The sequence below is a fragment of the Rhinoderma darwinii genome, chromosome 2, assembly GCF_050947455.1.
Source record: "Rhinoderma darwinii isolate aRhiDar2 chromosome 2, aRhiDar2.hap1, whole genome shotgun sequence".
NCBI classification, from domain to species: Eukaryota; Metazoa; Chordata; class Amphibia; order Anura; family Rhinodermatidae; genus Rhinoderma; species Rhinoderma darwinii.
In genome coordinates this window covers 426799175-426943353 of record NC_134688.1, presented here as the reverse complement: position 1 = coordinate 426943353, position 144179 = coordinate 426799175, and the positions used below count along the sequence as shown (strand labels likewise).

Sequence of the window (144179 nt, the reverse complement as noted above, 5' to 3'; positions counted from 1 at the left end):
ACAGAAGACGGAGAATGGAGGACCTCTTTTCAGGAATATTCAGACCCTGCGTATTCAGGGAGACAACAGTAATGTCAGACATGGTAGCGGACTTAGGGATGGACAGAGGGGAAAGGGGACAGAGAAAAAGAATGAGAAGAAGAAAAATAAGAAGAAGAAAAGCTCCTACACAGGAGCAGCAGTACAGAAGGTGCCAAAAAACACGAGTTCTCGAAAGTCGGAGTACAAAATCTCTCCACTACTCAACGTGAGCTATGTCGCCTGCAGAAGGCCTCCGAACACGACACAGCTACACGGAACCCTAAGAGGGAACGAGGAAAGACAGCAATGCAAAAAACAGTGTTTCAGTAATTCAGTAGTCAACTAGATATCTCAAATAAATTGCATCTAAGCCCCGGACTCACCAAATCAACTATGACCGGAGCCCACCTTCCCCCACATGGTGAAACAGGTGAAACAATTGAAACATCCCCAACCGGTCAAGACCACCCCTCCCCACAGACCCACAGCAATACAAATGGCCTAAGAGCAACCCCAACAACGCTTTCTTCACCGCCCTCCAAGAGCCCTATGGAAGAAAAAGGTGGAGTGAAGTACAAACAAATGTCCACATAAGAGCGCCAAAGATCATTCAGTCCCTCCGCGGAGAACGCCGCCCTGGAGGACGAGGGTCAGCGGGCCCGATTCCACGGTCTCGGTGGGGGGATCGAAGTTCTGGAAGTCGGGGTTCGGTCAGCTCAGCTCCTGGACGAGACGGAAGATGAGACACAGAATCTGGATACAGTCCTCCTCTGAGAGCAAATGGTGCCGGGGGTTCAGTCCAGTCCGTTAACCGCACCGGTGGGATCTCCAAGAACCGGAAGGCCTCCTCTAGGTCATCCGGAGAATGGACCGCAAATGACATTCCCTGTCTGCGAAGGATGATATGGAAGGGGTGTCCCCACCTGTAGGTTGCGCCCGCCGCCTTTGTCGCTTCCAATAAGGGGCGGACAGGAGAGTGTCAGTCTTGAGACATCTGGCAGGACTGTAATCTCGGTACCGTTGAAAGGGACAGTCCCCTTTTCCCAAGCTCTCCGGGCAATCTCCTCTTTCTGTTTGTAGAAATGCACTCTACATATAACATCTCTGGGTCGGTTACCATCTCTATTCCGGGAGCCCGCCAGTCTGTGAACTCTGTCCATCTCTATGGGCATATCCCGCGGACGATCCAGGAGTTTGTTAAAAATGTGTGTCACAGCATCATAAAGTCCATCTGGGGGTACAGACTCTGACAAACCCCTCAGTTTCAAATTGTTACGCCTCCCCCTAGTCTCGACATCATCCAAATGCAGGGAGAGGTCCCGTAGTTGCGTAGCTTGAGTAGCCAAGGACTGAGAGAGGACCGAAATGTCCAGAGAAGATATGGAATGCTGGCGCTCCAAGGTTTCCACCCTTGTGGCCAGAGCACGCACGTCTTGTGTGACCGCGCCAATGGCCCTGCCGTGTTTCTCCTCCAACCGGGTGAGGCGGAGATCCAAGTCGGCTTTGGTGGGGAGTACCTTAACCATCTCCCAGAGTTCCGCCAGGGTCCGTTCCATTAACAGCGTGAGGCCCGGGGACGGGCCGGTGTAGTGTTCCACCATGTGTACCGGTGGGGTGGGGGTCCCCCTGAAAATGTCTGGCATTCCCTGACTCTGCTAACTGTCTCTGGACGGGCAGTAAAAATGGCGCCTCATGCACCCTGCCTGGTGGCGCCATGTTAGTCACCCCATGTCCGGGTGTTGGCTGGGGCTGAATAGGGGGAAAGGCCTCCGCTGGGGCCGGTGGGGATGGCCCTGAGAATTCTGACCCACACTGACCTCTCTCCACAGGCGACATCTCCCCTCCAGGGGCTCGGGAGCAGCAGCCGGTCGGCATCCGACCAGAAGGGGAAGAAGGCGGAGTGAGCCCACGAGGCGACGGGGTCTGGGTGCAGCCTGCAGGAGGGGAAGAGGACCGCTGCGGAGTGCCGTCCAGGGTGGACCGGAGGAACCGGCCGATTGATGAAGTGCCCGAGATGTCCGGGAGGTTCCTGCGATGTTTCCCCCTGGTCATCCTGAGTCGGGGACCGGTGAGTGAGCCCTCTCGGGCGGTTTTCGGCTGGGTGAGTCCGGAGCTGCAGATACACACGTCCTCACACCGCCATGCCTAAGCCACGCCCCAGGTGATCATTTTTATAATGGAATAATAGGAACACCTAAATTCCCATAAAGTAATGAGATATTTCCATATCCATTTGTCATCCTTTAAAGCACAATGTATACGCTAACATGCATGCAAGCAAAGGATAATAAAGCATAATGTCCTGTTACACACAAGTGATTATAAGAAATTTTTAGCAGGAGATATCCATTACTTATTCATGTTTAGTCTGTATCATAGGCATAACTGCAGCAGCAATAATTATAACAACAGGGTCTGGCTCCAGACAAGATATTAACTGTGAGATAACACGTGATGAAAAGACTGCAGCCGCAGTATTAACTGCAGGAAATCTGGGGCTGGCCAAGGTACCAGCATGGCAACGTGGCAAGTGGCACTATTTCCCCATATTGTGTAGGAAAGGGAATGAAGCAGCCGGAGCTTTGGCTTGATAAATAATTAATAAAGCAGCCTGATGTGCTGATGAATAATACATGGGTGGGAAATGGCACTTGGTTCTCCTTCCTCCGTCCAAGCATCATCCACTTATCCAGCACAGGACAGGAACATATTTGTTTTTCATGACTACTCTGTTAAAAATGCATTATACTGTAATAACCCAGCAAAATAGTTTAAGTATGAAGTCACTGAGTAGTTGGATTATGCAATCTGGTCAAGTCCTTAAATTAAAGATCCACTTTTGCTGTCAATTGAATGCTTCTTATGTGCTGTAATGCAGTATCGGTGGCATGCACTACATATACCATCATGACATCAGCCCATGATCACAACCAGGGGCGTAGCTAAAGGCTCATGGGCCCTGATGCATTGGAAACTTCTCATGGCCGACGGCACGCAGCTTTCAGTTGCATCGCTGGGTCTCCTAAGTGACCCAACGATGCAGTATTAGCAGCTGGGGGCGTCACTAAGGGCTTAAAATGTCAGGGGAAATAGCCCCAATACATATGTGTCCGCCCAAAAAAAATTTGTGTATAGGAGACAGCATATCTATAGCACTACGACCCTATCAACTATGGATAGGATTAGATACATTGGCTCAGCAGACAGTATCACACATGATAGGATTAGATACAGTGGCTGAGCAGACAGTATCACACATGATAGGATTAGATACAGTGGCTGAGCAGACAGTATCACACATGATGGATTAGTTACAGTGGCCCAACAGACAGTATCACACATGATATGATTAGATACAGTGGCCCAGCAGACAGTATCACACATGATAGGATTAGATACAATGACTCAGCAGACAGTATCACACATGATAGGATTAGAGATAGGGCCCAGCAGACAGTATCACACATGATAGGATTAGATACAGTGGCTCAGCAGACAGTATCACACATGATAGGATTAGAGATAGGGCCCAGCAGACAGTATCACACATGATAGGATTAGATACAGTGGCTCAGCAGACAGTATCACACATGATTGGATTAGATATAGGGCCCAGCAGACAGTATCACACATGATGGGATTAGATACACAGCTCAGCAGACAGTATCACACATGATTGGATTAGATATAGGGCCCAGCAGACAGTACCACACATGATAGGATTAGATACAGCGGCTCAGAAGACAGTATCACACATGATAGGATTAGATACATAGCAGACAGTATCACACATGATGGGATTAGATACACAGCTAAGCAGACAGTATCACACATGATTGGATTAGATACAGTGGCCGAGCAGACAGTATCACACATGATAGGATTAGATACAATGACTCAGCAGACAGTATCACACATGATAGGATTAGAAATAGGGCCAAGCAGACAGTATCACACATGATAGGATTAGATACAATGACTCAGCAGACAGTATCACACATGATAGGATTAGAGATAGGGCCCAGCAGACAGTATCACACATGATAGGATTAGAGATAGGGCCCAGCAGACAGTATCCCACTTGATAGGATTAGATACAGTGGCTCAGCAGACAGTATCACACATGATTGGATTAGAGATAGGGCCCAGCAGACAGTATCACACATGATAGGATTAGATACAGTGGCTCAGCAGACAGTATCACACATGATTGGATTAGATATAGGGCCCAGCAGACAGTATCACACATGATAGGATTAGATACAATGACTCAGCAGACAGTATCACACATGATAGGATTAGAGATAGGGCCCAGCAGACAGTATCACACATGATAGGATTAGAGATAGGGCCCAGCCGACAGTATCACACATGATGGGATTAGATACATGGCTCAGCAGACAGTATCACACATGATAGGATTAGATACACGGCTCAGCAGACAGTATCACACATGATAGGATTAGATACATAGAAGACAGTATCACACATGATGGGATTAGATACACAGCTCAGCAGACAGTATCACACATGATTGGATTAGATATAGGGCCCAGCAGACAGTACCACAAATGATAGGATTAGATACAGGACTCAGCTCGCTGACATTGCGGCTCCAGGACTGGACCCAGGAAAGGTAAGAATAATAATTTTGCTTCTTTATGTGTTACGGATTATTTTTGTGTGTTTGTGTTTTTTTACAGGTTCGGTTGTTGGACTTCGGATACGAGGACTTCAATGACGGCGTTTTTTTATTCTCAATAAAATGGTTAATGAGGGTTGTGTTTTTTTATTTCAATAAAATATTTTTTCTATGTGCTTGTATGTTTTTAAACTTTATTATTACCGCCTTAGTAATGGCCACTGGCTGATTGACAACCTCTGTTACTAAGGCGGGGCTTAATGTTAGCCGGTGCAGAGGCCAACACTAACCCCCATTATTACCCCGGTACCCACCGCCACCAGGGTTACTGGGAAGAGCCGGGTACGAACCAGTACCCGTCCATCTGTAGTGACGGGCAGGCACCGGGGTGGCCGCAGGCTGGTAGTATTAGGCTGGGGAAGGCCAAAAACAGTGGCACCTACCACCCTGGTAATGCTGCCTGCTGCTGTTGTGTTGTATCTGGCTGGTTATGAAAATTAGTGGGGTCCCCCTCATTTTTCATAACCAGCCAGATACAATAAAGCAGCAGCAGCCTAGCATTACCAGGGTGGGAAGGGCCACTGTTTTTGGCCTTTCCCCTCCTGATAATACCAGCCTGCGGCCACCCCAGTGGCCGACCATCACTACAGATGGTCAGGTACTGGATCGTACCCGGCTCTTCCCAGCACCCCTGGTGGCGGTTGGTACCGGGGTAATAAAGGGGGTTAGTGTTAGCTTCTGCTCTGGCTAACACTAAGCCCCGCCTTAGCAATGGATGCTGTCAATCAGCCGGCGGCCATTACTAAGGCGGTAGTAATATAGTTTAAAAAAAAACACAAAGACATAGAAAAAATATTTTACTGAAATAAATAAAAAAAACACACAACCCTCATTAACCATTTTATTGATGATAAAAAAAAAAGCCATCATCGAAGTAGTCCTGGAATCCGACGTAGTCCAATGACCGAACCTGTAAGAAAACACGAAAAAAAAACGATTAGTAACACATGTGTTAGGCTTAGATACAGGGCCCATGTGTGTTACTGTCTGTGGGACCCTGTATCTAAGCCTGCCACAAGGTAGGCTTAGATACAGGGTCCAGCAGACAGTAATCTTATACAGTATAAGATTACTGTGTGCTGGGGCCCTGTATCTAAGCCTACAGTGTGGTAGGCTTATATACAGGGCCCATCAGACAGGATCACACATAGGCCATGTATCTAAGCCTACCATGTGATTGGCTTAGATACAGGGCCCAGCAGACAGGATCACACAATCTGTGATCCTGTCTCATGGGCCCCCTAAGCCTGCAACATCGTAGGCTTAAAGGGGTTGTGCAGTCCCTAAACATTGATGGCCTGTCCTCAGGATAGGCCATCAATAGCTGATGTGTCCGGGGTCCGTCTCCCGGGACCCGCCAATCAGCTGTTTTGAAGGGGCCGCTGCACTCGTACGAGAGCTGCTTCCCTTTCATTTCACTACTCGCTCACACTGTGAATCGCCGACACGGATTTACAGTGTGACCGGAATGAAGGGGAAGCAGCTCTCGTACGAGTGCTGCGGCCCCTTCAAAACAGCTGATTGGCGGGTCTCGGGAGTCGGACCCCTCCAGTCAGGGCTACTAATCTTACCTTCGTCTTCAGCCGCGGCGGAAGTCCTGTCCTCTCGATGTTGTGCGCGGCGCATAGCGCTGTGACATCATGCGCTGCACACAGCGCTTGACGTCAGGACCTCCGCTGCGATCCGGAACCAGGAAGGTAAGTACAGTCTGTTATTATAGTAACAGGGGCCCGCGGCCCGAGTTACTATAGCAACTTTTTGATGTATTGATGTGGTGCGGGGGGCTGTGTGGGCCCCCCTGGCTTCGGGGCCCGGTCGAAATTGCGACCGCTGCGACCCCTATAGCTACGCCAGTGATCACAACCTTCTCCCTACTACTGGAAATAAGTTGGAAATGTCTCACCATGATCCCATCAGGAAACATCAGATTTGCGAGGGCCAAATTGGGCTGACAGTAATTCCTAAAAATGGACCTTTGCTTGATATATGAGAACCCTTTCAATTCAATTCTATTTTTACATTGGAAGATTCTCTGCCAGTAACGAGTGCCAATTGACAATATAGCAAGACGATCAACGATTGTGAAGCTCCATTTATATGGAACAATCTTTGTTGATATATGTGATCGAACGATCATTCAGGCACAATTTCATTATTGTCGGCAGCACATCCTTGTTTACACGGGGAGATTTGCTGCAAACAGCTGATGATTTTAATGCTCGCATAAAAGTTCTGATCAGCCGACAAACAAGCAGTTTTTTGTTTGTCGGCAGATCGCTGGACATGTTACATAGGTCAATGATCAGTAACTAAAGTCTGCACTTTCGCCCAATCATTGGCCCTTGTAAAAAGTCCCTTAGTTATGACTGTCACTCTTGTTATCTGCCACACAGAACATATGGCCAAATACAATATTTATGAAGCGCCTGCAGCACTTTTTCCAACACATACAGAAGTATCAGGATCTGTCCCACGCTGCACTGGAGGATAGTCTTGTACAACGCTCATACAGTACACCAGTCTTAAAAAACCTAACCCTTGAATAATCTGGATTCAGTTTCTAAACCACTACTGGTTGTACCCTCAAGAAAAAACTGACAGTACATAGAGTGCCTGCCTTAGGCCGGGTTCCCACATAGCGTAAACTGAATTTTCTCAACGTAATTCTGTGCGGAAATTCCGCAGCATTTCACTCAGTAGAAATAAGTACATTGTAATAGCAACATTTCAAAGTTTAAGTTTTTTTGTTTTTTTTGTTAGACACCAATAAACATTAGAAACAAAACCCGTTGTCTAAGCCACTATAGAAATACCTGTGCGAATAAGGAACAGTAAGGAGCGAGTAATGCAAATCAATGAGAGCAGTATTAGAAATCTCAATGGGTGGATTAAGAGTCCACTGCAGCAATAGATTCAGCAGTATCTAACCACAAACCCCAAATTTGTAACATTTGTCAGGACAACCTCGATGTTGATATACCAATCGCTCATAAGGTATGATAGTGTTAACTAGTGTCTTCCATTGCGAAAGTGATGGAGGTCTATCTCCCATCCAATGCATTGCTATCACTTTTCTGGCTAAGAATAATGTTTCTTTTAAGAATATACATATATAGTGTGTCCATATTTATAAATCTAGAAGTCCAAATAGTGCGATTTTAGGAGAATTAGGTAACATCTATGAAATGCTCCTTCTTTAAACACATCTCTGACCGTCATTATCCCTATGCGTTGCCAAACTGAGGGTCAGGCATAACCTGTAGGGATGGTAATGTGGGGTTGTGCCACAAAGGTAACTCTGGAAGGGTGTCACTAAAATGTTATATAGTCTTGGAGATGCGCCACACTGCTAAAGCCACCCTGTGCAGAGGAAGCAATGCGGTATGTCTCGGTATGTCTCGTGAATTGAGGATAATCAAATAACTAATCAGGCTGTTACCAGCTACTAAGGAGGCCATTAAAGAGGCTCTGTCACCAGATTTTGCAACCCCTATCTGCTATTGCAGCAGATCGGCGCTGCAATGTAGATTACAGTAACGTTTTTATTTTTTAAAAACGAGCATTTTTGGCCAAGTTATGACCATTTTCGTATTTATGCAAATGAGGCTTGCAAAAGTACAACTGGGCGTGTTTACAGTAAAAGTACAACTGGGCGTGTATTATGTGCGTACATCGGGGCGTGTTTACTACTTTTACTAGCTGGGCGTTCTGATGAGAAGTATCATCCACTTCTCTTCAGAACGCCCAGCTTCTGGCAGTGCAGATCTGTGACGTCACTCACAGGTCCTGCATCGTGTCGGCACCAGAGGCTACACTTGATTCTGCAGCAGCATCAGCATTTGCAGGTAAGTAGCTACATCGACTTACCTGCAAACGCCGATGCTGCTGCAGAATCATCTGTAGCCTCTGATGCCGGCTCGTCTGACACGATGCAGGACCTGTGAGTGACGACACAGCGTGATCTCTGGAGAACACGGCTGTGTCTGCGCTGCCAGAAGCTGGGCGTTCTGAAGAGAAGTGGATGATACTTCTATACACAACGCCCAGCTAGTAAAAGTAGTAAAAACGCCCCGATGTACACACATAATACACGCCCAGTTGTACTTTTACTTTTCAACACGCCCAGTTGTACTTTTGCAAGCCTCATTTGCATAAATACGAAAATGGTCATAACTTGGCCAAAAATGCTCGTTTTTTAAAAATAAAAACGTTACTGTAATCTACATTGCAGCGCCGATCTGCTGCAATAGCAGATAGGGGTTGCAAAATCTGGTGACAGAGCCTCTTTAAGTAAGTGGAATCCAAAAGAGGTGTATTCATAAACCAATCCCGCTATCCCCCGCAACTGGCCCGCCAGGTAATACAGGTATAAGTCTAATAACACCATTCCTCCAACAACCTCGGGGCGTTGCAGGGTTTTCTTACAGATTCTTATAGGGTTTTTCATAGGCAATTAAAAGGCATGCTGTGGCACACAAAGAGAGACTACATGGAATAACATGGACTGCAATACCGGTCCATAGTGCGGACGTGCACAAGGTGTATGAAGTCTCCAGCTTCCATGTTACTAAGGGCTTAACAGACGACCGTAGTATACGTCTGTGTGATGTCCCTTTTTTTTAAAGGCCATTACACGGCGCATGTATTTTAATGTGGCCGTTCACACAGCTGTTTTAACGGACCGTATGAAGGGTCCGTGGAAAAATAGGACATGAGGGATCCGTGAAAACGGGTCCAACACGGGAGCAACTCGGACGTAAAAATGTCAGTTTTTCACATCCGAGTTTGCACTCGGTCGTGTGAATCCGCCCTTAGGGTCTTTTTATACTGGCCCATTTTGAGCATAACAGCGAGAGCTGATCAACGAGACAGCTCATTGATCGGTGTTCATTTGCTCCTTTCACAAGGAGCTATGTATGGGGACGAGCTCATTACTAGAATCGCTCGTCCACATACACAGGGGGATGTGCTGCCGACAATGATACTATTTTGTGCTGTGTAAACGATACAACCAGCTGATGAACGAGAGTCTGCTCATTTATCGGCTGATCGTTGCCCTGTTTACACAGAGCAATGATCGGGAACAAGCATTTTGTAAACGCTAATTTGCCTGATAATTGGCCAGTGTAAAAGGGCCTTAAGGCAAGTTAGAGCATTATCTTACTAGTGGCCAGTTTCCTTTTCTACTTGTTTTCATAGATTACCGCCCCTGTGTCCTGAATATCATTCTGTATATGTTGTTATGTTGTAGATAATCATCCTTGTACCATATACCCAATTGGCAGCGCTGAGCCTATATACCCAATCATGTGTAGGAGTGTGAATCTATTCTCATGGCCTCTATGCAAGGAAGTCCAATGCTTTGCTGCATTTTTCCCCTCATTGACTTTGTCAGAAAAATAAATTACAAATGCAAAAGTAGATTTACAAATATTACAGCAAAGCATTTTTCAATGAAAATGTTTTGCTGATTTGCACCAATATGGGTAAAAAATGCACCTGTATTACTATCACCCAGTGTAAGTGATCACTCCGAGACACATTAAGGGTATGTTCACACGTAGTCAACAAAAACGTCTGAAAATCCAGAGCTGTTTTCAAGGGAAAACAGACCCTGCTTTTCAGACGTTTTTTTACCAACTCGCATTTTTCGCTGCGTTTTCACGCCGTTTTCGCGGCGTTTTTTACGTCCGTTTTTGGAGCTGTTTTCATTGGAGTCTATGAGAAAACAGCTCCAAAAACGTCCAAAGACGTGTCCTGCACTTCTTTTGCCGAAGCTGTATTTTTACGCGTCTTCGTTTGACAGCTGTCAAACGACGATGCGTAAATAACAGGTCGTCTGTACAGTACGTCGGCAAACCCATTCAAATGAATGGGCAGATGTTTGCCGACGTATTGGAGCCGTATTTTCAGACGTAAAACGAGGCAAAATACGCCTCGTATACGTCTGAAATTTGGCCGTGTGAACATACCCTTAGGTGGAGTAATAGTTTAATTATACAAGTATCAGGTCAAGTAAGCCCAGCGTAATGTAGGCGCAGCCGTAATGAAGGAAGCGCATGACTAGGTGTTTGGGAGTTCTAGGCTATTATGTTCTAGGTATTATGTTTTAGGCTATATTTATAGGGATTGGAGGGTTATGTGAAAGGGGCATGGGGCAAAATGTATCTATATGTGGTGGGTGGAGAATAAAGTATATAAGTCCATGCGGGGAAGAGGCAGCCCTCTTTCCCGCTGGACAACAGGAGAAAGTTTTGTCCTGTTATTACATTTAAAAAATATATATATATATATATATATATCATATTTTTCACTTACCTGATGGACGCGGCGATGGAGACAACGATGGCCAGGATCCGGGATGCAGCGATGCAGCACGGCGTGGGATGGCTGGATGCGCTGATTGCCGGGGCTCTTCCTCCGGTTCCAGCGGCTGGAGAGGAGAGTGAGGGACGCAGCAGCAGGCGTTCCAGGCCTCAGGAGAGGCCTTCATCAGCAGAAACACCTCGGTCTGGTCGGCGCCGAGGGAGCCCCTCCAGGGACCCTCCTCCTCCTGCTGGTCCGGAGCTGCACCCTGGCGACGGGCCGCGGAGGTCTGGGAGGAATCCCATCAGGCGGGCAAGACCGGAGGTGACAGGAGGGGGGGGGCCGCGGCGGCCATCTTCCTCCCTCCTGTCTGCAACGACAAGACCGGAAGTGGAGGCGGAACCGGAAGTGGAGGCTGAACCGGAAGTACACGCTGAACCGGAAGTGCACGCTGAACCGGAAGTGCACGCTGAACCGGAAGTGACGGCTTTCTCCGGCGCCGATGTTCCTGGTGCCGGAAGAGCTCTTCAGAAGGACGTCCGGACATCAGACCCGATCCGGAGGAAGAGGCGGGCGGCCTCCAGATGGGGAGCGAGATCGCCTCCTGCTGGAGCAGGGAGGCGTGTGGCGGCGGCAGCAGCGACCGGAAGGACCCGGGCAGCTTCGGTGAGCGACGCCGGGCCCTATCCGGAAAAGGGGGGGCAGCGGTCTGCGAGACAAGTGACGAGCAGAAGATTTATTTTTGACAGCCCTGCAGAAGGACTGGATCGGCAGGGCTGTCAGTCTGAATATGTCGCGCCACCAGCGGGTGGCAGGATCGTGGACAAATATGTCGCGCCACCAGCGGGTGGCAGGACCGTGGACGGGCCGCGTTCCGCTGGGCCTAGAGCTTCACCGACCAGAAGTGCGCGGAGTTACGGGGAGCGTGGGGTGCAGGAGCACCACTCCCTAGGATCGTCACGACCGACGCCTGGATTATCTGGAGTGATGGACGCGTCCGCTGGGAGGTCACCTCAGGGACGTACGGGTGAGTTTACCACGGATGTGGTGCCGGGGATGTGTGGGGGGGACGTGGGGGGGATGTTGTCAATGTCACAGATGCAATTGTTGTTTAGAGGGATGCAGGAGTATTTTATGAGAACTGTGCCAGGCGTAGAGCAGTCGCCAGCGAGGGTATGGGGCGCTGCTAGTGAGGCGTCTGCTAGTGCGGCAGGGAGTGCGGTTGCTAATGAGGCGATTTCTGGTGCAGCTGCGGCAGGGATTGCGGGTGTTAGTGAAGTGGCGCCGGTTGTGGGTGCCGTAGTGGCGGTGGAAAAAGCGGTTGACGCGGCGGCGAGTGCGGCTAAGAAAGTGGTGGAGGATGTGCGTTTGGCTGACGCGGCTAAAGGTGAGGTTTATGTGTGTTTTGAGGGCCCGCTGGGGGCACATTTGAAGGTGGAGATTAGGGAAAAGATCTGGAAAGATGAATATGTTGAGATTTTTTCTTTGCTGCCGTTAGAAAAGTTTAATTTGGACCGGTGGAAACCGGATGAAAGTAAGAAGGAGGAGGAGGAGCGGCGGCGGTATCGCTTGATTCCTCGGACTTTTGCGAATTGGCTGCAGGCCTTCGCTATCTTGGCTAGTGTGGTGGGTGAGAAGGCGCCGGAGAACTGTTCGGCGCTATTCTGTTATATGGATTCGGTAGGGGAGGCGTATCGTGTATACGGCGGTAACGCTTGGTTGCGGTATGACGAACAGTTTCGTCAGCGGAAGTCGGTGCGCCCGTCGTTGCGATGGGACCACAAAGATATCAGTTTGTGGATGCGTTTGATGTCTGCGCCAAAACAGGGGCAGCAGCCCTTTCGGGATGCGGCCGGCGGTCAGGGGTCAGCAGCGGGTCGGTCAGGATCCTCAGGAAAGGGGTGTTTCTGGCAGTATAATGAGGGGCATTGCAAGTTCGGCCCAGACTGCAGGTACAAGCACGAGTGCTCCGGTTGCGGAGGCGCCCATGGTTTGTCCAGATGCTTCAAGAAGAATAAGGGCAGGCAGGGAGATGCTGAGCAGAAGAGGGGCGACGCCGGTGAGGGTGGAAAGGATGCTCCCGTTTTTAGGGGGCTATCCAAATAGGAAAGTAGCGGAGTTGTTGTGGTTAGGATTTTCAGAAGGTTTTCGGATTCCGTGTACGTCGGTTGGACGTGACGGGGTAGTCCGTAATTTGTCGTCTGCTTTGGCGCGGCCTGATCTGGTTACGGATAAGCTGCTGAAGGAGGTGGCGTTGGGCCGCATGGCGGGGCCGTTTTCCTCCCCGCCTGTTCAGAGTTTGCGTGTTTCCCCGTTAGGTTTGGTTCCAAAAAAGGAGGCGAATAAATTCCGCCTTATTCATCACTTGTCTTATCCGGAAGGCGAGTCGGTGAATGACGGCATTGATCCGGCATTGTGCGCGGTCAGTTACACTAACTTTGATGCGGCGGTTGTTTGGGTTCGCAAATACGGGAAGGGCTCTCTGTTAGCGAAAACTGACATTGAGGCCGCTTTTCGTTTATTGCCGGTGCATCCGGATAGTTTTTGTTTGCTGGGATGTTATTGGCAGGAGGAATATTTTGTAGATTGTTGCCTCCCGATGGGCTGCTCCATTTCATGCGCTTATTTTGAGATGTTTAGCACGTTTTTGGAGTGGGTTGTCCGTCGGGAGGCGCAGGTGCAATCTGCCCTGCATTATCTGGATGATTTTCTGTTTATCGGGCCGCCGGGTACCTATGTGTGTGCAGGATTGCTACACACTATGGAGAGAGTGGCAATGGATTTTGGGGTACCTTTGGCGCCTGAAAAAACTGAGGGACCCACTACGGTCATTAAGTTTTTGGGAATCATGATTGATTCAGATAATATGGAGTGTCGCTTGCCTGATGATAAGTTGCTGGAGATGAGAGAGTTGGTGGCGAGTGCGCTGCGCAGGAAGAAGATACAGTTGCGGGACTTGCAATCCTTGTTGGGGCATTTGAATTTTGCTTGTAGGATTATGCCCATGGGGCGGGTGTTTTGCAGGCGATTGGCGAGTGCTACCGCAGGAGTGCATTCCCCTCATCATTTCATTAGGTTGTCGGCAGAGTTGAAAGCTGACTTGTTGGTGTGGGGGGAGTTTTTGCAGACCTATAATGGGCGGTCGGTGCTCATGTATCAGCCGGTGTCTAGTGTGGACTTGGAGCTGTATACTGATGCATCAGGTGCTTGTGGATTTGGGGCTTATTTCCAGGGCCAGTGGTGTGCAGGAGTTTGGCCTGATACATGGCATGAATGTGGTTTTGTCCGTAACTTGGCTCTGCTGGAATTGTTCCCGATTGTGGTGGCTGCGGAGTTGTGGGGGGATTGTCTGCGGGACCGGAGAGTGCGTTTCGTATGTGACAATCTGGGTGTGGTTCAGGCTGTTAATGCGCAGACAGCTAATTCTCCGCCAGTCGTGCGACTATTGCGACATTTAGTTTTGAGAGGTCTGATGTTGAATGCGCATTTTGTGGCAGTGCATATTCCTGGGGTGCTGAATTCTGTGGCTGATTCCCTTTCTCGTCAACAGTGGGACAGGTTTCGTCTGCTGGCGCCAGGGGCGGAGTCTCATGGCCTGCCGTGTCCAGAGCATCTGTGGAAGGTGGTGTGACAATGGCGATGTCGCTTGTAGAAAGGTCGGTTAGTGCGGTCACGTGGCAGAGGTACAGTGCGGTATGGCAGGTATGGGAGGCGTTGTTGGAGAATGCGCAGGCAGGTATTGCAGATCGGCAGGCGTGTTTGCTGTATTTTATAGGAAATGCGTACAGTGAGGGGTCGTCTGCAGCAATGGTCGCTCGCAGTTTGTCGGCCTTGGCTTTTTGGTTTAAGAAGAAAGGTGAGGAGGACGTGACTAAGTCCTTTCTGGTGCGGCAGGCAATGAAGGGTTTCAGGAGGGGTTCCGCAGTTAGGGATCTCAGGAAGCCGGTGTCATTTGAGCTGTTGGTAGCAATTTGTGAGTTGTTGAGGGAGGTTTGTGTTTCAGCATTTGAAGTGCGGCTATTTACACTGGCCTTTTCTTTGGCTTTCTTTGGGGCGTTCCGGATATCGGAGTTGGTGTCGGCCAGTAAGAGTGTGGCAGGGGGCTTATTGTACGCTGATGTGGATTTGGATGGCTCCTGCCTTTCTTGTTTGCTCCGTAGATCTAAGACAGATCAGGAAGGGAGAGGTTTTGTGGTGCGTTTGTATGAGTTACCTGGGTCGCGGGTGTGCCCGGTCCGCGGTTTTCGGGAGTTTGTTGCGGTGAGGCCTGAGGGCCCGGCATCCTTGTTGGTTCATGCAGACGGGCTGTCTCTGTCAAAATTCCAGTTTTCACAGGTGTTCAAAAAATTTATTCTGTTGTCCGGCAGAGGTGGAGCAGGTTTTAGCTCTCATTCCTTTAGAATTGGCGCAGCTACGGAAGCAGCTCGGTGGGGTCTATCCCCGGCGATGGTTAAGAAGATCGGCAGGTGGGAGTCAGACCGATATAGGTTGTATGTGCGGCCTCACTTGCTTTGAGGCGGTGGAGATAAGATGTGCTGGAGGTGGATATGGAGTAGTTACGTTGTTGTTTTGTGTTGTTTTAGGTGCAGGTCCCTGCTTGATTTGGATCATGGGGCACTCCTACGTACACTGGGGAGGTGTGCGTGCTGATGTTCGTCCGGCCGGACGGCAGTTGGGCATGGATCACGCAGAAGTGCAGGTCAGATGGTTGGGCCTGCGGGGCATGCTGTGGTGTAGGCTGTTACCAGAGGTACAATTTTATGCAGGTTTGGACAGGGCGCCGGATATCTTAGTGGTGCACCTTGGCGGCAATGATTTGGGCATTCGGTCGTCCAGGGATTTAGTGAGGGATGTGAAGATTGACCTTTTGCGGTTGTGGTCGGCGTTCCCAGGAGTGGTTATTGTATGGTCTGATATTGTGGCTCGCAAGGTGTGGCGGCAGGCACGTTCCGTACATAGCTTAAACAAAGCGCGAGCAAAGGTCAACAAGGTAGTTGGCAGATTTGTGGCACGCAATGGCGGTGTTGTGGTGCGGCATAGGGAGTTGGAGGGTAGAGAGGTAGGTTTCCTCAGGGCGGATGGTGTTCATCTAAACGAGGTGGGTCTGGATATGTGGACCCTGGACATTAAGGAGGGCATGGAGAAAGCCCTGCAGTTGTGGAGGGACAATCATGTGTAAGGGGTCACACATGATTGTCGTGGCGGTAGGAGGAGGGGTCTTTGGAGGCACGGAATGGTAAGAAGGAGAAGCAACAATGGAGATTGTTGCAAGAGAACTCGGGGCGTTTAACCCGGGATAGTATTGGAGGGGCTGGGGAGTGGTTACCCAGCTCATATATATTCCTGATGGGCAGGGTCCCCAGGAAGGGAGAGAGAGGTCTTGGACATGGTTGGTGCCCTCGGGTCAGGTGCAGAACGGCTGTAGGGTAATGGGTCCAGACCTAATAAGGAAACGATGGAGTTTAATGATTGAAGTGCCTTCAAGGATCCTTTATCTGGAGTTGGGAAATAGAGCAGGATGTTATCATGGAGTTATGATGTGTTTATGGTTATGCTCTTTTTCAGAAAAAAGGTGTGTTTAATAAATGGCTGCTGTGGCCTTTACACCAAAGTTCATGTGTGGTCTCTTATTGGGGTTTGGGGTGTAAGGTCGTAGATAGCGGAAGCATCAAACATACCTTAAGTCAAGTAAGCCCAGCGTAATGTAGGCGCAGCCGTAATGAAGGAAGCGCATGACTAGGTGTTTGGGAGTTCTAGGCTATTATGTTCTAGGTATTATGTTTTAGGCTATATTTATAGGGATTGGAGGGTTATGTGAAAGGGGCATGGGGCAAAATGTATCTATATGTGGTGGGTGGAGAATAAAGTATATAAGTCCATGCGGGGAAGAGGCAGCCCTCTTTCCCGCTGGACAACAGGAGAAAGTTTTGTCCCGCCCGCCCTCCCAGTATTTTCTCCTGTTTATGGGAATTTGTCGGTTGGGGTTTTTGTTTTGTCACAGTAGCGATGGCGGTAGGAGGAGGGGTCTTTGGAGGCACGGAATGGTAAGAAGGAGAAGCAACAATGGAGATTGTTGCAAGAGAACTCGGGGCGTTTAACCCGGGATAGTATTGGAGGGGCTGGGGAGTGGTTACCCAGCTCATATATATTCCTGATGGGCAGGGTCCCCAGGAAGGGAGAGAGAGGTCTTGGACATGGTTGGTGCCCTCGGGTCAGGTGCAGAACGGCTGTAGGGTAATGGGTCCAGACCTAATAAGGAAACGATGGAGTTTAATGATTGAAGTGCCTTCAAGGATCCTTTATCTGGAGTTGGGAAATAGAGCAGGATGTTATCATGGAGTTATGATGTGTTTATGGTTATGCTCTTTTTCAGAAAAAAGGTGTGTTTAATAAATGGCTGCTGTGGCCTTTACACCAAAGTTCATGTGTGGTCTCTTATTGGGGTTTGGGGTGTAAGGTCGTAGATAGCGGAAGCATCAAACATACCTTAAGTCATGACCTTTAAGATCACATTATCACTGAGTGATGGCAGTAACAGGGACAAGGCAGTGACAAGCTCACATTCATTTTAATGACAAAGAGAGTGATTGTCATCATAAATAAATTACACAGTACAGATGATGTGGGAGGACGATGGATCTCAGGAATGTATGATCAAAATTTAATATGGCTGCATAGGGAAATCTAATATGTGCTAAAATAGGTCTAGTTATTTTTTTACTAGGTCATTCAAGTCAGATTGTAGTCCAAGTTCCGACACTTTTAATAGCAAAATACAGCTGCAGACTGTGCTATTTTTTACGTCAAAATACCGGAAAGCCTGATGGAAACCCTGACAGACTCCATTAACACTAGTGTGATCATAGCTTTATGTTATAAAAAGAACATAAATAAGAAGTGAGCAAATACTTATCCAGTCATCCACCCTCCATCTTGCCCATACTTACCCATACAACAGAGCGGGAGTGCTGGTTGCACACATCAATATGCACTGCCAGCACTTACAGTAAATGTGCGCGAATGATTAATTGTCCACCAGAGTGTGGATACGATGTGTCACCTGCTTCTCAGTAAACTGGGGAGTCAAAAAAGAGGAGTAACCTGATTCTCTCGGGCTCCAGTGCAAAATCTGTAAAGGGCTCCCAACTATCACATGTTATTTATAGTACTGGTCTCGCCATATAGGACAGACAGACATTTTGGGCCCCCTCAGGCTTTAGGGCAGGGGTGTGACTGCCACTTCTGCATCCCCTATCAGTATGCCCCTGGGGCCAAAGAATTATTGATTAGGGAGTCACTGTCTGAAGAATGATTTATTACAATGGGAAACTGGTTTGAATAGATTTTTTTATATTCTTTAGTGTTGGGCATAAGAATAATGGGTGGTGTATTTATTTTTGTGTAATCTCCTTACACCTACACAAATGGTTTTACTTCTGTGTTGTGTTACTGTACAGCGCAATGAGCTGCTGCCGCCTTCAGCTTTCACACTCGGAAATTCAATTGTCCACAGGGAATCCCTTCACAACAGCGAATGATTGCAAACGTGGTCTGCATACAACTGCAGTCAGCACCAGTCTAGCCCAGGGATGGCATGTAATCACAATCCCTAATTCAGCATGATAGATGTCTCTACGTCTCCTCTGACCCCCTCCTGCCATCCAGACAACACCAAAAAAAAGTGTCAATGTCAAACAATGTGAGGGAACACTTCATCATAGATCACACAATATGCAAAAAAGCTGTACACACTGCAAGGTGTGAAGATATATATATATATACACACTACCGTTCAAAAGTTTAGGGTCACTTAGAAATGTCCTTATTTTTGAAAGAAAAGCACCGTTTTTTTCAATGAAGATAACATTAAATTAATCAGAAATACACTCTATACATTGTTAATGTGGTAAATGACTATTCTAGCTGCAAATGTCTGGTTTTTAATGCAATATCTACTTAGGTGTATAGAGGCCCATTTCCAGCAACCATGACTCCAGTGTTCTAATGGTACATTGTGTTTGCTAACTGTGTTAGAAGGCTAATGGATGATTAGAAAACACTTGAAAACCCTTGTGCAATTATGTTAGCACCGCTGTAAACAGTTTTCCTGTTTAGAGGAGCTATAAAACTGACCTTCCTTTGAGCTAGTTGAGAATCTGGAGCATTACATTTGTGGGTTCGATTAAACTCTCCAAATGGCTAGAAAAAGAGAGCTTTCATGTGAAACTTGACAGTCTATTCTTGTTCTTAGAAATGAAGGCTATTCCATGCGAGAAATTGCCAAGAAACTGAAGATTTCCTACAACGGTGTGTACTACTCCCTTCAGAGGACAGCACAAACAGGCTCTAACCAGAGTAGAAAGAGAAGTGGGAGGCCCCGCTGCACAACTGAGCAGCAAGACAGGTACATTAAAGTCTCTAGTTTGAGAAATAGACGCCTCACAGGTCCTCAACTGGCAGCTTCATTAAATAGTACCCGCAAAACGCCAGTGTCAACGTCTACAGTGAAGAGGCGACTCCGGGATGCTGGCCTTCAGGGCAGAGTGGCAAAGAAAAAGCCATATCTGAGACTGGCTAATAAAAGGAAAAGATTAATATGGGCAAAAGCACACAGACATTGGACAGAGGAAGATTGGAAAAAAGTGTTATGGACAGACAAATCGAAGTTTGAGGTGTTTGGATCACACAGAAGAACATTTGTGAGACGCAGAACAACTGAAAAGATGCTGGAAGAGCGCCTGACGCCATCTGTCAAGCATGGTGGAGGTAATGTGATGGTCGGGGGTTGCTTTGGTGCTGGTAAAGTGGGAGATTTGTACAAGGTAAAAGGGATTTTGAATAAGGAAGGCTATCACTCCATTTTGCAACGCCATGCCATACCCTGTGGACAGCGCTTGATTGGAGCCAATTTCATCCTACAACAGGACAATGACCCAAAGCACACCTCCAAATTATGCAAGAACTATTTAGGGAAGAAGCAGGCAGCTGGTATTCTATCTGTAATGGAGTGGCCAGCGCAGTCACCAGATCTCAACCCCATAGAGCTGTTGTGGGAGCAGCTTCACCGTATGGTACGCAAGAAGTGCCCATCAAGCCAATCCAACTTGTGGGAGGGCCTTCTGGAAAGATGGGGTGAAGTTTCTCCCGATTACCTTAGCAAATTAACAGCTAGAATGGCAAAAGTCTGCAATGCTGTAATTGCTGCAAATGGAGCATTCCTTGACGAAAGCAAAGTTTGAAGGAGAAAATTATTATTTCAAATAAAAATCATTATTTCTAACCTGGTCAATGTCTTGACTATATTTTCTAGTCATTTTGCAACTCATTTGATAAATACAAGTGTGAGTTTTCATGGAAAGCACAAAATTGTCTGGGTGACCCCAAACTTTTGAACGGTAGTGTGTGTATATATATATATATATATATATATATATGTATATATATATATATATATATATATAGATATATATAGATATATATATATATGTATACACACACACATACAAACACGTATACACTAATTTTAACCTTTCCTCCTTCCTCTAAACATTTTGCTGAATTTAGCTTCTTGTATGTCTTTACCATTTCATTACCAGTTATGTTCATTTTGAAGGAATCAACCTAGCATGTCATATTATATTAAATTTTTATGGAACTTGGTTGTTTGGATTGCTATTATCATATGGTATCCAAATGTGAGTTGTTGTTTTCTACTGTCACCTTGGATTTATTTATCTAATAGAGAAAATTCCATACTTCAGGTCTACTCTTTATAACCACATATTGTGATGGGTGCACAATAATTTCCATCTTATCTATATATTTAAACAAAAACCTCATAATCATACATATGTTCATCCATTCCTCATCACCATAAACCCACAACCTGGTGGCGCCCCAAAAGAGCATACAATTCATAACGCTACATCATTACACAACCAAAACTATTAGACTATGTTCACACAGGGCGGATACGCTGCGTAAAAGCACACAGCGTGTACGACCTGGACGCCGCAGGGAATTGCAGACAAAAAAAACACACATAATTGTGGAGCAGTTTTTCGGCCGGAATGCACGCTGAGGAAAACTACGCGTACAAAAAAAAAGAAGCTTCATATCTGTGATAGGCTGCATCGGTCACATGGGATGAAACGTCATCCCAGGAGGCCAGCATGGACAAAGAAGCACAGAATTCTGGGTAAGTATAAGATTTATTTTTTCCCTGAGTTGCGATTTGTGCGGCGGAATCGCAGCTTTTCCTCCGCAAAAATCTCAACATCAGCTATTTCTTGCGGGTTTTACCTCCCCATTGAATTTAATGGGGAGAACCTGCAACAGAAAAGCAGCGATTACGCAAATCCAATTGACATGCAGGTCAACTTCTGAGCATTTTTTACGCTCAGCATTTACGTAGCGTGTGGATGAGGTTTGTTCAAATCTCATCTACTTTTCTGCTACTGTATTATGCTGTGGATTTTCCGCAACGAAATCCATTGTGGAAAATCTGCAGTATTTATGCTACAGGTGAAATTACCCTTAAATGTCTATCCCTATCTGACAATGTATGGCACTTCGCTAGGATATGCAGAGGCGTAGCTAGGTTCTCCAGCACCCGGGGCAAAGATTCAGTTTGGCGCCCCCCCCCAACCTCTTTCCCGACATCTCCTTCCCCCTCGCCGTGTTTGTTTTCTCTACCAATCGACGTGTCATTTCTTTTTATGTAACGCGAGCAAAAAATTATTTGTACATTTCACAAGCAATATGGTTCTATACACAACACCACAACCAAGCTCAGTACATAAATACAACACCAGCACAAATACAGCTCAATTTAGTGCAACCCCTGCCGTATAGGTGTGTACGGTGTAAGACTACAGCTCCCAGCATAGCCCGAACAATGGTAAGGATATGCTGGGAGATGCAGTTTCACAAAAAATAAATCCTATCATAATCACACCACCATCATCTCGCTGCAGATCATACAGTGACTACAGTGCTGATTAGAGGCAGAGTGAACATTTACATTAAGTGACTCACCGGTGACGTCTCAGATTGTAGTTATTTTTCTCCATTTGGTCCAGACCTCTATGACGACTTCTCCCGGTCCATTTCTGTCGTTTGCCGCTCACATGTCTTCAGCTTCTCACTTTTCCAACATTTCTGCACCTATAAATAAATATAAAGTTATCATTATACCACACACTACGCCCCTAAATATAATAGCGCCATACACTGCACCTCTAATTATAATAGCACCATACACCGTGTCACACACACACACACACACACACACACACACACACTGTGCCCCCTGTAGATAGTGCCTGCCATAGAGCCCCCTGTAGATAGTGCCTGCCATAGAGCCCCCTGTAGATAGTGCCCCCAGTCACTCCAGTCACAAGAAGCCATGTATGGGGATGAGCACTCGTTACTCCGATCGATCGTGCTCCAGTCACAAGAAGCCATGTATGGGGATGAGCACTCGTTACTCCGATTGATCGTCCCCAGACGTTATTATCATGTTGGCAGCACAGGGAGATGTGCTGCCAACATCGATAATAGTTTCAGTTTTTTTAAACGATACAATCAGCTGATGAACGAGCGTTTGCTCGCTTATCGGTTGATCGTTGCCCTGTTTACACAGGGCAATTATCGGGAACAAGCGTTCTGTGAATGTTCGTTTGCCCGATAATTGGCCAGGGTAAAAGGACTTAAAATCTAGAGAGCTCACACTTTTCCTGGCACTGGCGAGTAAGATTGCATATAGCAGTCTCCAAAAGATATACTTAAGGGGGTTTTCCCATAATCATTATTTATCACTTATCCGCAGGGTAGGTGATAAATATCTGATTGGTGGGGGTCTAACCGCCGGTAGCCCTACCGATCACAAGAATGGGCTTACCTTGCAGTTGCTGGGAGTTCAGGGCAAAACACTTTTATACCTCACTATAGACTGCTGCCACCCAAGACGTGCATTTTGGGAGTTACAATCTTAAAGGGTAACTAAATGTTCAACAAACTTCTGACATGTCATAGTGAGACCCCCACCAATCGCTAAAACGAAGCGGCAGAAGCTATCGTGTGAGCACTCAGCCGCTTCGTTTCTGTTCGACTTTTTCTGGAAATGTATGTAGCGGTGTACGGACTCAATAGAAAGTCTGATGAGCCCATACTCCGCTACATCGGCTTTCTGGAAAAAGCCGAACAAAAATGAAGTGGCTGAGCGCTTCTGTCACTTCGTCTTAGCAATTGGTGGGGGTCCCAGTGCTCGGACCCTCACCAATCAAATCTTATGACATGTCAGAAGTTTGTTAAACGTTTAATTACCCTTTAAAAGTGGGGAAAAAAAATGTAATGCAATCATTTTATAAAATGTGAGAGTCATATTTAATTAATTGATGAATAAAAACGACATGTGACTAGGTTTAATGATTATTCCATGGTTTTGAAAACCACAACACTCACCGTCACCTTTGGCTCTCCATAACAGCATATCGAGCTATGCTGGACTGCACAATAAAAGAACACAAAGTGCTCAATGGCTAAATGACATCAGGTAGACATTCCTGGCAGAGGTTCGGCCTTAGGTGAGCCGTGTGTTAAAAGCTCTAGATGTCTTTCCTTTGGACAAAGCTTGGCACTACACATCATATTTAATTGTACGCTGAACCTACAGCTGCTGCTGGTAATATCTCCATTAGAAATATTGCTATTGACTGTTGGTAAGTACAGTCATTTGATAGAGTTGCTCAAAAATAAGCTGATTTTTTATCCTAATGGTCTCTCCAGAGCAACAATCAGATCAGGTTAGCAGAAGAGAAAGCTCTGATACAATCTCCAGAGAGCAATGTCCAGTCATTTACTGAGAAGATGTGAACTCTCCTTCACACATTTAAAGGGACAAGTGCTAAAATATACAGAAAAGCAAACTGGAGGCCAGACCGATAATATGTGAAACATAACGTAGAGATTATCCCTTTATAGTGTAAAGGCCCATTTACACATGCCAACAATTGGGAGAACGAATGTTCGTTCATGAACATTGCCCAGTGTAAAGTGGCAGCTTTTAGCTTTTATGCTGCCCAAAAAAATCATCATTGCCAGCAGCACATCTCCTTGAGTAGACAGGGGATATGCTACTGACATTATGTAAACTGTATGGTTACCGAACGGTCGTATTAACCATCATTCATTACCAGTTTACATCGGCCAGTGTAAAGGGCCTTTAAACGGGCGCCGAGTGACCTGTAATTATCGCCGATCGTTATGGGCACATATCTGCCCGTGTAAACCTACCTTAAGGCTGGAATCACATATGGAGCTTTTGAAGCCAAAGCCAGGAGTGGCTCTAAAAGGATGGGGAAGTATAAAGGAAAGAGTTATGTATTCTTCCTGTTGGATCCACCTCTGGCTTTGGTTCCAAAAATTGCATCAGGATCACATATGCAGTGTAGATGCAGTTTTTGGCTCAATTTTTTTGAGCTGAAGCCAAAAATTAATCCAAAAGGAAGGAAAGGTATAAAGAAAAGACTGATACATTAACTTTGTTTTGTATCCATTCCTGTGTTTGGCTTAAAAAACTGAGCCAAAAACTGCATCAAAATTGCATGTGTGATTCTGGCCTAATACAAACTACTTCTACTACAAAGAAAATTCTGTCAGGCAATATTGGGCCAGAATCACACACACAGTTTTGATAGTTTTTGTGGCAAGGCGGCAAAAAAGCACAGTGTGAATACACCCTTATAAGGGATTCTTTATTACCCTATTACACACCCAGAATCACGTGACCGGCCGATTCCTACAGTGTCTGCGGTGTGGATCGGAAGTCTCTTTCGATGTGCATTCCTATCGGACACTCAATGTAAGTCTCATGGGAATGCATAGTGAGAGTGACTTCAGGTCCACATAGCAGACGCTGTAGGAATAGGCTGGTCACATTGCCGTCACATGATGTAATTGCGGCCGGGATATTTCTGCAACAAAGCGCCCGGTAAGAGGATGGCCTGCCCTACTTTTTACAAGTGTACTTTACAAACGGGGGCCACAATAAAAATTGTTTGCTGGAGTGTCTCTTTAAATAATGGAGATGCATGACATTAAAACCACATGGGTTTCTATTGGTGGATTCACACTTGGCAGATCTTGTTGCAGAAATTATTTCTGCAGCAAGCACATATATTTCTAGAAGTTCTATTTAGATGAATTACTGATTTATAGATGCAGAAATCAGGACCGCACCGCCCATGAGGCGAGGTGAGCGTCTCGCATCAGACGGCGGCCTGCTACCTCTGAAACCAAACGCCACCACCCCCTCTTGCACTATAAGGGTATGTTCACACACTTAACAAAAAAAACAGCCTCTGATTTTCAGGCGTTTTTGAAGCTGAGAATGAAATTTGGAGCTTCTTTTGAGGCTTCTTTTCAGACGTTTTTTTAGGCCTTTTTTGAGGCATATTTCATAGTGTTCAATGGAAAATCAGCTCCAAAAAACGCCTCAAGAAGTGACATGCTACTTCTTTTTACGGAGCGACTTTGTACGCTCCGTTTTTTGACAGCGAAGCGTAAAATAAAGGCTTGTGGGAACAGAACATCATAATTCCCATTGAAAGCAATGGGCAGATGTTTGTAGGCGTATTAGGGGCGTTTTTTCCGGCGTAATTCGAGGCGTAAACCGCCTCCATTACATCTGAAAAGAGGTCGTGTGCACATACCCTAATTGTATCTGCATCTATAGGACGCAGATACAATTACTTGGATTACTAGCGCTGGCAGGGCAAAGAGCATTAGCACCTTTCCCTACCATTCATCACCTTTCAATGACACAAGCAGCACAATGACGTCAACGCGCTGCTTGCGTCATTGAAAGGCACTGAATGGCAGGGAAAGAATGTGCCTTGCTCTGCCATTCATCGCCTTTCAATGACGCTAGCAGCGCGATGACGTCATTGCGACACTTGCGTCATTGAAAAGTACTGAATGGCAGGGAAAGGATGTGCCCTGCCTTACCATTCAGCGCCTTTCAATGACGCAAGCAGTGCAATGATGTCATCCGCCGCTTGCATCGTTCAGCTGCAGCAGACGGTAACAATAGACCAGGTCTGCAAGAGGACGGCACAGGAACGGGATCAGGTGAGCACGTAAAGTAATTTTTTCAGTTAACAGTGTGAGTGACCGTGACTCTATCTACCGGGGGACTCTATCTACAGGGGTGCTCTATCTACAGGGGGCTATATGTGGGGCACTATCTACAGGGGGACTGTATGTGGGGCACTATCCACAAGGGGTTCTTTGGGGCCACTATCTACAGGGAGATCTATGAGGGCCAGTGTGTGTGTGTGTGTGTGTGTGTGTGTGTGTGTGTGTGTGTGTGTGTGTGTGTGTGTGTGTGTGTGTGTGTGTGTGTGTGTGTGACCATGAGAATTTTATCTTCATTTATAGGTGCGGAAATGTTTGAAAAGTGAGAAGCTGAAGACATCTGAGCGGCAAACTGCAGAAATGGGCCGTGGACAGAAGTCATCATAGAGGTCTGGACCAGATGGAGAATAAAAGACAAAAAGAACAACTAGAATCTGAGAAGACGTCTCCTGTGAGCCACTCAATGTAAAGGTTTATTCTGCCTCTAATCAGTAATGTAGTCACGGTATGATCTGCAGCGAGGTGATGTGGTATGATTTTTTTTTTTTTGTGAACCAGTAACTCCTAGCATATCCTTACCATTGTTTGGGCCATGTTGGGAGCTGTAGTTTTACACTGTTCAATTGTATATGGCAGGGCTTGCACTAAATTTGCAAATGATCCCTGTACTGAGCTGTATTTGTGCTGTATTTATGTACTGAGCTTGGTTGTGGTACTGTATATCTGTAGTTAGCTTTGTTCTGGTACTGTATTTATATAGGATATATTATAATAACAAATTTGCAGGGCAGATAGAATTGTTGCAATTCATATTCTATTTAATGGGCACTTGTCAAGTAGTTTTAACCCCTTGAACCACCACTATGCGATAATACATGACCTGACCATATGAAAACCTAGAAATCGGCCCTGGCAGAAAATTCTGCAGTACTTTGGAATGGAAAATAAATAGAGAAAAAGTATAATGGAAAGATTTGTACCTCTTCTGTGTCATGGATCCTCTCTTTGGTTTGGCTTCCAAATACGGATGCAAAATACTGGCCAAAATACTGCCGTGTGAAAGTGGCAGAGGTACTCTTAGGGTATGTTCACACGCAGTGGTTGCAGACGCAATTCGGCCATTTTATGCCTCGAATTACGCCTGAAAAAACGCCCCTAATACGCCTACAAACATAATACGCGTCGCTGTCAAAATACGGCTCGTAAAATTATGGTTCGTCAAAAGAAGTGCAGGACACTTCTTGGGACGTTTTTTGAGGCGTTTTTTATTGACTCCATTGAAAAACAGCTCCAAAAACGGCCATAAAAACCGCCGCGAAAAACGCGAGTTTTTACTCACTGCGTGTGAACATACCCTTACACGGCCTGACGTGGGCCATGTAAACGAGCGCCAATCAACGAGACAGCTCGTTTGCTCGCTTCATAAAGAGCCAGTATGGGGACGAGCGCTCGTTACTACGATCACTCGTCCCTATACATTTGTATCATGTTGGCAGCGCATCTCCCTGTTTACAGAGGGCGATGTTCTGCCGACAACGATAATATTTTCGGCATTTAAAATGATACAATCAGCCGATGATCGAGCGTTTGCTGATTCATCGGCTGATCGTTGCCCTGTTTACACAGGGCAGTTATAAGGAACGAGCGTTCTGTGGAACGAGGAAATATCCGGGAGATACAATCTGTGTTGTCCCAGCATTTCTATTTAAACAGATCATTGGCTACTGTATGTTCATATTAATAGCCAGTGGCATTACGTCACATTATTATAAAAGTGTGATAAAAAATTAAGCTGTCAAACCAGCGCAGCATTACCACAGCGTACATTTCTGTAAACTATCCTATTAGAAAATTACAGGAAATTAAACGCTCAGCTCTCCATTATTGTTTTCTTAAGTGTTTTGTTCTTCTACACTTTCCATTCTATCTTCTGATACACTTAAGATGCTGATTCAGTTGAAATATATGTATTAGGTCAGTGAGCAACTACTTAATGGCGGCCTGAATGGCTGTAATAGAGGTAGAATATGGTGACTTTTCCCCTTCCCATGTGTTCTGATCAAATGAATTCAAGGTAAGGGCAGGCGGTGTTAGAAACTAGTGTCTCAGGTCAAAGATACCTGACCGCCAAGGCTCTCCTCACAATACTCCGAATGTCCTTTTCAGCTAAATGCCAGGCACAGCATACAAAAAAAGAAAACGTCTGACTCCCATTGAAATTAATAGGAGGCAGATTCCGCCTCCTATTCATTTCAACAGGAGTCTGGCGCTTCTTTTCCCTTTAGCGGATTTTTTAGCTAGCGGACTAAAGAAGCGTCCTGCCCGATCTTCGAGGGGGATTCCGCCCGAACCTCCCATTGAAGTGAATGGGAGGAGAAATCTTCCTGCCAAAAGCAGGAATAATTCCACGGCGAACTTTGTGGCGGGATCCGCTAAGCAAAATGCGCCTTGTGAACTGACTCTTAGTTCTGAGAGCTGTATAGTAGGAGCTCTAGCGCTTATTAGTTTAACCCTTTATGGGCATCCTATGGAAATGACCGACTCCTGAGAAAGAATCACAATAACTTACAATGAAATCTTATCAGCACCGCTGAAGCATGAAAAGTACTGCTTGTTCACGCACCGTGTCGTCTATGCTGTGTAAAATATCGCTCGCCATTGCAGTTCTAGAATGTTATTTTGTCACATAAGTATGGACTACAACTTCCACTATTTCTGTATTGTGTTTAAGGCAGGAGAAAAAGCATTGCTGTATCTTTTTCATCCGTGCATTCCAAGAGCCATAACTTTCTATTTTTCTGTCACCGTAGCTGTGCGATGGCGTGTTCTTGGATGACGAGATGTATTTTTTCAATTGTACCATTCTGGGGTGTATAGGACTTATTGACTGACCTTTTATTAAACATTTTTGGGGAGGGAAATTAGGACAAATATAAGTAAATCTGCCATGATATTTTTTTTTTTAGTTTAGTATTTTTTTTAATCATTTATTTAAAAAAAGGAGTTTATTTTACCCTCCACTTCATATCATTTTTTTTTCTCTTCTCTCACCTCTTCTTTCTTTAACCCGATTTCTTAATCTTAATTTATATAGTACACCTATGCTACATATTGCCTTATTACTCTAGTTGTGTGCTGATTTATGCTGTGTGATATATGTACCACATTATGGGTGATTATATTTGTTTAAAAGCTTAATGTTGGATACATTTTCCTGCTTATTTATATTCTGCTTGTAATGTTCCCATTATTGACATTTATATACTCTGATATGTACATATTTGTTTCTATCTTTTGTAATTTGGAAAATCTTTTAATAATAAAAATCAGATTACGTAAAAATAAATAAATAGGTTTATTGTAATGACACTGTGCCCGCGCCTTCACTGCGGCGTAATAGTATGGGAGAAAGAATAGGGGAATGACCCACAAACCACAACATTCCATTTCGGAGAAAAATTTCGGCAGCAAATCCGCACTAAGTCGTGGATTTTAAAAAGGATTTCCGTGTGGAAAACAACAGTGTCCCTAAAAAAACAAAAAACGACTATACTCACATCTCCTGGCACGTTTGTGGAAACGCTTCCCTGGTTCCCTGCCGGTCTTTGTACATTCGGCCTCCAGCAATGACGTGTCAACATATGTGACTGCTGCAGTGTTCACATTTCACTAACACGCGTCATTGCTGGAGTTCGGGTGTAGAGACCAGAGGGGACCAGGGTAGCATGGTCAAGGGAACGCCAGGGGAGGGGAGTGTAGGGTTTTAGATTTAAACTTATCTGGATTTGTGGATTTTGCTGCACATCCGCAGATAATCCACAGCAAAACATGCAACAATTAATTTTTATTGTAGATTTCCTCCCCATTGAATTCAATGGGAAAAATGTTCAAAAATTCCCTGCAATTTCCACAGCAGAAATTGCCATACTGCGGTTTTAACAATTCGCACCGCCAGTCAATTTCTACGTAGAACATTTCTGCAGCATGCAGATGAGATTGGTTTCCATCAGCAAATCCACTACGTGTGAATGTAGCCTTAGAGCTTCACTTTATCTTTGGAGTCACTTTAAAGGGGTTGTCCCAAGTTGATAAATGTAGCTAGTTAGCTCCCCCATGTAAAAATAAGAAGAATTCTAATTACCTGTCAGTCGTCCAGTGATGTCGTTTTCTTGCTATTCTTGATTGAAGTTGCGGTCGGTCCCTCTTTGTATCCTGCTCGTTGCCTAGGTTCCCGGCCACCGCTATTTACCTTTAGCGGAGGCCGCGCATGCGTAATGACATCCTCTGCGCCCTGAGCAGAGGATGTAATTTGCTCGTGAACGCGCATCCCGGCGCTTCTCGGCGCATGCGCAGAAGATGCAGTGGAAGGCACCCGTCGCAAGGAGAAGTTTGCGCTCCGCTAAAGGTAAGTGTGTATGTGTTTGTGTATGTGTGTGTGTGTGTGTGTGTGTGTGTGTGTGTGTGTGTGTTTATGTGTGAGTGTATATATGGGTGTATTTGTGTGTATGTATATATGTTTGTGTATATGTTTGTGTATATTTTTGTGTATATGTGTGTGTGTTTGTGTATATGTTTGTGTGTATATGTTTGTGTGTGTGTGTGTTTTTGTATGTGTGGGTTTGTGTATATATGGGTGTGTTTGTGTACATATGTTTGTGTGTATATGTTTGTGTGTATGTGTGTGTTTGTGTATATATGGGTGTGTTTGTGCATATGTGTATAGGTTTGTGTGTATGTTTGTGTGTGTTTTTGTATACGTGTGTGTTTGTGTATTTGTGTATATTTGGGTGTGTGTGTATATATGGGTGTGTTTGTGTATATGTTTGTGTGTGTTTTTGTATATGTGTGGGTTTGTGTTTGTGTATATATGGGTGTGTTTGTGTACATATGTTTGTGTGTATATGTGTATATGTTTGTGTGTATATGTGTGTGTTTGTGTATATATGGGTGTGTTTGTGCATATGTGTATAGGTTTGTGTGTGTTTTTGTATACGTGTGTGTTTGTGTATGTGTGTGTTTGTGTAAATATGTGTGTGTTTGTGTATATATGGGCGTGTTTGTGTATATATGGGCGTGTTTGTGTATATATGGGTGTGTTTGTGTATATGTTTGTGTGTGTGTGTGTATGTGTGTTTGTGTATATTTGGGTGTGTTTGTGTACGTGTGTGTGTGTGTGTATGTGTGTGTGTGTATATGTGTGTGTGTATATGTGTGTGTGTGTGTATATGTGTGTGTGTGTGTATATGGGTGTGTTTGTGCATATGTTTGTGTGTATATGTTTGTGTATTTTTGTATATGTATATTTGTGTGTTTGTGTACATGTGTTTGTGTATAGGTTTGTGTGTATATGTGTGTTTTTTGGAGTTTATGTGTGTGTTTGTGTATATATGGGTGAGTTTGTGCATGTGTATGTTTGTGTGTTTTTGTATATGTGTGTGTTTGTGTATATGTGTGTGTTTGTGTATATATGGGTGTTTGTGTATTTGTGTGTGTTTGTGTATATGTGTTTGTGTATATGTGTGTGTTTGTGTGTATATGTTTGTGTATATATGGGTGTTTGTGTACATGTGTTTGTGTGTATATGTGTGTGTTTGTGTATATGTTTGTGTGTATGTGTTTATGTAATATATAGGTGTGTGTTTATATGTGTTTGTGTATATGTTTGCGTGTGGTTGTTTGTGTGTGTGTGTGTAGGTGAGTATAAGTATCGGTATTGTTCACATTGATAACTTTTTTTTATGTTGTTGCAGATTTTGATGTACCAATTGGACTACGTCTTCGATTCGTTGGACTACTGCGTAGATTGACGTTTTTTGAAAATTTTAATAAAATGGTTAACGAGGGTTTTGTTGGGGATTTCTTATTTCAATAAAAAAAAATTGTCTTTGTGTTTTTTTTTCAAACTTTATTAGTGCCTAGATAATGGCAGTTGGCTGATTGACAGCGTCCATTATAAAGGCGGTACTTAGTGTTAGCCGGTGCAGAGGCTAGCACTAACCACCCATTATTACCCCGGTACCCACCACCACCAGGGGTGCCGGGAAGAGCTTGGTATGATCCAGTACCCGACCATCTGTTGTGATGGTCGGGTACTGGGGCGGCCGTAGACTGGTATTATGAGGCTGGGAAGGGCCAAAAACAGTGGACCTTCCCACCCTTGTAATGCTAGGCTGCTGCTGCTGTGTTGTATCGGGCTGGTTATTAAAATGTGGGGGACCCCCACGGCGTTTTTTTTAAAATTTAACAATAGACGTTGGGTCACCCACATTTTTAATAACCAGCCATATACAAGGCCGCAGCAGCCTGGCATTACACGGGTGGGAGGGGCCACTGGTTTAGTACATTCCCAGGCTAATAACACTGTGTTTGTGGCTGGTTATGATAAATTGGGTGGAACCCCATGTCTTTTTAATAAAAATAAATAATAAAAAAAAATGACGTGGGGTCCCCCCCATTTTTATAACCAGCCAGATACAACACAGCAGCAGCAGCCTAGCATTACAAGGGTGGGAAGGTCCACTGTTTTTTGGCCCTTCCCAGTCTCATATTACCAGCCTGCGGCCGCCCCAGAGCCCGCCCATCACAACAGATGGTCGGGTACTGGATCGTACCCAGCTCTTCCCGGCACCCCTGGTGGTGGTGGGTACCGGGGTAATAATGGTGTTTAGTGTTAGCCTCTGTACCGGCTAACACTAAGCCTCCCCTTAGTAATGGATGTTGTCACTCAGACACCGGCCATTACTAAAGTGATAGTAATAAAACTTGAAAATAAAACACAAAGATATAGATAAAATATTTTATTGAAATAAAGCACCCCCAACACAACCCTCATTAACCATTTTATTGATGAAAAAAAAAAGCGTCATCTAAGTAGTCCTCGAAACCGACGTAGTCCAAACACCAAACCTGTAAAAAATCAAAAATATAAAAAAAAAAATGAAATAAAACATGTCGTAGGCTTAGTTTCACTTTCATGTGTGATACTGACTGTTATACCATGTATAGAAGCCTGTGGCAAAGTTGGCTTAGATACAGGGCGCCAGCAGACAGTATCATACATGGCCATACAGACATTTATACAAACAAACATACATACATACATGCAAACATACATGCACATAGACATACATACAAGCAAACATACATACATACAAGCAAACATACATATAAGCAAACATACATACAAGCAAACATACATACATACAAGCAAGCAAACATACATACATACAAGCAAACATACATACATACAAGCAAGCAAACATACATGCAAGCAAACATACATAAATGCAAACATACATAAATGCAAACATACATGCATACATACATGAAAACATACATACATGCAAACATACATGCACATATACACATACATGCACATATACACATACAAACATGACAACATACATACAAGCAAACATACATACATACAAGCAAACATACATACATACATACATACATACAAGCAAACATACACATACAAACATGACAACATACATACAAGAAAACATACATATACATACATACATGCAAATATACACATACATGACAACATACATACAAAAATAAACTCACCTATGACGTTCCCACGAAGAGCTGAACGATCCCGTCACTTTTCTTCTTACTGCTCCCATTCACAATAACATAGCGGTGGGCGCAGATGACGTAATCACGTGTGCCTGATATGATTACGTCATCAGCGCCACAACACATTGTTACTATGAATGCGAGCGGCGCCAAGAAGAAGGAAGATGGCAAGTGACGGGGCCGTTCAGAGCGCCGTTAGAACGTCTTAGGTGAGTTTATTTTTTTTATATATTTTTAGTTGTTCGCCGGGTGCTGATGCAGCACCGATGCGGCGGGTACACAAATTACATGTAGTGACAGGGTGGGGGAGAGAAGTTGTTTGCCGAAACGGGGTGAATGTAGTGTAGTGTAATGTAATGTAGTGTAGTGTATTGTAGGGTTGTTGACATTCACGGTAAGTTTGTCTCAATCGGGCTTACCATGCCCGCTTGAGACGAACATTCTCCCGATGTTGCTAGAACTACAGTATCTAGCAACATCGGGAGCGCGCACACTGCAGAGCAGAGCCGCTTGATTGACATCGAGCCGCTCACGCCCCTTTTTAGAAAAGATAACCAGCACTTGCTGAGTTATCAAGTGTAAAAAAAAGGCACTTAGGAAATGAATTTTTACATTTTTTTTAACAGCAAATGTTTTAAAATTCATTTCCTGCTTAGAATGTTTAAAAAAAAAAATTTGAGTCAACTTGGGACAACCCCTTTAACTCATATTAACTGCAATGTGAGCAATTCCCTTATAGATTCAGGTACCTGAGAGGTGCAGCTGCTTTCCTTGTGTCTCAAGAATTCAGCAGCCATGAAAAGAGGCAGATGTTTTTTTTCTACTACATGAATTGCTTCTGCTTATCAAGGGAATGCTATAGGTAATAGATGCAAATTAAGCAATTCCAATGCAATTCCCTACCATAGTAAAGTGGCTCCACAGTCCGAGATTCAATTTAAGAAGAATCTTCAGCAAACACCAGAAATCATTCCCACCACCACCCCCTAACCTAGTGCACTTTATAACTATGTTCTATTTCCCCCATAAAACCACTAACTTGCTTTTTAATTGAGAAGAATACAATCTTGATTGTAGAAATCACTGTCCTGAGGCAGTTGCTCTGGTAATTACATATCTCATGTCTCTTGACCAGGCATCACATGGAGGGATGTGACACAATAACATCAAGAGGAAGCTAAAGTTCTATAGATCATTTCAAATTGTAAGCACTTTGCTGGAGAACCACATATTTAGATTTAAGGCACAGGAGATGTCGCAGACTGCGCCCTATGCAGCAGCATGCATGTCACAGGCAGTGTGCAAACTCCAGCCCACCGCAAGGACAGGTAGAGATGATTAGCTGGCAACAGCCCTAGGCCCTGTTCACACTAAGGTTTTTGGTGCGGAAACCGTGCCAAAAAAAGTCCCGAGATGCCTATTTTTGATTTCAATGGGAGGCTGATGTGCTTTTTTTCCCGTGAGCAGAAAAAAAAAAGCTTGCAGGAAAAAGAAGCATCATGCCCTTTCTTTGGGCATTTTTCCATCTCTGACCTCCCATTGACATCAATGAGGCAGAGAAAGCGGTTTTCGCAGCATTTTTGCCCGTGGCGCTCAATGGCCGCGGCCAAAACACGCTGTGAAAAAAGCGGCAAAGATAATGCAGGCAGGTCAAAATCTGCCTCAAAATTCATGAAGGAATTTTGAGGCAGACTTTTCCGCCTGCAGAAAACTCTGTGTGAACAGGGTCTTAGGATGCAGTCACATGCGGCGTATTTGCCTTGTAATCAGCAACGTAAATCAAGTTTCTCAATTAATTGCGTTGCAGAACATTTTTCCATAGGGTTATATTGTAACGTTTTTCGCAGCATAATTTTACGCTGCTGAAATACGGGGAAAATACACCACGTGTGACTGCACCCATAAACATCTACAGGAAGCAGCCTGGTGGAGTTTCAGTGACAACCGAATACACAGACCTAAGATTTGCAGTTGTCATCCAGTAGATACCTGTATTATTCTTCCTGATATTTTATCATTTAGAATCCTACAATAGACAGCAGAGGCATCAGATATCATTCCAAGTGACAATTCACATGGGAAACTATTGTTTTAACCGGAGTTTCCCTTCCCTATGCCCTGGGCACAAGTGTTGTGGCTCTAATGGAGAAAAGTCTGTAAATGTACGCTAACTTCAGACATCGTATGACCGCCAGCCATAGTATAAAACATGTTCTTTAGAAGATCTTTCCATAAACATAGAAACATAGTTGCTTTACCATGAAACTTTATATCTATGTAACCAATATCTGGAGGAAGAACACTAGTTCAGTCCAACCCGCCACTATTTGACGACCGTCACCACCAGAAGAATGGTCCGCTATAGTTTATGGTTTCTAATAAGCTCAGTGACAACCCGATAATTGTGAGCGTGTATATGTATATAATGCTCTATAATAATAGAAAAGTCCCCATCCCCCCAGCAAATATCAATTGCATCTAACAGAAGTGACTCAAGCAATGAGAAGAAAACCATACAGAAACATGTATAACTAATTTATTATTAAATTACATAACAAAGCTTTATTCTTTATTACAGACAGGATTTGCACATTAGGTGCAGAAATGGGAAAATAATTACAAGAGCAATAAAATATAAATTCGTTTCAATGAGCAATTTGTAAAGCAAAATAAGAAAGTGCTATTAGATGGGAAAGGTTATATACAGGTGGATACTTTGGATTTGGATATCCCTTCATAATGCCAACACTTTACACAAGGTTTGGTGAATAAATTATTTGTCCCATTCTAAAGGTGTCCACACATATACATGGTACAGTACGCGAGGAGGATTACTTTCTACATTTGTGCTCGGCTGTAACCTTTCATTCCTATAGGAGCTTGGCTTCAAATATTATATAGGGGTTATAAATTCGGATATTGAATCATTTAGGCTCACAGGGTCTATTTAAAATGTGGGCTCCCTCTAGGAAAAGTGGGTGCAGCCCCTAGGAGTTTGCAACTAGCGGTAAGAGAACGGATTCAGGTTTCAGCGATTTACAATTAAGATTATGAATGGTAAAGTCTGCAAATCAGGTAAAATTATTTGCTCATCTCAACTTGCAAGTGGAACTGTATTTAAAGAGGACCCGTCAGCTTTCCCGATTTCTGTTTTAGTACAATACCACTATTCCACACAAAATAATTCTGGAGATTTTCTTTGAATTCTGCATTGAGATGTTCCTCTGTTATTCCTCCGGAAAATCTTTGAACGCTATGTAAACCTCTGTAAGGGATTTTTTATTTTTAATAAAAAGGTCGGTGTGTATTGGGCAACTTTATAATTAGTTTTTATTAAAAAAATTGTTTTACTTATTGAGATACAGCTGATCTGTATTGTGCATACAGAGCAGCTGTATAGTCCGCTAAGACCTGAATCCATCAGTCCTACAGACCTGACGGGTTCAGCGTCAGCAGGTCCTGCGCGACTGTAATCTATCACATCTAAGTTATGAACTTAGATGTGATGGATAACAGGTGGATTCTGCGTTTCAAAGACAAGCAGGATCCGCTTTCACTGAATCTGACAGGTCCGCGGGACTGACCGGCTTCAGGTCTTAGCAAAATATACAGCTGCTCTTTATGCAGAATACAGAGGAGCTGTATATCAAAAAAGTTGAAATAATTTTTAATAAAAACTAATTATAAAGTTTCACCCAAAACACTGAACTTTTTATAAAAAATAAATAAGAAAAATCCCTTTCAAAGGTGTACGTATCCTTTAACACTCAAGTTATCAATGTATTAATACATTTCCAGGAGGAATGCAGAGGTCTTAATAAAGGAGTTCCAGCATTTTTAGTTAATGAGAGCAGACAGATGAAGTATCCCGTGTTTCTAGCCTTTTGTGAATATATAGTAAGCCTCCTATGTATTCCCCCTTCTTACTGGGGCTTATTTAGATGAACAAATTACAGCTTAAAGCAGGAGCTATAGATTTAGCACCAACAACGGAGTGCACTCCATCATGGGAATGAAGAAAAATCTTTTCTTTATCCCCATGGTCATCAAATCCCACTTTTGGTGTTAAATTTACAGTTCCAATATGGACAATATATTTCTCTTAAGTCCTTACATCGTACTGATTAGAGATCGATCTTATAAACAAGAAAAATCACATTATTATAGAGATGAGGGTGTATAAGTTCACTGTGACAGTAATAATGCTAGGGCACTACCTCCTCGAGAAAGAAATGGAAATGTATTGGTAGTGATGTGTTACTCCCGTAAATTTGTCCCCTTCTCCTACATACGGTAAGTTAGAAAGCAGAAAGGGCAGAGTAAGACACGACGGCAGGATAAGACGAAACAGGGTAAGCCATGGCAACACATAGATCTGCAAAGAAGCTGTATACATTAAATTGAAGGATTTAACCAAGACTTAATACCTCTTCATATTTTTTGCCATTCTCGGCCGCACGGCACACCACCGCAGTTCGGCCGCTACGTGTATGGCCACCCTAAACACAGCTCATTCATAGGGGTTGTCCATGATTAGATAAAAGGGTCTATCCCCTGCCCTTCACATAAATAAGGCAACACCTTGCCATAAGCTGTCTGGTATTGAAGCTCAACTGAATTTAAAGAGTCTCTGTCACCACATTATAAGTGACTTATCTAGTACATGATGTGATCGGCGCTGTAATGTAAATTACAGCAACGTTTTTTATTTAGAAAAACGATCATTTTTGACGGAGTTATGACCTATATTAGCTTTATGCTAATGAGTTTCTAAATGAACAACTGGGCGTGTTTTACTATATGACCAAGTGGGCGTTGTACAGAGGAGTGTATGACGCTGACTAATCAGCGTCATACACTTCTCCCCATTCATTTACACAGCACATAGTGATATAGCTATATCGCTATGTGCAGCCACATAAACACACTATAACGTTACTGCAGTGTCCTGACAATGAATATACATTACCTCCAGCCAGGATGTCATGTCTATTCAGAATCCTGACACTTCGCTAATACAATCCCGACACTACAGCACAGCAAGCGTAATCCTGCGAGATTATGCTGTAAACGGTCATTTCAAACGAGATTACGCTTGCTGTGCTATATTTCCGGGATTCTGTTAGCGAAGTGTCAGGATTCTGAATAGACATCACGTCCTGGCTGAAGGTAATGTATATTCATTGTAACGTTATAGTGTGTTTATGCAGCTGCACATAGCGATATAGCTATATCGCTATCTGCGGTGTAAATGAATGGGGAGTGTATGACACTGATTGGTGACTGATTGGTCAGCGTCATACACTCCTCTCTACAACGCCCACTTGGCCAAAAAGTAAAACACGCCCAGTTGTTCATTAAGAGACTCATTAGCATAGCTAATATAGGTCATAACTCCGTCAAAAATGATAGTTTTTCTAAATAAAAAACACTGCTGTAATCTACATTACATCGCCGATCATATTATGTACAATATAGGCCACTTATAATGTGGTGACAGAGCCTCTAAGTGAAATGGCCTAAGCTGTAATACCAGAAACAGCACATGGACAGGTGTGGCACTGTTTATAGGAGCAAAAACAAGCAGGCGCTTTAATCTAATAGTGCACTACCCCTTTAAGAAGAGGTACAGCTTATTTATTTTCTATCTTCTGAAATGTCAAACATACATGTACAGTAAAAGCCTTAGTATTAACAATCTGTGAGGGTCCCAGCAGCCAAAACTACAATGACGTGGTCTTCAGACAGTTCTCTATAATATGCCAAAAGATTTATATAAAAAGAAAAATAAGTGCATTTTCTTCTTAAAACTGACCTCTTATGTAACATATCTGTTTTTGGGTGTAAAAATGACCAATTCTCTGTGCAGATATAATTTGTTAAATGTGCTTAGTACTTTGGTACAATATGTCAGTGTGCACATGACTAATAGGGTATTGACTCATCTCAAGCACTACGTTTCCAGCTTGAGAATCATAGAAATGAACTTGGGAGAAAAATATTATTTAATATTGTGTTTTATGCCGCTTTCATACATATGCAATAACGCTCTTTAGGCATACTGGAGACACATGGGCGGATACATAAAATGACCATTTGTTCTATGCTTGAACAGACGACAGAATATTCCTATTCACAGACAGCACTTCATATAGCAGGGTGGTTTTAAGTCTTTGCTTTTAGCTGCATGTAACTAGTACTGAAGCTAGGCTTTTATTTATTTTTTTCCCATTCTGACAAATTAAAACATAGGAGCTCCTTTTCTGCGCAAAACATGAACTTAAGACTGTTTTGAGACCGCTGTAATGCAAGTGTAGTATCACGGCTGCAATATCCAGCCCTTCCGCGGTTCTACTGAATCAAACTTAGATCACCATAGCGTTCTATTGTGGTTTCCTAGAACCCTGGTAGGTACAGGTATTGCGGCCGATAGATCCCATTTAAAGATGCACTAAACCTTTATATATGGGAATTGTATATATTTTTTACTTCAATTTTGGAATAGAATCCTTCAGGGTGCTTTGATAAAGTCATATTGAACATCTATGTTCCTGCTTAATAATTTTTTAGCAAAAATACCCCAAAACATATGCAAGAAAGACGTAGAAAAGTCTGTTTACGTGCGCAGCCTTTCCTTCCTCTGCTGGGATATATAAAGCCCAGATATTTGGCTATGTACAAGTCCCCTCAAAGGCACAAATGATCCAATAATACAGAAGCAGCTGAGATATCAGATTCATTGTGGTTTCCCTGCAGCTAGTGAGGCGACACTGTTTTACAACAATCTGTGTCTGCAGCGCCAAAGGCGGAAAACAGCCTGCCCTAAACAGTACCTGCATTCGGCGGACAGATTCACAGGGATTTGCAAGGAACTTGATTTTTCATCATTATCGGATCTCTTTTAATTAAAATAGAAATGGTCACCAGTTTTCCACTATGATGATTATGAACATACATTTTAAATTAAAAAGGATATATATACTGTACATTTTTACTTCTGTAAAGTTTTGTCAAACACGGCTGTATGGTTACAGTATAAACAACTGATGTCTGCTACGCCTTGACACAAGCCATTAAAGGAACACTAAACCAAAACAATGGTGTCGATGCCATTATACAATGCCTCCCCCACCACCACAAATACACATATAAGGATGAAAGAATATGAGACGCATGGATGTTATCGATCACCATTTTTGTCCTGCATGCCTCGGTAGATTTATTAGAGTCTAGTAAACTGGTGTACATGTGTGTGGCATACTTTGATATACCTTTATATAACTAAATAAGGGCTATTTGCCATGTGGCTACCTACAGAACCTTACTGACTTGCAATGCCTGCCCTACAGTACATTATAAAAGATACACAGCATAACTTTCATGTAGGCATTAGTGGTCCTTTAAGGGACCATTTCAACATTTCCTTTCACAAACATCAACGAGCCCATTACAAATCTCAAAATTCAGTACGTATGTAGGTTAGGTGACGATGACTATGTACAGCTACTGGTCTTCAACATGGATGCTGCCAGTACTATAGCCTGTCAATATAAAATGTAAAGTATTCCTGTAATATCCCCACTCCCTTATGTACAGTTGGTGTGTGCAGAACTGTAACTTCCACGTTTTTTTCCATCCCGACGTTGCTGCTCCTCTGGTTTGTGGCCGAGTCCGTGTCAGTAATCAATGGAAAGCATAAAGTAGCAGCAAGATAGTGCAAATGCCAATAACAGAGCCCAAGATAAGAGAATCGCGGCGCTTCCGGAGGTTAATCCTCTGGATAAGACTGTTCACGGCAGGAAAACGATCTGGGGAGAGTTAAGGACACAGCAACAAGCAGGTATGAGACATATGTTATTTCAAGACATAGAACGTCCACATTCACTTTCATAATACATAAGTAAAAAAAAAAAAAAACAAGTGATGTTTACATATACGTCAACATAGTTCCAGATTTGAAGTCCACAGCGTTGTCTTCACAATAAGGATCAAGACTCATGTTTTATTATTACTTGTGTAGCAAAGTCAAACATTTTAGCACCACTATCAAACCATCTTGAAAGAAAGGAAAATGATACCAGGCAGGCACAAGACCGTAGTGAAATGTGGCTTACCAGCATGCCCTGATAGTCGCATACATGAGTGCATGCTAGGAGTTGTAGTTTTACAACAGCTGGAGAGTCAGTTCGGAGATCACTTAAGTAAAGGATCTACTTACCAGATGAAAGGTTTTAAAGCAATGCAAAAAAGAGTTTGTACTTTCCCCAAAATGGAAACACTCTAGCAGCGTTGTGCCAATTAAGGCCTTTGTGCCCATAAATATTAAACCTTGAAAAATCATTACTAATACCGGAATACATGACATTATAGACTGAATAGCAATCACAGGAACTGATAGATCGATAAGGGAATCATCCAAAAATTGTAGAATTATCATCTTTCATTAGCCTTGTACGTCACTGGATCAACTGTGCGCGATAATGAAGTTCCGAGAGACATTCTCTCCACTCCTACTACTTCATATTCTTTCTTGGGTTCTCTTATAGGTTGTCTCTCATGTGTACGATATGGTCTGAAGTTCTGTTATAAGGACACCCTCTCGTCAATGAATGATTACCCCGTCCCGAGTAATATTTATGTACGAGATGAAGCACCTGTGTGGCTTTTGCATACATAGGTGATAAAACCCGTAACAGACTGGATTTCATGCATTTTGTACAACTAGACTTTGTTTTACCCACAGTTAAAAATTGCTTTCTGAAATGTGCATCTATTATGACAGGTCAGGTGTGCCCTTTGCTTTCTTGTAAGAGGGACACAAATGCACTTCTTGAGGTGGCTACAATAACATTTGGCTATACAACAAAGTCAGAGCAGATTTAAAGGGCTTTTCCTAAGGATAGACCATCATTGTATAATCGGGGGGCAGTGATGTCCGGTACTGCAGCTCACTTCCATTCACTTGAATAGGCTTATAGCTGTAGTACCCGAGCCAAGCTTCATAGAGATGAATGGGAGCAAAGAAAAGAGTTGTGTGAGATGGTGGATGTTTGGCTGCAGAACAGCCACCTTCAAGACAACTTTACATTCTGAAATGCTGCATACGTCTTCTCCAAATATCAGGAGGAAGTGGAGTCTGATGTGTAGGGCTTCCTGCTATGAGTTTTTTGGTGTGATTGGAGCACAGACACTCATATGTTGCCTTTTCTGGTCACTATTCCAATATCTATCTATATCTGATTTGTAAAAAGGAATGTGGACTTTCCTATCTCCATCTAAATACCATCAAACCACCTCTGAAAACAAATACATTTTCATCCCTCATTAAATACATGAATGAAAAAACGCAACTATGCTGATGTTCTGCTTCTTGTTGCTCATCATCCTACGACGTCTTCCCTAATAGCAGTGACAGGGAAGTAAAAGGGAACAATGGCACAGTGGAAATAACTCGCTGGTTACCGTTCAGTAAACTTTCCCATTAACAGCCCAGGAGAGGTGTCAGCAAGACAGCTGCTGAAATGTTAAGCACTTTTCCGGGATCTACTCTCATTACCATGTTCTGTAGTAATTAACCTATGACTCCTAGGTCTCCATTGATCAGTCTGATCATCTGTCACTAAGAAAAAAAAAAAAAACGGAAACAGAAAGAGATAGCACCACTGATGAGAATATTTGAAAACAATCTTGTAAAAAATGTCATGTTTAATCTAGCATTACATACTAATAATTCAATGTATAACTATTCATCGCCTTCAAGTCAGTATTTAGCAGGAGCACGTTTAGCAACAATTACCGTCTTGAGTCTGTGTGGGTAGATCTTGTGGATACTGCAATTTATTTAGTTTTTTTTTCAGATACAGCCACAAATTCTAGATTGGATTGAGGTCTGGACTTGGCCACTGCTCTGTAGATTTAGCTTTATGTTTGGGATAACCACCTCTCAGTTCTCTTGCAGACTGCAGAATGTTCTTGCGGCATTCATTTTACCCTGTTTACCCCCTTTTGGCCCGCTGGACGCTGTGATTCCAAGAGCCACAACTTTTGTATTTCTCTATCTGCCTAGCAGCATGAAGTTTTGTTTGGCACAATTTAGGGGAACCTATAACTCATAGTTTATGATTTTTTTTTTGTGTGTGTGTGTGTGTGTGTGTGTGTGTGTGTGTGTGTGTGTGTGTGTGTGGGGGGGGGTGGGTAATTGAAGGGGGGGAAAAGCAATGCTGCATCGCTGTCATTAATTTTCAAGTATTGCAATCGATAAACTCCTTCGGTGTCGAGGTCGCTATTGACCACGGCATTTAAGAGGTTAAATTGTGGTATTTATGAGGTTAAACAGCCGGGATTGAAGTTACCTTAGATTTCGGTTGTAAATGCAGGATGTCGACTGTAAGTAACAGCTGGCACCCGCTTGTGATGGTGCGGGCACAGCTCCTGTGCTTGCACCACCACCATGATGTAATAGTATGGCGGTCTGCGAGAATAACCCACTAACCACGCCACCGTCCTGAGATGATAGAACATATGTAAGATATGCAGATTGTGTCAGATTTCAGTAATTCTCCATAGGTTACCAGTTGTCTGTGGGTGAGCAATCTTGGCCCCCCCCCCCCCCAACCCCTAACAATAAATTCCATTCAGAAAAGGCACGAACATGCACAGGTATCTAAAATTATGTACACAATTTTCCATAGAGAAAACGTCACATTCTTGAAAATATTTTTCTTCTGCATTGGAAATATTGTTTTTGTACATTTACCAGTTTCACCACTCAGTCCTAATTTATTTATTTTTAAAAAACAAAAAAAAAACAAAACAAACAGGTATGATATAATTCCATACACTTAAATGATGGTAGGTGATGGCATATTGCTAGTATACACCATCACTTACCCCAAAATGAAAAGGCGGAAGCGCTAGTAAAGCACTGCTGCTCGATCACAGTATTTCACTGCAAAGCGACACCCACTTGAATGAGACGGTGTTGCAGGTTCCATCACAGCAGGTGGCCTGGATTGCCACTGTGCAGGTAACGGTTCCATTGGTCTTATGATTGGTGCGGGTCCTATAGTTCAGATCCCTTACAATCATAATATGATGGCATATACTAGGGACATGCTGTGAATACCCCTTTAATGATTATCAATGTCCGAAGCTACAGATTACTCATCAATAATAATAATGGTTATATATATATATATTATATATATAGCAACATTTATAACACGTAATACTATATATATATATACACACACACACACATACACATACACATATACATACACACACACACACACGGGTGTGTAAGAATTTATGTGTAAAGTATTTTTCTCTTACAGTAAAAAAAAATATTCTAAAATTACACAGGCAGGAATACAATATGCTAGAGATGTACATCAAATGTTGTAATAGCTCACTTGAAGTGCGACCATACATAATGCGCTCTCTAAAGAGCACAGATAACCATTATATAGTTATGTTATAGTTGTGGTCAAAACCATTCCTGCTGACTACGCAATTTGTCAAACTGCTTACTAACACTTCAAGAGTAAAATAACTCCCTGAGGGTTTATTTTCCATCCACCATATGTGAGTGATTGAGAATGAAAGAGAAGGACTAAAAAGTGATGTAAAAAAATGTGCTATTGACTCCAGGCATGAATTCTATGAAATATTTTTGATTTGCAGAAGATTAGGCTGTGTGAATAGTTTAGCTTATAGCCTATGTGAATAGAAATAAAGAGGTTGCTTGGGTGACCCCTGGTTATACTCATTCTGCAGTCAGCACTCTAAGGCCCGGATCACATATGCATTGGAGGCTCCGTTAGGGGCCTTTGTTGCAGATCCGGACGAAAATACCAGAATCAAAAGTACAGCATGCTGCTCTATTGTTTCCAGTAAAACCACAGACACCCTGTCAGAAACCCAACAAACCCCATTAAAGTCAATAGGTTCTGTTGGACGCCGATGGTGTCCGTTGCACAATGGAAGCGGCACCTCCGGTATTTTCGTTGTTCTGCTCCTCTGATTGAGCAGAACAATGGAAATACCAACACAGGTGTGAATGAGGCCTTATATAGTGATCTTAAATGGGAATGTGTAATTAGCATGGAATACCTGGCAGCAATGACACAACGGAATGACCAGGGGTGAGCCAATGCGCAGAGAATGATTGTGCAATAAGAAGTGTCCCACCCAACCAATAACAAGCGGTACACAAAGGCAAAGTCTTCCTCTAGTCATTAATGAGATAGTGCCTGGTGGGGTCACATTAGTAAAAAGACCCCACTATTTTTGCCCCTGTGCTTTTGGGGACACAAGCTTATTCTGTATGAAAAAAATATTTATTTATATATATATATATTCTGCTGGATACCACACTCAACAGATGGAGTATTGTCTTTGCACAATTGGCCAGGCAGATGATGACATCTCCATTAGTGTCATATTCTGAAGGCTAGCAACGAGAAACCCCAGAGATGGTTTATCATTCCGGGGGGACCTCATCTCACACTAGCAGTAACTGAATATTTAGGTTTTCCCCCATAGTTACACTTTAATGTGGTTGCTGTTCATCTGTAAAGATATAAATATATACAACTATTAGCAAGTTTATAAGGATACTAGCCAAGGTATTCATCCGGCTTTGTATGGATTTCAATATTCCCCTCTGTGATGTCATGTTTTCTTTCGTAGCCATTGCAATGCTGTAAAGATAAAGAAAGCAACGGAATTATGAATTCTGCAATTGTGGAAATGCTTCACTCCTCAGAATTGTTACAGACTGTATGCCAGCGTCAGAGTCCAATACATTCTCCATACTTCCTAGGTACGATCATCATTGTTTCTTCCCCCTGTAAATCTTCATTATACTCATTTCCCATGAATAACAGGTTTATTGCGTATTATTTGACCTACTATAGGGATAAATATTGTATAGTGTGTCTTCCATATATAAATTTCAGGTTTATGAATCTACGCAAAAAATATGTACTAATATTGCTGAAATATTTTTATTTCTAATACATGTATGATCCTTTGTTTTTTTCTTTATGAACACTTATTTTATGTTGTACGTGGGATCCCATTTTTTACTGTATGTTATGGAAGAATAAAAGAATCAGCTTAAAGATATTTAGAAATTATTTAGCATATATAATTTACGTTATTCTGGTAAGCGCAGTGGTTTTAGATCATTTTGTTCCTTGCTATTTTTGGCTATTGAATTATTACCGGCTTTAGATCTCTCACTATATCACAGTATAATATTATTTGGAGCAGCGTAGTTTGACCAGACTAGTTCGGAAAAATCCCTAAAAGTATAACCACATATAACAAATTATAACAGCCATGACTTAAATATATATATATATATATATATATATATATATATATATATATATATATACACATACTATCTCCTGAATCCAATAGAAGGACAAGCACTGCTTAATCACCACTACAGGGAATATTAATGGATATGGATGTCTCTAACAGACTGCATCTAGCTTAAGGCTATGCCAGGACAGGTTGCCATGTTAGAGACTGGCAATATCGGCAGCCAAGCTCATGCACTGTAATAAATAACCTAAATCAAATGCGTTCTTGCCTTCTTCCACTGGCCAGGGGTTACTCTCCCAGCAAATCTCTGCAGTGTCCCCCGACTCATTACAGCAGATATCATGGTAGCTGAACAGGTCTGGCCGGCTCGGATTCAGAGTGCTGCTGGCTTATGCAAAGAGCACCCCAGGGACACAATTATAAAACCTCATTAGGAATATATCCTGGGAGTGAGTGCTTTTAACATCTGAAAAACAGAGCTTAATAAGTAAGGCAGGCAAATGCTTGTAGCTTTCAAGCCTGTACATTAGGGAAGGGGATAGCTTTACAGTCTGAAAAAAAATTAAAAAATCCAACTTTTCATCAAAAAGGAATTACTGAAGAAAGGGATGTGGGCTGCGCAGTCTGGGGATGGAGCAGCGCTGGGTGGAATACCTAATAAGAAAAGTCTTAGAGAGCAGGAATTCCCACCCGTATGTTGTGAAGGGGAACGTGCGTGCAAACTATCCCTGACCATTTAGCATCCTCATTGTCTACACATTTGGGAATCATCAAACTTTTAAAAATGTATTATTAACTCCTTAGCCTAGATCTCTTCTCTAATAGCTGCTAATGACCAATTAGATGATGTGACGTGAGTGGGATGATTTCTAGTATGTGAAATCAAAATCTCTTTTTGGCTGACCAATCGGTTTGCGGACTAATTTGGCCCGTGAACATCCAAGAAGACTCCATGTCTCAAATTTAAAGGAGTTTTCCCATAATGAACCATTTATCACCTATCCGCAGGATAGGTCATAAATGCTCGATTGCTAGGAGCCCCACCAATCACTAGAACAGCGGTGCCTCATTAATCCTCAACAGTACCATTTCGGAGGGGGAGCACTCGTCACAGTTTTCTTATCTCCCATACTGTATAAAGCGTCAGAACGCATATTTGAACGCTGCTCTATACAAACTCTGCCTCAACGTATTTGTGCTGGTGAAGAGGAACAAATTGCCCAGCAATCTAAGGGGCTGTTTCTTGTTTATGTTTAGTGTGTATGTTGTGAAATCTCGCTAAGGCTGTGTTACCATCATATGAAGGAAAAAAAGGCCCACCATAGTTGTCCAAAATCTCTAGTGTATGGCCAGCTTTAGTAAATGTGGGCCATTAAGTTCCTTTGCATACCAGTAAGAGAGAGGCAAGTCTTGTTTGCTTGCTCTATTCCTTGTCCCACTCATAGTCAAAACCATAGGCAGCACATGGCTTTATGGCAGTAGTTCCATGCCGCCATCATCAAACGACAATGCGGATTAGGTGGACAATTCAAACTTGTGATGGTTATTTTATGTCACTATTATTTAGTGTATGGGTGGATGAGTGTAGCCGCACAGGAGCTCTGTAGTTAAGTTCCACAGGGCCCTTCAACCCTACCCATTAAAGAGGCTCTGTCACCAGATTCTCAAATCCCTATCTCCTATTGCATGTGATCGGCGCTGCAAAGTAGATAACAGTAACGTGTTTTTTTTTTTTAAAAACGATCATTTTTGGCCAAGTTATGAGCAATTTTATTTATATTTATGCAAATGAGCCTTTCTAATGGACAACTGGGCGTGTTTTCTCTTATTTCCAACTGGGCGTGTATTGTGTTTTTAGCAACTGGGCGTGTTAACTTCTTTCACTGCACAAATCACACTGTGCTGTGGATCATGCTCGGTGGAACACTGAGAAGTGTAGGACGCTGATTGGTCACTGATTGGTCAGCCTCATACACTCCTCTGTACAACACCCAGTTGGTAAAAAGTAAAAACACGCCCAGTTGTCCATTGAGAAACTAATTAGCATAAATCTAAAATTGCTCATAACTTGCTAAAAAATGATCGTTTTTCAAAATAAAAAACACTGCTGTTATCTACATTACAGCGCCGATCAGATTATGTAGGAGATAGGGCACTTATAATCTGGTGACAGAGCCTCTTTAAGTCAAAAGAACTTGTAAAGCTTCACAAATGGTGGATTTCCAGTGTTTGGAAGAATATCTAATTTAGTAGCTGATCTGACATGTCCACCATTATTAGCAGTCTGCAATAATCCACAAGAAATAAAAATACACGATCATTTGGCCAGTGATGAAAACAGTTAGAGAATGTTTAATTCTTCTACAAATGTGTCTACCAGGGATGGGTCTAACCACTGAATGCAGACCACAATATATGAAAACAATATACAAGATATCAGAACATTTCCCCGTTCATTCCCACACATATAAATTGACAAGGTACAACATCAAAATATTTGTGATAAATGATAGGACATGAGTTTGTTTCCAAGTCTGCAGATAAATAGAAGAAATGTTTTAAATGTTTTAACCCCTTAAGTACCAAGCCTATTTTGGCATTAAAGGGAACCGGTCACCAGCATTTCACCTATTGAACTCTACTCACCTCTCGCTGGCCGCTGCAGTCAAAAGTTCATTGCCGTTATCCCCTTTCCTAAACTCCTCCTCCGACCATAAATAACGGTCTGCAAACATTTTGAGCCTTTTATTGTAATAATCCAGCAGTCTATTTCATTCCTCTTATGCCCGCCCGCCGCCGAAAACTGGTCCACCCTAAACGCTGAAATCTCGACTGAGATAGCCCGCATGCGCCCGTCATGTATGGTCCGACACCGTTTCCCGCTTCGACCAAGCCTCAAATCTAGTTAGTGCGCATGCGCCTTTATGGTGTACCGTTGTACGCACACACCAGAACAGGACATCGATGCGCAAGGGTGGGATTTCGTGTGTGCTGGGGGAGACGAGGAGCTAATCAAAAGTAAGGAGGCGGGGTTTAACTCTGAAAGGCTTGAGGAATGAAGATGTGACTCTTATGCTCATTAGCATACAGCCAGCGCAGGAACACTAAAAAGGTACAGAACCTACTTAGAAGATAATTATAGGTTACATAAAAATGATTTTTCACCCACTTCCACCAGGTACTGCTGCTTTAATAGGTGAAATGCTGGTGACAGGTTCCCTTTAAGGCCTGCATTAAGAGAGTCATAACTTTTTCCATCGATGTAGCGGAATGAGGGCTTGTCTTTTTGCTGGGTGAGTTGTCGTTTTCAATGGCACCATTTTGGGGTACATATCATTTATCTATTAACTTTTATTAACTCTTCCTAGGGGGGGGGGGGAATAGAAAAAAACCCAGAAATTCCACCATTGGATTAAATTTCGGTTGTTCACCGTATGGCGCAAATAACATGTTAACGCTATTCTATGGGTTGGTACGATTACAGCGATTCTAAATATGTAGTTTTTTTTAATGTTTAACTACTTTTGCAGAGTTTAAACACTTTTAATCAAATAATTTGTTTTTGCATTGCTGCTTTCCAAGAGCCACAATTTTTCTCAGTTATTTTCTCCAGGACAATTATTGGTACATGGAGGGGTAATGGAGCAATTCTGCTGCTGTTTATTGCGGGGGGTTTTTTTTTGTACGACATTCCCGATGTGGTTAAAATAATGTGTTAACTTTGTTGCTTGGGTTGTTACAATCACAGCGATACCGTATATACGTATTTTTTTTAAATATTTTTTTTACAAAATAAAACCACTTTTATAGAATTTTTTTTACATTTTCTTACAGTTCACTTTAATTTTATAAACTTTATTTCACGTTCTGTAATTACCTTTTTAGTCCAAATAAGGGCCTTCCCAAAGCGATCTTCTGATTGCTTAGATAATGCTTCGGTATACCAAAGCATTACTGCCTGCCAGTACAAAACCAACAGGCAGTCTATTAGGCTGTGCATAGGCGTACAGACATGGCCTGGAGGCCTTTACTAGGCCCCCGGCTAACTTGGCAACCCCTCGGTGGCCCGTGATTGCATTCAGAGGTTACCAATGGGTGACAGAGGGAGCCCCTCCCACCGTCAAACAAAACGGGCAGGACTGGAGGTCTCTCCAATCCCGGCAGTAGCAGCGGGAGCCCGACTGTCAGTCAACGCCAGGCTCGGGTGGAGATCGCCTGGGCGCTCTTCTGTACCCATGTCATAGTGGTTTTTGTAAGCCAATCACAGTGGCCTAACCGGTTAAATTGGTTCTACAGATTTAATTATGGCAGAAATAAGGTATCAGTAGTAAAAGCATTGTGAACTGCTCGCAGCCAAGTCACATCATTGCAAGTGTCAGAAATTCTGGTCGACAGAGCATGGCTTAGTACCCACTACTTCATGGCACCTTACAGATGTCTTACGACAGAGAAGCTTTCACTGTATCCAAGTGGTTACGTATATACTAATGATATACATATACATCATACATATGAGAGATTTAAGAAAAGTGTATTGTAAGAGACAAAATATCCATCACAATTACTCCCTGCGGATGTAAATAAAACAGCAATTAATTACCAGTTTCCATGGTGTACAATTATACTAAAGTGAAGCTCCAGTTTAAAGGAGGTCATTCAAACTGACTACTTCTGTCCTGCAGGCAGTGTCAGCAGAATACAGGAACCATTTACACTGCCTGTTCAATTGCGTGCTCAGAAATGATATTGCAATGTACTGACGGCCATTCTCTCTCATTCATTACACAGATACAGTTTGACAAACACAAACTCCATGTGAAGCAAGGGAAATTTGCAGTCCTTTGCAGCCCTATAGCTTTTTATCACAGTGTTTCCGCTTTCCATATAAGAAAATTACTTACAGTTACATCATAACTGGGAAGGGGAGTTAAGGAGCGGGCTCACATACCCTTAAGGAAACAAGCCATCTTACGTGTGGTAAGGGCTTCCCCGCATTTACGCATCAACTAGCAGACAATCTGCACCATTTCATGCGTCTTTTACTGCGGAAAATAATGCCGAGTTTTGGTGCGTTTTTTTCCAAGGGCTGTGTGATGGTGATATTTCTTCCTGTGATGTAATTTCCACTCCCTGTAAGAAATTCTGCAGCAAATTACGCCGTACATCAGAAAAACGTAGTAAATCAGTGAACCTTCCGCAGCAATAGTTGACATGCTGCAGAACTAAAATTACGCACCGCAGGTGAGCATCTGGACTGAATTTTTGCGCAGCATGTGGATGACATTTGTTAAATCACACCCACTTTGCTGCATATTTTCTGTCCGCACACCTGGACGGAAAATATGCAGCAATTCTGTTACGTGTGGACAAACCCATATACTGATTATTCTGCCATCTAGTGGACTAATGTGATATATAGTAATCTCCCATTTACAGTATAATGGGTGTGTATATATACTGTGTATAAACGTCATACTGTATACACTACCGTTCAAAAGTTTGGGGTCACCCAGACAATTTTGTGCTTTCCATGAAAACTCACACTAAATATAGTCAAGACATTGACAAGGTTATAAATAATGATTTTTATTTGAAACAATAATTTTCTCCTTCAAACTTTGCTTTTGTCTAAGAATGCTCCATTTGCAGCAATTCCAGCATTGCAGACCTTTGGCATTCTAGCTGTTAATTTGCTGAGGTAACCGGGAGAAATTTCACCCCATGCTTCCAGAAGCCCCTCCCACAAGTTGGATTGGCTTGATGGGCACTTCTTGCGTACCATACGGTCAAGCTGCTCCCACAACAGCTCTATGGGGTTGTGATCTGGTGACTGCGCTGGCCACTCCATTACAGATAGAATACCAGCTGCCTGCTTCTTCCCTAAATAGTTCTTGCATAATTTGGAGGTGTGCTTTGGGTCATTGTCCTGTTGTAGGATGAAATTGGCTCCAATCAAGCGCTGTCCACAGGGTATGGCATGGCGTTGCAAAATGGAGTGATAGCCTTCCTTATTCAAAATCCCTTTTACCTTGTACAACTCTCCCACTTTACCAGCACCAAAGCAACCCCAGACCATCACATTACCTCCACCATGCTTGACAGATGGCGTCAGGCACTCTTCCAGCATCTTTTCAGTTGTTCTGCGTCTCACAAATGTTCTTCTGTGTGATCCAAACACCTCAAACTTCGATTCGTCTGTCCATAACACTTTTTTCCAATCTTCCTCTGTCCAATGTCTGTGTGCTTTTGCCCATATTAATCTCTTCCTTTTATTAGCCAGTCTCAGATATGGCTTTTTCTTTGCCACTCTGCCCTGAAGGCCAGCATCCCGGAGTCGCCTCTTCACTGTAGACGTTGACACTGGCGTTTTGCGGGTACTATTTAATGAAGCTGCTGGTTGAGGACCTGTGAGGCGTCTATTTCTCAAACTATAGACTCTAATGTACTTGTCTTGTTGCTCAGTTGTGCAGCGGGGCCTCCCACTTCTCTTTCTACTCTGGTTAGAGCCTGTGTGTGCTGTCCTCTGAAGGGAGTAGTACACACCGTTGTAGGAAATCTTCAGTTTCTTGCCAATTTCTCGCATGGAATAGCCTTCATTTCTAAGAACAAGAGTAGACTGTCGAGTTTCACATGAAAGCTCACTTTTTCTAGCCATTTTGAGAGTTTAAGCGAACCCACAAATGTAATGCTCCAGATTCTCAACTAGCTCAAAGGAAGGTCAGTTTTATAGCTCCTCTAAACAGCCAAACTGTTTACAGCGGTGCTAACATAATTGCACAAGGGTTTTCAAGTATTTTCTAATCATCCATTAGCCTTCTAACACAGTTAGCAAACACAATGTACCATTAGAACACTGGAGTGATGGTTGCTAGAAATGGGCCTCTATACACCTATGTAGATATTGCATTAAAAACCAGACGTTTGCAGCTAGAATAGTCATCTAGCACATTAACAATGTATAGATTGTATTTCTGATTAATCTAATGTTATCTTCATTGAAAAAAACTGTGCTTTTCTTGCAAAAATAAGGAAATTTCTAAGTGACCCTAAACTTTTGAACGGTAGTGTATATTTATTTTATTTTTATTTAACCCCTTTCCGACATTTGACATACAGTTACGACATAGCCAGGAAGGGAGAGTATGAAGCAAGCTCCCGGGCTGAGCCCACTTCATTTTCAGCGGGTGTTGGCTGTATGTTACCATCGTCAACTCGCTGCGATAGCCGGAATCGGCGATAACTCGGATACAGACCATTTAACCACTTAGATGCCACGGCCAGAGGCAGTATATAAAAATACAAATATTAAAAGTAAAAAAAAAAAACACAAAAAAAAACACCTTTTCCCATTTTTTCCCTAAAGTAACGTAAAAAAAATAAAACCGTATAGCTGCGTCCGTAAAAGTCTAAACTATTACAATATAACATTATTTAACCCCTACAATAATCGCTGTAAAAAGAACAAAAGCAAAACCCCAAAAAACAACCCTACATACTGCTCAATCAATGGAAAAATAAAGTAATGGGTCTTAGAATACGGCAAAACAAAACAATTACGGTTTTCTTTGTAAAAGTAGTAAATCATAAAAAAAAACTATATAAATTTGGTTTCGCTGTAATCGTATTGACCCGCAGAATAAAGTTCGTGAACACCGTAGAAACTAAACTCAAAAACAAGGGAGGAATTGATTTTTTCTTTTTTTTCTTTTCACCCCACAAAGAATTTCTTTCCAGTACATTATATGGAACAATAAACAGTGACGTGAAAAACTACAACTCAACCCGCCAAAAACCAAGCCCTCGTAAGGCTATATCGACAGGAAAATATATAAGTTATTGCTTTTGGAATGCGGGGAGGAACAAACAAAAATGAAAACTGAAAAATAGCTGTGGCGGCAAGGAATTAAAGGCAAATTCAGTAAAAAAGTTTCTGTATGGTCCTTTTGGCTTGGTATTTAGAAGAATCTTTATTTCTTCCACTTGTTTACCACTAAACACTCCCAAGCCTTATTGTTTAGGTTAGGGCTACATGGCCGCGACACAGGTCAGATGACCAAAGATCGCTGCATCGACCTGCCTGTATTGCACGTTATGAAAGTGAATGTGGCCACATGGCGACCCGCAGGTTGCCGCGACCGCAATAAAAACCTGCTGAATTATTTGCAACAGTGGTGTCTATGTCTTTTGTCACGGCCAGAGACCCTGTGTAGCCTTATCACTTTTGTATTCAACACGGGCGAGGAATTGTGCTACTTCTCAACTCTGGAGTCAGGATTTCAAAGTCTTTATTTATTGTAACATTATTTATATTAATATAATTATTAGAAGTCCTGAAGAAGGGAGGGAAGTAAGAAACGTTCTAGTCTCTCTCTGGCTTTTTTGTTGTTGTTTACCACCGTTAAACCGCGTAACTACAGTTCTACCAGGGTTGATCTTACCTATTGGCACATAAGGTCTGTGTCTATGAATGGCCCTGGATAAATGGCGCATGCCAAAGAAAAAAGTTACATACGAGTACATTGACTAGGGTGTATTCCAAAGTACATTATTGTATTTAGGCGCTTACAATGCTGTCAGAATGAGAGGATAACACTGGCATGTACAAAGCCATTCATGACTTAAAAAGAACCTCTCACCAAAACGCTGATTTTCTGTCTTAGGCGCAATCGTTGTAACATCATATCATTCATATATTCTACTCTATGTGCGTGTGATTTTCTTCCAGTAACTTACACTGCAGCTGTTCTAAATTTTAGCTGTATCATAACAAAACGTCTGATGATGAATATTCATTAGGGGCTTCTCAGAATTCAGGATAAAGTAGCTGATCGATTATGGTCGATCATGTGACCCCCACATACTCTGCTAAACTACACTGCATCTGATTGGTCAGTTCCCTCACTGCAGCTTCAGTCTTTAGGCTAGGGCTACACGACGACATTGGTCATGCGACTGAAGCTTCCATAGAAAAGCATTGAGTCACACAATTTGTGCAAGTTCATGCTTTGGCATTCTGGTGCGACACGACTTGGCCACAGCTCATTCATTTCAATTGGGGAAACATGTGGCTTTTCCGACACCACACTTAAAAATTATTTACCATGAAAAAAAATTGGGAAAAGACGTGTGGCCATGTTGCATGAAAGCTGTGCCAAAGTTGCATGCACGACTGTGGCGCGCAACTGGGAATTATGCGATTAGAGTTGTCGCGTAGTTCAGACACAAACTGACCCTTTAGACTCAATTTGCTTCAAATCTAAAGTTACCGAAAAATAGCACAATTAAACACTAAAAAAGGTACACCTTTTCCCTGAATGCCCAAAAAGAAATATGCCACAAATACCGACTAATAAATGAACACATAGTGCAGGTCAATGAGGTTTAAATGGAATATTGGACGTGGTCTATTATGCTCACCACGATAGTGCTTGGAAAAGGCAATGAAAAAGTCCACAGGTGCTGCTGCCAGGATCCAAACCGGTAAACCAAGTGGTCACCGCTAGTTAGAACGTAAAGAGATAGTGGAAAAAGGGAGGATCCTGTGAGGCGCTGCTGCGTGGTTGTTGAAGGAACTCAGCGATGGTAGACAAAATGATATAAATAAATATATGTTTATTGAAAAACATTAATAATAATGGCTACGCGTTTCAACGCTGTACCAACGGCCTGAGGAAGACGCTAGTACAGCGTTGAAACGCGTAGCCATTATTATTAATGTTTTTCAATAAACATATATTTATTTCATTTTGTCTACCATACGTACAAATACCGACTAAACCTTAAAAATTAAATTCAACGAAAAAACGCACCGCAGGTGAATTTTGGGACGGAAATATAATCTAGCGTGTGGATGAGATTTATTAAATCTCACCCACTTTGCTGCTACCGTATTCTGCTGTATATTTTCCGTCCGCAATTCTGGATGGAAAATCTGCAGCAATTCCGTTACGTGTGGACAAGCCCATACTCTTTGAAAATCCGCAACATAAATTGACATGCAGTTTTTAAAATCTGCCCCGCAGGTTAATTTCTGCGCTGACGTTTTCCACAGTGTGTGAATTAATTTTTTTTTAAAAAGTCTTATCCACTTTTGCAACTATACGATTTTCCATCACAATTTTGTATGGAGATTCGGCGGGATATTACAGCAGCAGTAAAATCTGCAGCATGTCAATTTATGTTTTTCACTTTAAATAAAAGGGGTGAAATCTGCATCAAATTCCGCAGCAAAATCCTGTGGAATTTCAGTACGAAATTGCGAGCGGAAAATCTGCAGCGTATTACAGTAGTAGCAAAGTGGATAAGATGTTAACAAATTTCAATCACACGCTGTGGGAAAACTTCAGCGTGGAATTTGACCTGCATTTTAAAATCTGTAGCATGTTAATTTGAGTTGCAGATTTTCAAAGAGTATCCGATTTGTGGTTTAATCAGTTTTAGTTTGTGGTATATTTCTTTTTTGGCATTCAGGGAAATATTTTACCTTTTTAATGTCTATTTGTGGCAATATCTGTATAAAAATTTTGCTTCTGATTTGCAGTGAAATTCGGTAGAGTATGTGCACAGAAGCTGGAAAAATCTGCTTGCAGATTTCGCCGAAAATTCACAGCAAAATTTTTATGCAGATATTGTTGCGGATTTCACTCTCTGCATTACAAAGGATGAAATCCGCAGTGGATATCCGTAACAGAATTAACAATTGAAAATCTGCAGAATGCCCCCAATTCCACGCTGGTTTTTTTCTGCTAATTGTGGTTGGGGTTCTAAAATCCCATCTGCAAGTATTGTATAGTAAATTGATGCAGATTTCTGTGGAAGATAAGCTGCTGCAAGAGGGGTCCGTCAAGGGCTTATTCCTTTCTTGCCATTTAAAAAAACCCATGAATGCTTACCCGAGAAATAGCTGTCGGCTTAGTCATTTGATGTGTAGGGTCGCTGTGTGTAGCTTTAGTACTAAATGAGTCTCAGCAGAATGTGAACATAGTACTGTTAATGATTGGAATAGTTTACATCTAATATTTTCCCATAGGTGACAAAGCAAAGTAATGTGGGTCATGCTGGAACATACAAGGAACTACCTTTTAAACAAAGATTTCTCTAATGTCGATCACAAGTAACGAAGATTGATAGATTCTTATTTGAGGTCCAACCACTTCCCACAATATAGAACGTTATGATATTGAATTGTACAGACTCTATGATGTAGACAGACTTGTTGATGAAATAAAACCACTAACAAACTTACAGCTACCGTAGTAAAATGCCTAATGTGTCCGATTAGCGTTAAATAAAAGGGTTTTCAACAAAATAAATGTTTTACTTATCCACAGGATAAGTGATGAATGTATGACAGCTGGGGGCCACACCGCTGGGTCCCCGTTCCTCCACAACTGAATTTGGATGGAGCGGCAGTTAAAGAGGCTCTGTCACCAGATTTTGCAACCCCTATCTGCTATTGCAGCAGATCGGCGCTGCAATGTAGATTACAGTAACGGTTTTATTTTTAAAAAACGAGCATTTTTGGCCAAGTTATGACCATTTTTGTATTTATGCAAATGAGGCTTGCAAAAGTCCAAGTGGGTGTGTTTAAAAGTAAAAGTCCAAGTGGGCGTGTATTATGTGCGTACATCGGGGCGTTTTTAATACTTTTACTAGCTAGGCGTTCTGATGAGAAGTATCATCCACTTCTCTTCAGAACGCCCAGCTTCTGGCAGTGCAGATCTGTGACGTCACTCACAGGTCCTGCATCGTGTCGGCACCAGAGGCTACAGTTGATTCTGCAGCAGCATCAGCGTTTGCAGGTAAGTAGCTACATCGACTTACCTGCTAACGCCGATGCTGCTGCAGAATCATCTGTAGCCTCTGGTGCCGATGTGTCCTCGCTCGTCTGACACGATGCAGGACCTGTGAGTGACGTCACAGCGTGATCTGGCAGAAGCTGGGCGTTCTGAAGAGAAGTGGATGATACTTCTCGTCAGAGCGCCCAGCTAGTAAAAGTATTAAAAACGCCCCGATGTACTCACATAATACACGCCCACTTGGACTTTTACTTTTAAACACACCCACTGGACTTTTGCAAGCCTCATTTGCATAACTACAAAAATGGTCATAACTTGGCCAAAAATGCTCGTTTTTTAAAAATAAAAACGTTACTGTAATCTACATTGCAGCGCCGATCTGCTGCAATAGCAGATAGGGGTTGCAAAATCTGGTGACAGAGCCTCTTTAAGCATGCGGATTGTCACTTTATTCAAATTTTATGGGACTGGCGGAAACAGTGACCGTGGAGGTCACAGGGTTGGGCCTCCCAGGAATCATACATTTATCACCTATTCTGTTGGATTGGTTTGTGGGAAATTCCCTTTAAAGACCAGCCACTTTTGGGCTCAAGGACTGATTTTATCTTGGTATTCCAGATCGTATAACTGTTCTAGTTTTGCATTGATGCAGCTAAATGAGGCCTTGTTGCAGGACATGTTGTACCACAACCACAATTCCTCCAGGTTTTTGTGTTCTTTATTTTTTCTGTTCATTACTGACCAAAATGAAGTATATATACGGTATTTATTAACGTATAGGTTGTTTCGCTTATCGAGATCCCAAATATGTGGGGGTTATTTGATGTTATACATGATTTATACACACACACACACATTTATTTTACACAATATGCAGGTATACGTCTAGAAAAATGTACAGGTGTCTTTCTACAATAATGCCTTAATAGGCAACTACAAGAGACCTTTGTCAGGTCCTGGGGTGTCTCCCCAGTGCCGCTGGAACCAGTGATCACAGTTACAACGTTCGATCGCAGGACTAGAGGTTAATTGCGATACCAGCAGTTGTACATGACATACATTTTCGTCATGGGGTGGGAATGGATTAAAATACATATAAAAAGCCAGCTCCACTAACATAATACCAGTGTTTTGCCAAATGAATTCAAACACGTGTACGGCTACTTTCCTTACCTTATAGTTTCTTCTATAAGACGATCAGAACTGTAAAATAAAAAAAGAAAAGAATGATCATTCAGAAAATTAGATTAATTCCTCCTTTAAATTAGAAGGCTTTAATACAGATGAAAACAAATTGTAAATGAAGGAAATATATATATGTGGGACTCGAGTTTGAGGTTCTAAGGCTTGTGCACACACAACTACGCTACTTTTGCATTTGTATGTGCTGTTCTTTTTTCTATATATATATATATATATATATATATATATATATATATATATACATATACACACACACACACATATATATACCCACATACATTTTATATATATATATATATATACACACACACACACACACACACACATTCACATACAAAAAATTTTGTTTTTTCACATTTTTTGTGATTTGTCTGCTTAGAATAAAAATTAAAAACACAGAATTAAACTAATCTAGAAAATGAAAGCCTCATAAGTCTCGTAAAAGAACAAAGTAAAAATAGTACTGATATTCAAAGCGGGTGCAAAAATATTATCGTTTAAAGAAGTGCATATCAAAAATGGGAAATTTGACCTGGACACAGGGGCATCAATGACCCTTGGTCATGAAAGGGTTAAGTTAAAACAGTTCTGGAAGCAACCCCCAAAAGCAGCCAGTTTAGTGACTATATGAGTTCTAACCTAGCAATGGCATACGTATCTGGGAAAGCACCCTCTCTCTTCCTGCTCTGCCTCTTTAATCTAGCTATGGCATTTTACTTGCAAGCCAAGAAGAGCAGGCTGAACTCTTTAGCATACGTTCATGGATGTTGTATTAAATTCTATGGTATGTTTTTTTGTTTTTTTTGTATTTATTATGGGTTGGGATTCCCATTCCAAAATCACATTGGTATTAGCTTGCTGCCCGACCTTATAATGACAACCCTCAAGTAAAATAAAACAATTTAGGAATGTAAAATTCAAAGGCAAACTATTGCAAGAGTTATCAGATCTTTCAAAAATTATCTTGCAGTTTCTCCCTGGTTCCTCTTGACCTGTTGTATATCTCTTAAGTAACTGTTATTATGTCCTTGTCTTTTTGGTTGGAAGTCTCTCCATAAGTATTGTAACTATTATACATTTCGATCCCATTTCCCATTGCAGTCTTTGTACGACTACAGTGTAATATTCCTCATTTGTCTTCCTCTGTCCAGGCGTTTTGTTACGATCTATATTGCATATTATAATTTTCTTGTTATGATAGAACTTATAAATTAAAAAAAAGTCATGTCAATTTTTGGCACGTTTTACGCTTTATTCCATTGAATTCAATTGGAGGCTTGAAGGGCGTGAAAAGGTGTCCAAAAAAAGAGCCAATAACATATCAAAATACATGTATTCATTAACTCCTTCCCACCGCAGCCCTTTCAGATTTTCATTTTTGTTTTTTCCTCCACACTTTCCAAAAGCCATAACTTTTTAATTTTTCCGTCTATATAGTACTTTGAGGGCTTGATTTTTGCGGGACGAGTTGTAGTTTTCCGTAGCACCATTTATTGTGCCATATAATGTACTAGGAACGGTGGAAAAATTATGTGTGGTAGAAAATGAAAAAAACAGCGATTCCTCCATGGTTTTTTGCACGCCGTTTTTACGGAATTCACTGTGCAATTAAAACAACATGTTAACTTTATTCTGTGGGTCAATACGATTACGGCGATACCAAATATATATAGTTTTTTCTATATTTTACTACTTTTACAAGTAAAAATTTAAGTGTAAAAAATAAAATGTAGTTTGTGTCGTCAAATTCCGAGAGCCATAACTTTTTTATTTTTCCGTCGATTCAGTGGTATGAGGGCTTATTTTTTGCGGGATAAGCTGTCGTTTTTAATACCATTTTGGTGTACATGCAACGTTTTGATCACTTTTCATTTCATTTTTTGTGGGAGATTAGGTGACCAAAAAATAGAGATTTTTTTACGGCGTTCACCGTGCGTGTTAAATAATGATATATTGTAATAGTTCCGACTTTTACGGATGCGACGATACCAATTATGTTTTTTTTTTTTTTTTATTATGCTCTAGAGAAAAAATGGGAGTTTTTTGAACTTTAAAAATTTTTTTTTACATAAAAAAACAACTTTGACACATTTTTACTTTTTTTGACAGGCTTCTAATAAGGAGCACAAAGTCTTCATTAGGCCCCCATGCAGCCATAGCAACCATCGCCCGCCCCCCCCCCCCCCCCGTGATTGCGCCCTAACGATTTAAAAGCTGCGGTCGATATTGACCGCGGCATTTAATGGGTTAAACGGGCGGGATCAAGCTTGAGCGCGATGCTGCTCGTTACTCTGAAGTGTCGGCTGTAATATACAGCCGACACCGGCATCATAAGGAGCGGGTTCACTCCGTGAGCCCGCTCCATACTTCCCCTACCCGACTTTGGCATATGGATACGTCAAATGTCGGGAAGGGGTTAAAAAAAAGGCCAACAAAAAGTGGATGGTTTTTGAAGTGGATTACGCGTCGTCTTATTTCAACCTATGTGTGAACATACCCATGCATTTAGTTGCGGAAAATCCATCAATCCAACAAATCTCATCCGCACACTGCATAAATGATAAGCGGAATAAAACGCTCAGAAATTTACCTGCGGTGCAGGTTTTTTAATCTGCAGAATGTTAATTATATTTGCGTAATCACTGCTTTTTTGTTGTGGGTTTTCCCCCGTTGAATTCAATGGGGAGGTAAAGCAGATGTTGCAATTTTTGCGGCAGAAAAGCTGCGATTCCACCGTAAAGGTCGCAGCTCTGGAAAATAAAAAAATCTTATACTTCTGTGATTCTTCTTCCAGGCCAGCCTCCTGAGGTGACTATTCATCGCATGTGATCGCTGCAGACAATCACAGGCTGGGATGTCGGAAACATCATCCATGGGCTGCAAAAGGACGTCAGAGGGACGCGTCATCATGGTTTTTTCAGTGCAAGACTTCCGCAGCTGACATTCTGGCCGTAAAACCACCACAATTTGGTGCGGTTTTTCAGATGGAATTCCCTACAGCCGCCAGGACGGATACACTGTGTATCTTTACGCAAATATGTGGCATATGTCCAGATGATGGAACTAAAACCTTGTTCACACTATTGTTATGTTAGTAAGCAAAGTGATGGCTCTTGAACGGCAGGGGGGACAAAACAAAAAAAACAATGGAATGGTCTTTATTGGGTTAATGGTGCAGCAGGTAAACAGCTGTGATGGCAGTCAGTAAAATGAAATATAGATTAAACTGCTTCTCACAAAGCGGAAAAAGTTAGAGCATTTTAGTAAGCATCAATTACACCACCAAACGTGTGCTGAAGAAAAGTAACTTCAAAGATATTGACAAACAGGAACAATTTGTTTTACGAGTTCTCCTAGCACCAAGACTGCTGACATCTAATAATCAAAATGAGCAGGAACAATATGATGGGTTCCTACCGCATGAGTGTATTTAAGCTTTCTCCTCGTCAGGCCAGCTGTGGGTAAGCCTTTCCTATGTCATTTGCTATGCAGGAGCCCATTGCAAGGCAGTGAAAGAATGCAGGCAAAAAGCATTACTAAAAGTCATTAACATTAACCGCAAAGGTTCCAGCCATGCCAGGAACAAATCTAATGGATTCTCTTACTCTTCTAAAGTAAAGGAATTAACATATGCAGCTGCAACAATGGGAACGCCATTGCCTCTCACCTCCTGCACTTAACCTTCTGGTGATCAGGAGTTTTCCGAAACAATTCACCCAGGAACTAAGTCATCAGATTTGTGCACAATGAATCAAGCTCTTTATTGAAAGCAGCAGAAGCAATCTGGTAAAGTCCAAATACACTCTCGCAAGTTATATATTCCTAAAAATATGTTACAGACTGCATTATTTTGCAGAAATTAAATGAATCAAGGTGACTCTGGAAAACCTTTTCAAAAACATGCATGTTAACCCCTTAGTGACCAGCCCATTTTAGGCCCTAATGACCAAGCTATTTTATTCGGTTTTTCTATAGTCGCATTCAAAGAGCTATAACGTTTTTATTTTTTCGTCTACATAGCTGTATGAGGACTTGTTTTTTGCGGGATTAGTTGTGCTTTTTAATAGCACCATTTTTGGGTACATATAATTTTTATATTAACTTTTATTAACCCTTTTGGGGGGGGTTATAAAAAAAACTGAAATTCCGCCATTGTTCCATGCGTTTTTTAAATTGACGCCGTTCACTATGCGACGTAAATAACATGTTACCTTTATTCTATGGGTCGGTACGATTACGGCGATACCACATATGTAGAGGTTTTTTTATGTTTTACGACTTTTGCACAATAAAAACACTTTTGAACTAAAATTATTTGTTTTTGCATCGTCGCTTTCCAAGAGCCGTAATTTTTTTATTTTTCCATCAATGTAGTGATTTTTTGGGCTTGTTTTCTGCGGGACAAGACGTAGTTTTGAATGGTACTGTTTTGGGGTGCATGGGACTTATTGATTCATTTTTATTATGACTTTTTTGGGGGGCAATGGAAAAAAATTGCAATTTCGCCATGGTTTTTTGTGTTTTTTTTTTACGGTGTTCACTTTGCGGTTTAAATTACATATTAACTTTATTAATGGAGTCATTACGGTCGCGGCGATACCACATATGTGTACTTTTTTTTTTATTTTTTACACTTTTTTTTAAATAAAACCACTTTTTATGGAAAAAAATGGATTTATTTTTTTACTGTACTTTTTATTAATAATCTTTATTTCACTTTGATGACTGATTTTATTAGTCCCACTAGGGGACTTTACTGTGCGATGTTCCGATCGCTGCTATAATGCTCTGGTATACTTCGTATACCAGAGCATTATTGCCTGTCAGTGTAAATCTGACAGGCAATCTGTTAGGACGTGCCTCCGGCGCGTCCTAACAGGAATATGTCCAGGGCAGACCTGCTGCCATGACACCCCATCGGAGACCCGCGATTTCATTCGTGGGCCGCCGATGGGTGACAGAGGGAGCGCACTCCCTCTGTAAACAAAGTTAAATGCCGCGGTCGCTATTGACGGCGGCATTTAACGGGTTAAACGGCCGCGATCGAAGTAAACTTCGATCGCGGGCGTTGGAGCAGGAGCTCAGCTGTCATCAGACAGCAGAGCCCCGGCTCCTGCCTGCACGGGAGACCCGTGCAGCACTTAGACTAGGCTGACGTGAAAATGCGTCAGCCTAGCCTAAAGCCCATTAGTGACCGACGTAAAAAGGCGTATTAGTGGTCACTAAGGGGTTAATCTTGCCCAACCATGCATCTTTATGTCACCGCAGGCAGGGGGTGAACTTAGAGAAAATGATCCAATACTGGCAATGAGACAAAAAAAAACTAAGATCATTGCTATTTTCTACCGAAGTTACGCACGCACACACGCACGCACGCACGCACGCACAAGCAAAAGTGACTAACATTAACCTCTTCACGCAAAAAGGACTTGCTATTACGTCCTGATGCGGGGGGGAGAATTGTGGAGCGCACTCCATACACTGTGGGTGTCCACTGTGTTTAACAGCGGACACCCGCGACTAACGCTGTTCCTGACAGAAGCCTGTAAGATGACAAAAATTTAAAAATTACTATACACTGCAATACATTAGTATCTAACGATCGCTGGTTCAAGTTAAAAACACCAAAATAACAGTTTTTTGGTCAACTTCACTCTAGAAAAAATTTAATAAAAAAATTGTATGTACCAAAAAATGATACCGATAAAAACTACATCTCGTCCTGCAAAAAATAAGCCCTCACACCGCTCAATCCACAGAAAAGAAGAACGTTATGGCTCTCAGAATGCGGGGACACAAAACTATTTTTTTTTTTGAACAAAAAGTTGTTGTTTTTGAAGTAGTAAAATATAAAAAAATTATAAATTTGGTATCACCGTAATCATATTGAGCCACAGAATAAAGTTAATTTGTTGTTTTAACCACATGTGAAAGCCGTAAAAACTAAACCCAAAAAACAATTGAGGAATCACCAATTTTTTCCCATTTCAGTCCGCAAAGAATTTTTTTTCAGTTTCCCCATTACATTATATGGTACTTTAAATGCTACCAATATAAACTACAACTCCTTCAGCAAAAGATTAGACCTCACACCACTCTATTGACGGAATGATAAAAGTGTTATGGCTCTTGGAAGACGGGGAGTGAAAAACTCAAATGAAAAAAAATACAAAAATGGCTTAGTCCTTGAAGGGTTAAAATATAACCTTTACTAAAATCAAACCTTTCCCTGTACTAATATATCTTGAGGTGTCCCTCCTGCGCTCCCTACGCCTTTCATCCAAACAGTCCTCATAGGACTCATCAGGGGACTCGCAGAGTCAGTCCAGTGGAATCTCCAGCTGGGCTACAAGAGTAATAGAGATGGTACCTTCAATTTTTGAAGTCTGTCGCCCTATGTTCACACTGAGTTTATGATCTCCATTTGACGTATATGCCAGGAAAAGCTCATGTATTGCAGTATATCGTGATTCTGACAGGCACCTATTAAGCCCTGCTGGCCGGAGGCAGGGCTTAACAGGTGCACAAAGATGGCGGACCTGGGGGCCTTTATTAGGCCCCCAGGCAGCCATAGCAACCATCGCCCCCCGCGATTGCGTTGCGGGGGGGGCGCGATGAGCTGTTAGAGGGAGTCGCCCCCCTCTTTCTAACGATTTAAATGCTGAGGAAGGATAGGCCATCAATTTCATAGTACTGGAAACCCCCTTTAAACCCTATGGACACATTTAGCTAAGCGGAGACTGTAAACGCAGTGTGAAGTCCAGTGCTGTAGGGTTCATTATTTGTCCAATACAGTAAACATTAGGATCCTTATCAAGTCATGATAACTTCAAGCAGGCCTAAAATTATTTCTATAAAACAGCGTTCTGCAACTAGAGGCTATTGAGGTGTTACAAAACTACAATTCACAGCACGTCCTGAAAGCAGCAGGCCATTGCTTTAAAGTGTACCGATCATATACCATACACTTGTTTTCGATAAATCTGTAGTGCATGCAAAGATAATAAACTGTGTAATAGATCTTTCTTTCTTTTTTTTTTTTTAAACTCGTGTTATTAAGAACTGTTTAAGTAACAAGTATAAAATCAGTTACATAAAATCAGTTACACATCTCTGATTGTAAAATACATCACATTGCATCAAGGAAATTTAGATACAGCAAGTTAAGTAATGAGAACATACAGAACATTCCAGGAATATAATATGCCATAAACAATGGCACTTAGACTGGTTTACTTTGACGTATGTAAGACTATTATAATAAAAGGACAAAAAACAAGAACAGAAATAAAAGAAAACATAACAGCCTAGGACCGGTGTCACCCATGAGCATCTAATAAATCAGGCATAGCAAGTTCAAGGAGATACATAATAAAAATGCGGGTCACTTATGTTACTATCTCACAGTATCTGGTGAAACAGCAGCGGGGTTGACTGTCAAAGGGGAGTTGTTCCAAATATCCCAAACTTTAGAAAACTTAGTACTACAACCACGATTCAGAAATACAACCTTCTCGAAAGGTATTACAGAATTTACCAATCACTTCCAATGACCAATGGATGGAAGTCGATCATTCATCCAATGCTGTGATAGTTTTTCGTGCTAGAAACAGAGTTTCTCTCAAAAAAATTGTAGTATGGTGATTCCATGTCTCCCCATCCAGTATACCAAACAAACATATCTTAGGACATAAAGGGATACCTACATGTAATAAGGACGATAACAGGGATAGTATGTCATTCCAAAAGTCCCTAATGATGGTATATGACCATATCATATGCCAAAAATCTGCCTCCGGAATATGGCATCTCAGACAGTCTGAAGAAGGCAATCGTCCCATTTTGAATATCCTAACCGTGGTCAAATATGCCTGGTGTTTATACATAACTGGATCATTTTATTATTTGCGGATGGGGATACATGAAGATGGGACTCCAAAAGATCATTCCAATCCTCTGTCTGAATCGTAGGAATCCACCGTTTCCATCTACTTTCTATAGCAGGAATTCACTGTGATGGATAACAAATGGGTATAGAGAGCAGATATCAGGCCTCGTGGACCCTGGGAGTTAAGCATCCCTATCAGTGGGAAGGAAGAGATTGTTAAGTTATTTCTCAAGTGATGGAATTGGGTTTGTAAAATATGACGGGTCTGTAGACTCCTATGAAAATGGGTGGGTGGTATGTCATACTTAGTCTGCAACTGAGTGAATGAAAGTAGGACATTATCCTCATATACAGTGAAGGAAATAAGTATTTGATCCCTTGCTGATTTTGTAAGTTTGGCTAAGTTCACACGGAGTATTTTGGGGGAGGAATATCTGCCTCAAAGCTCCAAACGGAATTTTGAGGCAGATATTCCTCCCCCAAAATACTCCGTGTGAATAGCAATTATCGCGCCGTTTTTCGCCCGCGGCCATTGAGCGCCGCGGGCATAAAACACGCTTTCTCCTGCCTCCCATTGAAGTCAATGGGAGGTCGGACGCGGAAGCGCCCGAAGATAGGGCATGTCGCTTCTTTTTCCCGCGAGGCAGTTTTACTGCTCGCGGGAAAAAGACGCCGACGCCTCCCATTGAAATCAATGGGAGGCGTTCTCGGGCCGTTTCTGCCGAGTTTTGCGACGCGGTTTCCGCGTCAAAAAACTCGGCAAAAGACCCCGTGTGAACATAGCCTTTGCCCACTGTCAAAGTCATGAACAGTCTAGAATTTTTAGGCTAGGTTAATTTTACCAGTGAGAGATGGATTATGTTATAAAAAAAAACAAAAACAAAAAAAAACAGAAAATCACATTGTCAAAATTATATATATTTATTTGCATTGTGCACAGAGAAATAAGTATTTGATCCCCTACCAACCATTAAGAGTTCAGCCTCCTCCAGACCAGTTACACGCTCCAAATCAACTTGGTGCCTGCATTAAAGACAGCTGTCTTACATGGTCACCTGTATAAAAGACTCCTGTCCACAGACTCCATTAATCAGTCTGACTCTAACCTCTACAACATGGGCAAGACCAAAGAGCTTTCTAAGGATGTCAGGGACAAGATCATAGACCTGCACAAGGCTGGAATGGGCTACAAAACCATAAGTAAGACGCTGGATGAGAAGGAGACAACTGTTGGTGCAATAGTAAGAAAATGGAAGACATACTAAATAACTGTCAATCAACATCGATCTGGGGCTCCATGCAAAATCTCACCTCGTGGGGTATCCTTGATCCTGAGGAAGGTGAGAGCTCAGCCGAAAACTACACGGGGGGGAACTTGTTAATGATCTCAAGGCAGCTGGGACCACAGTCACCAAGAAAACCATTGGTAACACATTACGCCGTAATGGATTAAAATCCTGCAGTGCCCGCAAGGTCCCCCTGCTCAAGAAGGCACATGTACAAGCCCGTCTGAAGTTTGCAAATGAACATCTGGATGATTCTGAGAGTGATTGGGAGAAGGTGCTGTGGTCAGATGAGACTAAAATTGAGCTCTTTGGCATTAACTCAACTCGCCGTGCTTGGAAGAAGAGAAATACTGCCTATGACCCAAAGAACACCGTCCCCACTGTCAAGCATGGAGGTGGAAACATTATGTTTTGGGGGTGTTTCTCTGCTAAGGGCACAGGACTACTTCACCGCATCAATGGGCGAATGGATGAAGCCATGTACCGTCAAATCCTGAGTGACAACCTCCTTCCCTCCACCAGGACATTAAAAATGGCTCGTGGCTGGGTCTTCCAGCACGACAATGACCCGAAACATACAGCCAAGGCAACAAAGGAGTGGCTCAAAAAGAAGCACATTAAGGTCATGGAGTGGCCTAGTCAGTCTCCAGACCTTAATCCCATCGAAAACTTATGGAGGGAGCTGAAGATCCGAGTTGCCAAGCGACAGCCTCGAAATCTTAATGATTTACAGATGATCTGCAAAGAGGAGTGGGCCAAAATTCCATCTAACATGTGTGCAAACCTCATCATCAACTACAAAAAACGTCTGGCTGCTGTGCTTGCCAACAAGGGTTTTGACACCAAGTATTAAGTCTTGTTTGCCAAAGGGATCAAATACTTATTTCTCTGTGCACAATGAAAATAAATATATATAATTTTGACAATGTGATTTTCTGTTTTTTTTTAAATATAATCTCTCACTGGTAAAATTAACCTAGCCTAAAAATTCTAGACTGTTCATGTCTTTGACAGTGGGCAAACTTACAAAATCAGCAAGGGATCAAATGCTTATTTCCTTCACTGTAGGTCCCCTATAGTTCCAATAGCTGGAGACAACCATGGTGGCATTAAAGGAAAGTAAGAAGCATTGTTCCATAAAGGCATTTCAGACACATCATCATTGTAACCCAGTTGCCTTTTCGCTTGTCTCCAAACCACACGAGCCAGCTTGTGTAAGGGCAAGGGTTTAATATGGGCAGGGAGAGAATTTACTTCAAGGGAGCCGAGCAAACATGGACTCCCTAGTACATGAGCCAAATGGTGCTCTGAGTTGGGAAGATCCTTTTCAGGCATCCAGGAACGTAAGGTTTTCAGCTGACCCGCTAAATAATATAAATAGAAATCTGGTAGAGCCGTCCCTGCCAGTGCTTTAGGAGCGTGGACAACTTAAGTTTGTGTCGAGAATTTCCCCATATAAACGGTGATAACAAGGAGTTGAGCTGTTTAACCCCTTAAAGGAACAGTGTCATCACAAATTATTTTTTTATATGTTAAAGATGTTAGTGCTTTATTAAAAACGTTTATATTCATTTGTGTGTTTGTGTTTTACTTTTTCTTATTTTTACACTTTTTCTTCCCTATGGGGGCTGCCATTTTTTTTCCATTTCTGTCTGTGTCGATTAACGACACATACAGACATGGAATACGGCAGCCACAGTCCCATAGGGACTGCGAACGGCTCCCGTCCCATTGACTTCCGTGTACGGCGTCTGTGTGGGAACTGCGCATGCGCCGCTCCCACACAGTTCAATTCGAAATTGGCGCCGTCCGGCGCCATTTTCCTGTGGACCGGAAGTCGCGGCCGGACAGTAATATTACTACTTCCGGTCGCGGCTTCCGGATTTGTGCACTTGGACCAGCGGCAGCAAACGGAGCGGACGGGCCGGAGGGAGCCGCGGCGGCAGGAGCAGGTAAGAGATTTCAATGTATGTTCGTGTTTGTGTGTGTTTACTACTGTATGTAAACCTACTACACTGTGTGTTAGCTCAAAAAATGGCGACACACAGTGTAGGAGGTTACACCGTTCAAACCCCTCGTTTATCCCGGCACTAGCCAGGATAAAGGAGGGGGGGATGCTGAGAGCTCACTAGAGCGAGGGCTTTTAACCCTATGTTGCACTGCTGCAATTTTGGGAATAGCTCCATCTAGTGACCAAAAATGGGTAGTATTATAAATTTAGAATTAATTTATAATATTTCCTGACTCGTGAAAAAAATAAAAAAAATTTGAACAATGTTTAATCACCCACACACTAAATGTTTAATTTTTTTTAAAAAAACATGTTTTTCTGGCAACACATTCCCTTTAAGGACACAGCCTATTTTGGCCTTCAGGACACAGACGATTTTTGCAAATCTGACATGTGTCACTTTATGTGGTAATAACTCCGGAATGCTTTTGCCTATCTAAGCGATTTTGAGATTGTTTTCTCGTGACATGTTGTACTTTATGATACTGAAAAAATTTTGTCGTTAAATTTAATATTTATTTGTAAAAAATACCAAAATGTAGAGAAAATTTGCAAAAATCTGCATTTTTCTAAATTGTAATGTATCTGCTTGTAAAACAGATAGTAATACCACACAAAATAGTTACTAGTTAACATTTCCTATATGTCTACTTTATGTTTGCATCGTTTTTTGAACGTGCTTTTATTTTTCTAGGACGTTACAAGGCTTAGAACTTTGGCAGCAATTTCTCACATTTTCAGGAAAATTTCAAAAGGCTATTTTTTCAGGGACCAGTTCAGTTGTGAAGTGGCTTTGAGGGCCTTATATATCAGGAAATCCCCATAAATCACCCCATTTTAAAAACTGCACCCCTCAAAGTATTCAAAACAGCATTCAGAAATTATTTGAACCCTTTAGGCATTTCACAAGAAACAAAGCAAAGTAGAGGTGAAATTTACAAATTTCAATTTTTTATTACGAAATTCATTTGTAATACAGTTTTTTCTGTAACACAGAAGGTTTTATCAGAGAAATGCAACTCAATATTTATTGCCCAGATTCTGCAATTTTTAGAAATATCCCACATGTGGTCCTAGTGCGGTAAAGGACCGAAACACCGGCCTCAGAAGCAAAGGAGCACCTAGTGGATTTTGGGGCCTCTATTTTATTAGAATATATTTTAGGCACCATGTCAGGTTTGAAGAGGTCTTGTGGTGCCAAAACAGTGGAAACCCCCCAAAAGTGACCCCATCTTGGAGACTACACCCCTCAAGGAATTTTTCTAGGGGTATAGTTAGCATTTTTAGCCCACAGGTTTTTTGCTAAATTTATTGGAACTGGTCTGTGAAAATGAAAAAACATACGATGTTTTCGTTTTTACAAGGAATAAAGGAGAAAAAGCACCCCAACATTTGTAAAGCAATGTCTCCCGATTACGGCAATACCCCATATGTGGTAATAAACTGCTGTTTGGACGCACGGCAGATTTTGCTGGAATGGTTTTCGGTGCCATGTCGTGTTTGCAAAGTCCTGGGAGGGACCATAACAGTGGAAACTCCCCAAAAGTGACCCCATTTTGGAAACTACACCCCTCAAGGAATTTTTCTAGGGGTATAGTTAGTATTTTGACCCTACACGGTTTTTGCTGACTCTATGGGAATTATGCCGTGAAATTGAAAATCTAATTTTTTTCTAATAAAATGTAGTTTTAGCTCAGATTTTTTCATTTTTACAACAGATAAAGGAGAGAACACCCCAATATTTGTAAAGCAAACTCTTCTGAGCACATCAATACCCCATATGTGGTAATAAACTGCTGTTTGGACACATGGCGGAAGTTAGAAAGGACGGAGCGCCATTTGACTTTTGGAGCTCAAGTTTTGCTGGAATGGTTTGCGGCCCCATGTCACATTTGCAAAGCCACTGAGGGGCCAAAATAGTGCAAACCCGGCAAAAGTGACCCCATTTGGGAAACTATACCCCTCGTGTAATTTATCTAGCGGTATAGTGAGAATTTTGACCCCACAGTTTTTTTGCTGAATTATTGGGATTATGCAGTGAAAATGAAAATCTACATTCTTTCCACTAAAATGTTGAATTGTTTTCATTTTCACAAGGAATAAAGGAGAAAAAGCGCCCCAACAATTGTAAAGCAATTTCTCCCGAGTACGGCAATACCCTATATGTGGTTATAAACTGCTGCTTGGATACACCGCAGGGCTCAGAATGGCAGGAGTGCTACTTGGCATGTAGATTTTGGTTGATTGTTTTTTGGGCGCCATGTCGCATTCGCAGAGCCCCTGAGGTACCCGTACAGTAGAAACCCCTGAGAAGTGAATCCATTTTGGAAACTTTACCCTTCAGGGTAATCATCTAGGGGTGTACTGAGCATTTTGACCACACAGGTGTTTCATAGATTGTATTAGAATCAGGCAGTGAAAATGGGAAAAATAATTTTTTCCCAAAAAAATGTAGTTTTGCACCCAATTTTTTTCCCCACAAGGGGTAATAGGAGAAAAAACAACACATAATTTGTTACCCAATTTCTCCCGAGTACGGCAATACCGAATGTGTGGCCCTACACTGCTATTTGGGCACATGGCAGAGCTCAAAATGGAAGGAGTGCCATGTGGCTTTTAGAGGACAGATTTTGCTGGACTGGTGTAGGGGCGCCATGTCGCATTTGCAGAGCTCCCTTAGGTACCAGAGTAGAGTGTAAAACCATGAGAAGTGACCCCCATTTTGTAAACTACACCCCTCAAGGCATTTATCATTTGCCTGGATATATGACAGGGCTTAGGAGTGAAAGGCGCATGTGAGACCTATTATGGTGATTTTCGCAGCATTAGCCCACAATGGCAGGGCTCTGGGGTCAAATAGGAAAACAAACCCCCAAGTAGTGACCCCCATTTTGGCAACTGCACCCCTGAAGGCATTTTATTAAGGGGTGTAGTGAGCATTTTGACCACACAGGTTTTTTTTTTTCTATTAGAAATGAATGCTCAGTGAATGGTGCAAAGTGAAAATTTCCACAGGTATGTGCCATTTTAGTGCACAATATTTTGTGCCCAGTTCGTGCCACTGAAGACAAATACCTCAAACTGTTAAGCGGGTTCTCCCGGGTATGGCGATGCCATATATGTGGACGTACACTGCTGCTTGGGCACGCTGCAGGGCTCAGAAGGGAGGGAGCGCCATTTGGCTTTTGGAGCGTGGATTTTGCTCGCTAGTTGTTCTGTTTGGGGTATTGCTGGTATTTGAGTTTATGATGTGGGGGAATATGTTATCTGTGCGGAGTACATCAGGGTATAATAAGAGGGTATAATAATGGTGTAAATAAATAATAATCCGCAGATATGTGGCCAGTGTCGCACTGATAAATGGCGCCCGATCTTATCCGCTTTTGGACACTTTGCACATTTTGCATCGCCATATTCTGAGAGCCAAAACGTCTTTATTTTTTCTCCCCCGGAGCTGTGTGAGGGCTTATTTGTTGCGGGACAATCTGTAGATTTCATTGGTACCATTTTGGGGTACATGCGATTTTTTTGATCACTTTGTATTTCATTTTTTTGGCAACAATGTGACCAAAAACCTGCAATTCTGATGTTTTTTATTATTTATTTTTTTACGGCGTTCGCCATGCGCTATGAATGACAATTTTACGTTATTCTGCGGGTCGGTACGATTACGGCGATACCAGATGTATATAGTTTTTCTTATGTTTTGCAGCGTCTACACGATAAAATCCCTTTTGTTTCAAATAATTTATTTTTGGTGTCACCATATTCTGAGAGCCATAACTTTTTTATTTTTCCGTCAAAAAAGCTGCGGGAGGGCTTGTTTTTTGCGGGACGGGCTGCGTTTTTTAATGGTATAATTTTGGGGTACATGCAACTTTTAGATCCCTTTTTTTAATCTGTTTTGCAAGGGGTAGTGACTAACAAACAGCGATTCTGGAATAGTTTTTTATTTAATTTTTTTACGGTGTTCACCGTACGGGTAAAATAGCGTGATATTTTTATAGTTTGGGTCGTTGCGGACGCGGGGATACCACATTTGTGTACTTTTTTTATGTTTTTTGGTTTTTCCTATAATAAGACTTATTATAGGAAAAAAGGCTGTTATAGTGTTTTTTTAACATGAAAAGTATTTTTTTTTACTTTTTTACAACATTTTTATTAACTTGTTTTAACTTTTTTTTTTGTCCCACTAGGGAACTTGAAGGCATGAAGCCCTGATCGCTATTCGAATACACTGCACTACCTACATAGTGCAGTGTATTAGAGCTGTCAGCTATTCACTGACAGCAAGCCTATTAGGCTTCGCCTTCCGTACTAGGAAGCGATTGTTAGGCTATGGTTGCCATAGCAACCATCGGAACCTTCGCGGGTGCCGATGGTTATTATTCGCAATCATAGGGTACGATCTAATCACTTAGATGCAGCGATAGCTGCATCTAAGGGGTTAATCGGCCGGATCAGAGCCTTGTTCCGGTCCTGGCCGTTAGGGCACGATGTCAGCTGTGACAAACAGCTGACACCCGCGCCCGTGGCAACCATCGTGGTTGCCGACAGGCTACAAGCCACTTCGATGCATCGATCACGTTGATCGATGCATCGAAGGGGTTAATCGGCCGGATCGGAGCCTAGCTCCGGTCCTGGCCGTTGCAGAGGGGTGCCGGACATCTGATTCCCGGCGGTGATAACGCTGGCTCAGCTTCTGAGCCAGCGTCATCACATACCCACGTCATAGAGCTGTGATTGGTCAGTCTGCTTTGACTGACCAATCACAGCGATCGCCGGCAGGAGACCGCTGTGAATGGTCCCCTGCCGTCTTACTGTGCCGGTCAACTGTCATAAACAGTTGACGGCACAGTTCTGTCACCTTGTCCTTTGACAGGGTGACAGTTTTTAGCCAGGACGCACCGGTACGTCCCTGTGGCTTAAAGCACTTCAATGCAGGACGTACCGGTATGTCCTGGTGCGCTAAGGGGTTAAAAAAGGATTTAGGTACGACAACCGGATTGTGCTGAAGGGCATATAAAAATTTAGGCAACAAAATCATTTTAACCAGGTTTATACGCTGTGTAATAGATCTGGTTAAAGAAAAATGCCTCTCCCTACTTTTCAACCACCACTTTCCGCCTATACCTGGCAATTGTAGCTGTCCAGAATATCTTCACTGAAAAACTACAAAGACATTATAAATACGTGGAGCTTTCGTGGAGATCATACTACGCAGAGCTGCAGAAAGACTGTGTAAGGAGGGAAGGGTGAAGAGAGGGAGGCAGCCCTCACACACATGAATATGGAGACTTCTGCTGAACAGATTATCTTCTAGTAGTTACTGCAATCTCACAACAGAGAAGCACTGCTCAATATTTTAGTATAAAATCTTAGTTAAACATTCTGCTGCTGCATCTGCGGAGGGGTGATATTTGTAGATAAGCTGCCAGTTCTTATGTCTTGATCACAGATCAATGATAGATCACAGTATTCAGGCTGGCAGAACATGAGGAGCCTACCCAGGACACTGAAAAGAGCCCTGTGCTTGTTGATTAGAAGCAGGAACATAATTTTGGGATGAAGGATCAGTGCTCCTGAGTGTTAGAGAATATCATAACAGCTAGTGCCGTCCTACAGGTAATGTCAAATGTAGCTGAAGGCCCTATTCACCCGACGGAGGCCAAAAGAGAATCCTTTTGGCCTCCATCTGGATGGTATTTTAACATGGTGGCTAATGGCTTATTCTGAAAATAAACCTGAAATTTATGGAGATTTATTTAGGAGATCTCCTTCAGGATGCTGCAATAAGACACTATGGTTTTGGTGCATTGAGAAACAGAAATTATCGTTTTACCTAATTTTTAAAACTTCTAACTCTAACTAAGCATCATAGACTGTATTCACTGCTCTGCAAAAGCTAAAAGGAACAGCCAAAGAGAAAAGAAATAGAGAGGGGAGGAAAGTGGTATAATTCATTCCTATTATATGAGGTGACCGGGGAACAGGGATCCACAGCTCCTAAGTTGCTAAAGATGGCCGCCACAGCTTTCTGCTTCCTGGACCCAGCTACAAGACAAAGCTCAGGAGTAAAAGTAGCGGACATGAAGAAAATACTGTCCATGCAAGAACTCTCACAATACATTTTCAGTTTTGATCGTCTCAGAGTGTTACTGCTTCTATTTACTAAATGCATAGACTTAGGTCCGTCAACTGATCTTATTGAAATGGGCAAAACCATCAGTAATCATCTAATATTTATAGGCGTCTAACACACTGACAGCACCATTCCACAACCACTCTATTTGTACTAACATAAGTATCCATCCATAGACACAATGATTTAAAAGGCAGATTTCCCCTGCCAATAAGCACTTCATATAAACTTCAGTGACAACTATAGTTCTGAGCAAGAGGGTGGAGAGTCACCCAATGACTCCAAATTCAGACTCTTCGTGTAAAAAACACCTTTGCGATGATTTGGAACACCGATTGTGAGTCAGACCTTCTGATCCAACATCAGTGCCAACGACAAATACTCTTAAAGGGGTTGTCCGAGATATATTTTTATTTTAAAGTTAAACACACAATACACACATTAAGTATTCCCTAATATACTTACCTGTGCAATCTTGCTTCTGTTCTCCGTTCTGGCAGCTCTTTTCTGCCGATCACATGTCTTCTGACGTCACGTTTTCTTCCTCCTCCACTGTCGTGTCGTGTCCCGATCACATGGTCTCGCCCCAGCGAGACCTCGGATGGGACACGACACGTCACTGGAGACGTGACGTTTCTGCGCGTGCCCGCCCGCCCAGCCTATGCATCTTTTCACTGTGAACGCGCCTATGCATGTTCACAGTGAAAAAAGTGAAGAGGGACGGCACCCGCGGACTAGAAAGGTACAGTGACCTCTGTACTTTTAGTTCTTCCCCTATCAAAGCCTACACATAGTAGGCTTTGATAGGGAATTATACAACACTATGCAGCACACGGGTCGCATGCAGCCCTTGAGGCTGTTATCTGCGGCCCGCGGGACACCGTGCACTGTTTAACAACTGGTTCCTGACCGCTGGCTGTATTTTTACGGCCAGCGGTCAGGGACGGGTCCTTAAAACCCGAGCCATAGACTTTCTACGGCTCGGGTTTTAACTTGCTGCCCGCGCGATCGGGCAGCTGTATGTCGGGTCTCCGGCTGTCAGTGACTGCCGGGGACCCTGAGGAGAAGACAGAAGCTGCTTTAGCTGCTTCTGTCTTCTCCGATGTCTTTTTACACAGCGCTCAATGAACGCTGTGTATAGGAATAGAGACAGCGGCCCCGCGGCGCTGTCTCTATTCCTCCCGGTATCATGTGACTGGTCACATGATCACCGGGTGCCGTTAGTGGCAGACCCAGCACAGACCCAGCACAGCCCTATTAGTGACAATCGTCACTATGAGAGGGCTGATTTCCCCTGTAACTGGAGCTGCTGTGCAGCTCCAGTTACAGTGGAAAAACATGTAAAAGAAAGAAAAAAAATATATAAAGTCCCCCAAAGGTCTTTTTTGACCTTTGAGGATCAGACTACAGTAATAAAAAAAATAGTAAAGTAAAGTGCAAAAAAAAATACAATAATAAATACACATAAAATACCCACCCCAATAAAATACCGTTCCCCCCCGACAATCATTGTTATAACGCTAGCGCTGACCCAATTACCCTAATATAGACATGTAATATATTAAAATTTACGGTAGACAATGACGATCACAAATAAAAGGTATATTTTAGGGTAAAACTATGTTATTACCAAAAAAAAATAGCTGAAACGTAAAAAAGCTTTTTTTTTACTAATATTTTCAAACTTTATGAAAGAAAATTCTAAAATGGCAAAAAAGGTGTGTATAAAAATGATAAAAAAAGAAACCTGCATTATCTACGGAAAAAACGTCGCAAAAATCACGTCGTTAGCCCAACAAATAAAAAAGTTATAGCCATTTAACTAACGCGTGCTAAAAATGGCTAAACGGTGTCTGGTCCTGAAGGCGCAAAATAGCGCGGCCCTGAACTGGTTAAGATCTTCTGGGGTCCTGTATCTAAGCCTACATTGTTAGGGTATGTTCACACGAGGGCGTCCATAACGGCTGAAATTACGGGGATGTTTCCGCCTGTTTTTTTTTTTAAGCGGAAACAGCGTAGCAAAACTTGTAAAAAACGGCCCGAAAATGCGTACCATTGATTTCAATGGGAGGCGTCGGCGTCTTTTTCCCGCGAGCAGTAAAACTGCCTCGTGGGAAAAAGAAGCGACATGCTCCATCTTCGGGCGTTTACACCTCTGACCTCCCATTGACTTCAATGGGAGGCAGAGAAAGCGTATTTCCGTTGTTTTATGCCCGCGGCGCTCAATTGCCGTGGGCGAAAAACATGACGGAAAACGCAGCGAAAAACGCAGCAAAAAAAGCCGCAAAAACAACGCCAAAAAGGCTACGATAAACGCCGCGAAAAACATCGCAAATAAAGCCGCGAAAAAAGAGGCAAAAAACGCCACGAAAAACGACAGGAAAAACGCCATGAAAGACGCAACGAAAAACGCAGAAAAAAAACCGCAAACAGCGACGCAAAAAAAAGAGGCGAAAAACGACGCAAAAAAGGCTATGATAAACGCCACGGAAAACGTTGCGAAAAACATCGTGGAAAAAGCCGCAAACAAAGAGGCAAAGAACGCCGTGAAAAACTACTGGGAAAACGCCACGAAAGACGCAACGAAAAACGCAGCAAAAATAGCCGCAAACAACGATGCAAAAAAAGAAACGATACGAAAAAGGCTACGATAAACGCAACGGAAAACACAGCAAAAAAAGACGCAAACAAACAAGCAAAAAACGCCAAGATAAACGAAGCGAAAAACGGCCCGAACAAAGCGGCAAACAAAACCGCAAACAGCGCACAAAAAACTCCGGGAAAAATGACGCAAAAATCAACGTGCAGGGAGAGGTAAATCTGCCGCAAACTTCAAGACGGAATTTTGAGGCAGATATTCCTCCGGCAAAAAAACTCTGTGTGAACATGGCCTTAGTGGAGAGAGACGTGAGATAGAGGAGGGTGGGCGAGGGTTAGGGTGAGGGTGAGGGTTAGGGTGAGGGTGGACGAGGGTGAGGGGAGACACGAAGAGGTTTATAGACCTGAAAAGAGAAATAAAACATAATGGGGGGAGAACGGTCACCATCCTTCAAGAATGTCAGCAAGGAGACAATCCAGTGAAGGAGGTCAGCGGGAGGAGCAAGGACAGCTCACGTGAACTCTTGGAAGGTACGTGCACGCTCATTGCAGCCTGCAATGAGCGTGCACGGGAAAAAAGTTTCATAACAAGGAAAGATCAACAAACCAGAGCTGAACTGCATGTAAACAAACTGTGCTAAATTCAAAGAAGAAATGTGCTAAGTAGAATTTTTTTTTAAAATAATGCTTTATTTAGGTTGTCTGTATAAGGGGTAATGTATGACAGAGTTTTTGAAAAAATGTTGGTATCTCGGACAACCCCTTTAATCTTGTGGAAAGTCACCCAAAGCAGAGTGTAGGCTGTCTTAGCCGCAAAAGGAAGCCCAGCTCCATATTAACACCCTTGGTTTCAGAATGGGATGTCCAACAAGCTCATATAGGTGTAATGGTCAGGTGTCTACATACATTCAGCCTTATTAGTGTGGATAGATAGATATATATAGAAAAGGCAATAGATAATTTACATTTGCTTCCTCTGCCTTTATCTTTAACCTGTTGCCATAAAGCAATTTAGCAATTATAGCTCTAAATGGAAAGCCAGACCGTTTTAAACTTTAATGGGAGGCGTACATTTAACCCTCATTTCCACAACCGACACATAAATGGACAAATACTTAAGAATGAGCCTGAGCTTATTTCATTTCTGGTAAAATTCCGCACAGATTCTAACCAGCTAGCAGCTCTGTAGTGTTATGGAACATGGCCAGTTATGAAAGAAGAGAAGAAAAAGTATTAAAAATCTAAGTGTTGACAGGTCAGGGCTTACAGCTTTGTGCTTCACTGGGTCCAAGATGAAGCAGATGGCCACAGCTTGTAATTTGTGAGCGCTTGACCTGTAGATCATCAATGCGCCATTTACTCAGTAATAAATGTGATATACAAGCTTGGACACCTGGCTAAGTTGTAATAAAGCAAAAGAAGCAGCCATGATTTTTTTAAATCTATAAAATGGGTGAAAGCAGAGACCTTAGCATTGAAAATGCTTGAGCAAGATGGAATAAGGCTTCCAGGAAGCAATTCTTCTGCAACAAGGTTAATAAAAATGCTATCCACACTGTATAAATATTTGGATATAAGACAACTTAATCCCCACACTAAAAGCAAACTGGTCCTTTCCAGCAGATCTTCCATACACAGACGCACCATTGTATAAAAAAAATATACTAACAAACACAATGAAAAATGCACATAACACTAGAAACATTTTCACAAAAAAAGATGACTATTAGGCTGGGTTCACATGGAGTTTTTTGACAAGTTTTTTTAATCAGAATCCACGCGGCAAAACTCGTCAAAAACAGCCCGAAAATGCCTTCCATTGATTTCAATGGGAGGCGTCTTTTTCCCACGAGCGGTAAAACCGTCCCGCGGGAGAAAGAAGGGAAATGCCCTATCTTCGGGCGTTTACTCCTCTGACCTCCCATTGACATCAATGGGAGGCAGAGAAAGCGTATTTCGTAGAGTTCTATGCCCGCGGCGCTCAATGACCGCGGGCGAAAAACGCAGCGAAAATCGACGTGCACAGAGAGGAAAATCAGCCCCAAACTTCCAAACGGAATTTTGAGGCAGAATTTCCGCCTGCAAAAAACTCAGTGTGAACTGTTTTTGTGATATAGCGAATATAAAATTACCAGTCGACCCCCATTTTTTGCAGCTGTTCCCTTCAACAAAAAAAACCCTGCACCTAAATATTAAAGTATATCTATATTCAAGAGAGGTGTTAAAGTGCACATTTATTAACTAAGATTTGATTCGTAAGTCTTCGTTCACATCTGCGTCAGGGTCCCGTTCTGACGTTCCGTCTGAGTTTTCCGTCAGAACGGGACCCAGACTGAAACAAATGGAAACTATAGGTTTCCGTTTGCATCACTATTGATTTCAATGGTGACAGATCCGATGCCAATGGTTTCCGTTTGTCTCAGTTGTGCAAGGGTTTCGTCGTTTTGTCGAAACTACGCTATTGAGTAAAAACGACGGAACACTTGCACAACTGAGACAAACGGAAACCATTGGTACCGGATCCGTCATCATTGAAATCAATGGTGATGCAAACCGAAACCCATGGTTTCCGTTTGTTTCAGTCAGGGTCCCATTCGGACGGAAAACTCAGATGGAACGTCAGAACAGGACCCTGACGCAGATGTGAACGAAGCCTAAATTGCACAGGCTGGGAGACAAATTACCTTTTTATCTGCAAAAAAAAACAAATCAGTGCTGGCAGTGTCAGGCGGGATTCACACGACCGGGTCGTTCCCGAGCCCGAGTGTCGGCCAGTAAAATCGGCCATTTTGCCCGGCCGGTTTGCATTCAGTTTTGCATCCGTGCCACGCCGATCCGGACAGTGACATCAGCGGCAACTCCTGAAGGGGAATCCCCATGTGTTCGGGGATTCCGCTTCAGGAGTTTCCCCTGATGTCACTGCCCAGATATGGACAGAGACATCAAGCGCTCTGTCCAGGAGCGGAATCCCCGAAAACACGGGGATTCCGCTCCTTCAAGGAGCTAAAGTGCGACTAGCACATAGCAGAGCGGGGAGATACCTCCCTGCTCTGCTATAGTGGCGTCGCTGCAGTAGTAGCAGCCGCAGCAGCAGCAGCTGCTAGCGGCACCATCGAAGGTGTCGCCGGGCCAGGGTGCTTTTCAAGCAGGGGAAGGGAGCCAGCGCAGCGCTCCCTTCCACCTGCTGTACACCCCGGCCCTGCCACACCGTGTACAGCGATGCCATTCGTCAGAATGGCATCAACTCCTCCTCCTCACATGCACTCTGCGCTGTGAGGAGGAGGAGGAGATAGAGCGCAAGCTCCGGAAAACCCGGCCATCACTCGGGACACATCCCGGTGATGGCCGTGTATTACCCGGCCCCATAGACTTCTATGGGAGCCGGGCGGCGGGGTACCCGGGCGAAGATAGAGCATGTCCTATTTTTTGACGGCCGGTTTTTCCGGCCGTCAAAAAATCGGTCGTGTGAATAGCCCCATTAGGGGTCTATTATTCCTAATGCAGCCGGGTGCCGGCCGATTTATGAACGGCCGGCACCCGACAGGGAAACCCTGCCGTGTGAATGAGGCCTCAGACTGTTTAGGGACACAGCATGTTTATAAGTGAAATGGTAACACCCAATCAACTGATCGGTGGGGGTGCCGTGAATAGAACCCCCACCCATCTGATAATAACCTATCCTAAGTATAGGTCATCAATATAAAAGTCATGGAGAACCCCTTTAAAGTTGTTGTCCCATTGGGCATCTGGGCATCACAAGGGATTTGCAGGGTAAGAGGTGGGGAGGTAGGTGTTGTCTGCGAAGATTTTTTTGTTTTATTCTTTTCAGTATATTTAATCTTCTTGACCAAGTGTCATAGAGTTCCTATACACTAATAATTCACAAGCTGATAAGCAGGCAAGGCAATGAAACAGGAGCTTTATTACTTATTAGATTGTGCACCAAATACGTTTCTATCTTTTTGCCAATTTCATAAGGAAACATAAATAAATAACGATAGGTTGCCCACATTTTCCACTTTTCAAGTTTAAGGACAGTAAGACTCTGCAAGAATGATAGCGTTAAAAAGACACACAAAAAGCAAATGTAGTCAAGTAATTCTGAGTGTCCCACTTGGGGTCATAATCTAATTAAAAGACAAATATAAGTTTTCAGATTGGATTGAAATCTAGACATAGATTGGGATTTTCAGAACAAGATTTGATTCTTTGTTCAGCAAAATCTCCGGGTGAATAGGTTAAAACCCGCGCAGTAATAGGGAAATTGCTTTAACTTGCATCAAATGGGTAATTTCTAAGAGAGGCAGAAAAGATTGAAGCCTAAAGAAATCATGCTAGCTCTCATTTGTCCGCAGTGCCGGGAATCGTCGAGGATAAAAGAAACGCTTGGGAGAGATGAAAGAGCTGGGCCTATCCACATCTGGTTTAAGTAAAAATGTTTATAATTAGGTGGAAGCTCTTCTTCCCTTGAGCTTTCAGCTTCATTAGTATACAGCTCCTAGGATTTGGAGACAATTTATAGCAGCAATATGGTTTTTTTCCCGTCTTCAAAAAAAACTTTGCTCCGAGCCAAGTAAACAAACTTAAAACGCAAAAGTATGCTGATTAATAAGTATTTAAGGCCTACGTGAAAAGCCCATGATGTATATGTTAAACTTAGATCTCTCACGTATGCGGGATGGAAAAGCGTAGTCTGCTAAGCTATTTCATCCTTAAAAAAAAAAGGCCTCCGTCAGGCTCATGGAGCCCTATAGAAACATTTACCATGTACGTACGCAGCGGGTGTCAGCTGTGTTTTACAGTTGACATTCAGGACTAACAGCTTCATATCCTTCATCTCCTGTTAAGCCGTGTCTCTGGCACAGCTTAACAGAAGCCTGTAAAATTGACAATATACTGCAATACATTAGTATTGTAGTGTATTGTACAAGCGATCTAACGATTCACCGGGCAGTCAATATATGGAGCATGCCCTATTTAGGCCGTTCACCCTGCTCCCATAGAAGTCTATGGGGCCATGTAAAGCACGGCTGTCACTAGGATGTGATCCGAGTGACAGCCGTGCATTCTTCCACTCGCTCTCCTCTTCTCCTTACAGTGCGAAGTGCATGTGAGGAGGAGGGTATTTTGTGGTTCCCTGTAGGACCAGAATCCCTAATCCCCGTCCATATGTGGACAGTGACGTTCGGATCTTCTGAAGCGCTGTGGCCGGTGATTCCGATCCAGAAGTCCCTGACTTCACTGTCCATTTATAGACATTGAAGTCAGGGACTTCTCCTTGAGCAATCGCCAACAGGAAGGTAGGGACGGGTGCCATCTATGGCGGGGTGGCTATGTACAAGGGTGCTAGAACTACCTACAAGGGGTCTGTGTGGCGCTACCTACAGAGGGCAGCGTGCGGCACTACCTACAGAGGGCAGCGTGCGGCACTACCTACAGAGGGCAGCGTGCGGCACTATCTGCAGAAGGCAGGGTGTGGCATTATCTACAGAGAGAAGTGTGTGGCAGAAAATTGACAAATAAAATTCATCCGTTTTTTAAAATGGACAGGGAAAAAACGGATACAAAACGGGTCAAAATAGCCCATTAAAAAGGAAACTCAGACCGAAACGTATGCCAAAACGCACGAGAAAAACGGACTAAAACGGCCATTTTTATCGGCCGACCGTCGTGTGAATAGTCTTACATAGGACTGCAGGTAACATCTACATTATCTGTACTCAGAGTTATCACTGTGTTATCTGTGGTGTTAAATAGGACTGCAGGTAACATCTACTACATTATAACTTTACCCTGGGTGAATAATCTATTATTTAGCAAACGCTTCCGCATTTTTATTAGGTTTCAAATGTTGGTAATTAGGTTTTAAAATTCACTTCTATTTTATTTTTTTATATTTTTTTACAAATACTTATCATTCCTTTTGCTAGCAAACCCGTGTAACGGGTTTTCTATACTAGTACATTATATGGTACAACAAATGGTACCGTTAAAAACTACAACTCGTCCTGCAAAAAAAAAAGTACTCATATGGCTATATTGCCGGAAAAAAAACAAAAAAAACAAAAACCGTATGGCTTTTGGAAGTTGGGGAGGAAAAAATTAAAACGAAAAATCGAAATAATGGCTGGGGCCTGAAGGGGTGAGAAGGAGAGTAAAAAATATATATACTAAGACAAAATAAGCATATACAAATAAACTAGACCATAACCGGGCAGAATTGGGATTGTTGTTACAGCTAGCCTCAAATTTTTAGGTTTGCTTCTGTGCTTCACCAATCCTAACCATTCTAGATTAGACAGATTTCTGTAAGAACCCCAATTACTGCAGATAAGTAGCCTAGCAAGAAAGAGGAGTCTTCCTACCAATTTAGTGTGTTGCACAGAAGGAGAGTCAAAATCTGTGGTATGCCCGAAACAAATATAAAAGGGTCTATTGGTACGGTGCAGTTTATTTTATCTTTAACCCCTTCGCGCTCAGGTCAGTAATAGTACGTCCTGCTAAGTAGAACGTTCGCGCTCAGGTCAGTACTATTACTGACCTGAGTAAACACGGCGCCATTTAATCCCGGCGCGTGTTTGAGCTGTGATACCTGCTGTTTCCGACAGCAGGCTATCACAGCTTAGTGTGCAGGGACCGATCGCGGTGGTCCCCGCCGATTAACCCCTTAGAAGCCGCGTTCAATAGCGATCGCGGCTTCTTAGGGGTTAAACTGCCATCGCCGGCCTGCTACACGATAGCGGGCCGTGATGGCTACTATGGCAACCAGAATCCTAACAATGGACTCTGGCTACGCCATCGACGGAAGCCTAGTGGGTCCCGACAAAATCAGGATCCACTATGCTTGCTGTCAGCGAACAGCTGACAGCTCTAATACACTGCACTACGCATGTAGTGCAGTGTATTAGAATAGCGATCAGAGCCTCCTGCCCTCATGTCCCCTAGTGGGACAAAGTAAAAAAAGTGTAAAAAAGTAAAAAAAAGTTGTGTAAAAATAAGAAAATAAAAGATTTAAAAGTAATAAAAGTAAAAGTCCCCCTTTTTCCCTTATCAGTTCTTTATTATTAATAAAAATATATAAATAAACAAATAAACTATACATAATTGGTATCGCTGCGTCCGTAACGGCCTGAACTACAAAACGATGTCGTTATTTATCCCGCGCGGTGAACGCCGTAAGAGAAAATAATAATAAACCGTACCACAATCACAATTGTTTGGTCACTTCACCTCGCAAAAAATGGAATAAAAAGAGATCAAAAAGTCGCATGTACCTAAAAATGGTACTGATTGAAACTACAGTTCGTTACGCAAAAAATAAGTCCTCGCACGACTTTCCTGATGGAAAAATAAAACAGTTATGGCTCTTAGAATAAGGTAACACAAAAAGTAAATGATTTTTTACAAAACGTATTTTATTGTGCAAACGCCATAAGACATAAAAAAAAACTATAAACATCTGGTATCGCCGTAATCGTATCGCCCCGCAGAATAAAGTGAATATGTCATTTATAGCGCACGGTGAACGCTGTAATAAAAATTGAATAAAAAACAATAGTAAAATTGCTGTTTTTTTAGTCACCACGCCACCTAAAAATAGAATAAAAACTGATCAAAAAGCCGCATGCACCCCATGAAAACTACAATGGATTCCTCAAGGGGTCTAGTTTCCAAAAAGGGGTCACTTTTGGGGGGTTTCCACTGTTTTAGCACCACAAGACCTCTTCAAACCAGACATGGTGCCTAATAAATTAAATTAAATTAATTAATTAAATGTCACCTCTACTTTGCTCTAAATTCCTGTGAAACGCCTAAAGGGTTAATAAACTTTTTTAATGCTGTTGTGAATACTTTGAGGGGTCTAGTTTCTGAAATGGGGTGTTTGATAAGGGTGTCTAATATATGGGCCCCTCAAAGCAACTTCAGAACTGAGCTGGAAACTAAAAAATAAAATAAAAATGAGGCAATACTTTGCTTCTTACATTATACTCATAATGAGCCGTGCCCACCCCGAGATGACCCCAGTTTTGACCGTTTGTATAAACGGAGACCCCTATTAGACCGTTCCAGTGCCCGGTTTTCCCCAGCATACACCCCGAGAAGTGTATTTCTATAGATGAATCCCTGGTACATTTGAAAGGGAGGCTTCAATTCCGCGAGTACCTGCCGGGTAAGAGGGCAAGGTATGGCGTGAAGATGTATAAGCTGTGAGAGTGCATCCGGGTATACCTACAGGTTTAGGCTATATGAAGGGAAGGACACCAGTTCTCAGCCCCCAGAATGCCCCCCCCCCCCCTTACTGGGAGTTAATACAAAAATTGTGTGGGATTTGTTGCACCCACTGCTGGACCAGGGTTACCACCTCTACCTGGATAATTTTTATACCAGCGTCCCACTCTTCAACTGCCTCGCTTCCAGAAGTCCTGCGGCATGCGGCACTGCTAGAAGAAACCTGAGAGGCCTCCCTACGACTCTGCTTGGGCAAACACTCAGAAGGGGTGAGAGCAGGGCACAATCTAGCAGCAACATATTGTGTGTCAAGTACAAGACAAGGGAGATGCCACACCAGTACCCATGTACCAGTACAAGGTACCAGTACAGGGACCCCCAAACCAGACTGCATCCTGGACTACAATAGGTACATGGGACGGGTGGACTTGTCAGATCAAGTCCTGAAGCCTTACAGTACTTCTGGAAGTGAGGCCACAGGCATCGTACCAGGGCAACACTTTTTAGGAGAAGTTCCCCAAACTGGCAAGAAGGGAAAAAGTCAAAAGAGGTGCAGAGTCTGCTATAAGAGGGGGATAAGGAAGGACACAATATATCAATGTGACACCTGTCCCGAAAAACCAGAGCTCTGTATGAAAGAGTGTTTTCAATTTTATCATCCATCCCTTTATTTTTAATTTACCCCAGTTTTACTCGCTCTGATCCACTTCGCACAGCTTACCCCTGCTGCGTGCCCAGGCAGCTGATAACAGCCACATGTAGGGTATTGCCGTACCCGGGAGAGCCAACATTACAGTTTATGAGGTGTATATCTCCGGTGGCGCATGCTGGGCACAATATATCGGACACTGAATTGGCATATATGTATAGAAAATTGCAAATTTCACTCTGCACCAACTGCTGCACATTATCTTTTACACAATACCTGTGGGGTCAAAATGCTCACTACACCTCTAGATGAATTCCTTAAGGGGTGTCGTTTTTAAAACGGGGTCACTTCTCGGGGGTTTCAACTGTACTGATACCTCAGGGGCTTCTGCACACACGACTTAGCACCAGAAAATTCCCAGTAGGCCACATGGTGGTCCTTTCCTTCTGAGCCCTCCCATGGGCCCAAACGGCAGTTTATCACCACAAATAGGGTATTGCGGCACTCAGGACAAATTGGGCAACAAAATGCGGTATTTTATTCCTTGTGAAAATAAGAAATTTTGAGCCAAAACTACCTCTTATTGGAAAAAATTACATTTTTTTGAATTCACAGCCCAATTCAAATAAATTCTGTGAAAAAACTGTGGAGTCTAAATGGTCACAACACCCATAAATGAATTCCTTGAGGGGTGTAGTTTCCAAAATGGGGTCACTTCTGGTGGGTTTCCATTGCTTTGATACCTTTGGGGCTCTGCAAATGCGACATGGCACCCGAAAACCAATCCAGCTAAATCTGTGCTCCAAAGAACACATAGCGCTCCTTTCCTTCTAATACCTCCCATGGGCCCAAACGGCAGTTTATGGCCACAAATAGGGTATTGCCGCACTCAGGACAAATTTGGCAACAAAATGGGGTATTTTATTCGTTGTGAAAATAAGACATTTTGAGCCAAAACTACATCTTATTGGAAAAAAGTTTTTTTTTTTAAATTCACAGCCCAATTCAAATAAGTTCTGTGAAAAAACTGTGGGGTCTAAATGGTCACAACACCCATAAATAAATTCCTTGAGGGGTTTTGTTTCCAAAATGGGGTCACTTTTGGTGGGTTTCCATTGCTTTGATACCTCTGAGGCTCTGCAAATGCGACATGGCACCCGAAAACCAATCCAGCAAAATCTGGACTCCAACAAACACATAGCGCTCCTTTCCTTCTGAGGCCTCCCATGGGCCCAAACAGCAGTTTATCACCACAAATGGGGTATTGCCGCACTCAGGACAAATTGGGCAACAAAATGGGGCATTTTGTTCCCTGTGAAAATAAGAAATTCTGATCAAAAATGACATCTTATTGGAAAAATGGTCATTCTTTTAATTTCACAGCCCAATTCAAATACGCGCTGTGAAAAAACTACGGGGTCAAAATGGTAACAATAACCATAAATTAATTCCTTGAGGGGTGCAGTTTCCAAAATGGGGTCAGTTTTGGGGGATTCCTACTGTTTTGACACCTCAACACCTCTCCAAACCTGGCATGCTGCCTAAAATATATGCTAATAAAAAAGCACCACCAAAATGCACTAGGTGCTTCTTTGCTTCTGGGGCTTGTGTTTTAGTCCACGAGCGCAGTAGGGCCACATGTGGGACATTTCTAAAAACTGCAGAATCTGGACAATACATATTTAGTAGTGTTTCTCTGGTAAAACCTTCTTTGTTACAGAAAAAAAATAGAATAAAATTGAAATTCAGAAATAAAAACGAAATTTGCAAATTTCACCTCCACTTTGCTTTAATTCCTGTGAAATGCCTGAAGGGTTAAAAAACTTTCTAAATGCTGTTTTGAATACTTTGAGGGGTCTAGTTTTTAAAATGGGGTGCTTTATGGGGGTTTCTAATACATAGGCCCCTCAAAGCCACTTCAGAACTGAACAGGTACCTTAAAAAAAAGGCTTTTGAAATTTTCTTAAAAATATGAGAAATTGCTGTTTATGTTCTAAGCCTTGTAACGTCCAAGAAAAATAAAAGAATGTTCAAAAAATGATGCGAATCTAAAGTAGACATATGGGAAATGTGAACTAGTGACTATTGTGGGTGGTATAATGGTCTGTTTTTCAAGCAGATGCATTTAAATTCTGAAAAATGCTATTTTTTCTAAATTTTCTCTAAATTTTGCAATTTTTCTCAAATAAAGACTGAATATATCGACCAAATTTTACCACGAACATGAAGCCCAATGTGTCACGAGAAAACAATCTCGGAATCGCTTGGATAGGTTTAAGCATTCCGACGTTATTACCACATAAAGTGAAATATGTCAGATTTAAAAAATGGGCTCTGAGCCTTAAGGCCCAAACTAGGCTGCGTCCTTAAGGGGTTAATTCGAGATCACATACTGCTCCATTTTTTTTAAAAAAGTGTGTGAACCCTTTGGAATTATCTTGATTTCTAGAAAGGATTCATATATTATCTAATCTTAATCTAAGTCATAATAAAGTAAATTCTATTTGAAAAAACATAAGCACAATGTTTTAGTGTCATATACTTTGAGTCAACGTTTTATACAATCAAGGTAGAAAAGGTGAACTTCAAGGATAATGACCGCCCGAACAGTGGGCATGTGGAGTCAGGCATAATGAATTCAGACAGAAAATAAGGAAAAATACAGTATATCTAACCATCTGTATCCTATCCAGCTATTATGCTGTGAAAAAATGTTTGACCTTCACCCGGTTTCTTCTATTTGTCACATTTAAATGTTTCAGATCATCCAACTAATTTTGATATAAAAACACAAGTAAACACAAAATGCCGCTTTTAAATAATAATTCCATTCATTGAGAATAAAGATTCAAAACCTTTACCACCCATGTCTAAAAGTAATTGCCCCCCTAAGCATAATAACTGGTGTTCCACCCTTGGGAGTAACAATTGCAATCAAACGTTTGTGATAACTTGAGATGAGTCTTTTACATCGCTGTGAAGGAATGTTGATCCACTCTTCTTTACAGTCTTGCCAAAGCATCTTAAAAGGATTCAAGTCAGGGCTTTGATTTGGCCACTCCAAAACCTTAAATTTGTTTCTCTTAAGCCATTCAGAGGTGGGCTTGCATGTGTACTTCGGGTCATTGTAGTGCTGCATAACCCAATTGCACTTGAGCTTTAGGTCGTGAACTGACGGGCAGACATTCAACTTCAGGAGATCAGAATTTATGGCTCCATCAATTACGACAAGTTCTCCAGGTCTGGCAGAAGCAAAGCAGCACCAAACCATCGCACTAAGGGTATGTTCACACGCTTACTAAAAAACGTCTGACAACACGGAGTAGTTTTCAAAGGAAAACAGCTCCTGATTTTCCGACTTTTTTCACGGCCATTTTTGGAGCCAATGAAAAACGGCTCCAAAAACGGCTCAAGAAGTGACAAGCACTTTTTCGCGGGCGTTTTTTTATGCGGCCGCGTACACAAACGCCCTGTCGGAACAGAACGCCGTTTTCTCATTGAAATAAATGGGCAGATGTTTGGAGGCGTACTGTTTCTGATTTTTCGGCTGTTTTTGGCCCAAAAACCGGCCGAAAATAAGCAGTGTGAACATACCCTAACACCACCATGTTCAACTTTGAGGTATAATGTTCTTATTTTAAAATGCTTTGTTCACTTTACGTCCAATATAACAAGACCCATATCTTCCAAAAAGTTCCATCTTTGACTTATCAGTCCACAGATTATCCCAAAAGTCATGGGGGTCATCTAGGTGATTTTTTGCAAATGCGAGACGAGCCATTGTGTTCTTTTTGGTCAGCAGTGGTTAGCACCTTGTAACTCTCCCATGGATGCCATTTTTGCCCAGTGTCTTTCTTATTGTGGAGGCAAGTATGACCTGCAGTTCTTAAGATGTTCGTCTTGGTTCTTTCGTGACCTCCTGGATGAGTCGTCGATGTGCTCTTAGTGAAATTTTGGTAGGCCGCTCGTTCATGGGAAGGTTCACCACTGTTCCAAGATTTCTCCATTTATGGATAATGGCTCTCACTTGATTCACTGGAGTCCCAGAACCTTAGCAATGGCTTTGTAGCCCTTTCCAAACTGGTAGATTTATATTACTTTGTTCGGCACCCGTATTTAAATCTTTTTAGAACGTGGCATCACGTGCTTCTTTATGAGACCTTATAGCTGGCTTCACATTGCCAGACAGGTTCTATTTAAGTGATGTATAGATCCAACAGGTCTGGCAGTTATCATGCCTGGGTATGGCTTGTGAAAATGAACTCAATTGTCAACTGCATTTGGTTAACTTTTTGATTTAGTAGCTGGGGGCGTTTCTTTTTCACATAGGGCCGGGTAGGGCTGAACAGCATTTTTCCTTCAATAAATTAAATCCTTATTTAAAGAGGCTCTGTCACCAGATTATCAAATCCCTATCTCCTATTGCATGTGATCGGCGCTGCAATGTAGATAACAGTAACGTTTTGTTTTTTTAAAAACTTTCATTTTTGGCCAAGTTATGAGCAATTTTATATTTATGCAAATGAGCCTTTCTAATGGACAACTGGGAGTGTGTTTTCTCTTATTTCCAACTGGGCGTGTATTGTGTTCGTTACATCTGGGCGTGTTTACTTGTTTTACTAACTGGGCGTTGTGAATAGAAGTGTTGGTCAGCATCATACACTTCTATTCACAACGCCCAGCTAGTAAAACAAGTAAACACGCCCAGATGTTACACACACAATACACGCCCAGTTGGAAATAAGAGAAAACACGCCCAGTTGTCCATTAGAAAGGCTCATTTGCATAAATATTAAATTGCTCATAACTTGGCCAAAAATTATCGTTTTTCCCCAATTTTTTTTTTACTGTTATCTACATTGCAGCACCGATCACATGCAATAGGAGATAGGGGTTTGATAATCTGGTGACAGAGCCTCTTTAAAAACAATATTTTGTGTTTAGTTGGGTTTTCTTTGTCGAATATTAAAAATATTAAAAAGTAGTTCGATGATCTGAAACATTTAAGTGTGACAAACATGCAAAAATTTGGGAAGGGGACAAAACTGTTTTCACAGCACTGTATATATACACACACACACACACACACACACACACACACACACACACACACACACACACACGCACACAGAATTTCCACTTTATTAGAGACATCGTCCCTTTCAAGAGCTTCCCTGTACCAAAGTGACCCCAGAGTGCAGCACAAGATTATAGGAACAGTGTCATCACAAATTATTTTTTTATATGTTAAAGATGTTAGTGCTTTATTAAAAACGTTTATATTCATTTGTGTGTTTGTGTTTTACTTTTTCTTATTTTTACACTTTTTCTTCCCTATGGGGGCTGCCATTTTTTGTTCCATTTCTGTATGTGTCGATTAACGACACATACAGACATGGAATACGGCAGCCACAGTCCCATAGGGACTGCGAACGGCTCCCGTCCCATTGACTTCAGTGTACGGCGTCTGTGTGGGAACTGCGCATGCGCCGCTCCCACACAGTCCAATTCGAAATTGGCGCCGTCCGGCGCCATTTTCCTGTGGACCGGAAGTCGCGGCCGGACAGTAATATTACTACTTCCGGTCGCGGCTTCCGGATTTGTGCACTTGGACCAGCGGCAGCAAACGGAGCGGACGGGCCGGAGGGAGCCGCGGCGGCAGGAGCAGGTAAGAGATTTCAATGTATGTTCGTGTTTGTGTGTGTTTACTACTGTATGTAAACCTACTACACTGTGTGTTAGCTCAAAAAATGGCGACACACAGTGTAGGAGGTTACACCGTTCAAACCCCTCGTTTATCCCGGCACTAGCCAGGATAAAGGAGGGGGGGGTGCTGAGAGCTCACTAGAGCGAGGGCTTTTTACCCAATTTTGCAAAGCTGCAATTTTGGGAATAGCTCCATCTAGTGACCAAAAATGGGTAGTATTATAAATTAGAATTAATTTATAATATTTCCTGACTCGTGAAAAAAAGAAAAAAAATTTGAACAATGTTTAATCACCCACACACTAAATGTTTAATTTAAAAAAAAACAACATGTTTTTCTGGCAACACATTGCCTTTAAGTGAGCAAATTCCCCGTGGATCAGTTTCAATGCGAATCCACATTAGAGTGGAAAAATAAAGTGATCTGTGCAAAATCAAGTCGACTGAGCTATTGATTCGGTCACAAAAACGGAAACCTGCAGGAATGGTGACAAACAGAAACCATTAGCAATGTTTCCGTCACCATTGATATCAATGGTGATGCAAACGGAAGCGAAGGTTTCCGTTTGACTTTCCGTTGAGGGTTTCCACAACTGAAACCTCCGACGAAACCCCTGAACACAAAGCCAATGCTGATGGCCTCCACCGAACTTAACAGTTAGCACAATGCAGTCAGGCAGGTAACATTCTCATGGCATTCGCCAAACCCAGACTCGTCCATCAGACCGCTAGATAGAGAAGCGTAATTCATCACTCCTCAGAACACGTTTCTATGGCTCCAGAGTCCATTGGCTTTACACCACTCCATCCAACACTTGGCATTATGCTTGGTGATGTAAGGCTTGGAAACCTATGTCATGACACTCACGGCACACAGTTTTTGTGCGGCTGTTAATGCCAGAGGAGGTTTGGAAATCTGCAGTGCAGTTACGACACTGGCATCCTATTACTGTACCACGCTCTTTAGAACGATCCATTCTTTCACAAATCTTTGCAAAGGCGGCTGCTTGGCTAGGAGTTTGATTTTATACACCTGTGGCAATGGCATTGAATGAAACACCACACCTGAATTCAATGATACTTCTGTCCATAATATATATATATATATATATATATATATATATATATATACACATACATACATACACACACACACACAATCATCTTTTGTCCTTACTAAATAATACAGAAGAAACTGCGACTCAGAAGACCCAGTGATTTTTATTTGTGTGGTCCTTAACCCCTTCCCGCTCCTTGACGTACTATTACGTCATGGCAGCTGTATCGTTCGCGCTCCATGCCGTAATAGTACGTCTCGGGAGTAACGGCCGTTTCGGCCGTCCTCCCGACACATACAGGAGCTGTGACGCTGCTGTCTTGTTCAGCAGCTGTCACAGCTCCTACAGCGGGGACCGATCGCTGTGTCCCCGCTGATTAACCCCTTAAAAGCCGCGTTCTATAGAGATCGCAGCTTTTTAGGGGTTAAGCTGCCATCGCCGGCCTGCTACGCGATAGCGGCCGGCGATGGTGACTATGGCAACCGGACACCAAACAATGGCGTCCGGCTATGCCATAGACGGAAGCCTAGTGGGTCCTGACAACGTCAGGACCCACTATGCTTGCTGTCAGTGAGTAGCTGACAGTTCTAATACACTGCACTACGCATGTAGTGCAGTGTATTAGAATAGCGATCAGAGCCTCCTGCCCTCATGTCCCCTAGTGGGACAAAGTAATAAAGTGAAAAAAAAGTTAAAAAAAGATGTGTAAAAATTAGAAAATAAAAGATCTAAAAGTAATAAAAGTAAAAATCCCCCTTTTTCCCTTATCAGTCCTCTATTATTAATAAAAATATATAAACAAACAAATAAACTATACATAATTGGTATCGCCGCGTCCGTAACGGAATGAACCACAAAATTATTTCATTATTTATCCCGCACGGTGAACGCCGTAAAATAAAATAATAATAAACCGAACCACAATCACAATTCTTTGGTCACTTCACCTCCCAAAAAATGGAATAAAAAGAGATCAAAAAGTCGCATGTACCTAAAAATGGTACTGATCAAAACTACAGTTCGTTACGCAAAAAATAAGTCCTCGCACGGCTTTATTGATTGAAAAATAAAAACGTTATGGCTCTTAGAATAAGGTAACACAAAAAGTGTTATTTTTAGGTTATTGGTCTTAGGGCCTCCTATGTATAGATATATATATTAGATTTTTCTATTTTTGGGGGGATAATTTTCTTATTTTTATATAACTATAACTATATGTAATAATTTTTATATGTATTTATATTGTTTTCTTTTTTGGTAATGGTTTGATGTATATATGAATTTCTTGTATGTATACCTTTAAGTGCGAGATAGTACTGTAATATGTGTATAGTCATTTGATTTGATATTAATTTGATATTGATGTGATATTTATTTAAGTATCCTGTCTATACGAATATTGACATATTGGGGAATACACCGTGAAGAGCATAATGGTATATTAAAGTTCTGGCTTTTCTGAACCGATATTACAAAATGACACTTTTTCCTCTATCGTAAGTATGCTTTGTGATTTACTCACTTGGTACGTGATGGGTGCGCATGCGGGTCGCGCTGTCTCCTAGGTGTCAGATCGGAAGTTGTCTTCAGATCCGAGAACGAGTCCTGGTTTCCAGGTACGACTTCCGGACTTGACGCGGATGGTCTGGCACCTGGAGATGGGCGTGACCTGTCATGCGCCGATTAACATCACCTCATTTGAGGTGTACTTAAGGGAGGAAGCATCTAGCATACTTCACCTCCTGACGAAGGAAGCGAAACGCGCGTCGAGGTGTTCCCCGGATTAGGTCTTCTTTTCATCATGTCCACCCCAGGTAATTAAGTGCTCATTTTTTGATACAGATTTGCCTCTGCACTCCCACATATGGGTTATATGAGGTTTCTACGTCTACCCAGTTGATCATTCTAGACTTCTGATCTCCTGGGGGAATCTGTACTAGGATTATACATTTCCTTATCGCTATATGGTATATAGTATGACCATTTCTATGGGATACGGTGGACATTCCTATCCGGGGTGTTTTTAAATTATCTGTATTTTAAATGTTTGTATTTTGTGGGTAATGTTCTCCCTATTGGGACAATAAAGATATATTTTGGTACTCTTGCTGTTTATTTGAGATTAATTAAGCATCAGGTATATTTTTGGATCATTGATTATTGATAATTATATCTGGTGGTATGATAGGTGCTTAAGATACATTTTTGTTGATAACACAAAAAGTGAATGATTGTTTACAAAACGTATTTTATTGTGCAAACGCTATAAGACATAAAAAAAAACTATAAACATCTGGTATCGCCGTAATCGTATCGCCCCGCAGAATAAAGTGAATATGTCATTTATAGCGCACGGTGAACGCTGTAAAAAAAAACGAAAAAAAAACAATAGTAGAATAGTTGTTTTTTAGTCACCACGCCACCTAAAAATAGAATAAAAACTGATCAAAAAGCCGCATGCACCCCAAGAAAACTACAATGGATTCCTCAAGGGGTCTAGTTTCCAAATTGGGGTCACTTTTGGGGGGTTCCCAATGTTTTGGCACCACAAGACCTCTTCAAACCGGACATGGTGCCTAATAAAAAAAGAGGCCTCAAAATCCACTGGGTGCTCCTTTGCTTCGGAGGCCGGTGCTTCAGTCCATTACCGCCCAAGGGCCACATGTGGGATATTTCTCTAAACTGCAGAATCTGGGCAATAAATATTAAGTTGCGTTTCTGTGATAAATCCTTTTGTGTTATAAAAAAAAATGGTATAAAGAGGATTTTCTGACAAAAAAAAAATTTAAATTTCACCTCTACTTTGCTCTAAATTTTTGTGAAACACCTAAAGGGTTCATAAACTTTATACATGCTGTTGTGAATACTTTGAGGGGTCTAGTTTCTAAAATGGGGTATTTGATAGGGGTTTCTAATATATGGGCCCCTCAAAGCAACTTCAGAACTGAACTGGAACCTAAAAAAAATAAATAAATGAGGCAATACTTCGCTTCTTACATTATACTGATAATGAGCCGTGCCCACCCCGAGATTACCCCAGTTTTGACCGTTTGTCTAAACGGAGACCCCTATTAGACCGTTCCAGTGCCCGGTTTTCCCAAGCATACACCCCCGAGAAGTGTATTTCTATTGATGAGTCCCTGGTACATTTTAAAGGGAGGGTTCAATTCCGCCAGTACCTGCCGGGTAAGAGGGCAAGGTATGGCGTGAAGATGTATAAGCTGTGAGAGTGCATCAGGGTATACCTACAGGTTTAGGATATATGAAGGAAAGGCCACCCCCAAACCAGACTGCATCCTGGACTACAATAGGTACATGGGAGTGATGGACTTGTAAGATCAAGCCCTGAAGCCCTACAGCGCCATGCGGTGTGGTATAAGAAGCTGGCCGGGAACATCATATAGATGGCTTTGTACAATGCGTACGTGCTACGTCGATGTGCAGGCCAGACGGGAACTTTCCTGGAATTTCAAGAGGTGATTATCAAGAACCTAATCTTTAGGGACCAAGAAGGGGGGGCACCCAGTACTTCTGGAAGCGAGCCCACACGCATCGTACCAGGGCAACACTTTCCAGGGGAAGTTCCCCAAACTGGCAAGAAGGGAAAAAGTCAAAAGAGGTGCAAAGTCTGCTATAAGAGGGGGATAAGGGAGGACACAATATATCAATGTGACACGTGTCCCGAATAACCAGAGCTCTGTATGAAAGTGTTTTAAAATTTATCATACATCCCTTGGTTTATAATTTACCCCAATTTTACTTACCCTGATGCACTCCGCACAGCTTATCCCCCCTCGTCTTTCCCCTCTGGGCCCTGCTGTGTGTCCAGGCAGCTGATAACAGCCACATGTAGGGTATTGACATACCCGGGAGAACCCACATTACAGTTTATGGGGTGTAGGTCTCCGGTCAAAATGGTCACTACACCTCTAGATGAATGCCTTAAGGGTGTAGTTTTTAAAACGGGGTCACTTCTTGCGGGTTTCAACTGTACTGGTACCTCAGGGGCTTCTGCATACATGACTTCGCACTAGAAAATCCTGAGTAGGCCAAATGGTGGTCCTTTCCTTGTGAGCCCTCCCATGGGCCCAAACGGCAGTTTATCACAACAAATGGGGTATTGCGGCACTCAGAACAAATTGCGCAACAGAATGGGGTATTTTGTTTCTTGTGAAAATAAGAAATTTTCAGCCAAAACTACATATTATTTGACAAAAATAATTTTGTTTTCATTCCCAGCCCAATTCAAATAAGTTCTGTGAAGAAACTATGGGGTCTAAATGGTCACATTACCCATAAATGAATTCCTTGAGGGGTGTAGTTTCCAAAATGGGGTCACTTTTGGTGGGTTTACATTGCTTTGATACCTCTGAGGCTCTGCAAATGCGACATGGCACCCGAAAACCAATCCAACAAAATCTGGACTCCAACAAACATATAGCGCTCCTTTCCTTCTGAGCCCTCCCATGGGCCCAAACGGCAGTTTATCACCACAAATGGGGTACTGCCACACTAAGGACAAATTGGGCAACAAAATGGGGTATTTTGTTCCCTGTGAAAATAAGAAATTTTGATCACAAATGACATTTTATTGGAAAAAATTACATTTTTTTCATTTCAGAGCCCAATTCAAATACGTGCTGTGAAAAAAATGTGCGGTCAAAATGGTAACAACAACCCTAAATGAATTCCTTGAGGGGTGTAGTTTACAAAATGGGGTCACTATTGGGGGATTCCTACTGTTTTGACACCTCAACACCTCTTCAAACCTGGCATGCTGCCTAAAATATATTCTAATAAAAAAGAGGACTCAAAATGCACTAGGTGCTTCTTTGCTTCTAGGGCTTGTGTTTTAGTCCACGAGCGCAGTAGGGCCACATGTGGGACATTTCTAAAAACTGCAGAATCTGGAAAATACATATTTAGTAGTGTTTCTCTGGTAAAACCTTCTGTGTTACAGAAAAAAAAATGAATAAAATTGAAATTCAGCAAGAAAAATGAAATTTGCAAATTTCACCTCCACTTTGCTTTAATTCCTGTGAAATGCCTGAAGGGTTAAAAAACTTTATAACTGCTGTTTTGAATACTTTGAGGGGTCTAGTTTTTAAAATGGGGTGTTTTATCAGGGTTTCTAATACATAGGCCCCACAAAGCCACTTCAGAACTCAAGAGGTACCTTAAAAAAAAGGCTTTTGAAATTTTCTTAAAAATATGAGAAATTGCTGTTTATGTTCTAAGCCTTGTAACGTCCAAGAAAAATAAAATAATGTTCAAAAAACGATGCCAATTTAAAGTAGACATATGGGAAATGTGAACTAGTAACTATTTTGGGTGGTATAACCGTCTGTTTTACAAGCAGATGCATTTAAATTCTGAAAAATTCAATTTTTTCAAAATTTTCTCTCAATTTTGCAATTTTTCACCAATAAACACTGAATATATCGACCAAATTTTACCACGAACATGAAGCCCAATGTGTCACGAGAAAACAATCTCAGAATCGCTTTGGTAGGTTTAAGCATTCCGACGTTATTACCACATAAAGTGAAATATGTCAGATTTGAAAAATGGGCTCTGAGCCTTAAGGCCAAAACTAGGCTGCGTCCTTAAGGGGTTAATGATCCAATTTTTTACAGCTCGCAAATCAACCTAACTCTTGTAGGGAAACATCATCGGCAGCTTAAAGGCAGCTAGGGTAAACCACCAGAACATGCAATTTTTAGGCAATAATCTACATACAGTAGGTAACAGGATAGCACCACTGTTTTTGGTTATTGGTAGGAAGAGACTTTTTCACCTCCAGCTTTAACTTACGAACTAATGTAGATGATTTTTGGGTGTTTACATCCCCAGGAGTCCGGTCTACTTTTTACACAAGTTTTTTTTCAATCTTGCCACTGTTGTGTGCATCAAGCCCACAGACCGTTTGCGGTTTTTTTATTTTTTATACTAGCACTTATAATCATTTATGTGGCAGGATGTAGTCATGTGATTCATGTGGTATTGGAGAGACGCATTTGGAAAAAGTGCTGGGTGTGCCTAAAAAACCCAAACACTAACACTGTATTTGGTCATTACTACAGTATTGCATCATTCATGCTAACAGCATACTGGTAATGAATGCATATCTAGATGCAACTCTCCTTATTCTTCAAGTCGGAGTCAGCACATAATGCGTGAATATATAAATTGCACAAAAATGCAAATAAATGACTTTGATAAATCTTTTCAACTAGTGGAGAAAAACTCATCAATTTCTTACAACAAAATATAAAATTAAATGGCAACTTATACAAGGTAATTGACTGCTGTAGTCGTAAATCATGGGAGTCAATGTGACAAGAGAACAAGTTGGAGGAACATCTGAGCAAAATAATATTGTAAAAAAAAAAGAAAAACTATCACTCTCAGATGAATCCTAACATTCTGAAGTGTCAGCAGTTACGAGTAGCGTATTATAAGATCCTGACTGGTATTGTCCAGGGCAGTCTGTAAGTGGTATAGCAGATGGTTTGGTTGGTAAGGCTTGTCTTTTTGCTGATGACTTAAAGGGGTTATCCCACAAATGAAAGTGCACCTAAAAATACTCACTATTTGAAGCTAATACTTTTACCCATTGGAAGCAATTAAAAAATATGTATGCATCCCAAGTTATTAAACGTACAAGCTCCGATTGGCACGCCTGCGGTTTCTTCATGTGGGTCCATGCATGTCCTTCTAGTGAGGCTTTCAAGAGGACACGCATGCGCAGTAAAACATACTGTGACACCGGGTCTATATTTAAACTATCGGCGCACTGATCCACTCCTGTTATCTGGCTCTCACTTGAAAAGCAGAGAATGCGCAGTAGAGCCACGGACATATAGTATGGCATGGGTAATTATGACAAATAAAAAAATCATGATTAATTGAACATACAACCTCGATTGTGCTTATTGAATGATTATTTAGGCCACACCCCTTTTATATGCCATTGAATATATATCCCGAGCCTGCTGTATACAATTTACCCAGACACTGCCCTTCACAATATAATTTTCCTATAACTGCCCCCAGTTGCCCCATGCAGAATAACGCACCCTAGCTGCCCACACACAGTATAATGCCCCACAGATGCCCCCACGCTGTATAATGCCCACATAGCTGCCCCCACGCTGTATAATGCCCACATAGCTGCCCCCCCACGCTGTATAATGCCCACATAGCTGCCCCCCCACGCTGTATAATGCCCACATAGCTGCCCCCACACAGCCCCAATAGTGCCTAATAAAAATAATAAGACTCACTTAACTCCATTCCAATGATGAGTGGAGGAGATCCCTCTGCTCCTCCGGTCTGTCTGGTTCGGCACAGACAGGCGCGAGGCAGTGACAATATTGCGCTGTCAGCTCCCTGCTTTACCATTGGACTTAACTGTATCTGCGTCCCGAGGAAGCAGATAGAGTTGAAAACAAGAAAAAAAACTGAACCGAAAAAACCTGAAATGTGCAATACAACATCTTACCTGTGCTGAAATTCAGTTTCAGGCTTTTTTTCTTCGATTAATTGCCCACCTCTAACATATAGACTGAACTGCGCAAGTGCAGTATTGTCCCCACATAATGGATTTACTTAAAAAAAACAAAAAAACTGACAACCCACAGACAGATATCACATGATGCAATAAACTACTAACACTGTGTCTTTAACCGCTCCTATGACTGTCAGTGCAGTGTCTCAGTTCTTTAGCTGCCACTGTCACTCTCCATGCACCCCAGCAGCTGCCTATGAGTGCGGCGCCTCAGTCAGTTGCTCGGCTGAACACAGTATAGTCTGTCACTTCTCCGTGCGTCCTGGCCGTAGCGGTCTTCCTTGCATGCAGTAGACTTTCTGCCTACGCGCAGAGTGTACTACGATGGCAGTGTATGGGTGACATATGCAACGGAATGACGGGTATAAGTCAGGAGTATTTCCTGATGTATAGATCAAATGGGCACACTAATGCAATGTGAATAGAGCCTAATATTGTATGGCACATTTGGCTGCCCCCTAGAGTTCCTGCTTGCAATGGGAGATATTTGGGTAATAGATCTAAACTGATATTACAGTAATTTTCCAAGGTAGAAAATTCCTTTAAAAAGCATCTATCATTGTTTTTTGAATGTTATATTACTCTTTATTATCATGAAAGGATTAAATTATATTAGGTCTGTTACTTCTTTATAGTGCTCGCTGAGCCATTTTTTTTTCTTTTTTAAGAGATTTGACTTTGTTGCAAATTAATCTAAGGAACCTAATCCTTTCTGAATGAGTCTAAAGGCTGGAGCTAGTGTGTGTCCTTTGACCAATCACATTCTCCATTTCTCATGACATGCCAGTCAGCTGCCAGCATGTAGAGTAAACTGCTAAATTATGTATGCCGAGAGGGCTGGACTGGGCAGAACCTATAATAAATATTCATGAGCAGCCATTCTGATACATAAATCATTATGTGAGCTATTAGAAGACAACAAGCCACACATAGTGCAGAATACATTTGTAGAAACTACTAGTGACTGGCCCAAAGGGGAAAAATATATTTTTTGGGACAGATGCTCTTTGTCACATTGTTTGTGTATATTAACATTTTACTGAGTGTAAAAATCACTATTTAGAACCTATATTCTCACAATGCATTTTCTGTATGAATATCATTGACTTTATACCTTGAACTAAAGAACATTCTAAAATGTGAGCTCCTGAAACTTCACAAGAGTTATAGCCAAGTGTGATCATTTTTCAACATTACAAATGGTGCTCTTACATAAATCATGCATATTGGCTTGTCAGTGTATAAGGAGAATGTATTAGGGGAAGCTGGAAATAGACTTGGGTAATAGAAAGTGACAGCCGGTTTCGGTGCCGCAGAGGCGCTGTACAAATTGTCTTATTTGTCTTTAAAGAGAATGGATACTGCACGTGTAGCCTGAACGATTAGATAACTTATCAGACTGACGGGAAAATTGGGCAAAATTGAAAATATATTCTTGTGGTTATATAGCCAGTGGCAGAATATCCCTGGATGAGTAGTAGAGACTTTTACTTCATATTCATATTGTAAGTGGCATAGTATGAAGTAACATTTAGTGATAGCAGATGGAAGTTTTATAAAGGCAACCGTGACTTTATTATTTTATGTTCTTGCCAAGGCTGGAATCATGGGGCATTCCACGGGAGGTACAGAACCCGCGTCCTACAATGTAACCTATTCCAACCATTGCAAGGCTTGTAAAGGATTCCCAACTGGAAACCCCTGAACCCCTGAAAATCCACTACCAGTGAACCCATGCCCATATTCCTACCTAAAATAAGTTGGCACAGGTGGTATAAAATTGTATAATTTTATATTCTAGCCACAATGTCTTGACTGCTTTGCCTGCCTCCATGTTGTGTAATGTATCTGACCTGTTTAACCATGGTTTCCTCAGATTATCGCCATTGTCATGACTGTAACATGAGTGCCCAGACCACCCACCCCTTACAGATTAACATTATATTTTGCTATGATGTTTCCTGAATGTAAATGTAGTTGGGATTGACAGGAGACGTAAACACATGTTAGAGCCTGTTCACATCAGCGTTCGGTTTCCGTTGAGGAGTTCCACTAGACCTTTCCGTCAAAGAAACCAATCAACGGAAAGGCAAACGGAAACCATAGCTTCCGTTTGCATTACCATTGATAATGGTAATGTTTCTGTTGCAAATCGTTTCCGTTTGTCTCCGTTCCGTAAGGTTTCCGTTTTTTTGGTGGAAACAATAGCGTAGTCGACTACGCTTTTGTTTTAGTCAAAGTATCAATACAACATTATGTTCTCAGCACAGGACTCACAAATAACAGTGGCAGCCGGAGTGTCCCATAACACAGCCAGCCAGTGTCCCAAAACAGTCAAGAGTGCCTCCATAATACTGTTTTTGGAAAAGCATTGCCTTACTAAAGAAATAGCATTGTCAATATAAGGAGGAAAATTTCACTCATAGCATTTTAACAGATTGTTGTCTAGGAATATTCGCTACTGAAACATTGTATAACAATGAGCTAAACGGAAATGGTTAAATATTGATATAGTACGCCTATTGGTATAGCAATTAACCTCTATTACCTTACCTTGTACTCAAAAACATGATGGTACAAAGTATCCTGGCCCCAGGCAGAGACTCAGCAAGAAAATACACCACTGCTCATGATCCACTTCATCTACTTCAAATTAACAATCTACATTTTAATTACTTGGAAATGCTTTTAGAGCATTCCTGGCTGAATTGGAAACTGCTGAATTCATGTCGTCTATAAGACAGTGGATCAATGGAGCATTCTGACATATACCCAGTGCCCTCTGCTGGTAATAATACAAAACTGCAACTTTTACGTGCACAACATTTCTAATAAATTATAAGAAAAGAGAAAGCTGGTAATTGACAAGAGACAGAACAAAAACAGTGCTGTTTACTTATTTGCAAAAAATCTGAAACTGATAGGTAGGTGGGAAGAACTTTTCTTTTGTCCCATAAGATGAAGCATTTAAAGTGAGACTCCAATTCTGGAGTCCTGTTAATAAATATATTAGGAAATTATTTCTTCTGTAAACAATTTGGGTAAAAAAAATAATAAAGCAGTGTGGAGAATAATTATCATGTACTTAAAGGGGCTGTACCAGGAGCAAAAATTATCATCTATAGGTGATCATTTTCTGATCACTGGGGGCCCCACCAATCAAGAGAACACAGGTCTCGAACCCCCTGTTCCTCCTCACTGCTCAGCCGCAGTGAGTAGGACATTGAATGGAGTGGTGGTCGAGCATGCATGCTCCATTCAAAGTCTATGGGAATGACAGAAACAGTTGAGTACAGTGCTCGGCTGTTTCCGTCATTCCTGTAGATATTGAATGGAGTGGCAGGCACATGCTCAAACACTTAATTCGATGTCCTAACTGCGGTCGAATAATGAGGAGGACCAGGGAGTTCAAGACCCACATTCTCACGACCGGTGGGGGTCCCAGCGATCAGAAAATTATGACCTATCCCTGTAGATAATTTTTGAATCTGGGAATACCCCTTTAAAGCAAATGTTTTTTTCTTATTAGAATTACACTAGGGCTACACTGCAACTTAGCGGAGCCAAACCCGCTGAATTTCTTGCGTCTGTTGTGCCGCAGTAACCACATTTACTTTCATTACTTGAGATGCAGACAGCGTGACGCAACGATTACATAGCGAACTTTGGCCGTGCAACCTGAGTCACGACCAGAATCGCCATATAGCTCATGCCTTATATCTGACCTCAGTCTGAAAACACTGGGGGCGAATATAGTCAAGGGTTTAGGTAAGTTTTCTGGCAGAAAAAAAAGTTGCACATTTTGGCGCAAGCATACACTACCGGTCAAAAGTTTTAGAACACCTCAATTTTTCCAGCTATTTTTGACAGTAACAGTTCTAGTACAGCAAATAATGTGAAATGGTTCAAATGTTCAAAAGTAAGTTAAAAACATAAAGATATTATGATTTTTTTAACATCAAAACGCAACAATAGTCTGAATTTCGGATTTTAACCTCTTCCCGCGCTGCTCCGCAATAGTACGTCCTGCAGAGGGGTTAGTTCCCGCATCCAGACGTACTATTGCGGAGTAGTTCCCGGCGCACACTGTCCTAACGGACAGTGTCCGGGAAGCGGGAGGTCAGCTGTCCCCGACAGCTGACACTCCAGCCTTGCCGGTCAGCGGACCATCGCCGCTGATTTCGGCAATTAACCCCATAAATGCGGCGACGGATTGCCGTCGCCGCATTTAAGTGGTTTGAAGCACATCAGCAGCCCCCACGAAGAGATTGTGGGGGCTACCGATGCTTGTCACGGCAATCGGAGGTCAGACAATGACCTCCGGGTTGCCAAGTACGGAAGCCTCGAAGGAGCGGCCTCCGGCCGGTCCTCCGAGGCTTCCTGTCAGTGTGACAGTCACGTCACAATGACAGTTAGAGTACATTACACTACGTGTGTAGTGTAATGTACTCTAGCAGCGATCAAAGCTGCAAGTCTAAGTGTCCCCTAGTGGGACAAGTGAAAAAAGTAAAAAAAAGTAATAAAAATGTTTTAAAAAAAAGTTATATAAACAAACACTGCATTTTTTTTCTAGAAGTCTTTCATTATAGGAAAAAAATGAACACGTTAAATAAAGTACACATATCTGGTATCACCGCGTTCGTAACGACCCCAACTATAAAACTATAATGTTGTTTTTCCCGCAAGATGAACACCCCAAAAAAAAAAAAACAATAAAAAACTACACCAGAATCGCTATTTTTTGGTCACCGCCCCTCCCAAAATAGAGAATAAAAAGTGATCAAAAAGTCGCATGTACCCGAAAATAATACCGATAAAAACTACAACCCGTCCCGCAAAAACAAGCTCTTACACAGCTTTTTTGACCGAAAAATAAAAAAGTTACGGCTCTCAGAATATGGTGACAGAAAATAAATTATTTTCTAAATAAGTTATTTTATTGCGCAAACGCTGCAAAACATAAAAAACCTATATACATCTGGTATCGCCGTAATCGTACCGACCCGCAGAATAAAATATAATGGTCATTTATAGTGCACGGTGAACGCCGCAAAAAATAAACTAAAAAATATTGTCAGAATTGCTTGTTTTTGGTCACCCGGCTTGCAAAAAAATTTAATAAAAAGTGATCAAAAAAATGGCATGTACCCCAAAATGGTACCACTGAAAAGTACAGATTGTCCCGCAACAAATAAGCCCTCACGCAGCTCCGGTGGTGGAAAAAATAAAGACGTTCTGGCTCCCAGGAATATGGCGATGCAAAATGTGCAGTGTTTTCTAAAAGCGGGTAACATCCGACACCATTTATCAGTGCGACGCCAGCCACACATCTATGAATTATTTATTTACCTCATTATTATACCCTCTTATTATGCCCTGATGCTCTCCGCACAGATTACATATTCCCCCACATTATAAACTGAAATACCAGCGAAACCCAAAACAGAAAAACTACCAAGCAAAATCTGCGCTCCAAAAGCAAAATGGCGTCCCTCCCTTCTGAGCCCTGCAGCGTGCCCAAACAGCAGTTTGTGCGCACATATATGGCATCGCCATACCAGGGAGAACCTGCTTAACGCTTTATGAGGTATTTGTCTTCAGGGGCACAAACTGGGCACGACATATGCACTAAAATGGCAGATCAGTGGAAAATTGCAATATTCACACCACCCGCTGTGCATTAACCCCTTTGAGCACTATGACTTAATAGCACGTCATGGTGCGGGGGTGATGTATGGAGCGGGCTCACGAGCTGAGCCCACTCCATACGCTGCGGGTATCAGCTGTGTATTACAGCTGACACCCGGGACTAACGGACAGGTACAGGAGTCTGTAAAAATAACAATATACTGCAATACATTAGTATTGCAGTATATTGTACCCACGGATCCAATGATCTCTGGTACAAGTCCCCTAAGGGGATTAATAAAATGTGTAGAAGAATTAAAGTTATTAGTAGTGAGAAAGAAAAAAGTTTAAAGTTAAAAAAAAATATCGCTACGTCCATAAAAAGGCCAACTATTACAATATACCATTATTTAACTCGCACGGTGAACACCGTAAAAAACGTAAAAATTTAAACCGCCAAAATCGCTGTAGTTTTCGTTTTTACGGCACGGTGAAAGCTGTAAAAACGAAAACCCCAAAAAACGGAATCAGATTTTCTTCCTAGATTTTCCTATTTTTTTTTTTCAGTTTCCCAGTACTTTTTATGGCACTTTAAATGGTGTCAATAGAAACTACAATTCCTCCCGCAAGAAATAAGCCGTCACATCACTCTACTGACGGAAAAATGTATGACCCCATGTGGGGTATTTCCGTACTCGGGAGAAATAGGTTTACAAAAATTGGTTGTTTATTTCTCCTTTATCCCTTGTGAAAATGAGAAAATTCAACATTTTAGTGGAAAAAAATTGTGATATTAATTTTTTCCGCCTAATTCTAATAAATTCTGCAAAAGACCCGTCGAGTCTAAATGCTCACTATACCCCTAGAAAAATTCCTTGAGGGGTGTTTCCAAAATGGGGAAACTTGGGGGGCTTCCACTGTTTTGGTCCCTCCAGGGCGTTGCAAACGCGGCACCGAAAAACAATCCAGAAAAATCTGTGCTCCAAAATCCAAATGGCGCTACATCCCTTCTGAGCGCTGCCATGGGTCCAATCAGCAGTTTATTACCACATATGGGGTATTGCCGTAATCAGGAGAAAATGCTTTACAAATGTTGTGGTTCTTTTTTCCTTAATTCCTTGTAAAAATTTAAAATTTCTATGCTTTTTCAGAAAAAAAGTTGATTTTCATCTTCACTGCCTATGCCTAATTCCACTAAATTCTGCAAAAAACCTGTGTGGTCAAAATGCTAACTATACCCCTAGATAAATTCCTTGAGAGGTGTAGTTTCCAAAATGGGGTCACTTTTAGGGGGTTTCCCCTGTTTTGGTCTCTGCAGGGCGTTGCAAACGCGACATGGCACCGAAAACCAAACCAGCAAAATCCGTGCTCCAAAATTCAAATTGCGCTCCTTCCCTTCTGAGCCTTGCTGTGGGCCCAATCAGCAGTTTATTACCAAATATGGGATATTGCCGTAATCGGGAGACATTGCTTTACATATGTTGGGGTGCATTTTCCTTATTATTTCTTGTAATTATTAAAAGTTTTTTCAGTAAAAAGTAGATTTTCATTTTTACAGACTAATTCTGATAAATTTAGCGAAAAACTTGTGCGGTCAAAATGCTAACTATACACCTAGATAAATTTCTTGAGGGGTGTAGTTTCCAAAATGGGGTAACTTTCGGGGTGTTTCCACTGTTTTGGCACCACAAGACCTCTTCAAACCTGACAAGGTGCATAAAATATATTCTAAAAAAAAGGAGGCCCGAAATCCACTGGGTGCTCCTTTGCTTCTGAGGCCGGTGCTTCAGTCCATTACCACACTAGGGCCACATGTGGGATATTTCTAAAAACTGCAGAATCTGGGCAATAAATATTGAGTTGCATTTCTCTGGTAAAACCTTCTGTGTTACAAAAAAAAATGTATTAGAAATGAATTTTGGCAAAAAAAATAACATTTGTAAATTTCACCTCTACTTTGCTTTAATTCCTGTGAAACACCTAAAGGGTTAAAACACTTTGTTAATGCTGATTCGAATACCTTGAGGGGTGCAGTTTTCAAAATGGAGTGACTTCTGGGGATTTTCTAATATATAAGGCCCTTAAAGCCACCTCAGAACTGAACTGGTCCCTGAAAAAATAGCCTTTTGAAATTTTCTTGAAAATGTGAGAAATTGCTGCTAAGCCTTGTAACGTCCTAGAAAAATAAAAGGACGTTCAAAAAACGATGCAAACAAAGTAGACATATGGGAAATGTTAACTAGTAACTATTTTGTGTGGTATAACTATCTGTCTTACAAGCAGATACGTTTAAATTTAGAAAAATGCTAATTTTTGCAAAATTGTGGTGTTTTTCAGAAATAAATACCAAAATTATCGACAAAATTTTTTCACTAACATAAAGTACAACATGTCACGAGAAAACAATCTCAGAATCGCTTGGATAGGTAAAAGCATTCCAACGTTATTACCACATAAAGTAACACATGTCAGATTTGAAAAAATTGTCTGGGTCCTGAAGGGGTTAACCAAAGGGCTTTTTTCAGGGAAGACCTCAAGGACAGCTGCCCTGCAGCACAGAAAGAAAAATTATGGTTTGACATTGGATGCAAACTATTCCTACAGGGGTCTCAACTCTTGGAGATTACTTTCAAACCCTCTGATTCTATATAACCAGTGTTGGAATAGACTGCATTACAACACCCTGTAGGACAGGATTTGGACAGTTTTGCGCTTCAGTACAAAGCACATTTATGTCATAATAAGGCTGGGTTCACACGAGCACATTAACGTCCGTAATGGACGGACGTATTTCGGCCGGAAGTCCCGGACCGAACTCAGTGCAGGGAGCCGGGCTCCTAGCATTATAGTTTTGTACGACGCTAGGAGTCCCTGCTTCTCCGTGGAACTACTGTCCTGTACTGAAAACATGATTACAGTACGGGACAGTTGACCTGCAGAGAGGCAGGGACTCCTAGCATCGTACATAACTATGATGCTAGGAGCCCGGCTCCCTGCACTAAGTTCGGTCCTGGACTTCCGGCCGAAATACGTCTGCCCATTAAAAACGGCCACGTAAAAAAAATGCCTCCTAAAAAGAAGTGCATGTCACTTCTTGAGCCATTTTTTGGAGCCGATTTTCATTGACTCAATAGAAAAACAGCTCCAAAAACTGCTGTAAACAACGCCGCAAAAAAACGTCTGAAAATCAGGGGCTGTTTTCCCTTGAAAACAGCTCCGTATTTACAGACGTTTTTTGTTAAGCGTGTGAACATAGCCTGCGAAGTGTAGGTCTGTCCTACAGAGAAATTGTCAAGAAAGCCAAGGTGGCAGTCGGTACAGTTTCCTATACCATCAAAAGGTACTTGGAAACTGGTGGAAACTCTGACAGGAAGAGATCTGGCAGCTCGAAATAAAGCCTGCAAAAGGGAAAACTGCTGATAAATTCAGGATACAAGCCATCTAAGAGCCAGAAATAAATTATTCCTCCTGCATATACACGACAGGTTATTCTGAAGAAAAAAAAAAGTCACCTGAAAAGACAGTTTCTCCTTCAGGGGTTAAATGGAATCTATCGTCTGGAGATGTTCATTGACTTCTACAGGAGGGTTTTCAAAGCATGCTCTGTGAACTGTGCAGAGGCCACCCTGCGGGGAGCTGGAACAGTAGAGCTGTGTCCATCACCCCCTGTCAATGGTGGATGCAGTGTTATCTATATATAGGTGTTAAAGCGGATTGGCTATATATTTATGCTGCCCTGTCTGAGGGCACGATAAAGTAACAGACATGCTGATTTCAGCGGTCTGTGACTCATTACGTAATGTGCCATAGCTTCTAAGAATTTAGTGGTTATAATCGCTGAGCGTGGCCAGCGCTTCAAGCTTAAGTCAATGCATTTCATGCTGCCACGCCACTGACTAACAGCCACTGATTGACACTCTACTCCATATGCACAGTAATAGAGAAAAAATTGTCAATCAGCGGCTGGAGGGAGGGGGGGGGGGTTGTGGCGGGGGCAGCTTGAATATATGAATATACTTAGACTCAAGATTGCAGTGCCGGCTGGGTGTCGCAAGTATAATTAACTATTAAATTCTCATAAACTGCAGCACATTATCTAAAAAGAAACAGACCATGTAAATCAGTGTGTCCGTCACTTTTTTATGCAGCCCTCCGAGGGCAGAATAAATATATGAAAGATCCACTATAGCTTCCATTGTAATCTAGCCTGTGATGATAATGAGATGACTACTAAAAAGTGATCTCTAAAGAACAGGAAGGGTCAGTCTATTATGAGGCTAAATGGCCAGAGTAAAAACTGGACGATTTCCATGTATTTTTTTTAATACAGATAGTGACAAGGTAAAAGAAAACAAACTTACCAAAAATTCTTTAAAATCCTGTTGTAATGCGGAGACTGTAGAGTGCTCCTGTGAATGCTCTGTGGTTATATATGTTTATATAATACACTACTAGCACAAATAGACAGGTTTCTCACAGAAAACACACAGAAATGGATTCATTTATCTATTGTATTTCCTTGTGTGTACATATATTGTGTATAATACATTAAGAGCAGTTAATAATAACCCTGGAAGACTGGAAGCAATTTCAATAACCCATCAAGCACTGTCAGTTGATACATACACCATTTACAGCAACCTGTATTCTGTGAATGGCTCTCTAACAGGCTGATGTGTTGTGCTGACAGGCACTGGGCATCTCCAAAGAGACCATTTGACAAATACAAACTTCCTTTACTCCTAGGCGCACCACGACGCAACTGTACGTCCGGGTGGCCAGTGTCTTAGCGCACCAGGACGTAGTTACTGCGCGGTTACCGGGGCACACGACAGTGAGCATCGGGAACCGGGAGGCCAGCTTTCCCCGACAACTGACACTCCACTGCTGCAGATCAGCGGCTCATTTCCGCTGATTTCGGCAATTAACCCCTTAAATGCGGCAATCGATTGCAGTTGCCGCATTTTAGGGGTTTCTAGCACATCGGCAGACCTCACAATGTAATCGTGAGGTTTGGAGATGGCTAGCATGGCGACCGGAGGCCAAGTAATGGCCTTCGTGTCTGCTATGTACGGAAGCCTATCAGGACCAGCCTCCTGATAGACTTCATGTCAGAGTGACAGGAAGTCACTGTCGTTCCCGATGCACACTGTCGGTGACAGTGTGCATCGGGAACCCGGAGGTCAGCTGTCCCCGACAGCCGACACTCCACTGTTGCCGATCAGCGGCTCATCGCCGACGATTTCGGCAAAATTAATCCATTAAATGCGGCGCTCGATTGCGATCGCCGCATTTAGGGAGTTTGTAGCGCATCAGCAGCCCCCATGCTAGTGTGGGGGCTGCTAATGCTTGTGATGGAACCCAGGGGCCAGACAACGGTCTCCAGGTCTGCCATGTATGGAAGCCTAGGACTTGCTGTCAGAGTGACTGTGACGTCACACAGACAGTTGGAATATGTTACACTATCTAGGTAGTGTAATGTATTCTAGCAGCGATCAGAGCTGCAGGTAAAAAAAGAAAGCGTAAAAAGTAAAAAAACAGTTATTAAAAATGTTTAACAAAAGTGTAAAATTAAAAGATTTTTTTTCCTATAAGTCTCTTATTATTGAAAACGTAAACAGTACACATATTTGGTATCACCGTGTTCGTAATGACCCAATCTATAATGTTATTTTTCCCCGCACGGTGAACGCCGCAGAAACAAACTAAAAACAATGCCAGAATCACTATTTTTTGGTCACCACCCCTCCCAAAATATAGAATAAAAAGTGATCAAAAGTCGCACGTACCCCAAAATAGTACCAATAAAAACTACAACTCTCCCCGCAAAAAACAAGCCCTTACACCGCTTTTTTGACCGAAAAACAAAAAAGTTATGGCTCTCACACAAAAAATAAATTATTTTCTAAACAAGTGATTTTATTGTGCAAACGCTACAAAACTATATACATATGGTATCGCCGTAATCGTACCGACCGGCAGAATAAAGTAATCTCGTTGTAACCTGTCATTTACCGCGTCATCTCGCGAGATCACGCTGTAGATGACAGGTTACAGCGAGATTACGCTTCCTCTGCTGTAACTACCACAGAAATAGTAACGAAGTGCAGAGATTGTGAATAGACATCCCGTGGAGTCTATTCACTGTCTAAACACTTCAGTATTGTTAATGTGTAAGTATAAGACAGCACATAGCGATCTAAAAGGACCCCTATGTGCTGAGTAAATGAATGGAGAGGAGTGCATGACGCTGATTGGTCAGCGTCATACACTCCCCTGTACAACGCCCACTTGGTCTGAAGTAAAAACACGCCCACTTGGGCATTAAGACACTCATTAGCATAAATCTAAAATCGCTAATAAAGTGGTGAAAACAGATAGTTTTTTTAAAATAAAAAGCATTACTGTCACCTACATTATAGCGCAGATCTCCTTATGTAGGAGATAGGGCACTTATAATGTGGTGACAGAGCCTCTTTAACTCATTTCTATTTTTAAAAAAATCAATTATTACCACATGTGGGGTATTGCCGTACTCGGGAGAGATTGCGTTACAAATTTAGGGCGACTTTTTCTCCTTTATCCCTTGTGAAAATGAAAAAATGCAACATTTTAGTGGACAAAAATGTTGATGTTGATTTTCATTTTCACGGCCTGATTCTACTAAATTCTGCAAAATACCTGTGTGGTATAAATGCTCACTATACCCCTAGAAAAATTCCTTGAGGGCTGTAGTTTCCCAAATGAGGTCACTTTTGGGGTTTTTCCACCGTTTTGGTCCCTCTAGGACGTTGCAAACACGACATGGCACTGAAAACCAATCCAGCAAAATCTGTGCTCCAAAACCCAAATGGCGTCCAAACAGCAGTTTATTACCACATATGGGGTATTTCCATAATCGGGAGAAGATGCTTTACAAATGTTGGGGTGCATTTTCTTCTTTATTCCTTGTAAATATTACAAATTTCTATGTTTTTTCAGAAAAAAAGTAGATTTTCATTTTCACAGACTAACTCCAATAAATATAGCAAAATACCTGTGAGGTCAAAATGCTAACTATACCCCTAGATAAATTCCTTGAGGGGTGTAGTTTCCAAAATGGGGTCACTTTTGGAGAGGTTCCACTGTTTTGCCACCACAAGACTTCTTCAAACCTGACATGGTGCCTAAAATATAATCTAAAAAAAAGCAGACCCCAAAATCCTGTAGGTGCTCCTTTGCTTCTGTGGCCTGTGTTTCGGTCCATTAGGGCACTAGGGCAACATGTGGGATATTCCTAAAAACTGCAGAACCTGGGTAATAAATATTGAGTTGCGTTTCTCTAGTAAAACTTTGTGTTACAGAATTTTTTTTTATTACAAATGAATTTCTGCAAAAAAATGAAATTTGTAAATTTCACCTCTACTTTGCTTTATTTCCTGTGAAACGCCTAAAGGGTTAAGAAATCTTCTGAATGCTATTTTGAACACTTTGAAGGGTGCAGTTTTTATAATGGGGTGATTTATTAGGGGATTCTAATATATAAGGCCCTCAAAACCACTTCAGATCTAAAACTGGTACCTGTAAAAACAGCCTTTTGAAACTTTATTGAAAATGTGAGAAATTGCTGCTAAAGTTCTAAAACGTCTTGTAACGTCCTAGAAAAATAAAAGGACGTTCAAAAAAAACTATGCAAACATAAAGTAGACATATGGGAAATGGTATTTAGTGACGATTTTGTGTGGTATTACTATCTGTTTTACCAGCAGATACATTTAAAATGAGAAAAATGCTAATTTTTGCAAATTTTCTCTAAATTTTGGTGTGTTTCACTAATAAATATTGAATTTATCGACCAAATTTTTCCACTATCATAAAGTACAATATGTCACGAGAAAACAATCTCAATCCCTTGGATAGGTAAAAGCATTCCGGAGTTATTACCATATAAAGTGACACGTTAGATTTGAAAAAAATCGGCTGTGCCACAAGACCAAAACAGGCTGCGTTCTGAAGGGGTTAAACTGTGCCTGTTTCCTGTGGACAGTTCCTACATTACAATGGTAGCGAATTTAAAACTGCTAATGCAATTCTCTAATAACGGAGATAGAATAGACTATCCATAACTAATTTACTAATCCCTTTGCACTTATACATTGGCAAAATTGATTATTTGACTAAAAATGTAAGTAAATTACGGTGGACAGAGCACGTGCCCACCCCACTTAAAAGTAAAACCAAAAAGAAAGAAATAACATTGTACAGATTCTTTATTTGGAATACGCTGCTTCTCCATAAAGAAAAAAGCATCTGCAATACAGAGATACGGGTTTCCAGTAGGAAAGTGACTCGAAACAAAGAGGCCGCACGATTGTGATGACCTATTACTTTCGAGGAAGTCCCTATTCTTGTAACGAGGTCTATTCTTAAACTTGCTGAACGTGTGTTTTGCTGTAAAGCATGAACTTTCTGGTCTGCATGCGTAGCTGCTGGATCAGCCTATTGACTATTAGATCATTGTGCAGAGTCATTAGGCCATGGAAAGCTAAAATCTATAATGCCCACATTAACTCCATATGTTTCAGGACTGACTGAACAACCGAGACAGCCATTTCATCTTACCTTCTGAGGTGCTCATGTTCTTTCAGGAACAGCTCTGTCCTCCTGTTGTTAACGCCGGAGCCTGTTTTGTAAGATCTGGAAAAGCAGAAAAACACCCACGCAATTTACTTGTACAGCTCTATTGAGATCCAGCTAAGGAACAATGTTTTATGACAGTCTCCACATGTTCACTAACGATTAGCTTAGATTTGATAAGTCGCTTTCACATCTCATTCTAAGATTACACCTCACCTACTCAAACAGGGTGCCAGGGGCATATTCACTGTACTAGGCTACAAAAAAGCAACACGTATGTAGAAAATGTATGAGGATCACATAAAAAAGTTAAAAACCTCGCACAGAATTGAACTTTGTAGCCAGTAAAGACCTATCAGAGTTGGGTAAGATGGCCAACTAATGAAGTATAGACAACCGCGCTGACTTTTTAGGTGCTCGAAGGACATATTTCGTACTAGAATGTAATAAATCATTACAACATAGGAAATAATTCAAATGTAGTGATTGGTAATAAAACGTTTTCCATGCAAACGCCTGGGTGACTCATGACCATGCTGCTCGGTGGGCATGTTGTCATTGCCAGCACAGGCTTCAATTATGGACAAGAAGACGACAGCAGACGATCTCTGGAAAAGCACCACTCTGGCAACCGAAACTTAGGCCTCATTTACATGGCAATGAGGTTATGTGGAAGACTTGTGTGCTGCTGTACAATGCTGTCGGGTGCCATATACATGGCACTATTCTTCACTAGACTATAGGTACGTGGCTCTGCATGGAGGACCAGTGGCTGGTGTAGCAGCAGAATGTAGTGGTGGATATTTTTCAACACTTGAAGTATATTTAAAGAGGCTCTGTCATCAGATTTTGCAACCCCTATCTCCTATTGCAACAGATCGGCGCTGCAATGTAGATAAGAGTAACGTTTTTTTGGTTTTTTTAAAACGAGCATTTTTGGCCAAGTTATGACCATTTTTATATTTATGCAAATGAGGCTTGCAAAAGTACAACTGGGCGTGTATTATGCGTGTTACATCTGGGCGTGTATTGTGTGTGTACATCTGGGCGTTTTTACTTCTTTTACTAGCTGGGCGTTGTGAATAGAAGTGTATGATGCTGACGAATCAGCATCATCCACTTCTCTTCGTTACCACCCAGCTTCTGGCAGTGCTGCTGCAGAATCAACTGTAGCCTCTGGTGCCGATGTTTCCTCGCTCGTCCAACACGATGCAGGACCTGGGGCAGGAAGTGACGTCACAGCGTGATCTCTCGAGAACACGCTGTGTGTCTGCACTGCCAGAAGCTGGGTGGTAACGAAGAGAAGTGGATGATACTGATTCGTCAGCATCATACACTCCCATTCACAACGCCCAGCTAGTAAAAGAAGTAAAAAACGCCCAGATGTACATACACAATACACGCCCAGTTGTACTTTAGAAAGCCTCATTTGCATAAATATAAAAATGGTCATAACTTGGCCAAAAATGCTCGTTTTTAAAAAAAAAACTAAAAACTTTACTCTTATCTCCATTGCAGCGCCGATCTGCTGCAATAGGAGATAGGGGTTGCAAAATCTGGTGACAGAGCCTCTTTAAAAGATTTTTATTTTCCTACATCCAGGAAAGTAAAGGGGTTTTCCAAAGTTCACCTTAAATTTTAGAAAATCCCTTTACGAACATCCAAAATTGCTGTGGTCTTCTGTAGGGGTAATCCTCTCAAAGAGGGCCAGTAAAGAGACAAAAACCTGAACAAAATGGTCTTGATTGAGGTAGTCTCTTGGGGAGGTTTTCGCTGTTCTTGGTTAAACCCATAAAATGGAAATGTACACTGGGACTACAGTACATGGAGATGTTAGGCCTCTTAATCCATTTATAAAACTCTTATTTTGCAATATTTTCATAACTATAAAGTGGTTATCATAGCAAATATATACAATTCCCCTTAACCGACTTTCCCACTGAAGTTTCTATTAAGTTATCACATATTGTCTAAAAATAATATTACTATAAACTACACGAGACTTCCTGTGATGCTCCTCTGCTTAGAAGTGTCACAGCCGTGCACAAACTAGTATAAAAATAACATAAGGTTTGCAGGAATGTGCAGTCATATCAGAGCTATAAATCTTCCAAAAGAAAGCAGCACTCAGCACTGACCACTCAAGCCATCTGCTGAGGCGGACGAACATCATTTGTGACTTACTCAATATCCTTCCGCACAGATCCCAAGAGGTCTTCTCTTTCCCGAATTGCCTGGAAATTGGCTTTAGTCTTGTGAAATTCATGTGTGTAATCCTGTAAAACAACACTCTTATATTAATAAATGGACTGTATTATTAGTTAAAGTCTCCCTCCAGTTGCACTCTCCTGCCCAAGCTGACATTGAGCATGGAGAGATGCTCTAGTAAGGCGCCTGGAGAGTTTTGTGCATGGATCCAAGTCTAATTAATAGGATCCGTAAACAGTGTGCAGGGCTGTCTCTCCACGCCTAATGTCAGCTCGGACGGGAGAGTACAACTGGGAGGTACAATTTACTAGCATGTGTACAAGCAATAAGGAATAAATCGTAACTAGCAAACAGAATTTTGCTAAAACGAACACATGCTAGCATTCTTAAATTGTTCATACTTACATTTTATTTTTCATGGAGTTACAATAGACTTGAACCCTAAACTCACTAGAATAGTGGAGTTGGGACTGCTGGGACCCATAGAATTATTGCATTTTGACCAGGGGCTGTACATCCACCTGGGACGGCCCCACTTAAATATATGGAGCTCAGTTGCCATACCTTGGGAATAGTGGTGCCAATTGGCCATGGTGCTCCACTAGCGCTGCTGCCCTTTCATTCTCGTGATCATGGGGGGTCCCCCTACACATGCAAAATGCAACTAATTGCTTGTATGTCAGCAATGTTTACTAGTTTATTTGATGTGTAGGTTTACACTTCGTTCTGGCATAGAAATGTAGCAGACGGCCCAAAAGTTGTTTGACGCAATTTCTATAAATTTACAAGAGAAACTTTTTTTTTTTTTTAATAAACTTTATTGAATTATTTTCTTAGTTAAACTTGGGGACTTCACAATGCTGTCCTTTGATCGCTTCTATAATGCTTTCGTATACTCCGTATACCAGAGCGTTATCGTCTGTCAGTAACAAACTGACAGGCAATGTATTCGGCCGTGCTTTTGGCATACAGCCATGACAGGCTTGAGCGCCTTTGATGCGCCCTGGTTGCCATGGCAACCAATCTGCACTGCTTGGCCCCAATGGAGTGAGCTTCTAAGAGGTTAAACTACCGTGGATCTAGCTCCGATAGTAAGACTGTCACAGAGAGGATGGTGTGAAGCCACAGAGTCACTAAGAGATTTGACATATTCACCCTATAACCCCTATACAGGGATCTGGACTGTGCTGCTGAGAGACCCCAGGTCGCTACCCCCAGGGTAGTTTCCCTTCGACGACGACAACAGGCAAGGCACAGAAACAGCAGACAGTATGCATGGTCAGGTATAGCAAAGGTTAGGGCAGAGGGCAGGGGGCAGAGGTTCTTCATGGGTCACTAGCAAGAGGTCAGGGCAGGCGACAGGCAAGGATAGTCAAAGGATGAGGTTCATCACAACAAATCCAATCAAAGCATTATGCAGGCTATCATTAACAAGCTATGAGGAACCTAACTGCTCAGACAAGGATAGAAAGGAGGTGGTACATTTTATACCTTGAGAAGCTGGGTGGAAATGGGTGGCGTAAACTGGCCCTTTAAAAGTAGGAAGGTCAGCGCGCTCACTAGGAAGTGCAGGAGGAGAGCGGCAGTCTGGACACATCTTTTTGCTAAATGGGCACAAATTCCCACAGACACTCCAAAATCTTGTGTAAAGCCTTCGCAGAAGAGAGTAGGCTGCTATAGCCAAAAAAAGAAGCCCAACACCAGAATGTTTTGGAATGGGATTTCTAAAAAGCTCATAGAGGTGTGAGTCAGGTATCCACAAACTTTTGGCCAGAAAGTGTAGCACGGTCATTCTTTGAAAGCCACTCTAGGTATCATAATAGTGCAGGACAGCTGGAGCTGCAATCGCTCAATGCCCCATAACAAAAAGGATGTAGATCAGGGAACAAGACCTGGTTATCAGCACCCTATTAGTCAAGGCCCGCTGACCTACATAGAATGTTGACAGACTTTTCTTATTGTGAATTACATTAAATATCCACAAACATATCCAAACTGTAATCAGAATTCAAGGCACACCATATTCTGCTTTACAAACATTTGTGAAAGAGATCAATGAATTCCAGTGTGGCACTGTAATAATATACCACCGTTGTAACAAAACAGCGGGTGAAATTTCTCCCCTCCTAGATATTCCACGAATAATTGTGAGTGGTATTATTGCAAAGTGGAAGCATTTAGGAACCACAGCCATGAAGTGGTAGACCACAAAAAGTTACAGAGCGGGGTCGCCGAGTGCTGAGGCGCATAGTGCAACGCTCTGCCGACTCAAGAACTGCAGAGTTTTAAACTTTATCTGGCATTATCACCACAAAAACCGTGCACCAGAAGGTTTATGGCATTGGTTTATATGGCTGAGCAGCTGCATGCAACCCTTACATCACCAAGCACAACAATGCCAAACGTCGGATTGAGTGGTGTAAAGCACGCCACCACTGGACTCTGGAGCAGTGGAAACATCTTCTGTGGAGTGATGAATCACACTTCTCTATCTGGCAGTCTAATGGCAGAGTCTGGGTTTGGTGAATGCCAGGAGAACGTTACCTGCCTGACTGCATTGTGCCAGCTGTAAAGTTTGGTGGAGGAGGGATAATACTATGGGGTTGGTTGGCCTAGGCTCCTTTGTTCCAGTTAAGGGAAATCTTAATGCTTCAGCAAAGCAAGACATTTTGGGCAATTATGTGTTTCCAACCTGATTTTCGTTAGAGATAGCCTAATATTCTAAATAGCCGGCATACATATCTCTACCAGATATATACCGCTCTACCCGATTACGACTTCAATAGCAAAAGATTCATACAGGCTACTAAACACACGACACAAGCCTATATTCATACAATACGGATCATCCTCCTTAGCGTGGGGAAGGTTAGAATGATCAGCATGACAATACAGCCATGAAGAATGCCCAAAGATAATTGGGCTACTCTGGAGAGTAGGCTACGTCCCCTGAGAGAGGGATAAGGAGAGTCTGTTTCTATGCTGACCAGCCGTTGTTCAGTAGTAGACGAACCCCCAGTCAACGGAACAGAAGACAGAATAAGCAGCATGCCATGTGATAGGCTGAGGACAGCCGCAACCTCATCAGTGGGAGGGCTCGCTGCCTTCATAGGACAGAGTTTTTTGGGATTCTATGTTTTGTGATTTGTACAAATTCCTCTGGATTGTCAGAGGAATGACTACATTAGATCTGCAAAGCCCAACACGATTCACTTCAGAGTACTAGAGTGAAGAAACGCGTAGGGCTACCAGGGTTTAGACGGACACAGTATGTGTTCATGGAATAGCCTTGAATTACCCTTCAGCAAATAAACAAAGCCCCATCAGTTGTCCTTCTCAAGCTCGAGCAGATATGAGAGATAGCTGTAGATAATTGACTGGAACCACTGAAGGGGGAATAATTTTATTAGGCACATTGGCTTGTGGGCTTATCGGTTTACACTGCAAATAATAACAAATCTAAAAATAAATATATAATAAAAAAATGATACACATCTGGTCTGTCCTAAACAACAAGACAACAGTGTCAATGCAATGTGCGGGAGCACAAGACTTTCACATAGATATTAATATATTTGTATCACAATAGTTTGTTTTTTATAATAAAGAATTAAAGGTTACGATTTAACCAAACAATATCCCTATTTATGGCGACCATTCAGTGAAAAATATGTTTACAACATTGTGGGAACAGTTTGGGGAAGGCCCTTTTCTGTTTCAGTAGGATTGTGCCCCAGTGCACAAAGCAAGATCTACAAAAACATGGTTGGGTGAGTTTCATGTGGAAGAACTTGACTGGCCCGCACAGAGCTCTGACCTCAACCCCATCAAAAACCTTTGGGATTAACTAGAACGGAGATTGCAAGCCCGGCCATTTCGTCCAACATCAGTATCTGACCTCACAAATGATTTTCTGGATAAATGGCCAAAAGTTCACTTTTTTGTTTTAGCTGCAAAGAGGGGGGACAACTCCAAATTAATTCCTATGGATTTAGAATGGGATGTCATAAAAGCTCCCGTAGGTGTAATGGTTAGGTGTCCCAATACTTTCGTCCATATAGTGTATGTTTAGACCAACTGCTGTGAAGAACTACCTACGGTTATTACTTTTATAAATGAATAGACATTTTTTTTATATTGTAGGCTCCATTGACACTTGCACTATGAACCTCCATTGGGGATCCCAGTAAACTTTTCAGTATTTTTGACGGTTATGTAAAAAAAAATGAAACCCTGACAGAACCCTTGGCCATAGCTCCAAGCAACACATCCCACCACAGCCGTCCAGTCCACAAGAGGATCAGGGGACAGGAGACTCTGTTTCTAGTGATTGTGGTCGTCCCCGAGGTCAGACACTTACAGATCTAACTCAGTATTCCTAGGTGATAAGTGTTAATCATAAGAACCCCCCTTTTTTTATAATGAAGCTTGGCAAAATCCTCTCATTTATGTAACTTACCTGGAGTATATCTCGGTGTCTCTGTAATGTGTGCATCAGTGCTGCATTTATTGATGTCACTCCAGCAGTACTGCTGTACTCAGCCATTTTGTCATTCACCCCAGTGAGCTGAAATATGAAAACACATTAGACACAAAAAGTTTGACGGTACAACTGCAAATAAGTTTACATAAATATTCTCTTTTGTTCTAAAAAGACTAAACATGGTTTCAATTATGCATCCCATTTCTGCAATGTGAATTCACCCTCTACTATAGTATTACCCATTCTTACACAGAGCGGCTGGCTCTTACGTTGCCCTTCTTCACGGTGCATTTTCAAAGGTACTTTACTTTTGTGTCAATAGTTTTCATTGAATTTTTTTTCAAACATATGACAAACAGCAAATCAGACAACAAACGATTTAACGTGAGCACATAGCAATCCGTCTAATATGTGAGAATACACTGGATCAGAATACATCTCAGTAGTAATTACATACATATAGCAGTACAAACAACATTCTCAGCGTTACTTCTGGAGGTCTTTACGTTTATGCCATAATGGAAGCTCACGAAATTAGGGATAAGAAAAGGAAAGAAAATTAATTACGTACAAAACAACCTAACCTCAAAAACTAGGGAGCAGGTACACATATACTGAAATGCCAAGCTGGTATTATATTAAGAAAATGCTACAAGTGCCAAGCTTAGTCATGGTATTAAACTTGTATGCATCCAAATCCATGCACACCAAATGTTTTCGAACAAAGGAAAGAACCTATTCCCAAGTGCAATGATTTTTTCATAACTGTACGTGGTGTTTATCGCCCCTATCACTGTAGTAATATCGGGAATTACCCTTTACTTCCAGTTGCCGGTTAAAAGCAATTTGGAGACGGTTAGAATCTTACAGGCTAAGGCCCCATGCACACGACCGTAAAAACTCCCGTAATTACGGGCCCATAGACTTCTATTGGCCACGGGTACCTCCCCGTATGCTTACGGGAAGGTGCCCGTGCCGTTGAAAAAGATAGAACATGTCCTATTTCAGGCCGTAATTATGGCACGGCAGCCCATAGAAGTCTATGGGGCTCCCGTAATTACGGGTGACTACGTGTGTGCACCCATAATTAGGGGAGCGTTGCTAGGCGACGTCAGTAAATAGTCACTGCCCAGGGTGCTGAAAGAGTTAAACGATCGGCAGTAACTGTTTCAGCACCCTGGACAGTGACTACCGATCACAATATAGATAAAGCTGTAAAAAAATAAATAAAAAAAAGACGCTCATACTTACCCAGAACTCCCTGCTTCTTCCTCCAGTCCGGCCTCCTTGGATGACCTTTCCACAGAAAAAGTAAAAGAAATTCATACTTACCTGGCCGTTGTCTTGGTGACGCGTCCCTCTTGACATCCAGTCTGACCTCCCTGGGTGACGTGGCAGTCCATGTGACCGCTGCAGCCTGTGATCGGCCTGTGATTGGCTGCAGCCGTCACATGGGCTGAAACGTCATCCGAGGCCGGACTGGAGGAAGAAGCAGGGAGTTTTGGGTAAGTATGAACGTCTTTTTTTTTTTTTTTACAGGTTGATCTATATTGTGATCGGTAGTGACTGTCCAGGGTGTTGAAACAGTTACTGCCGATCGTTTAACTCTTTCAGCACCCTGGACAGTGAATATTTACTGACGTCGCCTAGCAACGCTCCAGTAATTACGGGTGCACACACGTAGTCACCCGTAATTACGGGAGCCCCATAGACTTCTATGGGCCTGCCCGTGCCGTAATTACGGCCTGAAATAGGACATGTTCTATATTTTACAACGGCACGGGCACCTTCCCGTAAGCATACGGGGAGGTACCTGTGGCCAATAAAAGTCCATGGGCCCGTAAAAAAGTGCCGTAATTACGGCCCGTAATTACGGGTGTTTTTACGTTCGTGTGCATGGGGCCTAAGGTCCTGTATTTAGCTGGAATAACTGCTATATTTAAAAACTATAGGGCCATCTGCGAGTGAATTTTTTTATAGAAAATTCTGGATATCAATCTGAAAATCCCATCCCAGTATGAATGTATAAGAGGAGACGACCAGAAGATATGCAGGAGTGTGCCTCTATGACCACAATCCCTCCAGCACAACCCACTTGTGTTAGGATATGCCATCTGAATTGCGTGAAATACCATCTAAGAAGAAGCTTAGAGAAAGACTCAACATGTGCGCTGCATTTTAAAGATTTATGAGCAAGACCAATAGCCCTAGTCCAATCCGCCTTTCCTACTGTTTACAGTGTGATCTCGCGAGATCATGCAGTGCTGTGTGGGTAAGTCACACACAAACGTTACTGAAGTGTCGGGATTGTGAATAGACATCGCATCCTGGCTGGAAGTGATGTCTATTCACGCTCAAGACTTCAGTAAAGTTAATGTGTGAGTAAGTGACAGCACAGCATAATCGTGCGAGAGACCACGATGTCGGAGTACATGAATGGGGAGAAGTGCAATGACGCTGATTGGTCAGCGTCATACACTTCTCTTTACGACGCCCACTTGGTCAAAAAGTAAAAACACGCCCAGTTGTCCATTAAGAAAGTTATTAGCGTAAATCTAAAATAGGTCATAACTTGGTCAAAATTGATAATTTTTCTAAATAAAAAACACTGCTGTAATCTACATTACAGCGCCAATCACATTATGTAGGAGATAGGGCACTTATAATCTGGTGACAGAGCCTCTTTAAGGCCTGAAACGTCAGAAACGAACAGTTACCATAAAGATGTTTAATTTGATTAATCCCTAGTGTAAACCAACCTGAATGATAAAGGTTTGGGATCAGCCGTCCCAATACGTGAAGACTGAGATCTCCTCTCATAAAATTATCCTTTGCATTTGCTTTAAGATGAAACTTATTCCAAGCATAAAGAGGCTTTCATCAATGGAGAGACCAAGCTAGGGACTGATAAGTTCCAGAAGGGCAGTTTTAGGAGGGACTGGAAATCCAGAGGTAGTATGTAAGTCTGTTCAATATGTACCCAGTGAACATTCATGTCCCTTTTCCACCAGCCAGTCAATTGAGAAACAATGGATGCCAAGTAATAGTTATACATATTAGGAACTCACAGTCCCCCTACCAATTTGTGTTTACCAAGTATGTGTCTAGCTAAACGTGGTTTCCTCCCTGACCATATAAAGTTGGATATAATTGATAGCAATTTCTTGAAAATGCTAAGGGGATCATAATCGGCAAAGTTCTAAAGTAATAAAGGATCTTGGGCAAGAGGAGCATTTTGAAAGTAGCCACCCTCCCTATCCAGGAAACATCGAATTTAGTGAGCTGCCCTGCTTCTGTTCTGATTTTGATAAGTAAAGGCTCATAGTCAGTTGAATATAACTTTTTAGATGCAGGGGTCAAATGGATACCTAGGTAAGGTATGCTATCTGGTCTCCAATCAAATGGGTATTTTAATTGCAAGAAACTCATGCGGAGATAACTTAATAGGGAGGGCTTGAGATTTTGAGGTATTTAAACGATAATAAGAGATGGCCCCAAACTTGTTTATTACAGCTATAGTACGTTGCAATGATTCTTCAGGATCTGTGACTGTGAGGATTATGTTGTCTACATATAAGGATATGAGGTGTGTTCCGTTCCCAATTTTAATGCCCTTGAAAGATGGTTGTTGTCGTAATATTTGAGCTAGAGGTTCCATAGACAAAATAAAAACTAGTGGGGATAACGGACACCCTTGTCGTGTGCCATTGGTGATTACAAATTCGTCTGATAATATGAGCAGAGGGTCCAGAATAAAGCGCCGATATAACTCCCACTATGAAAAAAAAAGGTTAACTTTTATTTTGATGCCAGTGGCAGAGTGCGACGTTTCGGTCAGGGCGACCTTCTTCAGGCTCTGAGCCGTGCTGGTAATACTGCATATACGAGCGTTGGGTTAAGGTAATAGCGGCTGGCCGCTTAATGACAGCGCCATCATTAAGCGGCCAGCCGTTATCACCTTAACCCAGCGCTCGTATATGCAGTATTACCAGCACGGCTCAGTGCCTGAAGAAGGTCGCCCTGACCGAAACGTCGCACTCTGCCACTGGCATCAAAAACAAAATAAAAATTACCCTTTTTTTCAAATTGGTGTGCCGGATACTCTTTATTTTACTCATCGTCGGGTTGGGCCCCTATCCGTGCAAAACCCTATCAAACTCATATCTGGTGCTATCTGAACTTCTATACGAAACTCCCACTATCTCACCTTCGAAACCCATCTCGCCAAGACCGAAAAAGCATATGTCCAATTAATACGGTTAAACGCTTTTTCTGCATCCAGCACCAACAATACTGACGGAACCTTGTTGAATTCCAAGTGATGAAGAATATCAACCACCCTTCTGGTATTATCAAATGCTTGGCGACCTCTAACAAAGCCCACCAGATCCCTATTGATTAGAGAAGGTAGAAAGGAGGATATTCTGTTGGCAAATATCTTAGCATATATCTTTAGGTATACATTGAGTAGGGAGATGGGGTGGAAGTTCTGCGGTTGGTCAGGGATTTTACCAGGTTTGGGAAGGGTCACTACATGAGCGGACAGATTTTCTTTAGGTAACTGTCCGGTGGCTATTGCTTTTTGGAAAACTTTATTTAGATGCATAGGGAGTAAATGCTGAAAAGTCTTACAGTATTCAGCTACTAACCCATCAGGGCCTGGGGCTTTACCCATTGGGAGAGATTTGACCGTCTGGATAATTTCAGCATCGGTTATTGGGATATTTAAAGACACCAATTGGGTAGGGGTAATTTTAGGAAGAAGATCAGCCTGACGCAAGAACTGTTGTATATCATCTTGCGAGGGGTTAGGTATAAAGGGGTCCTTATTTACATTATATTGTGAGGCATAAAACTCTTTGAAGCGAAATCGCTATATATTGTGGATCATACAGTTTGCCCTGACCTTGCGGGTGTTGTAGGTAGAGGATTCTAGCTTTGGTATGTTGTAATTTAAGTCGAGCAGCCAGGAGTTTACCTGCCTTATTATTCTGTGAGTAGTAAATACTTTTTTGGCAAGAATGCAACAAGCAGTGTCTAAGCTTGTGCCGAAGTTGAACCAGCTCAGTTGTCTGAGAAGCAGTCGGCAAAAGTTTATTAGCCCATTCTTAGTTTTGAATGTCAGTCAACAATTGAGACATCCTTTTCCCTTTTTCTATATCCATATGACCCAGTTTAATAAAAGGTGCCCCTGATAAAGGCCTTATGGGCGTTCCAAGTCACTGTTGGATCAGCTACAGAAGAAGCATTAAACTCAAAATATTCATTGAGGTTTTTCTCTATGACCTTCCTATATGTAAGGTGAGATAAGAAGTGTTGCATCTCCATAAAAATAGGGGGGATTGGTTATGCTGCTCAGAGATGCTCAACATAATGGGAGTGTGATCCAACCTGGTAATGACTCCAGTGGACACTGAGGTCGCTAAGGATAGTAACCCTCGATTCACCAGAAAGAGATCAATGCGGGAATAGCTATTATGTGCAGTTGAATGAAAGGAATAATCTCGCTCAGTGCTGTGTCTAACCCTCCAAACATCATACAATTCTTCCCGCCATAACACCTCATTCAGCGAGGGGGAATTGCGTCTAGGCTGAGAGGTGGTGTCCATAAGGGTCTTGAGTTATGTTAAAATCTCTGCAAATGTCAACCTTTCCCTGTTTGTGTTAATTGATCAGTGTTATAACCCTTTTTGCAAAATGTACTTGTCGCCCGTTGGGGGCATACGCCGACACAATGGTGTATTTTACATTATTTATGAGGCAAATAATCAGGACATATCTCCCATTAGGATCTGTGAATTCCTCCATAAGCTGGGGAGAAACCGTGTCTTTAATAGCTATTAATACCCCTCTGCTCTTTGATACATAATAAGCTTAATATAAGCGGGAAAAGAGTGGTGTTTGATACGAAACGCATCGAATTCCTTTATATGTGTCTCTTGTGCACTAAAGATGTCACAAGCTAAAGCCTTAGTTTCAGACCACATATGAGCGCTCTTTTGGGGGGGAATTTATACCCTTCACATTCAAGGATGAAATTTTAAGCACCATGGCAAAGCAAGAAATGTAGCATAAAAGAATCACCTATATCTTGTAGAAATCATTGACAAAGATAAACACAAATGTACTTTACTTTTAACTGCTAATGGTTATAAGGTAAAATATATAGCCACTGACAGACCAGCTTAGGTGCACACCCGTTAACGCTGGGTGGCGGAGAGCGCCCAGTTGTCAATTTATTCATGTATTAGCATATTAGTCGCTGAAACGAAAGGGGCTGATTGCGGAGTAATGGAAACATGCAGGGAGATTTAAAGCAAAAACAGGCTCTGAAACCACAGGCAAGGCAAGAATAAACGTATTCTAGGACATAAAAATTTTAGAAAGACTTAAGCTATGTTCACACCACAATTCTGTTGCATGTTTGGAGTGTACCCTAGGAAAATCTCCCGATGTATACACCAAACATGTCTACATGATATAAATCCCCCAACATACATCAAAAGAGTGTCCTTTTTGCAAAAGTTCAGGGGCGGCATGGGCATAACTTTTATTTCACTATATTGAAAAGCATGTTTGGCTAAGCTTTTCAATATAGGTTGATCCTGCAAAAAAAGAAAAAAAAAAAGAAGAAGTATAATGCGTGGTACAAGTTTTTCTTTACAATGGGAGTCAATGGGTGACCTTTGCAACTGCATGGCATACATTGGGACTATACATTTGGAGATTGTCCCAGCGAACATGCACCACAACAGTGTAAACAGGGCCTTATACAGTACACACATATAATATGTTTAAATACCTTTGTCAGGAGCTGTTCAATCTCAACAGCCATAGTTTCAAACATGTGATCCTGACTTGATCCATTTAGGAGTGGAGTTGTATCAGAACTGTTGGTACAAAAAGCACAATTGACATTTAGCCCAAAAACTAATAATATTTTTCAGAGAAATCAAAACATCACAGAAAAACAGTAGGTGTATCTGAATTGAAATACCCCTAGTGTATGGGGATCTGTTTGAATAACTTCACGACTTAAAGGGGTTGTCCAGGAAAAAAAAAAAATGTAAAAAGTGTCCCTCAGCCTTGGTTTGCCTTCCCTAATAACCCCTACTAAACTTATAACTAGTTTCTGTTTGATCTCCATCATCAATGCTGCTCTGTTTGTTTACATCGCTTGCTTCTGGTCATGGCTGTTTCCGGTCTTGTAACCCACCATACCCATGATCCCTTGCTGCATCTGAGGAGACTGCTTGCATCCCCCCTCCTTCCCTCATTTTTCACAGCGTTTGCCCGCGATCATTGAGCGCCGCGGGCAAAAACGCAGCAAAAAACGCTTTCTCTGCCTCCCATTGATGTCAATGGGAGGTCAGATGAGTAAACGCCCGAAGATAGGGCATGTCGCTTATTTTTCCTGCGAGCCGTTTTTACCGCTCGCTGGAAAAAGCGCCTCCGCTTGAAATCAATAGGAGGCGTTTTTGGACATTTTTTGGTGCAATTTCCACGTCAAAAAACGGCCGAAAAATGCCTCCCATTGATTTCAATTCTGCGACTGTTTCCATGTTAAAAAGGTCTTTTTACACAATATTTCATTTCAAATCACCGAAAACAAATTGATGGTTTGAAAAATCGTTGCTGAGAGATGAACACTTCCATCATTACAATCCTCACTAGTTGAAGTTTCCTCTTGGCCCACTCGGATGCAAAAGCCATAGGCTAGGCAGCAACAGCTATTATATAAGTTGTTATGAGCGCCATTTACATTAGCGGATCATCCAGCCAATAAACATAATAAACAAAAATTTTATCGTTGATGTTTCCCTGCAAAAGCACTGGGCAATTATTACAATTGCTCCTAATTAAAGAGGCTCTGTCACCACATTATAAGTGGCCTATCTCCTAGATAAGGAGATCGGCGCTATAATGTAGGTGACAGCAGTGCTTTTTATTTTAAAAAAACAATCTATTTTCACCACTTTATTAGCGTTTTTAGATTTCTGCTAATGAGTTGCTTAATGCCCAAGTGGGCGTATTTTTACTTTAGACCAAGTGGGCGTTGTACAGGGGAGTGTATGACGCTGACCAATCAGCATCATGCACTCCTCTCCATTCATTTAGTCAGCGCATAGGGATCCTGCTAGATCCTTATGTGCTGTCTTATACGAACACATTAACAATACTGAAGTGTTTAGAAAGTGAATAGACATTCCACGGGATGTCTATTCACAATCTCTGCACTTCGTTACTCTGTCTGTGGTAGTTACAGCAGAGGCGTGATCTTGCGAGATCTCGGTGTAAATGACAGGTTACAACGAGATCACGCTTGATCTGCTGTAACTACCATAGAAACAGTAACGAAGTGCAGAGATTGTGAATAGACATCCCGTGGAATGTCTATTCACTGTCTAAACACTTCAGTATTGTTAATGTGTTAGTATAAGACAGCACATAAGGATCTAGCAGGATCGCTGAGTAAATGAATGGAGAGGAGTGCATGATGCTGATTGGTCAGTGTCATACACTCCCCTGTACAACGCCCACTTGGTCTAAAGTAAAAATACGCCCACTTGGGCATTAAGCAACTCATTAGCATAAATCTAAAAACGCTAATAAAGTGGTGAAAATAGATCGTTTTTTTAAATAAAAAGCACTGCTGTCACCTACATTATAGCGCCCATCTCCTTATGTAGGAGATAGGACACTTATAATGTGGTGACAGAGCCTCTTTAAGCCAATCTTGACAATAATTGGCCAGTGTAAAAGAGCCATTAGAATTTTACGTTAAAGCTGTTCGAAAACCTTTTTAATTAGAAAAGATAAAAAAATAAAAACAGCCAGAAAGGATTTAATAAAGAAAAATCAGGTAGTACCTATACCTGTCGCGTCTTCCCTCTCTCGCGTTACTGTGGGAGTAGCTTGTACAGAGTTTGCTAAAGGAAACTAATTTGAGATCTAGTTCATTTTCCAGTTGCCTGGCCTGCTTCCTCAGATCTGTAAATGAAGATAAAGAAACAAAATACGTGAGGTTACAAGAATCCTGCTCTCCTATCTCTATCACATATATAGAAGCTGCAGCAGCACGGAGGACAATATACAGCAGTAATGAGCAGTGTAGCTGGGAATTTTAGCACTGGGGTGAGATAGAATCCTTACTAGAAGCTGATGCACGTCTGTCTGTGACTTCTACTCTGTTCCTGCTCCCCCTTTCCATACACTTGTATGGGTAGCGTGTCTGTGTCTCTTTTTCATCTCCTGCTCCCTACTCCAGCTCCCCCTCCCCTCTCCATAGACGACGACTTCTTTGTGTAAAGCAGGACAGGTCCTCCAAAGCAACAGACCATCTTTGTTACCGCTCTCCACTTTGTCTAGAAGATAAGATCCTGAACAGGGGACACACACACGCGCGCGCGCACACAACTTCCCTAATCCAGTGTATGGAATTGGGTTTCCTAAACTGGACAACACCTTTTAAGAGGCTCTGTCACCAGATTATAAGTGGCCTATCTTGTACATGATATAATCGGCGCTGTAATGTAGATTACAGCATTGTTTTTATTTAGAAAAATGATCATTTTGACGGAGTTATGACCTATATTAGCTTTATGCTAATGAGTTTCTCAATGGACAACTGGGTGTGTTTTACTATATGGCCAAGTGGGAGTTGTACAGAGGAGTGTATGACGCTGACCAATCAGTGACCAATTAGCGTCACACACTTCTCTCCATTCATACACGTGATGTATATTCAGAATCCTGACCACTTCTGTGCACTTCTCTGTGATTTCCAGCATAGCAGGCGTAGTCTTGCAAGATTACGCTGTAAACTGTCATTTGCAGCGAGATCTCGCTGTGCTGTGCTGTAGTCTCACACAGACGCTACAGAAGCGTCAGGATTCTGAATACACATCCCGTCCTGGCTGGAGGTAATGTATATTCATCGTCATGACACTGCAGTAATGTTAGTGTTTGTGTATGTGGCTGCACATAGTGATATATCTATATCGCTATTTGCAGTGTAAATGAATGGGGATAAGTGTATGACGCCGATTGGTCACGGATTGGTCAGCGTCATACACTTCTCTCCACAACGCCCACTTGGCCATATAGTAAAACACGCCCAGTTGTCCATTGAGAAACTCATTAGCATAAAGCTAATATAGGTCATAACTACGTCAAAAATGATCGTTTTTTTAAATAAAAAACACTGCTGTAATCTACATGACAGCGCCGATCACATGTACAATATAGGCCACTTATAATGTGGTGACAGAGCCTCTTTAAATCTGACACAAAGCCAAATTGCTAGTAGGAAATGTACAGCCATTTCCTGCGTTAAAATTGTGCCCACATTTCAGACACATGAAAAGTAAGCAGAATTCTTCTGGCCAGTGGAAATACTAGGATCAAATCTGCTAAATCAGAGCCAGGTAGCCAATGAGCCTAGAAATTTGCTACTACTATCTAAGTTTTTGGGTTTTCTATAGATTTCTATGAAAATCTACAGTATTTTGTCAATCCCTGTGATTAACTGCAATGAAGCAAAACTCCAATGAGTAGTTACTCTTTTATAAAAGACAAAGTTTTACTAACTACTAGCATTTCATGGCTTATTCCAGTAAATAAAGAGGTTTTGTACAGGAGCTTCTAGAAAGTCATTTGCAGGAGAACGTGTCCTCGAAGATCTCTGTTTGCTTGTACTCATCTCTGTTATCACTACAACCTGAACAAAGGAAAGTCGCTATTCAAACGTTCCATGTGAACAACCTCAAATACTAGAAATATCATCATCATTGAGTTCTTAAAGAGGCTCTGTCACCAGATTTTGCAACCCCTATCTCCTATTGCAGCAGATCGGCGCTGCAATGGAGATAAGAGTAACGTATTTTTATTTTTTTTAAAACGAGCATTTTTGGCCAAGTTATGACCATTTTTATATTTATGTAAATGAGGCTTTCTAAAGTACAAGTGGGCGTGTTTACAGTAAAAGTACAACTGGGCGTGTATTATGTTCGTTACATCTGGGCATTTTTTACTTCTTTTACTAGCTGGGCGTTGTGTATAGAAGTATCATCCACTTCTCTTCACAACGCCCAGCTTCTGGCAGTGCAGACACACAGCGTGTTCTCGAGAGATCACGCTGTGACGTCACTCACTTCCTGCCCCAGGTCCTGCATCGTGTCGGACGAGCGAGGACACATCGGCACCAGAGGCTACAGTTTATTCTGCAGCAGCATCAGCGTTTGCAGGTAAGTAGCTACATCGACTTACCTGCAAACGCCGATGTTGCTGCAGAATCAAATGTAGCCTCTGGTGCCGATGTGTCCTCGCTCGTCCGACACGATGCAGGACCTGTGAGTGACGACACAGCGTGATCTCTGGAGAACACGCTGTGTCTGCACTACCAGAAGCTGGGCGTTCTGAAGAGAAGTGGATGATACTTCTCATCAGAACGCCCAGCTAGTAAAAGTAGTAAACACGCCCCGATGTAACACACACAATACACGCCCAGTTGTACTTTAGAAAGCCTCATTTACATAAATATAAAAATGGTCATAACTTGGCCAAAAATGCTCGTTTTAAAAAAAAACAAAAACGGTTCTCTTATCTCCATTGCAGCGCCTATCTGCTGCAATAGGAGATAGGGGTTGCAAAATCTGGTGACAGAGCCTCTTTAACCAGGGAGAGGCTGCACTAAGGAAAACAGGGGAACCAGTTGATTTGAGTGGAGACGGGATGGCACACTCAGAGTCGTCTCTCAGCTGCAAATAGGCATCGGCAACTTTAACTTTATTTAAAGAATTTTATTTCCCCTGTGGTTGTTCTTCTAAAGAGAAGTTATGATGAGGCAGAGAACCATGATAACAGTGCGCCAAAACCAGCATATTTTTACACGTAGCCCCCAAGTGATCAGCTGATCGCCGGGTTCCGGCTGCTAAAACACCCAGCAACCATGTTCAACCAGAACAGTGGTTGTCATGAGCCCCCTCTATAAAGACCCCCCATGGTTCTCCGTAACAGCTGGAACCAGGTAAGTATAACTTTTGGGGTTGTCAGTTAGAACCTTTGGGCAAAAGCAGCACTTTCAGCTTTTCCCGGAGGGTAAATGAAAACTTTCTATTGTACGAGCTCACCACTTGCTTGGATTTCGGAGAAAAGCAGATCAGAAACGAAGCGGCACAGCACTCACCCAAGCGCTTCTGCCACTTCGTTTTAGGGATCGTTGGGGGTCTCAGTGCTCGGACCCCCACCGATCAAAACTTCTGACATGTGACTATGACAGGTCAAAAGTATTTTTAAAAGTTTAGTTACCCTTTAATGAATTTTGCAGCACTGAAAGGTAAATCCTGTGAAAATTATAGGCAGAGTGCAGGATCAGTCTCCAAAGCTTCAATCTTCAGTCATGGGCATTTAATAGATTAAAATAGAATGTAAGCAGACCAGCAACTCGGGAGACAGAGCTGATAGCGAAGAGTTTTACAGTGAATCAGTGACAAATCCGCAGTAAAATCTGAATGTGTTAGGCTGTGTTTACATCAGCGTTGCTTTCGGTTGAGGGGCTCCTCTGAGGTTTCCGTTGGGGAATACCCATAATACTACATATTACCATCCAATACTGCTCTTTCCAGGGCAGATACATTTCCACAATGCCCAGAACCCCCCTGCTCTACTGAACTACACTTGAATCACCATAGAACCCAATATAGCGATCTAAATAAGGTTCGGTATATAACCGATGGGGTCCATTGCAGGCATTGAAACCTGGGCTTAGAATAACTTTCTTCATTTACACACAGAGATAATAGAAAAGGGCGATGAACATCTATAGTTTTGATTGTATAAATCTGCGACTGCAAAGGCAACAGAAAGGTTTCCATAGAGACAATGACATCTTTCCAGTTCACCTGATCAGGACATACAGGTTTTTTTTTTTGTTTTGCTATCAACTTTACAAATCATTCAGATAGCAGAAAAAAAGTACAGACAACTGAATCTTTGCATTGGCCCACGTGGAATATTCTCAGCTGATTGTAGGCACAGACTATGCAATCACAACAGTTGGGGGCATCTGCAGAGATAGGAGCTCATCATCGTGTCCCCATCTTGGCTCTCTAAAATTAAACACCATTTAATTAGTGCCGTTAGTGTCTTCCCATCATATCTAAATAAAGCTTACATTCCTCGCTACTTTAAGATCTCTCCTTGATGTCAGTGAATAGAAAGACAGCGGACATACATACACAACTCATTAAAAGAGAAAGCTCAGATACATTTAAAGCGGTTGTCCAGCATTTAAAAAAATAAAATAAATAAAAGAACTGGCAGGCGGTGATGCCAGTATGTAAGTCATGTGACCACTGTGGCCAGTGATCGCCTGCAGCAGTCACATACCGGTATGGCACGTCATCGCTACTGCAATGTGAACAAAGACCAGCATGGGACCAACAGCTCTGGAGGTAAATTAACAGGAGAGTATGGTCTGTTTTATTATGTATTAACACATGCTGCGGTCAGAAAAAAAATGAATACGCCAGACAATCCTTTTTTGAGCTTAGCGAAATCTTTAATGTCATCAGAACATGATCAGGACAGGTTTTCAGCCTCTGGATGTAAACATGTGTTTTCATCCACTGACAGCAAGCAAAGATGTTGACATAATGAGGCCTTTAAACACATCTGAATACGCTTTATTCAAGTAAAATAAAACTATGCCCTTTTGCCACATAAACTGCTCATGTGTTACGTCCACCAGAATTACTAGCTCCCGCGGCGGCGACTGTCCCGCTTCCGTGTATATAGGACCTGCCTGTCCTTTTTTGACATTGGAGCATCTGGACCCTAATGAAGTTTGCACAATTTTCCATCACTACATAAGGCCTCATTCACACACCCATAACAGTTTTTACTGTAGGCAAATACAGTTGCGCTTCCGTAGCCGTCCGCAATTGCTGTGGCGTATATAGACTTCTATTGGCTAGTCTGTGGAATAATTGCGGGTCAGAATAGGTCATTTTCTATATTTTGCAAATCATTTCTATGGCCCGGACACACATCCGTAGATATACGGAATGGTGTACGTGGCCAATAGAAAAGAATGGGTCCGCAATTTCATACGTAATTACCTGATCTATAATTACGGATGAAAACGATTGTCGTGTGCATGGGGCCTAAGAGTACGGTCCAACTTCATCTGTATTATACTTGAATACATGACAGTGAGCGTGCACGAACTACAACCACCAACACTGCTGCTGCGTTAGTGTACGGACAACGGGCGCACGTTAGACACATTTACTGAATTACGGATTCCGCTGCAGATATAACGATGATCACTTAAACCGTTCTTTATCTGATGGATTGACATGATTGCCAGCGCTTCAATAGTCACCGTTATACACTATATAATATGTACTGTTTGTATATTGAGAATATCATGGAACAAAACATAGAATATAGTCTATGGGGTTAGACCAATAAGGTCTCTATTAAATACATTGGTGTTGTCGCTTCTCTCTAAAGGAAAGACAGTTTCACTTGTATTTCAGACTGATATCAGCTCTGTAAATAGGAAAGTCTGCCTTGTGGAGGTTTATTTCACTACACTGAAGGCTAATATCAATCCTACGGAGAAACAACCGCGCAACAAGCAGCCTGACCAGTGTCCCTACACACACATCTCCCGGTACAACCGGGACTACCTGTCTCTAAGATCCGTTTCTCACCTTCCCAGTAGTTGCTGCTTCCCGCCGCCATCTTTGTTGTCCAACGTCACCCAGTCCGGCGAGTCGTTGATAGAGATGAGCGAGATTGGCTAGAAAGCCTCTATGACGAGACAAAGATTTCTCCACCCAGCGGCTGTGAGACAGCGACACCTGCTGACAGAAAAAAAAAGTTGCTGTTTTGTTCCTAGGGTGACGAATTTCTTCAGTTATAACTTACAGTCTATGGTGACAAGACAATCAGTTCCAATGGAAATCTATTGCTATTGTCAGAGAATTACCAGCAGATAATTTGCTTACGCCAATTAATCACATTGTTACAGAATTACCATACAAAAATAACTTTGTGTATGTCTTATCACATCCAAATCTGTCTATAGTGTTTATCATCTTTATCACCAGACACTGGGGCACAACGGCGACTTATCAGATAAGATTTCCTGCACAAGATCACAACGCCAAAGTAAATCCTGGAGCCTTCTTTCTGAAGCATTTAACAAATATTTGTACTTTTAGAGATAGAGCTGCTTTATATCCTGTATACAGAACAGATGTATCAAGAGCTGAAACCTGTATCCATCAGGTCAGCGGCACTAATGGTTCAGTGTCAGCGGCTCCATGCAGGATCGAGCTGTTACCGATCACATCTAAGTTCATAACTTAGATGTGATAAATAACAGGTGGATCCTGCGTGTCCGACCTTGTTACACTAAAACCGTCAGTGCCGCTGACCTGACGGATTCAGACCCGACAAGATACAGCTGCTCTGTATACAGGATACAAAGCAGCTGTATCTCTAAAAGTACAAATTATTTTTTTATTAAAAAGTAATTAGAAAGTTACACCAAACACACATACACATTTTTATTTAAATAAATAAATGTTTTCAAAGGTGTACATAGCCTTTAACTCTTTTATGACTAGGTCCTTTGGACCTTGATGCCCAGTATAAAATATATGCTTCAGTCTGATGGTGAATTTACCCTTCCTCTACACAAATTCTACCAGGAATTCCCGCCATGACAAGAAACCAATGTGGAATCAACTGCTTCTTATTATTATTTATTTTAAAGCGGCATATGTACACACAGAGGGGTTTATATACATCACAGATGAACACGTGACTTAAAAAAAACAAGTACAACAAACATGAGCTTATTGAGCGTCAGACTAATATAAGGAGGGAGGACCCTACCCGCAATTTAAGAGGGAAAGGGGAAAGAGACAGTAGGTGAGAGTAGAAGCTGCCTGAGCAGTTGTGTAGGGGAGATATAGTTACAGAGATTAGGTGGGGGAAGTTATCAGTAGATTTGGTCAGAGATCTATGGATGAGACAGGTTGTGGACAGCCTTGAAGGCCTTGGTTAGTATTTTAATATAAAAGAGGACCTGACATTAGGTCATATAAGTAAAAGAAACTCTGTCACCACATTATAAGAGCCCTATCTCCTACATAAGGAGATCGGCGCTGTAATGTAGGTGACAGTAATGCTTTTTATTTAGAAAAACTATCTATTTTAAACCACTTAATGATCGATTTTTAGCTTTATGCTAATGAGTTTCTTAATGCCCAACTGGGCGCGTTTTACTTTAGACCAAGTGGGCGTTGTACAGAGGAGTGTATGACGCTGACCAATCAGCGTCATACACTTCTCTCCATTCATTTACACTGCACTAGCGATATAGTTATATCGCTATGTGCAGCCACATACACAAACACTAAAATTACTTTAGTGTCCTGATAATGAATATACATCACTACCAGCCTGGACGTGATGTTTATTCAGAATCCTGACACTTCTGAATCTTTTCTGTGAGATTCCAGCAAGGCAAGCGTAATCTCGTTTGAAGTGACAGGTTACATCGTAATCTCACAAGAATTACGTTTGCCTTGCTGTAAATCTCACACAGACGCTACACACGTCAGGATTCTGAATAAATATCACGTCCAGGCTGGTAGTGATGTATATTCATTATCAGGACACTACAGTAATGTTAGTGTTTGTGTATGTAGCTGCACATAATGATATAGCTATATCGCTAGTGCAGTGTAAATGAATGGAGAGAAGTGCATGATGCTGATTGGTCAGCGTCACACACTCCTCTGTACAACGCCCACTTGGTCTAAAGTAAAAACACGCCCACTTGGGGATTAAGAAACTCATTAGCATAAAGCTAAAAATCGCTCATAAAGTGGTTTAAAATAGATTGTTTTTCTAAATAAAAAGCATTACTGTCACCTACATTATAGTGCCGATCTTCTTATATAGGAGATAGGCCACTTATAATGTGGTGACAGAGCCTCTTTAACTGGTTAACTGGAATAGCGTCTCCCTGAGTCCGGCGCTGTTTTTGTTCTCTGTTCCAGTGATATGGCTCACTGTTGTGTTGGCTCCCTATATGCTGATTTGCTATACTTAGCCAATGGGGTGGAGGTTGTTTCCTTACCTCTGATACTGAACAATCAGCGTGAGACAGCATGAGGGTAGTTAATGCCCTATTGGCTAAATACAGCAAAACAGTACAGATGGTGCCAACACAACAGTGGGCCATATCGGTGGAACAAGGGGTACTTAGAGCTTTGAGCCTGATATGATTTGAAAGCTAACATTCTGGGCTTTAGTATGATTTCTGTTTTAAACCTTATATTCCAACCGCGCCAAATATACGCATACCGCCCAACCGACTCTGGATTCAGCGGGACCGTCCCGGATTACGGTTGGTGTCCCGCAGTCCCGGGCGGCCAGCGGTATGTTCCGGTGTCAACTGTATCTGTGTCCTCACGACGCATACAGTTGAATCCAAAGCTGAAGCAAGGAACCGTCGGCTCCCTGCTTCAGCGTTCAACTATGGAGTCCCCAGCCAAAGCAACGCAAGCTCTCTCGCCGGGGACTCCTGTCTTGGGGAAAGCCCTTGATGTCACTGTCCATAAATGGACAGTGACGTCAGTGGCTCCACCAGGTGCGGAATCCCTGGCCAAAGCGTTTCAGACGTTGGAAATGCTCTGGCCAGGGATTCCGCTCCTGGAGAAACCCCTGACGTCACTGTTCATATATGGACAGTTACGTCAGGGGCTCCATCTGGAGCGGAATCCCCGGCCAGAAGGTTGCTGACACTCTGGCCGGGGATTCCGCTCCTAGAGGGAGCTCCTGACGTCACTGACCTTATGTGGACAGTGACATCAGGGGCTCCTCCTGGAGCAGAATCCCCGGCCACAGCGTGGTCGATTCTCTGGCTGTGGATTCTGCTCCTAGAGGAAGACCCAATTGTGCTATCTACAGAGGGCGGTGTTAGCGCTAACTACAGGGGGAGTGGTGCTATCTTCAAGGGGTGTGTGGTACTATCTACATGGGCACTGTGGCACTATCTACAGGGGACACTATAGCGCTATCTGCATGGGCACTATGGCACTTTATATGTGGGCACTATATACAGTGGGCACTGTGGTAGTATGTGGGCAATGGCACCATCTATGTGGGCACTATCTACAGTGGGCACTGTGGCACTATAGGACATTATACTTTGTGGTGGAAGCTAAGGGGGCATAAAACTGTATGGGAGCTTCTGTGGGCATCATACCTGTATGGAAGCAATTATGGGGGCATTATACTGTATGCGGCAGCTATGGGGGCATTATACTGTATGAGGGAATTTGTACAAATTACACTGTATGGGGACATCTGTGTGGGCATTATACTGTATGGGTGCATCTATGGGGGTATTATACTGTATGAAGGCATCTATGTGGGCATTAAACAGTATGAGGGAATTTGTGCAAATTATAATGTATGGGCGCATCTGTTTGGGCATTATACTAAATGGGGGCATCTATGTGGCTTTAGGGCAGCTATGGGGGCATTATATTGTGGGGGGGCAGATATTTGGCAATATACTGTGTGGGAGGCACTCTGGGGTATTATATGTTGTGGGGACAGCGATAGGCGCTTTATACTGTGTAGGTTCTATGGGGGCATTATACTGTGGGGAGGCACTATGGGAGCATAATACTGTGTGGGAAGAACTGGGTGTGTATGGGTGGAGATTGGGTGTGTATGGGCGGGGAATGGTGGGGTTAGAGGCGTGGCTTAAAAGGAGGGGAAAGAATGTGGCACTACGAACGCTGCATCGGTTGTCCCTCTTAGCAATACTTAAAAGTTGGGAGGTACAGTATACAATATAAAGTCTCGTTAGCTGCCACCATACAGTATAATGCCCCTTTAGCTGCCCCCATACAGTATAATGCCCCTTAGCTGCCCCTTGTGCCAGTGCCCACTTAGATAGTGCCACACACAGTGCCCATGTAGATAGTACCACAGTGTCCCCTGTAGATAGTACCTATTTAGTTCCTCAGAACCCATTTTTGGACAGTGACGTCCGAAGCTCCCTCTAGGAGCGGAATCCCCGCCAGTGTGTCGGCAATGCTCTGGCCGGGGATTCAGCTCCTGAAGGGAGCCCCTGACGTCACTATCCAGCCTCCTGGCGTGGAATACCCGGCCACAGCATGGCCGATGCTCTGCCCAGAGGTTCCACGGTTTCCCCTTGCCCAATCTGTAACATGAGCTGCGGGACGTGGAAACATGTGCACAAATTGCGACAGCAGTGGTAAAGGCAGTGTGTATCAGGTGACCATTGCATCCTTAGCATCCCCTCCCTGCGAATGCGCAGACATATACAAGCGCCATGCAAGAAGTAGCCTGTATAAGGCTTTGGATACAGCGGAAGCTATGGATGCAGTGGTCACATGATACATCATGTGACCACTGCCTCCATTACTACAGTTACAATGTACATGTAAACAGATCCCCACAATATCTTCTTTAAGCTGCACCCATTGTTTGGAACCCTAATCACATTGTCACCAGGGCAAAATGCTTTTTCAATACCGCCGCTTAATGATATAGCTTTAAATCTGGAAGACCTGTTTCCCCAAACCTTTGGTAGTTTATTCTAGTTTGTGAAGTGCGCAAAACAAATTTTGGGTAGTCAGATCAGAGACAAGGGTAGAAATAAGGATGAGGGATAATAGGGAACATTTGGCAAAGGATGGTGGAGGTTTGCTAATGGCTCTTCAAGTAGGGGAAGGCAGTTTAGAACAGTTCTTCTCAAACTGTGAGGTGTCCCATGTTGTTGGTGAGGTGCAGCTACAGCGTCAGTTTTGACAGAAGCGATTATATGCTGCACAGGCCATTCGCGGTCTACAGCAATCTTTGGTATAGCGACATAACCGACTCCTTTTGCACTTATTTTAATGATGTACTTACTGGTTTCAAGAGACATACGTAGTCTGCCGTTAAGGGACTC

At 42.2% G+C, this 144179-nt stretch overlaps 1 protein-coding gene across 2 annotated transcripts; it reads right to left on the bottom strand.

Moving 5' to 3' along the window:
- Positions 1-40944: 40944 nt before the first annotated feature.
- Positions 40945-138983, bottom strand: GOSR1 (golgi SNAP receptor complex member 1). 2 transcript variants are annotated; one of them, XM_075854346.1, is made up of 9 exons: positions 138883-138983; positions 133033-133153; positions 130965-131052; positions 124139-124246; positions 119656-119747; positions 117457-117531; positions 60061-60090; positions 46373-46455; positions 40945-41559 (listed from the first exon to the last, which is right to left on the bottom strand). In XM_075854346.1, exons 1-9 carry the CDS (start codon positions 138911-138913, stop codon positions 41435-41437), a joined length of 753 nt encoding a protein of 250 aa, XP_075710461.1. In that variant the 5' UTR covers positions 138914-138983; the 3' UTR covers positions 40945-41434. The 2 variants fall into 2 exon arrangements, with proteins under 2 accessions (XP_075710461.1, XP_075710462.1); XM_075854347.1 differs by having other exon boundaries at positions 133039-133153.
- Positions 138984-144179: the final 5196 nt, after the last annotated feature.

Excerpts from the sequence above, each read along its gene's own strand:
- GOSR1 (XM_075854346.1), bottom strand. The coding sequence starts at position 138,913 with ATGGCGGCGGGAAGCAGCAACTACTGGGAAG. Across the intron at positions 133,154-138,882 it reads AAGCAGCAACTACTGGGAAG|ATCTGAGGAAGCAGGCCAGG; the intron begins GTGAGAAACGGA and ends CTTCATTTACAG. Across the intron at positions 119,748-124,138 it reads GACACCGAGATATACTCCAG|GATTACACACATGAATTTCA; the intron begins GTAAGTTACATA and ends GTTGTTTTACAG.